The 144,179-nt window shown below is 45.2% G+C and overlaps 1 protein-coding gene across 2 annotated transcripts; it reads left to right on the top strand.

Moving 5' to 3' along the window:
* Positions 1-37,525: 37,525 nt before the first annotated feature.
* Positions 37,526-143,553, top strand: UBE2E3 (ubiquitin conjugating enzyme E2 E3). 2 transcript variants are annotated; one of them, XR_012646366.1, is made up of 7 exons: positions 37,526-37,627; positions 38,738-38,940; positions 42,536-42,586; positions 134,858-134,990; positions 138,606-138,753; positions 140,454-140,532; positions 141,107-143,553. XR_012646366.1 is itself a non-coding variant. In XM_075000825.1 (6 exons), exons 2-6 carry the CDS (start codon positions 38,747-38,749, stop codon positions 141,202-141,204), a joined length of 624 nt encoding a protein of 207 aa, XP_074856926.1. In that variant the 5' UTR covers positions 37,526-37,627; positions 38,738-38,746; the 3' UTR covers positions 141,205-143,553. The 2 variants fall into 2 exon arrangements, 1 of the variants encoding a protein (XP_074856926.1); XM_075000825.1 differs by lacking the exon at positions 140,454-140,532.
* The last annotated feature ends 626 nt before the right edge of the window (positions 143,554-144,179 follow it).

The following is a 144,179-nucleotide window of genomic DNA, read 5'->3' as shown; positions in this document are numbered from 1 at the left end:
CATTCCCCCTGCCCTCTGCCCCCACCCCATCCCCCTACCCCCGTCCCCTGCCCTCCCAACCCCTGTCCCTCCTGTCCCCTACGCCCAAACCCCTGTACCCCTCTCCCCCTCCCCCCATGCAGTCCACGGCTGCCATACCTGCATCAGGAAAGCTCCAACGGTGGACTTCCTGACTCTGAAATGATGTCCCATGGAGTGGTAGCTGTCAGGTGTCACCAGTTTCCATACCACTATGGGCGCGCTCTTCTTGAGGGTGAGGGCAGGCTGCATGTTCATGTCCTGTCTTCACAGGATGGAGGAAAGCCTCTGGCACAGCTCAAGGAAGGTGGCCTTCTGCATTTGGAAATGCCAAAGCCAGTGGTAGTCATCCCACTGCCCTGTGACTAGATGGTCCTACTAGTCGCAGCTGGTGGGATACCACCAGAATTGTTAGGGCCCCCAAGCAGGGGAGGACTGCCAGTGTACCAGGGTCCTCCTCAGGGTCGTCCTCCCAGATGTGGTGGAAAACCCCCATGAGGACCAGGGGCAGTGGGAGTAGCAGCTGCCCCTCATCCCAAACAGTGGTTAGAGGCTGCCCTGCCATACTGCTGGGTGTCACCAGCGGGCTCTGTGAGCTCCATCTGTGGTCCCGGTAGGCGCTTGGCCATGTCCAGTAGGGTTCTTTCAGTCTCGTCTTGCACAGGGACTGTGGCCGGGTGGGGGGCCCTTTAAGGGCGCATGGAGCCAGCACAGCTGGAAGTGTTTAACCTCCATACACTCCACGCTTCCGGGGTTAACGGGCTCCCTCTGTTGACAGATCTGGGTGCTGTGTAGACACTCTCTGTCGACAGATATTTTCCAGAGGTAATACTGCCGACAGCACCATCTGTTGGCAGAGGGTGCCTGTGTAGACATAGCCTGAGAGAACACAAAAGCAATGCCTTAGGCCATAGGAATCTTACTTGAACTTGTAGTCAACTGATAGCCCAGGTGCATTTAATTTGGAGAAAATGTTAAATACAAATCTGAACAGTGAGGAAAGTTCCCAAAGATGTTTACAGTGTTTCACATCAAAATTCACACTGCCATCCCCCACAATCGTACTAAATCTATGTGTTATAAACCTTCATGTAGCAAGATTAGAATTAAAAGGCAAAGCCCTGCCAATGAAAGTAATGTGTCCTAAATAATGGACCTACTTTTTCCTGTAACATCTGTGACCCACCTGACAGCCAGTAAAGGATAGTGAATGAAAGATTCCTTATCAGAAGGGGGAAAGAATACTAACCTAACTTTGACTGAAGTGTTAAACAAAGACTGAAGACGGTTCTTAAAATTAAAGGAACATTTTATTAATCAGCTAACAGGACATCTTCCTGAAAAAGTGATCTGTGCTACAGAATGCATCTTAAAATCTTCTCCTTAGTGAGAATAATCTTGCAAAACAGAATTAAACACGCCTGGCTTACTCAGCAGTTCTCTTTTTATTAAGTAGGCACAATGAATCTGTTATGAACCTACACTCTTACTCTGCCAGCTTTCAGCACAGAAAGAGAAAGTAGTATTTGACAGCAACTGGAAGGTTTTTTGTGCATTTGAAAAATGAATGAGTAATGCTTGGATCAACTGTTCTCCCTTTTGTGTGAAATTTTTGCTTTAATAAACCTTTATCTTCAACAAATCATTGTCACGCATGTGTCTGAATGGTGACAGTAAGAATCTAGGGGAAAATATTTGGTCATGAAGCGATAGATACCCAGTAACTACTAATTTATGTAATTGCAAAAACAAAGTCTCCAAGATACTGAATACCACAAATACCATGGCGGTATTCTTCTGAGAGAGCTAAAGGCTAGATGGAGTTCTGGTGACAATACAATGGATACTCACAAATTTTTAGTATTGAGTAGGTCAATGTACCAACAGTTCCTATCACATCAGATATACCATGTATCAGTATCATACTCTCTGACGTGAACAGGAAGGATAAGGTAGAAAGAAATAGACAATGTCAGTAGAACACCAGCCTATGCAATCAATGGGTTGAAGGCTGCAGTAGGGTAGAAGCCAATGCACTAGGATAGTGGCTTTCAACCCAAGATCTGCAGCCTGCACCTAAGATTTCCAAAGGGCTCTTCACTTCCATCTGAAATTTTTTTAGAGTTCCACAAATGAAACGAGGTTGCAAACCTTGGAGAAGAATTTGGCCCTCCTCATTTTAAGAGAAGAGGCAGAACAAGGGGTAAAAATAACAGAGATTGCCTTTTAACTGACATTGTAAGAGGCAGATATATGCAAGCCACAGTCGAAGTAATGAAACTATTTGGGCATGTATGATAAGATGTGTGCAAAAAAGGAATATATTTTGCACAAAATATATGCAACAGTCCTGACAGGCTGTAGAGAAAACTGTACTTGTCGAGTACCTAGAAAACTGTCACTATTATATTACTTCATTTCACAGTGTACTAAAGCACACCAAAACAAAGTAACTAGTTAACAGATTGCTCTTAAAACGGAAGAATTTTTCTCAGGTTTTAAACTTGGCACCAGAGACTACATCACATTAAATGATTGCATAACTTTTGTAATGCATGTTTAGGTACCTTTATATAATAATGCATTATTACCGTATTACTAGACTGGGAGATCATGACCATTGTGGTCCAGAAGACAATTTCTTTTCCAGGTCCTTAAAACTTTTGAAAATATATCACTTTAATCATTTGTGTTTTTTTCTTTTTTAAAAGACCATGGCTTGATTTATAGTGTTTTAGGCTTGTTGTCAACCTAGTGGCAAATATTTTTTGGGGAAAATAATCTCACATTTGAATTCTCTGCATAGAAAAATATTATGATTTTGAGTTAAAATAATTTAATAAATTCAGCCGACTCAAATAAACATGCTCAGTAAGAAGGAAGATAGGGTAACGCATTATGTAGTGCACATGGAGTCGTTAAAGCTACAGCATACACAGTGATAAAAAACATTATGAAAGCAGAAGAGAATCAAGTTAAGATTACTTTGAGAAACAGAATTCCTCAGTTTTTGTCTACAAAATGTTATGTTAACAAAAACCCGAGTCTGCCTCAGGCAGAAGCCGAGAAGCTCTACGAGACTGCCCTGATGGAGTTTCCTTTAAATTCTTCGGTCAAGGGGCAAGGGTTTGCTCCCATGCCAAAGTAACCGTTATTTGGGCCCTTAACATGTTCAACATGCTCTTTGCCTTTGTGTGGGCTCTGGCCGACTTGCATGTCTGCCCTCACTCCCAGGTAATCCAAGCTAAATTGCTGGGGGCTGCTTAGCTAGCATTTGCCCTTCTTCTTCGCATAAAATGGTCTCTGTTGTTATGGAGTCTTTTAACAAAGCTTCTAGCTTTTCTCCTCTATAAGGAGTTATTTCAAAAGTGAGTTAAACCAATGACAAGATTCTCTGACTCCAGAGGGCTTTGGATCAGGTTCAATCTCCTCGGAGGAAATGAAAACAAGTTACATCCCTGCCCATCTCTGTCACTCCACAGAACTACTGGGGGTTCTCAGAGATTCAGGAGCAGAGAGAAATGTTGCTGTGGAAGCAATCTGATGCTACTACCACACAAATGAGGAGAGACATGCAAGGAAAGGGGATGTCCCTCAAGACTACAGGTGGTAGGAAAAATGGAATTTCTATTCGGCAGGAAATTCTGACATTGTGAAATTTGTTTTTCTAATTTGGAATGAAAAGTGAAAAATCTCACTGTTTCTCGGGAACACAAAATTCCACCAAATCAGAACTACCAAATGGTTTTTGTAATGAAACCAATGTAAACTATTAAGCATTATATTCAATTATATTAATATTACATTCTAAATATAACAGTGAACATGAAATTAATCTAAATGTGATAAACATCAAAATATGACATTGTCATTATTGAAATGAAACAAGAAAAATGTTTATTGACCCTCCCCCTTACTCTAGACATTTGTTTAAAACCAACACCCTCAATTTACATACACCTACCTCATAGAGCTGAAAGGGACCTTGAGAACCCATTGAGTCTGCACACCTGCCCTCACAGCAAGGCCTACTGCCAGCCCTAGCAAGTGTGGGTTTGTTTTTTTTTTTGGTTAATCTACTTACCCCAGAGCCTTAAACAGCCCCCAGAGGATTGAGCTCACAACTGTGGGCTTAGCAGGATAACACTCAAACCATGGAACTATCCCTCTGCTGGTACTATACAATGTTTCAATTTTGATGGAACTGCATTTTCAGACAAAAAACCTCCATCAAAATTTTTTTTAATCAGCTTGGCTTTGAGTACAATGGGTCTCAAAGGAGTTTTCTTCATGGAATATGTCTACTTGCACAAACCAGTCATCTACAATAAACTGCATCTCTAAAGGGAAGGGAGTATCACAAAAGGTAATTCTGTTTTGTCAGCAATAAGTCACCTCTCTGACATGAGCTGAATAAGCTACAGGAAAAGTGAATAGATCCATCCAATGGAAATTGCTGTCACAAATGTGCTAACAGGAGCAAAACAAAAGAAAGATCCCTAAAAATGTTCTGAAAGAGTGTTTGATTGAAAAAAAAAATCATGCAAAAATTACCCAGATCCACACAGAATGCACTTCAAGGCGATGACATCGTGTTAGCCTGAATTGGCAGAAAATGACAGCTTCCTTTGAGAAAAGAAATGTGACCTTCCCTAGGGCAAAAGACCCACAGTTTTTGGTGAAATCAAAGAAGAAAATACATATGGAAAATGTATTCTTCTTTGACTGAAAGATAAGTTTTCATGAGGTCAGTGGTTGTTTTACTGTCGGAACAGCTGACAGTTTAAAAGGACAAGAGCTTTCTTTTTTCATAGCTGCATTTTGTACCACCATGTACTGATTACGCATGGTGAACAATGACAAAAAGAATGCATAGAAGTGTACACACATGCCATTGTGGTAGTCATGGAAGACCTAACTGTTCAGGAACAGATAATAGAAAATGTTAAGTGAAGGGGTGGGAAACGGAATAAGGCTGTATTTAGTTATAAGATCCATTATAGTGGCCTTTTAACTCAATATGCACATCCATCATTTAGTTGCAAGTAATTTGGTTGGGAGCAACAGAAGATATAATCAACGTCACATATACAGAAGAAATATAGGAAGCAGTGATCACAGTCTTGTCTGATAGGGGCATTGAAGTTTCTATGGCTGAAGGTGAAGGTTTAGCGTCATGCTTTGCCCCAGCAGTCAAAAGAGACACTAACAGCATGCAATGTTATTAATAGAGTTAAGAAAAATAATACAAGTAGAACATCCCAAAGACTAAGACATATTTCTGTTTTGAGGCAATTTGGCAGTTTAGAAGCATTAAAGGCTGGCAAAACTCCAGGACATACAGCGCTTCAGAAAATTCTGAATGAAATACTAAAGCTCCTGGCCAAATATATACATAACATTGGTTGTGCCAGAACTCTCAGCATCTAACTCAGAACCAGAAATTCATGGGAAAGGGAGGTTAGTGGAAACAATAAAATGTTTACACTCATGGCCATTACTAGACTCCTTCTTCTACTACTGCTCTTGCCTGTCTTGTTCCACTTCTGCTTCTGCGCAAGTGGCATTATTTTGTCTCCTCTCCTGGTATTGCTTGCAGTAAAGTTACAGGCACGTGTAGATGTGTGTAGATGCTCCATGGGCCCCTCTTTCAAAAGAGGAGTCCTCCCTGGCACTGGCCAGCTGGAGCACGGAGATGCCCTGGCCAGTGCCAGCGGAGCTCTATGCTTCCTGCGTCCAGCTGCCTTAAAGGCAGAGGGAGCCCTGCAGACCCTGTGGCAAGAGGCGGACAGCACAGAGCATAAAGGAGATGGCCCTCCAGTACCCTGCCCTCACAGCCCCCTGCAGCACTGATGTGCAGAATGTTGGAGAGCCAGCTGCCCTGGGACCTCCAGGAACCCCCCACAGAGCCAGCAGAAGGACTCGGAAGCCTGCCCTGGCCACCCATGGACTGAGCCAGAGCTCAAAGACCTGCTTGGCCTCTGGCATGAGGAGAATGTCCTCTGCACCACCACTGACAAGAGGCACAGTGCCCCTCAACACCGCCGGCTGGCCACTAGCCTCACCACCCAGAGCCAGCCTGCCCAGGCCTTGGAGTAAGTGCGCTCCAAGGTCAAATAACTTTAAAAGGGTTATGCCCAGGCCAGGGACACTGCCAGGTGCTTGTGGGCAGGGCTGGCCACGTGCCCCTTTTATGAGGAGCTGCACAGGCTCCTCAGGGGTGAGGATAGTCCCCCCTCAATCGTCAACATGGCAGCTGAGGAGCCGCCTGCAGCAGTGTCAGAAGATGAGCCAGGGCCACCCATAGACCAGGTGGGACCCTCAACCAACACCAGCCAGCTGGAGCCGGAGACCAAGGCCCTGTCAGAAGCTGATGATTCAACCAATGGGACCCAGGTAATCGCCATCGCATCAGGGTCATCCGGCCAGGTGCCCTGCAGCCTGCCATCTCTAGACATCTTCCCAGGATGCTCTGGTAAGTGCCCAGTGCTTCGCACACCCGTCCGGTGGGTTCACCCACCCCGGCCATGGCCCCAGGCAGGCCAGCCACACAGGCGACAGCCTGACCCTATACGCCTCACCGAGGAGTGTGCCCCCAGCACACAGGCATGTCCATGGGTGACAGTCAGCATCCCACCCCCATGGACAGCGGTGTGGGCCACACATGTGGGGGTGGTGGGAAGGGACAGGCAGAACCCAAATCACCTGCCACCTATGCGAGGACCCCTCTGTGCACAGACACCCCACACCCGACTTGCTTTGTAGCCTTCTCCCTGGCGGGGGAGTGGGGAATGAGGCACAGAAGTCAGCCCCATTCCAAATGCATTGCAAAGTCCTTCTGTGGCAGGGCCTGCCATGCAGGGCACACACACTACTGTTCTAGGACATCCCCATCCCTCTGCCTGGGGGTGGGGGCTGCTGCCCACAGGGGATGGGGGGCATGGCCCTTGGGGCTGGGCTGTGGGACTGATGTACCATCTCTCTCTCCCCTTCCATCCTTACAGCTGTGACATCCAAGGCCAGGTGAGCTTCACCACACCTGTGGAGCAGGCCAGTCCTATCCCGGGACCAGAGCTGAGAAGCCCAGGACTGGTGGTGGAGAGGCCTGGTGCACCCCCATCCCCAGGCCTGTGGCCAGAGGGACCATCGCTGTGGATGGGACATGGAGGCAGTCACATACACGGCCACCCTCTGAGAACAGAGCCAACTGCTGCTTGAATCACAATGACCTGGTCTGGCAGCTGGAGACTGGGGCGAGGTAGTGGACATGCTATGGACCATATGCAGGATCCTGATGGAGCTGCTGGCTCTGCCTCTCTTCACCACACCTGCTGCCCTGCTCTCACCCAACCTCCCACCTGCTGCCATACAGGGCCTTGCTGAATGGCTCATTGCCAGGATGGGCCCTGCCACAGCAGCCCCCCTGCTGCCTTTCCCCCGCACCAAGACTGAGCCTGCTGCCCCTCATGCACCTACTTTCCTTGATTTCGAACCCATCCCAGCCCCAATGGGGAGCCTGCACCCAGGGCAGAAGGGGCTCCCATAGCCACCATGGCTCATGGCCCTCCACCCCTCAGAGGACTGAGGCCCCCACCCCCATCCCAGGCCCCACAATGTATATAGTTCCCCCCATATATAGGTGTGATTATTTTTCTGGTTGCTAAAGTTTGAGTTTGTTTGAAAACATTGTTTATTTTTTCAACATCACCGTGTCACTCATTAGTGGGGGGCTGAGGGGTGGATGGGCACAAGGGGTCATGGGGGGACAGGGTGCGGTTGCAAGCAGGAGGAGCCTGCAGGGGGTGCCCCAGGAAGGGTCACTGGGGCCCACGGGCAAAGGCCTCCTGATGGGTCTCACAGACACAGAGCCCATCACAGTGAGCCTGACAGTCGGAGGTCACGTCAAGCTGCTCCTAACCGGGGCCTGCCTTGAACAACCCTCCTCAAGGAAGGCATCCTCCTTGGCCTCAACCAGCTTGTGGAGGACACAGCACGCCTCCACAACCTGGGGGATGTTCTGCACCCTAACACACAGGCACGTGAGGAGGCAACTGAACCTCATCTTCAAGTGCCCAAAGGCACACTCTACTGGGTAGCATGCCTGGGTGAGATGGCTGTTGAAAAGCTCTTGGGAGAGGGTAGGGTGGCCTGTGTACAGCTGCATGAGCCAGCAATACCAGGGGTAGGCCTGGTTGCCCACTATACACAGGGACAGGGTGACATCCCCGAGCTCCCATTCACTGGAATTGCAAAAGACCCATGTGTCCAGGTATATGTCCATGAACTGGCCCCTATATTCCACCAGGACCTGCAGCACGAAAGAATGGCAGTCCTTGCGGTTCATGTATCAGCCAGTGCTGTGGTCCACAGCTTGGATGGCATTGTGGGTACCACCAATCACATCAAAACATTGGGGGAAGCAGAGGTCTGTGAACTCTGTGACATCCATGTCCAGGTCCCCAGTATGCATGAGCCTCCAGAGCAGCACCTAGTTGATTGCCTTTATAACCTGCAGGGGAAGGAGATTGAGCACACTCATGTGTAAAGGGGTACCCTCACCCCCTCCTGGGCACCTGGAACAGGTGGGGGCGGCTGCTAGGAGGGTGGCCAGCAGTCCAGCCAGGGCATGCTGGTAGCTCTGGGGCTGCTGTTTGTCCATGGCTCTCAAGTCCGAGGGTCAGGACTGGGCACTAGCTCAGCTTTGCTTGTATCAGCTCAGCAGACCTCAGCTGCATGTGCAGGGAGGGGTTGTTTGGGAGGGGCACTTTAAGGCCTTTTAAGGGAGCATGTGGCTGCTGCTCCTGGGAGGGCTTGCTGGCCATGCGACCCTGTTTGTGGCATTTTGTGGCTCGTTCTTTTGAAAGAGTGCCCCCGGGGCTGTATGGCTGCACTCTTTTGAAAGAGCAGATTGAAATATCGATCTGCTTTTGGTGTGTGGAATTCATCTTTTGAAGGAAGACTTGCTGGAAGTTCTTGTCTGGAAAAATCACCTTTCCAAAGATGGCTGTAGTGTAGCTGCAGCCTTTTTGGGGCAGATGGGCTGCGTCTACACGTGCACGCTACTTCGAAGTAGCGGCAGTAACTTCGAAATAGCGCCCGTCACGTCTACACGTGTTGGGCGCTATTTCGAAGTTGAAATCGACGTTAGGCGACGAGACGTCGAAGTCGCTAACCCCATGAGCGGATGGGAATAGCGCCCTACTTCGACGTTCAACATCGAAGTAGGGACGTGTAGACGATCCGCGTCCCGCAACATCGAAATAGCGGGGTCCTCCATGGCGGCCATCAGCTGGGGGGTTGAGAGATACTCTCTCTCCAGCCCTTGCGGGGCTCTGTGGTCACCGTGGGCAGCAGCCCTTAGCCCAGGGCTTCTGGCTGCTGCTGCTGCAGCTGGGGGTCCGTGCTGCATATACAGGGTCTGCAACTAGTTGTTGGCTCTGTGTATCTTGCACTGTTTAATGAAAGTGTGTCTGGGAGGGGCCCTTTAAGGGAGCGACTTGCTGTTGAGTCTGCCCCGTGACCCTGTCTGCAGCTGTGCCTGGCTCCCTTATTTCGATGTGTGCTACTTTGGCGTGTAGACGTTCCCTCGCTGTGCCTATTTCGATGTTGGGCTGAGCAACGTCGAAGTTGAACATCGACGTTGCCAGCCCTGGAGGACGTGTAGACGTTATTCATCGAAATAGCCTATTTCGATGTTGCTACATCGAAATAAGTTATTTCGAAGTTGGGTGCACGTGTAGACGTAGCCATGGAGACCTGGGGTAACATACCTTCCACTTCCTGGAAATTAGTTAAGTTGCATCCCTCTGCTTACATTACATTAGGACTCTTAGCAAGTCTTGTTTGTTATGACCTATGCATTTTGGTTTTGTTTACAGAAGTGCTGAATGTATAGGTTGACTATATTTCCCTATTATGTGAAATACAAGATTCCTGGTAAAATTGCTTGGGGCGGGGTGTCTACACCAGGAACTAACTTCAAGAGAGAGGTGCAGGAGCCAGAGTAGGGGAGTGGGAATTCATCAGAATTCATGAATTCATCAGAATTTACAACAGATAACTTATACCCTTAACTTATACCCTTACTCTCAACATCGAAGTTATTTTTGTAGTGTAGACACAGCCTTGGAGTTAAGCAAGTTCAATGGCAATTCATCAGAACTGTTCAGTACAGACATGCAAAATAACATTAAGTTCACTGAGCATCCATTTAAACGATTCACACTGTAACAGAATGAGGTAAAAAATTAATATATATATCTCCAATTAAGTGGTTATTGCTCTATACAAATGGCTGCCTTGTCCTCTTCTTGCTGTCCTCCAGAGTGTGGGCTGGTGGTGTGAGGGCTGGCAATGTCACGAGAGAGGTTCAGGAGCCAGAGCGGGGGGGTGGGGATATGTTGGTGAGCTGCTGGAAATCAGGGCTGTGTGTGAGTGCAGGAGTCAGGACAGGAGGCTGGAAGTGGGGAGAAGACCAGGGGCTGGGTTCTGGAACAATGTAAACTATTTGATAATTTTGCAGCAATACAAAAAGGATGAAATCTACTAGGTCAGTTCTTCCCCGCACTTCCCCCTGCCATTTAATTTCACTGGAGTCAGCGGATTTACAACAGATAACTTATACCCTTAGCTTTCAAAGCAAATATATTATTCCATAGCTGATACTTGTCAATACCTCGCTGTTTTCAGTACAGCACAGCACACCTTCTAGTAGCCGTACACACAATGCCAAGCCCATTGCCAAACCTTCCAACCTGCCACCAGTCTGTAAATGACACACCTACATTCTAAAAACCTACTCTGCAAACAGGATTTTCAGAGCTTGTAGTTTGTAAGCCCCCATGAGCGATACAGCACTGAAAGGTTTGGAAATCCTCACCCCTTGTCCTGATGCTGCCTCTCACCATCTCCCACTGAAACTCCCCGCCATGGGTTTATCTCTCCCAAAATGTGACTTAATCTCCCATCTAATTACTGGGCCCAGCTGCCCCTTCTTCACCTCAGAGATGCTCAGGTCGCACGGTGCCAGTTTGTTTCCTAGTTGCTGCCTGTGAACCACCCCTTCTTCCCCTGTGTTGCAGTCCTGGCCTAGCTAGTTCTCCCATTCCCCAGGGCAGGGCCTGACTAAGATAAGAGCTGCAGCCTAAGGGTTCAAATGCCCCTTCCCAAACAAATGCTAAAACTTGGTGGACATCACTTATCTGGAAATCCATTTGTGACTGAAAAGTCAAACAAACAGGATTTATGGTAAAGTTCTGCCAGTTTTTAATTTAAAATGCATCAATCAGTACAGTAGGACAGGATATATTTTAAAAAATATTGATCAGTTTCCAATAGCTACAAAACTCCTAAGAAGTATGTTGTAAAATAATGCTTTCCCTTCTAAACCATTAACACCTATGCAAAGTGGGGCAACCAGACTCCCCACCCTCACTCTATTTCTCCCAGCACATCACCTTTTCCACCTCCTCTCAAAACGTGGGGGCTGTGGCTCTGGCCTGTGAGGAAAGGCACAGGCAGAAAGAATACAGCAGGGGGTTAGCCTCACCCAAAGCAGGGGTTTCACCTGCCATACCTGCCTGAGCAATTTAAAAGGTTCTGGGGCTCCCAGGCCATTTAATATTGTCTGGGGTCCTGGGAACTTGCCCTCTTTCCCCCCCATCTGTCAGTGGGTCAGGCTGAGTCCTCTCCCACACTCCAAACCCCTGGGTCCCAGCCTGGAGCTCCCTCCTGCTGCATCTCAAACCCTTCATCCCAGGCTGTAGCTCAGAACATGCACTCCTGGCTGGAGCACCCTCTCCCCAGCTCACACCCCACCCTTCTGGCCCAGCCTGGAGCAACCCCCCTCCCATATTCTGGACCCACGATTTCTGTGCTCTCCCCAGTCCTAGGGGCCCCCACAAAATCTAATAGCCCTGGCCTCTAGACGAGTTAATCCGGCCCTACCAGCCCTTCTCCATGATTCACCTGCCTTGTCCCTTTCTTCCTGTCTCTGCTCCCTCCTCAGCCCTGACCACCACCCTTCATGGGACTCCTCCAAACCTATGATCCCCTATCTAACCCTGATCCTGGGTCTAGCTGCTCTTTACTCCAGAGACTTGCCTGCTTGAGCTTTGCAGTCCACAGCTAAGTGCAACTCCCCAGTGGCTGTCCCCACTTTTCCCCAAGTGGCTGCCCCCCATTCCCCACCATAAGCCCTGCCCTCCCTATTACCTACCACCAGTATTTGTGGGGGGAACTATCTGAGACTCAGCCTCCTCTGTCTTTGTCAGGCAGTGTGAAGAAAGAGTGCACAGCAGCCTGATTCTGGCTTCTGACAACCTTCCCCTTCCTCCATCCTCCTACTCCCACATTGCCCCAGGGCTGCTGGCAACCACATATTTAACCAGTCTTTTTAAAGAGCCCACACACCTCCACCAGCTGTCTCTTTAAACAGACAGTCCCTTCAGCTTGAAATGCTGTCTCTTTAAGACTCAGGTCTCTGCTTTACAACTTATGGGACAATTAGACATTTTTTAAATTGGGGAGGCTCTCCAGGGAGCTCAAAAAAGAGACAGTCCTGGCTAAAACAGAACGCATGGTCACCCTAAGAAAGGACAGGCGTATGATTACTTTTTGCTTTCTGGTTAAATGGACAAAGAGTAAAATCCGACTTCTCTTGAAGTCCATGAGAGGAAATGTGTTCAGATTTATTTACCCATATGGACCATTTCACAAGTGCTATGCCACAGAAATGAAATTCTGAATTCAAGAACATTGAAATCTGTGGTGACAATGTATTCCATGCAGGCTCATTTGCCCATCAACTATATTAATTCACTTACCTACAGCTGCCTAACAACTTAAGTGCTGCAATGCCTTGTGATTTTGTGGTTGTACGTACAAAATTTGACCCAGATAAGTTCTGGCAAAGCTTGGTTAGCAGTTACATTTGCTATAGGCTACGTCTACATGTGAAGCCAACATCGAAATAGCTTATTTCAATGTAGCAACATCGAAATAGGCTATTTCGATGAATAACGTCTACACGTCCTCCAGGGCTGGCAACGTCGATGTTCAACTTCGACGTTGCGCGGCACCACATCGAAATAGGCGCTGCAAGGGAACATCTACACGCCAAAGTAGCACACACTGAAATAAGGGTGCCAGGCACAGCTGCAGACAGGGTCACAGGGCGGACTCAACAGGAAACCGCTCCCTTAAAGGGCCCCTCCCAGGCACAGTTGCACTAAACAACACAAGATCCACAGAGCCGACAACTGGTTGCAGACCCTGTGCCTGCGGCATGGATCCCCAGCTGCCGCAGCAGCAGCCAGAAGCCCTGGGCTAAGGGCTGCTGCCCACGGTGACGATAGAGCCCCGCAGGGGCTGGAGAGAGAGCATCTCTCAACCCCTCAGCTGATGGCCGCCATGGCGGACCCCGCTATTTTGAAGTTGCGGGATGCGCAACGACTACACAGTCCCTACTTCGACGTTGAACGTCGAAGTAGGGCGCTATTCCTATCCCCTCATGGGGTTAGCGACTTCGACGTCTCGCCGCCTAACGTCTAAGTTAACTTCAAAATAGCGCCCGGCACGTGTAGCCGTGACGGGCACTATTTCGAAGTTAGTGCCGCTACTTCGAAGTAGCATGCAGGTGTAGACACGGCTATAGGGTGATTTAGTATTACAAATTATTATTTAAATATAATTGTACGTTTAATCCTACTGACAGTCACTGGTTGATAAATCAGCTGGAGAGAACTGCATAGAAGTTGTGTGCTGTGATTAAAACATTTACAGATACCCTTTATTTGCCTCTTGAGCTAAAATGTCTGCTATCTAGCACATTTGCACTTGCTGTAAACTCAAGTTTATGAATTGTGTGTCCAGTATATTTGAGCAGGTACCAGATATCTTTGATTAGATTAGATTAAATTAGATAAGATTAGATTACTATTGCCATGCACCTTAAGTAATTATTTTCAACAGTGAAAAATCCTGTCAAATCAGAATTGTAGCATTTTGCATTTGTGTAAGCAGCACAAAGTGCACAACAAGTTAATCAGGTGCAAGAGTTTTCCATTATTTCAGAAAGTTGGTTTTTAACATTCTTTAATCCAACTGTTTGATACCGTGTAAGCACATTTAAATATATCCATTTCTTCCATGTGACTGCCCCCATTTCATGAAAGATTTGTGCCTGGATTGCATGAAAGTTTGCCTATAAAAAATCAGGATAAACATAATAGCATGAGGGGCTGTCATTGTTTAGAAGTATGCTGTCATTTTGTTATGCATAGGTAATTTCTGAAGAAAAGAACCAGCCAGAAAGGACTCTGTTGTTTTCTGCTCACATGCACCTGGCTGTGAATATCATTCTGTGCAGCATCTGTGGGCACAGGGAACTAGGTGGCTACCACTACCTTTGTATATCGTGTCAGTCCTTGTCAATACATGCTATACTTTAAAGTAATTTATCTCTTCTTAGTTGATTTAGTTGCTTTCTGCATCAAGTTTACTAGGATGCTATTATTTCTATATGCTCCATTATTTTATTCTATGTTAGTGAGCATTTCCTGTCAGTGAGCATTTCAATGGATTGGGCCATACTTTTAAAGGGCTGAGAGTATGCACTTTACAACAAAGAGACTGTAACAGCAGATTATAAAGGGGAGCATGAACTGCAGTTTATGCTCAAATTCGATACATTGAGGGTAGGTCTTAACAGAGATAGCAATTACCTCACACATTACAAAGACCTCTTCCCTATCTTTGATATTCATTGTGATCTCAGGCAGGACACTTAGTTAGCAATTTGCTTCCCTCCTCCACACCCTTCACCACCCTCTTTCTGTCCTATGTATCTGATTTGTCACTTTTTATTTCAATTTTTTTTAATCTTTCTGTTATAAAACTGATGGTACAGTACTATCTCCAGATCTGAAGAAGTGGGTCTGCCCCATGAAAGCTCATCACCTAATAAATTATTTTGTTAGTCTTTAACATGCTACATGACTGCTGGTTTGTTTTGTTGGAATACAGACTAACATGGCTGCCACTCTGTTTCTGTGGAGAGTAGCTACTGAAATTAGAAAATCTTGAATATTTTTTTCATATAAAAATGTGAATAATTTTCCATGGATGTATTTGTGAAAAAAGTACTCATTTTGAACCAGCTGTAGCTGAAATACAGATCTTTTTTTCAGAGGTCAGTCAGAAAAAGGAAGCTTAGGCAATGTACAGCTGGATGCATCTTTTGAACAATGCAGAAATAGATAGATAGATAGATAGATAGATAGATACAAACTGTTACAATTTCACCTGTACTATGACAGCAGCAACTGCCAATATATAAAATTGTACACTTACATATATCCTGCCTATGGTGATCCTACTCACACTCATGCCACATATATAGTGTCAGGGTCCATGTGATTCCCGGGCCCCACATCTCTGCTCAGTCCCCAGTCCTGCAGCGTGGGGCCCACTCAACCTCATCAGGAGTTGGGTTTTGGTCCCTGGGCTTGAAGGGCAGCAGGTGAGAGCCCTCTAGTTTAATCGGGCTGAATATGTGGTTCCCCATAGTCTTCTGCTGAGCCCTGAGGTTACCAGGGGCAGGGTGGACAATTAATTGGTTATGGGTACACACACCTGTGATATCTGCAACAGAGATAACAGTGCAACAACTGCAACACTGAGGAGCCAGCAGTGCACCATAGATTTTAGACACATGGGCATTTGTCAGTGCCTAAACAAACAGTTTAGTATCAATACTTGTCCTTAGTAAGAGAATAGGATGACCTAACGTCCACATAGTCCAGTGACACATCACAATGTTATATACTTCAGAACAAATTCAAGGAACCCCATAGTGGGCAGTAACAGAATAAACTCTTTATAGAGGAACTTTATTCCTGCTTCTTAACAGCTTGTGTCTGATTTACACCATAAAGTCCAAGGCTTATATCCCATCATAAAAAAATTGATCTTCCCTAAAGCAACTGTGGGTGTTCCCCTTTTCCATATAAACGTGAAACTTTTTTTTGAATCCCACTAAGCTCGTAAACTGTGTGGCAGTGAGTTCCACAGCATATTTATTCACTGCTAAATACTATACCTATCTCATAGAACTGGAAGGAACTACAACAGGTTATCAAGTCCAGTCTCCTGCCCACCCACCAGGACCAACTGCCCTCCCTAATGGATTTTTTTTTAAATCTATTTAGCCAGACCCCTAACTGACCTCCTCAGAGACGGAGCTCATAACACTGGGTTTACAAGGCCAACTGTCAAACCACGGAGCTATCCCTCTTTTAGTTAGGTTTAAAGGTGTTGCACTTTGATAGCTCATTTTTGTGTAAGAACACCAATTGTAGATGCCTCACACCATTCATTAGTTATTCTCTCCATCTTGTCTCTACTCAAAAGTTTCAGTCCTGGATTGTATCTACCATCACACTCTACCCTCTCTCCTGTGGATGCATCAGTTTGTCAAAAAAATTGCTTGATATCCTGTCTCTCATTCCACTTACCATTGCTAGGTCTCTGTGAAGTTTATAACTTTCATTTACATGCTTACCAGTAAATAAGTTACTGTCACGACCTAATATCATCTCAGAGAATCCCCTTGCAGCCATATGCAATGTCACTACCTCATTTTCCAGTCTCAAGCTCCTTTGAGACTACACCACAAGGTCTCTTGGACCTAATATTATCCCTACTAGGGGCCAGTTTATTACCCCACAGAGTGCAAGTAAACTTGCAAGTCCCCAAACACACTCTGTTTATCCCACGTACAGTGTACAGTCCCATAAACCCAGTCCAACAACATACCTCTTAATCCCCATTCCAGAATTTTCTGTTGCACCTGGGTTTCACATTGAATCAGACCTATTTTTTTTTTCTTCTGAACAGCTACCTTGCAAGCCTCTGCCTGGGAAAGATGAGCAAGGTAGGCACTCTGCTGGTCTCCTAGTCCTCCGGCCTCTTCAGCCTCTCAGGCCTGGCTGTCTGACTGTCAGCGGGCTTGCTCCTCTGGAGATCTCCTGCCCTCAGCTTTCCACAGAGAATTCTGGCAACTCCCTCCAAGGACCTACTTCTTCTCAGCATATGTGCAACTTGCCTCAGATGGCATGTGGCTAGGATTCATCACTGAATTTGGTCCACTGGTTGGATCGTTTGCTTTCTCAGCCCGGGTGAGGTATAGACAGGAAGTGTGACATGAACACTGTCCAGCCATAGCTGTTTTCCTCTCACTTATTAGCCCCAGATGCTGCCCCTCCTTCTTAATCAAGTCAACTTAGGCCACATCCAGACAGGCATTGGGTAGCTGGAGCCGCTTTGCTTATAGGGGCCTGCCACCCTATGGCACTTATGTCACCAGCTAAGTTTCCAACCTCTCCTTTCACACTTTTTCTCACATCATTGAAAAATATATTAAACGACACTAGTCCTATTATTTTGGGCAGCTTGCTGCTAACCTTTTGTCGTGTAAAACTAAGGCTTTGTCTAGATTGCTGAGGACTGTCAGCAAACAATAAGCAAATTGTGCAATGCGAAATTTGTCTTCCGAGACACTCCCGCCTTCCTTGCTCCATGAGGAAGAAGGGATGTTGGCAGAATGCTCCTGATGTGGCAGACTTCTGTTAGGAGATCTCCAGGCTCCCAACAGCAATCTGCAGTTCAGACATAGCCTAAATGATCAATGTTCAACCTTTTGCTTTCTGTACGTTACCAGTACCTGTAATGACACACCCCCTTGTGTGAATGGCATGCAGTGGAAGTATTTAGAGCAGTGGCTCCCAACCTTTTCAGTACCACAACACACTTCAAGGAGACAAACAATTCCAGTGCCCACCCACTTTCTTCAGTTGAATCAGTTTCTCATAAACATCACATTTACTTCCATTTACTACGATTATAGTCTTACTAGAGAGGTCTCGTCAAACAAGGATGCGTCCTTGCTCCGACATTGTTTGGGATCTTCTTCGCACTCCTCCTGAAGCACACCTTTGGACCCTCAACAGAGGGCATCTTTTTGCACGCAAGATCTTATGGGAAACTGTTTAATCTTGCAAGGCTGAAAGCTAAGTCTAAGGTGCGGGAAGTCCTCATCAGAGATATGCTGTTTGCAGATGACACTGCTGTAGTGTCACACACAGACGACCAGCTTCAGAAACTACTGGGTCAGTTCTCCAAAGCATGCAAGGACTTCGGGCTTTCCATCAGCCTAAAGAAGACACACGTACTTGATCAGGAAGTTGCTGAACCTCCATCAATCAGCATTGACAACTATACGTTAGAGGTTGTCCACGAGTTCGTTTACCTCGGGTCCACCATCACTGACACCCTGTCGTTGGACACTGAGCTAAATAGGAGGATTGGAAAAGCAGCCACAACTCTGTCCAGACTCAACAAGAGAGTGTGGAATGACATCAAGTTGTACACCCACACCAAAATGCTAGTCTACAGAGCCTGCATCCTCAGCACCCTCCTTTACGGCAGCAAGTCTTGGACCCTGTACTCCCGCCAGGAAAAGAGGCTGAACGTCTTCCACTTGCTCTGCCTCAGGTGCATCCTTGGAATATCATGGAAGGACAGAGTACCCAACACCGCCATCCTTGAGCAAGCTGGAATCCCAATCATGCACACCCTCTTCAGGCAGCGGCGGCTCCGCTGGCTTGGCCACGTCCACAGGATGAATGATGGAAGGATCTCAAAAGACATCCTGTATGGCGAGCTAGCCTCTGGCAAAAGACCTCTCGGACGCCCCCAATTGGACTACAAAGATGTTTGCAAGAGGGACCTCAGGGAGGTAGACATTGAGCTGGACAGCGGGCAGGAGCTGGCAGACAATTGCAGCAGATGGAGGCAGGAACTACACAAGGGCCTTCAGAAGGGTGAGATGAGGATCAGACAGCTGGCAGAGGAGAAGCGAGCCCAAAGAAAGCACAGTAAGGACCTGCCAGACACTCACTACACATGCAACAGATGCAGCAAGGACTGTCACTCTCATGTGGGCCTTCACAGTCACAGTCGATGCTGCAAATGATGATCCCAAATGGAACTACGAAGGGCGCGATCCATAGCCTATGTAAACTGAAGGATGCCTGCTTACTTAGAGAGGTCTGCAACATGGTAGAGCACACAACAAGCTAAACAAGGATCAAATACATTAATGTTTCAAGTCCAGCACAGAATATGCTGTCTTAAACAGCGAGCACAGACACATTTTCAAAATCTGCTCAATGCCCTGCTAAGGACATGGAGTCAACAAGTGACCACTGACAGCAGCTCCCCTCCCTGCCAACCTGCTGGAGCCAGGACGTGGCATTGAAACTATCTCCCAGCTCCAATAGGCTCCCAGCTTCCCTCCCTCCCACTTGCCACAGCAGGGAGTGGGGGTGCAGGGGGCTGCCCACCAGTTCATTCAGGCTGGGAAGCAGCCTGTCAGCTGCCTCTTGGTGTGAAGGGGGGTCTGCGGGGTCAGCATGTCTCCTCATGGTGGCTCTTCAAGCCTGGCTGCTTGAGCCCCCACAGGCAAAGGGTTGTCAATTCCCCTCCCTACTTTCACTCTCCCCGGGGCTCTGCAAAGAGCCACAGCAAAGGAAAATTGATGAAATTTCATGGCACACTTGGAGGGTTTCAAGGCATGCTGTGTGCCGCAGCACACTGGTTGAAAACCACTGATTTAGAGCACACATAGTCTTAAAGAAGACAGGTCTTTTTACAGCCTTTTATCCCACAAAACATTCCATTCCTTCATTGTTTTCACAATGAATTCCTTAGCTCTTTCAGTTATGGGTTAGTCTATGTTAAAATAATATTTAGCAACGTGTGTAGCACTTACCTGGTTTAAATGCTTTTTGGATATTAACTAAGGGCCAGATTGTGCCATTGCCTTAAGTCAGGGGGAGGGGATGTGGAGCTGCAGCATCATAGCAACGCTTCAGAAGGCCTGGTTCCTCATTGCAGCTCTGGCTGAACACAGCTGCTCCACCACTCCTTAGGAGGCTGCAGCATGCGTTTCCCTTTCATAACTGCCTAGCTCCACTAGATGAAGGTGGAGCTACCATGACAACTGCCAGCCTGTGCCGTTCTAGAGAGGTGAACACCTGCAGGGATAACAGGCTGGCCACAATTACGGCCCACCCATCTCGGAACTGCAAGTGAGAAAAACTCTTTGTGCCCTACCTGCACTCTTTTATGTACCTGCTCCAGAAACTACTGCAATCTCACCTTCACTTTAACTGCAGCAGCTGCTAAGTAGGTCTCTTGTCCCACAGCAGGCAAAGTGTCTGCTGCTAGAGCCTAGGAATGGCCAGGAGTTAGTTTTCATTCTAGTGATAAGCACCCAATCTTATCTTTAAAATAAAGTTTCAGTCCTGTCTCTGGAGATTGTTCTGACAAAGAACCTTAGTAGCCTCTGATGCCCCCTTGTGCTTTATATGATTTAACGGGTGAGCAGCCATCGCTGCAAACAAACTGCTAGGAAAGTGGCAGCTCAATTTTTTTCCTATTTTAAGATTATACAAATTATTTCATAAAAACCTTCCCCTTTTTATTTTTTTTAATGTTTTACTGTTCTTATTTGATGAGCCCACAACCATTTCATTTGCACATGTTTATCTTTTACACAATGAGTTTGGTTTGAGTTTGATCAACCCCACCTTTAAGAACAAAAGAGCTCAGGTGTCAGAGTACATGTTAAACCTTGCAGCTGGAAAACACAAAGCACTTTAACAACAGCAAAAAGCAATGATTTTAGTCTCACAGCATCTTTATGATGCAGGGAAAGATTATCCTCCTAATTTTACAAGTGCAGAAGCTCAGTCACAGACCAGGCCATTGAGTGTCTTCATCTAGGTCACAGTGTGGCAGTGCTTGCTACTGGCTACCTCTCTAGATTTTTGTATCTAGGCTTGGAAGGACTTTTTTCCTAAATTGATAGGTATCAGTTTCACCATACATACACAAACCAATCATAAAATATTTCCATCTACAGTAACAGAAATTACAGATAGGCAAAGTAAGAAAACTGCTGCTTGAGAACTTTAATTAGAGTGTGCTTGAAGTATATTTTTAATATATTTTAACACGTGATGTTGATAGTTCGTATTTTAACACTTATACAGCTTTACTTTTTGAATCTCAGTGTCTACTGTCCTTAAATAATTATTGTCTGACCCCCTTTGTACCCCTGGCCAGTGTCTGATCCCTCCGCAATTTTTCACAAGTGAAAATTTAAAGGAAAAACTGCTTGTAAAAATATTACCTGCTAAAGTTAGTAAAAAGGTCAAATTTTGCCAAACCTACTTAGAGTGCTGCCCTTTACCATAGTATATAGTATCTCGCAGCAATTCCTAACCAAAATCACATAGGCTGGTAGTCTAATTTGTCCCTCTACTTTCCCCGAGGCTGGCAGGGTTGGCTAATTTTTTGGTAACATTTTCTTTTTTCACCCTTCTTTCTTGCCTTTCTCCTCTTTCTTCTTCTGTTCAGTGAGGCTTCAGGCCATGTGGGAGTATAATAAACCAAAGAAGGGGGCTGTTACTCTTTGCTCTGCAGGCAATGAGTTTTGTAGTCATTCTTATCTACTCCAATATAGCGTATGAAAGTCTTGGCTCTGTTGCAGAGAAATCTGACTTCTACATAAGCTAACAGCTTCATTATTCCTGAAGAATGTGGATGGCAGATGAGAACACACATCAGAAAACGAGATGCACTCTCATGAATGACTTGGGCAACCTTCCATGGGGAACTCTGCAAATTAATAATGATATTCAAAAAACTGACCCAGAATCCTGTGGGGGAGCCAGTATAGTAAGGTAACCCTGGCTAGAAGTGCTCGTAGGCCTTGACTCAGCAAGCTAACTAAAACAGGGTTGAGGCTAAATGTGCTTGGAGATAGTTCTTTATTAGGTTCTGTGTTATCTCATCCAAAAATGTGAGGTTTGATGTAGGCTGTATTTTGTATAGTCTGGTGGATTGCGAAATGGTGGGAGGACAATTACCAAAACTACAACATGGTTTAGTGTGGATGGTAGGCTCCTCTCTTCACAGCTGGTGTTGACAGTTGTTCAGCAGAAGTGACAACTGCTGTGGCCCAAGGAAGGTGCATGGAAAGCCATCCCATCTGTAGGACAATTTGAAGTCACCACCCCAGGCCTTGCACTTTGGGGGGCCCCACTGTGGCTGCCCCAATTGTCCTGTGGATAGGACAGTCCCCTGTATTCATGCTAGCCCACAGGGCCATGGGTAGGCTGGGGCTGTCGAAGGGCTTGCCCCCATACCACCACTGCAATCATTGCAGTGGGGGGCCCTGTGGGAAGTGAAGCGACAAAACAGTCTTTTCCTCTCTGCCACAGACTGGGGCACTCCACTTCCCACTTCTACAAAGAAGTGGAACAACTGGGCTGCCCTGGGAGATGGCAGTGCAGTGGAGCAGAGGCTGGTACATTGCTCTCCTTCCCCACCACAGTGAATGCAGTGTGGCCTAACCTTTGCTACTGGATGGTGCCGGATCCACTGTAATCCCAAGGCTATGTCCCTCAGGGGACGGGCTTTGGGGGAAGAGGTACAATGGGGTGGAGAGGGCAGAGGAGGGGCAGGAAGAATCTCCAGGACCATAGAGACTCACGTGTTGCAGGCTGGACTGTGGAACTGCTTGGGCTATAGATAGTCTGTGAGTTTGAGACCCTAATCCATAGTCTGCCTTGGGTTTGGTGTTCAATTTGTGTCATCCAGAGAGGACTTGTCATATGCAGTAGGTCTTCTCTGTAAAGTATATTGTCAATTCCTTACACTGTACTGAGCTAGCTTCCGGAGTGCAATAGGGTAAGCCTAGGGGGACAGAATAAAGAAAAGCTTTACAGATCACAGTTTGGGGGCTGGACTAGATGACTTCCAGAGGTCCCTTCCAGCCCTAGGATTCTATGGTTCAGGTGCTTTGATAGAGTAGGGAAAATTATCCCAACTTTTATCCTGACTGCAATGTAGCAGTTAGGAAACTTTTGCTGTGGTGCTTATCTATGTAATGATTGTGTTTTCTGCAAAGCTTGGTCCATTTTCTTTTCTTCTTATATTAGTTCAGAGAGACCACTAAAGATAAAGGCAATCTGCAGATCCAGTACAGGGAAAAGGATGCAAGTGGGTCAATGCTAATACTACACATCCATAGCTCTCCTGACTCCTCAGCTTCTCAGTTCATGGGTTGCTAAAGGTACTTCTGTGTGTAATCCAGAGGCATGGAGCAGGAAGAATGAAATCTGCTCTACCGCCTTAGGCAAAAGATGACTGTTAGCCCATATGTTGGAATCACATGACTCAAGCCCCTAAAGACTTAGGTTCAGTCCCTCCTGCTGATGACCTGCATATTTTGGCCTCACATGTGCATAAATCTCAAAGAACGGACCATGATATCTGAACCTTCTTGTTTATAAAAACTAGCAGGGCCTGCCCCTTCCTGGCGGCTACAGCCAAAGTACTTATTTGCACAGGTAGAACTGGTTGTTTCTAGTATGTACAGCAATGAATATCCTGTTGGTTTTTCAACCAAATTTGGTCATATAGTTAATCCAAATTGCTGGATTTCATCAATATCTAGTTTTTGGCACCAATATTTAGTTTTTTGGGAAGGTGCTTCAGGCACAAGGGCAACAGAGGAGGGACTGTGGGATCTGCAGTGCGGGGGAGAGGGAGAGCCTTTGGGTCCACAGTCAGAGGGTGGGCACCTGTGGAGATGGGGTTGGCAGTACGCCAGGGGAGCTGCAATCGGGGGGAGTGGGAGGTTCTCGGGTTGGGGGGAAGGAGCACAGAGGTGCAGCAGGAAGAGGGGAAAGGGGGAGGGCCTGCAGAGACCACAGTTGAGGGGGCGGGGTATGTTCATGATTACAGTGGGACGGGACAGACTGTAATCTGTCAGGGACACCTCTCCTTTTATAATAGCATGGAAGAGTTTTGGTGTCTCCTTGAAGGAAGTAGTCTGACCAGGGCAGAGGTATGTGTATTATGTTCCTCAAAACCACCTATAAATCAATGAGCTAATTTAAGAGTATGGCAAGATTATGTGCTGACTGGAGGTCACCTTTATGAGATCCATAAATGGACAGCAGATTTGGACATCTATATAAATGTTGAAGTCTCCGAGGAAGGCGAGCTCTAAAGAGCTCCAAAACCATGTTAATCAACATGACTTTTGAGAACCCTTTCACTGCTAGAGCTACAAATTACCAGGATTCATAGGCAGGGATTTTTTTAACAGCTTGCAGTTAACAGGGACATACTCAAATGATTCTTTTTTTCTTGCCTCTTTTTGTATTTCATGACTGGATGGCAGTAGCATCTTAATTTTGAGCATCCTGATGGAATTTGCTAATTTTTCATTATAAAAATAAGGTACATTCATATGAGCATTTTTGCTAAAGATATATCCTACCTAGAAATCCATTTCAGCGTATGCTTGAGAGAAAGACTAGGCAAATATAGAAAAATTATACATTGACTAATCTAGTAAAATTTTCATCAAAGTGAACATGATGTGACTATTTCAAATGACATCTTATGGGTTCCAAAATTATTTTATCTTTGGGCTGATGCTGAGATGGAAATACTGCATATAAAACACTGACTTCACTGGGAACAACAAGCTCCTTGGCACTTTGGTAAATCAGCCTACCTGCTTAAGCACACAAATGGATTTAGGACCCTAACTTTAGGCACCTACTTTTAAAACTCTTGGTCTCCACAAATTATCTGAGTTCAGTCCCCCATCACACAAGAACAACTCCACTGTCCAAGCAATGGTTCAGTTAATGATTTTCTTTTTGCACTAGGATCAATACACACTAGACAGGGAAATGAATGCTCAATGTCCTGTTCATGATGTCATCAAAGGTTAGGAAACCTATCACTCCCAGAGATGAAACAGGAACAAAAAAAAGCAGCAATCAGGAATGATGATATCCATTTAACAATTAATTAAAATAACATAAAGTAACTAAGGGATAGGTATAACATGAGAGAAGATTTGTTACGGCTTTCAAAATCAGGATATAGTGCAAACAAAATAGTCTTTTTATGGCAGATGTGTGGACACAGCTTCCCTCAGCATACTTTTCCATTATTTTGAAAGTGCAGATTAAACCTTTCTAATCTGGCACTTTCTCACCAAGCAGTATCCATAATCGAGTATGATTTCAGTTAGCTGGATGACCACTTCTCATGGAAAGCAGCAGAAATGTAGCACTTTAAAGACTAACAAAATGATTTATTCAGTGATGAGTTTTCGTGGCGCAGACCCACTTCTTCAGATCAATCTCATTTCCAATACAGACTGACATTTATAAATTTATAGGGGTACTTATAAATGTCAGTCTGCATTGGAAATGAGATTCATCTGATGAAGTGGATCTGTCCCATGAAAGCTCATCACTGAATAAATCATTTTGTTGGTCTTTAGAGTGCTACATTTCTGCTGCTTTGTTTTGTTGGAGTACAGACTCACATGGCTACCTCTTTGTTACACTTCTCACGGGTGTGGCCAAGTTTCCCATGGTCCCATAAAGTTGGTGTACAGCCACCAGTCCTGGTTCTCAGTTTTCTGTGATATTATTTGGCTCTAATTTACCCCTGAACATCTTCTAAGAGCCCAGTAAGCAGTGGACATATTGGTCATGCTGCTAAACAATGTTGACCGCCTGTGGTTTGGCAAACTGTCTCTCATAAATGGCACCAGTCTGGTTCTGTGGGGGCTGGGCTAGGGAGGTTCAACCTGTAGTATCATGTTCTTAGTATTCTAACCTAAAATAGTTGCCCTTATTTTTACATAGACAGCTAATACTTAAAAAAAAAAAAAGACTGCATGATATTAACTATAGGCAGTAGCAGAAATACTGCAAGAAACATGAGGCAACCATCAGAAATTTGAATTTGTTTTGGCAAAATTATACAAAATTATACAAAGAAACATGCAAATACGGATGGCTTCAGTTAAAATTGTTTTCTTCTAGTATTTTGCATCGCTGTTGTTTAAAAGATATGAGAATATCTTTTCCAGCTAACTCAAGATGTCCACACTTATCTGTTGCACTTCAGCTTTTGACAGACACACAATGCACTAATTTTTCTGTCATAGTTGCAACTTGAACCTCAAGAGGATTTTAACACCCTTATGAATAGCATGTTTGGTGATATGGAAGCAAAGCCACACAACTCTCTCACCTGAAAAGACACAGCAGGTTGATTTACATATTTATTAAATATTATAAGCAGATGTGCACATTGCGGTGCCACATCTCATTTACTGAGTGCCCCAGCAGCAGTCAGGATCATTGCATTGAAAAGCTCATCACATTTTCACTGTAGTCATAAAAGCAAATAAAATCATTGAAGAGACATACTCAAATTCTTTGGAACTGAGATGGGGCAGACGTACCCTTGAAGGGCCCCTTAGATCCATGAATTATGTCGCCAGTGCCGTGTGCAACCTGCCTGCCTTTCATGAGGTCTTCCATGGCTTGACACCAAAATCAAGTCACCATAAGTCACTCCCCTTCTGAGATAATAAAGTGCCACCTAAAAGGATGAAACCTCTACTCTTTCCACAATCAATCCTCTACACACTCTTTGCACTGCTCTTGGGCTCTGCGGAGTGCGTCCTCACTCTCCTCAGAGGCCTGGCTCCTCTCAAGCCTCAGGACTCCTTCACTGGAGCTTCTCTTCTCTCCAGCTACCTCTCCCTTCATCCAGTCTCCAAGTACAAGCTCCTTTCTGCATGCCCCTTGGTTCCTTTCCCCTCGAGTCTGAGGCTTCTTCCATCACCCAGCTTTCCTAACCTTGCCAGGTATGCCCCTTTTCCTCCAGAGCAGCTTTTCAACCCCACTTTCTCCTGGTCTGGTTAGGGTACAGAGCTTCCTCTCCTGCAAGGGCTTCCTCTCCACTTCCTCTCTATGCCCAGCAATTGGGTGGAGATTTTCCCTATGGGTCCATTGTACTATGAACTGCCTCACAACTTGCTTGTGGCCAAGTGAGCTTCATGATCATTTAGGCCTATCTCCCCATTCAGGTGCATCTTCACACATGAACTGGCCTCTCACGGTCCACATTAGTGTATTTGGGGCCTATGTGGGGGTGCACACATCTTTACAGAGCAGAGACAAGTTTAGCTGCACATGAGAGTACTTTGACCTGTACACCACATTCCTCAGGCTGCTGTGTCTCAACAGACAAACTGTTAAAGAGTGTCACAAAAGACTACAAGAGGGGAGGGATAGCTCAGTGGTTTGAGCATTTAGTCCCCTAAACCAAGGGTGTGAGTTCAATCCGCAAGGGGGCTGTTTACCAGTCAGGGGCAATTAGAAGAAAAGTGGGGAATGATGCTTGCTCCTGCTAAGAGGGTAGAGGACTGAATGCTAATGACATCCTAAGGTCCCTTCCAGCTCTGTGAGATGTGTATCTCCATATATACACACTCATAGTTTGCTTGGGAAACATACAGTGGCCAAAATAAACATGAAGGAGAGAACTTCATTATATCATAATCTGAAAGACAAAAGAAATGATAAATTTCCTCCTGAAAATACAGGATATGTACAAAGAACTACCCTCACATTCTCAGCCCATAGCCACTTTTTGAATGAGGTCTTTCTCAGAATGCTGACAAACAGTACTAAGCCAGATAAAAATAGTTTCAGTCTGACATCACACAGGTGGTGTGACAAACAATGGACTTAATTACAATGATGGCCCATCATTTCACTGCTCTCAAATTTTTGACTAATTTTCCAGCACACTGTATGCTTCCTCAAATTTTTGTAGGCCTCCTATTCTTCTCAGGTAAGTAAGCAGTTCATGACTCTTTGAGGCAGTTACTTCTTCTCCACAATAGGCTGAATGAGTAGGCCATGACAACCTTTTACCCATGCATATGACCTGACAATAAACATAAATATTTCATGGATCTTACTCTATAGTTCCTGAGTTACTCAATTGCTTCTTGGCTGGTCCTCAGCTGTTATCATAATACAAATAGCAAAAATAATACACATGCAATCCATTGTTTATCTCATAGCAAACACTGTCCTAAAACAATCCTTCATTTCTTTAATTTTGCAACTCTTACATCTGTAATTCTGGTACTGTAGTAGAATTCCAACAGGTATTCAGATTCCATAGTGGAAATCTAGATAGAATAGAAATATGAATTGCTATTTGAAGTATCATTTACCACCAGGAAAGAGAGCATTTGGTGAAGACGTAGCAGATAACTGATCTTATCAGTCAAGTTGTTCCTAAAGATGAACTGACACAACCCAGGCATTCTGTTATCATGGGTAGGACCTTATGCTGTTAGGGATAGGGGAGGTCAAGCAATGGGTTGTCCTCTTCCTGGTTCTGCATCAAGACAGGGAACCTGCTTTCCTTGTTTGTTCTGCTGTCAGATTGAGACAAAAGAGTCAGGAAATTAGTTACCTTCCATTACTGCATCATCTGGGGTTGAAGGGGATGAGGTCCTAAGTCTTGAGTTCCTAATCCTACAAGGAATGCCTACATGTGTGTAGCTCCAAGAAAGCGCCAACAACTACACATCTGTGCTTTCACAATAGCCAAGGAGCCATGTACACAAAGTAGAACTTCTGACAAGTTGATGAGTGCATACCTGATGCCCCTTCATTTTGCTCAGGAGTCATGTTTTTGATGGTAGGAGGATTCAAAGAAACAACACCTAATGCACACCTTCAATGCTTGTGGAAAGGAGAAGCAGGCCTCTCTCAAAGGCAAGTGTCCTGAATTTTTCAGATCAGTTTGACCCAGGCATTGCTGAGCTTTATACTCATTGCTCCTTTCAATAATAGCTCACTTCTCATAGTGGTAATTAGTTGATGGGAGAGAACGGCTACTTCTACACGGGAATGCTACATTGAAATAGCTTTATTTCGATGTAGCAAAATTGAAATAAGCTATTTCAATGAATAGCGTCTACACGTCCTCCAGGGCTGATGCCGTCGACGTTCAACGTCGACGTTGGGCAGCACTACATCGAAGTAGGCGCTGCAGGGGAGCGTCTACACACCACAGCGGCCCAAATTGAAATAAGGGTGCCAGGAACAGCTGCAGACAGGGTCACAGGGCGGACTAGCACTTCTGGGGCAACAGCAAGCCGTTCCCTTAAAGGGCCCCTCCCAGACACACGCAGCCTGCACAGCACGCGGTCTGCAGAGCCACAAGCACGCACACCCTGTGGAAGCAGCATGGACCCCCAGCAGCAGCAGCAGCAGCAGCAGCAGCAGCAGCAGCCAGAGGTCCACACACCCGCCCCTGGAGGAGCAGTGCTTGCCCTGCTCAGTGCCATGCAGGAGGCAGCTGACCATCTTTTATTTGAGGAAGATGAGCTGCCCCCAGGGGAGGAGGAAGCAGCCCCAGACCTTGCTGCCCTCCCAGCCCCCACCCCCCCCCCCGCCGCACACACTGCCGGCTGTGGAGCTACCCCACGAGCACGGACTGGTGGGAGCGGCTGGTGCTTGGCGAGTGGGACAATGACTGCTGGCTTCGGAATTTCCAGATGAGCCGACAGACATTCCTGGAGCTCTGCCAGTGGCTCACCCCTGCCTTATGGCACCAGGACACCCCCACGCGATGTGCCCTCACCGTAGAGAAACGGGTCGGCATCTCTGTCTGGAAGCTGGCCACTCCAGACAGCTACCGATCCGTAGGGCAGCAGTTTGGCGTGGGCAAGGCCACCATCGGGGCTGTCCTCATGGAGGTAAGAGGACCCAGGGTGGGGGGAGCCCGGGGGGGAGCCCAGGGGGGAGTCCTGAGGGGGGGAGCCCTCGGGGGGAGGGGAGGAGCCCAGGGGTGGAGGGCCAGACACACCCTGCACACCCCTCACCGGTGCTCTCTCATGTTCTTCCCCTTCAGGTCGTCCATGCAGTCAATGCCCTGCTCCTCCACAGGCTCGTGTGGCTTGGGGACCCAGATGCTGCCATCGCAGGGTTTGCCAGCCTGGGCTTCCCAAATTGCTTTGGGGCTCTGGATGGGACCCATATCCCCATCCGTGCCCTGGAGCACAGCGGAGGACACTTCCTCAATAGGAAGGGATACCACTCCGTGGTCCTCCAGGCCTTGGTGGACAGCCAGGGCCGCTTCCTGGACATTTACGTTGGCTGGCCTGGCAGCACCCACGACACCCGGGTCTTCAGAAATTCGGGCCTGTGCCACCAGCTGGAGGTGGGCACCTACATCCCCCAGTGGGAGATCCCTGTGGGGGACACCACCATGCCCCTCTGTGTCGTCGCAGACGCGGTGTACCCCCTCCGTCCCTGGCTCATGCACCCTTACACGGGCCATCTCACAGCCAGCCAGGAGCGGTTCAACACGCGCTTGAACCATGTGCGCCAGGTGGTCGAGCGCACCTTCGGCCGCCTCAAAGGGCGCTGGAGGTGTCTCCTCACCCGTCTGGATGCAGGCCTCACCAACATCCCCCAGGTTGTGGACGCATGCAGCGCACTCCACAACCTGGTGGAGAGCAAGGGAGAGGCCTTCTTCCAGGGCTGGGCTGTGGAGGCTGGCAGGGCTGATGTCCAGCCACCTGCTGCCCCCAGTTGCCAGGTTGACCCTGAGGGGATCCGGGTCTGGGAGGCCCTGCGGGCCCATTTTGACCAGGCTGCAGGGTGAACACAGGCAGGGCCAGCTGCAGGTGAGCCACCCACTGCACCCCCCATCCTCCACGACACTCCCTAGCCCCACGCCCACACCACAGAGAACCCGAGAGCACACCCCCCACACACTTTTCTTTGAAATAAATGGAAATGTTGTTTCAAACAAAACAGTGCAACCATATTATTATAACAGAAGAAAAGGGGGGAACTATTTACATGGGGGGGCAGCTACTAAAACAGGGGTCCAACAAAAACTATTTACAACATGGGGGAATATGTGCAAAGGGAGGGGGGGCACGTCCTCAGCCCCGCACCCTAACGTCCAGTGCCCGGTGTTGGGGGGCGCAACCCACGCCTCAGCCGGAGCCCTGGTCGAGGCTGTGTGGGGGCTGGGAGAACTGGCAAATATGGCCGGCTGGTGTCCGCAGGCCCATGGTCCCCCTTGGCGGCAGGCCCCAGGGTGGCAGATGGTGGAGGGACGGCAGGTGGAGCGGCGGGTGGAGCGGCGGGTGGCGCGGCAAGGGGGGCCAAGTGCTGCGCAATGAGCTCAAAAGTGCACATGAAGGCCCCCCAAGCCTCCTGGCGCCAGGCCAGCGCTCACTCCTGGAGCTCTAGCCGCTGCTCCTCCACCCGCAGGCACCGCTCCGACACCTCCAGCTGACGCCGGAGGGTCGTGAGCAGCTGGGGGTCCGTGGCCGTCTGCGGGTGGCTCCTCCGTTGGCCTCGTCCTGGGGCTGGTCGGTGCTCCGCCGAGGGGCTGGCCTGCTGGGATGGCCCTGGTGGGCTCTCCGGGACCACGGACACCTCACCGGTGCTCTCCGGGCCCTCCGATGGTGCAGCTGCGGAACACAGGGGGGAACAAGAGTGGAGACAGCCGTTAGTGTGGGCCCTGACCCATGGCCCTTGTCCCCCCACCCCTCTGCTGCTGGTTCCCCATCCCCGTCCCCCGGAGATGATGCTGCTGCTGATGGGTGTTCCACCCCCCACCCCGGGAGACCCTAGGTTCCACTCCCCCCATCCCCAGGGATGGGGCATAGTGCTGTCCTGCTGGGGGGCAGGGGCTGATGCACTCTTCTGAGGGACATGCCACTGCTGTCCTTGGGGCCATGGTCATCTGGGCATGTGGAGGGCCCTGGTCATGTCTTTTGTCCCCGCCCCTTAACCCCGGGGGTGTGCACCGGGGGGGTACATACCTGATGCTCCGCTCCCACGTTCGGGGAACACCCATTGGGCAGACGCCCTGCTGGAGCTGCGGGACAGGAGGGCGATGTGGAGCCCCCCATCGCTGGAGGAACCCCCATCTTCCTCCTCCGGCATCCCAGGGGTGGGCTCCTGGGGGGACCCTGGGGTGCAGGGCTTGCCTCCGGGGCGGACTCCATCTCCAGGGCCTGCTGGGGCTCGTCGGCCAAGGTATCAAGAGTGTCTGGGGGGGAGGAGGTGTACCAGAGGCCCAGGATTTCCCTGAGCTCCCTGTAAAAGGGGCAAGCGGCGGGGGTGGCCCCAGATTGGCTGGCCGCGTCCCGGGCCCGGGCATAACCCTGCTGCAGTTCTTTGACCTTACTCCTGACGTGGTCAGGAGTGCGGGCAGGGTGACCCCGGGCAGCCAGGCCCTCGGCCAGGCGAGCGAATGCATCCGCGTTCCGCCTCTTGCTCCCCATTACCTGGAGCACCTCCTCCTCATCCCAGATCCCCAGCAGCTCCCTGATCTCGGCCTCCGTCCAGGAGGGGCCCTGCTGCCTCTTCCCTGGCTGGCTGCCGGCCTGGGAGCCCTGGCTCCCCTTGGGAGTGGGTGCCCTGGGGGTGCTTGGGGGGCTGGTTGGCTGCCTGCCATGGGGTGCAGGGTTTGGCCTTCGGGCTGCGGAGGTCCGTGCAGGCTCTGCACGTGGCAGTGCTGCTGCATGCATGGGGTCTCAGCTTCCTACACAGGAAATAAGGGGGGGAGGAGCTTTAAGGGGCTGCTGCACGTGGCCACCATAGAGCTCAGGGGCTGGAGAGGGCGTCTCTCAACCCCTCAGCTGATGGCCGCCATGGAGGAGCCCGCTATTTTGATGTTGCGGGACGCGGATCACCTACACGTGCCCTACTTTGACGTTCAACGTCGAAGTAGGGCGCTATTCCCATCTCCCATCTCCCATCTCGCCACCTTACGTCGATTTCAACTTCGAAATAGCGCTCGCCACGTACAGACACGGCGGGCTCTATTTCGAAGTTGGCACGGCTACTTCGAAGTAGCCGGCTCGTGTAGACGCGGCTAACATATGTTATAGGTACATCAGTAGTGAACTAGCTGATTATGAAGGATAAAGTTAGTCACTATGTTCTGAGCATGTTGTTTTTGTATTTCTGTTAATAAAATTAGCATTTCCCCTCTCTGGTTCTGACTATACAATACTACTTCAATAACCTGTTTTTTATATCTTTCAATGTAATCTTTCCTAAAAACAGCTGTTGACACAGAAATAATAAACTACATACAAGAGGAAAGCAGCTTCTTAAGAGGAAAGTGCCATCCCTTGGGATTTGATGTCAAAGGAATGAATATTCATTCAAATAAACATTTGTTACATCAGCAAGTTGCTGTAGTAAATCTGTTTGAAGATGAAGGTACAAACAGCTGAAAATCACACCTAGTCTGTCTTTTCAATTAATCTCTGTTAAATGTGTTGTCTTTTTGTTTTCATTTAGCATCTTAAAAGCCACAAAGGAATCACTATGTGGTAGCTGATAGGGTGAGCAACCTTTGACAAGTCTACTTACATTCATCCTGTATTATTGTTTCATAATTATCCTTGTTTGGACACTGGGACGTACTGTCAAATTTCACCCATAATAAAATATTATTTAAAATGCATAATCTGACTTTCAAAGTTCTCTGTGTCAAGAAAGCACTTGTAGCATCATGCACATGTTAACAAATGCCTTGTTGTGCTGACTGTTGGATTTTGATATTGCCCTCTCTCTCTTTTAGTAATTATGCCCAGATTGCTCATCATACTACATACTGTTTATTATAGGAATTTTCTACAGCACACCTCAGGGGCAAATTGCCTGTACTGGTGATCTGGGAATTCTTCAGAGTGTACTTTAATAAACAAACCTGCAGTATTTCTCCACATCATACCACTATACTCTTCCACCATACTGTTTGCACACATTTCATTTGTACTTAGTTCAGTTACCAGAGGACTGTCAACTCAGCTTCATCCAATTGTTTATTCCTTTTAGTCCACATAATATGTATTCTGGCTTCTTGACCCCTTGAAGCCTAAAAAAATATATAGTTGTTCAATGTAACTTGGCTGAAAGGTGTCAACTGTTTTGAGGGCAACACTTTAAGAGGAGATTTATTGTTAATCACCATATTTGGTCTTTGCACAAAGATTTCAAGTAATACATTAATTTAAACAGTCCTTTCCCATCTCATTCTCACCCATCTACATCAACTACTATCTACTCTTCACAAATATTGTTGGGCTATGATCAATTTTCCAATACACAGTGATTTAATTTTCAATATGATCGTCTCTTGGATCAGGCTGAAATATTCAGCTTTTCATCTGTCTTGTACTATATTCGTACTGTCCCCACTTTTGCCACATACAGCATCCAGTTCTTGATCGCACTCATTTGTTTATATCACACAGTGGAGTAGTAATCACCAGAAATTATGCTATGCATAGCTAGACAGGGGAATGAAATGACTCTCTATCCTAAGCCATCTTCTCTGTAAAATGATCCTCCGGTTGGCATATATTATGATCAGTGTTCTTGACACCTCTCCCCATTCAAAAAAAAAAAAAAAAAAGAGATTTTACAGCTTGTATGGCAGGTCATTTATGGAGTATCTCAGATCAGTGTGCTGTTGCCAGCACTTTAGAATAAATATGATTTTGATTACATATTGCTGCTGTTTAACTTTGCTGCTGTTTCAGTAGTACATATATTTGTGAGGTTTTGTATAAAAGGCCCTTCCAAATTCACAGCCACGAAAAACGCATCGTGGGCCATGAAATCTGGTCTTTTGTGTGCTTTTACCCTAAACTGCATTCATTTCATGAGGGGCCAAACGTTTCTCAAATTGTGCATCCTGATCCAAAAGGGAGTTGCGGGGGATCATAAGATTACTTTAGTGGGATCACAATATTGCCACCCTTACGTCTGCACTATCTTCAGAACTGGCAGCCAGGGAGCAACAAGAATGGACCACATCCTCCATGACTGAACTTACCTTGTCGGCTCTGGCCCTCTTCTTGACTGGGTCTCCCTCCTTTTCATGAGCTTATAAACTTAGACCCTTCTCTGGAGCCCACACTCATGCATCTGATGAAGCAGGTCTTTACCCATGAAAGCTTATGCTCCAAAATATCTGTTAGTCTATAAGGTGCCCCAGTACTTCTTCTTGTTTTTGCAGATACAGACTAACTTGGCCACCCCTCTGATAAGAATTGGCTGAGTATTCAGCTCTGAATACCACACAATGCCCCCCTTACTTCTGTGCTGCTGTCTTCAGAGCTGGGTGGCAGGAGAGTGGTGGCTGCAGACAGAAGGCGCAGCTCTCCAGGCAGCAGCACAGAAGTAAGGATAGCAGTACCATACCATGCCATCCTTCCTTACATGCTGTTGCTGGTGGGAGCACTGCCGTCAGAGCTGGATTCTTAGGTAGGGCTGTCCTTACCCATGCTGCTGCCCTGTGCTGCTTAGCCCAGACATTCCCCACTCCTTGGGGTGGGGAGTGGACACTTTGTGGGTGGAGGGGAGCGCAGGACAGGCATGGAGAAAGAGTTTGCAGGGCACAAGGCAGCTGCCTTGCCTGAGTTGCCCTAAGGCCAAGCATGCTGCAGGAGCAGAAGCTGTGGAGGGCAGGGACTTGCCAACTCTCCCAGACCAGGGCCATTAGCTGCAATGGTGAGTGGCCAGGCTGCCAGCTGGAGAGACGTGGTGCTTTAAAGGGGTGCCATTTCTCTCTGGCACTGGCAGTGGGGCCACCTGAGTCCTCTGGCCCATGCTTGCTGCCTCTAGGTGAGTGGGGGCTGGGCTCAGCCTGCAGAGGATGGAGGGGTGCTGGCCAGGGCCTGCCAGCGCTGTGCCTTCAGGGGGAGGGCAGGGCAGCTGTCCCTAGGCATACTCAGCTTACGGCATCCCTAAATTTGGGGCAGCTATGAAGTTGCATATGGTGCATATGTCTTAGGACAGGCCTGCTCCCAGCCAGCAGCTGCTGCTCCCCAGCTGCCCAAGTCTGAAGATAGTATTGCTGCCAGCAGGAGCACAGAAGTAAGGGTAGTAGTACTGCAACCCCTCCACAATAACCTTAAGACACCCCGCCCCGCAACTCCTTTTGGCATCAGGACTTCCATGATTACAACACTGTGAAATTTCATATTTAAATTGCTGAAATTATGAAAGGCATGCTTTTAAAAATCCTATCACCATGAAATTGACCAAAATGGACTGTGAATTTGGTAGGGTCCTCTTTATACAGCTGTTCAATGCATACCTCCTCCTCTTTCTGCATCACTTTGCACCATAGTGTCTTAAAGGCTGGATTAAGCTGGTGCACTAAGAGAAGCTGTGTAATTTATATGTACAGAAAGCGGGCCTGCAATCAAAATTTGGCTGGCTGCAGCAAGACACAAGTGCCAGATAAGAATTTTTACAACTTTCTTCGACTAGGGTGTTAGATGTTTTTATTTGTGTGTGTGTGTGTATGTAAACAAAGTAGCAGTACTTTTTGCCTATTTTGATGGCACAGTTTCTGAGTTTGTGGCCAATATCTGTCAAATTTCTGATTGATCCACATGCCAGGTTAGCATTTTTGTGGTATAGTGATGCTAGGGGACATCAAGATTTGGAATTTTAAGAGCAGTTAAGCATTGTTTCTATTTATGCATTTTTAATTTCAAGCCTGGGATCCCAAAATTGTCTGAGTCCAGAAGGATCTGGATTTTTGAGGCACATCAATCAAACACCGGATTTTGTTGGTGCAGCAAAACATGTTGATGGTGTTACCCACTGAGAAGTGGGATTTGGTGTTGGGGACACTATATGCTAAGGCACTATGTTATTCACACCCTGACACAACCAATTCCAGTGCCCAGATACATACATTTATTTCTTAGTGTCCATCCTTATAAATAGCAGTGAATATGGGGAGATGGGGCAGGGAGGCTGACACGGGAAAAAGCAGAACTGCTTTCCCGTCAGTTTTCCAGTTTTAGCTATGCCCCAGAAGGATTTTGCACATTTGTGCCTGCAAGTGAAGTAATTTAGGAACTCAGGCTCCCCCTCCCGTAGTAGCTGCTCGGGAGTTGCAATCTTGCAGGAAAGGTGTTTGTATAGGGTGACGGGGGTGGAGGAGAGGGAAAAGAGAGACCAGCCACTAGGACGACACAAGCAAAGGCCCGGCTGCCAACCTGGGGGCTGCACGGAGACCAACTCTTTGTCCTTGACCAGCATGGGAGAACGCACGTACCCTGCTAAGGTAGAGGAGCTACAGAGCGTGCGCGCGCCCCAGCCCAGAGGGGGGCGCGCTCTACCAAACAGGGAGCGAGCGCCCCCTCCCCCATGTCGTTTGGAACTTTGCTGACTGCAACATTCTGAATCCGAACGTAGCGACACAAGGGGGCGGAGGCGATAGAACGTTCAGCTCTTCCCCGTTCCATCGGGCGTCCTTCCGCCAAGGGGAAGATCGCGTTCTCTCCCCTCTTACCCCCTGCCCCGCCGCGGGAGCCCGCTTTGCGAAAAGGGTGCACGCCAGCGCCACCCTCCGGCCACCGAGCCGCACTGCACCCCCCGTCTTTCTCCCCCCCCCCAGCTCCGACTCTCAATGTTCCACACTGCCCGGCCACAGAGCCTCCTCTGCTGCTTTATATCCCCCCGGCTTCCTCCAGCCCCTCCACCGTTACTGTATCCCTTTCCCTCCCCCCCTCCATCCCTCCCCTCCGACCTAACACCGGGACAGGACGCCTGCGAAGGTAAAGGAGAAGCGGGTTAGGTGGCTGCAGCAGGAGCCTGGGCGAGCTTGGTGGGGGGAGGAGGAGAAGGAGGAGGCGCGGGGGGGGAGGTTGGTAGAGGGAGCTTTGTTCTTGTTTTCAGTGCTTGCTGCCTGTCGGTGGCCGGGAGAGAGAGGAGCCGGGACTGAGTTCACGCCTCACTTGGTGCACACACACCATGCTGATCCCGGAGAGCCTCCTGCCATAACAACCCCTCCATACCCTCCTCGTTGGGAGCTCGATCTCTCCCCACAAAGCCAACCCGGGGAGTGGGGGGGGGGGGGGGGGAGCGTGTGTGCAAAGCTGCATTTCAACCCTGCTGCAGTTTCCTACTAGGAGCTTCATTTTCTTTTTTCAGCACCCCCCTCCAATTTACGTGCCTCCCGCGTGTATCTGTCTATCTATCTATATATATTTCCCCCTAAAATGTCGGTCTGCTTCCTAGAAACTGATCAAGAATCGGTAGTGTTGAAAGCTTTGCAGAAGGTGCAGTTTTAATTATGCTTCTTCCCCCTCCAGCAGCTTTGTGGTGGCCAAATGCAATTCTTGCTGCTGGCCATGTAAATAATCGAGGCTTCTGCTTTCTGAGTTTTTAAAAATGTACAGTGGGTATTTTTAATCACTCCCCCTCACAGCCCTTTAAATACAAAGAGACAGTGAGTGTAAATTTCAATCTGAAATCAGCTGGAGTGTTATTTGCAATATATCATCTCAAAGAGAGGGGGGTAATCTGGCTGCTTGGACCCAGTAAAATGCTCTGTTCCAGTGTAAATATTTACAGGGTATTAGTGACTTTTCAAAAACATTTTCAGCAAGGTCTGTTATTTACAGTGTCATAAGTTATTAATATTCATTGCCTGAAGGACCCTTGTAAAACCCCCATCTCATGGCTTCCAACAAAGTAGACAGTTGCTAGGTTGTCTGAAGTATGAAAAATGTGGATGAGCTTTAAAAAACTGGAGATGTCTGTATTAAAAAGGAAAAGTGTAAATATTACTTTGTCACTGTCAAACTGCAACCTAAAGTGAACTCTGCTTTTTTCCCCTCCCCTTTCTTTCTTCCCCCTCTTTCCCCACTTCCCCCCAAAAAAAGTTTATCAGGATGTCCAGTGATAGGCAAAGGTCAGATGATGAAAGTCCAAGTACCAGCAGTGGTAGTTCAGATGCAGATCAGCGGGACCCACCAGCACCAGAACCCGAAGAACAAGAAGAAAGAAAACCTTCTGCAACGCAGCAGAAGAAAAATACCAAACTATCCAGTAAAACTACTGCTAAGTTATCTACTAGTGCTAAAAGGTAATAAGAACTCACTGTAAAATTACTCTGCCACTGTGTCGTTGAGCTCTAATATTTGCATTAAGACAGAAGTATTCCTGGAACGCTGTACTGGGAAGTCATTTATTGCATTGCAAACTTTTTTGAGTTAGGCGGCTGTCATTCAGTAGCTTCAGTAACAAGACTGCTAACCATTAAATAAACTTTTCATGTTCTTTTGGAAGAGAAGCTTAAGAACATTATAACTTGTAAAATTAAAATACTAGCTTCTGAAAGCTTTTTTTTGCCAGGATGAATTTTATCCTTGCAAGTAGTATGAGAATTAGAAACATCCTTTTCACCTGAGTTCAGAGGTTTAGCCTTTCTTCCTTTATATCTGTGAAGTACCATCCTTCTGGTGTATTTCATTAGATTGTGTGTGCTGTTGTCAGTTCTACTCGCATATGAAAATATTTACAAAAATAGATGGTTTGGGGTTTATACTTATAAATTCCTTTGCATGCCAACATACAGTACATCCTTTATACACAGTAACCTAATGTAATGTGGTATTCTGCAAAGCTACCAACCTGAATGGGACATTTGCCTTAGTAGGGCCTGCAGGATCAGACCGTGGAAATTAATATATATCCTCTATCTAGTAAGTGCCAAAAGATTCTCAAATCTCTTGTGCTCTGTTTGGTAATGTTTGTATTTACATGTATAATTTCTGTCAGTCTGGCTTTCAGTAAGTACACACTGATCAGTTTCTTTAACTTCAGCCATGTGAAGCAGGCAGACTTTAAATCCCTTGATCTGTTCTGGTGTTTTCAGATGAGACAATTTACTAATTGTTAACTTCAGTTGTCTTTATAAATGCGTATTACTTTATAACCAGTACCAAGTATATCTGAAGAGTAAGAGTAGAAATATATATTTTTAAATTTTAGAGTCACTTCTCTATTGTACAACTTTGTGCTTTGCTTACTCAGCATGGACATTATAGCTCCAACTTTATTTAAGACATCAGGAGTTTGTATTCCAGTTCAGTGAATGCTCAGTGAAATGTTAAAGTGTTAGCCAGACAGTAGAATACTACCTGTATTTTCTTCCCTTGACATGAGCATGAAGAAAACTGTTGTATTTACTCAAGGTACACCTCAGCGACCCAATGTCATTCTGGATAACAGCCCATTAGAAGTGGTTCAACAGTTCTGTTACCTTGGATCCACTGTCACCTCAAACGTATCCATGGACGAAGAACTGAACAGAATCGGGAAGGCAGCTATGAGTTTTGGCAGACTTATGAAATGAGCTTGCAACAATCCTAAACTGACAGCGAAAACAAAGATACTAATCTATCAGGCATGTGTTGAGTATCCTGCTCTATATAGTTCTGAGGCATGGACCACCTTCTTGAACCAGGAGAAAAAATTGAACAGCTTCTATCTTTGCTGCCTCTGCAGAATTATGAATATCAACTGGCAAGATAAATTTTCAAATGCAGATGTCCTGTCAAGATCTGGCATACCCAGCCTCATAGCGATCCTCAGCAGCAGAAGACTACGATGGCTTGGTCGTATGAGACGAATGGGTGATGAACGTCTTCCCAAAGAAATCTTCTTCAGTGAACTGTCATGTGGGTTGAGAACAAGAGGAAGACCAAAGTTAAGATTCAAGGATACGTGCAAAAACACCATGAAAAAATTCAACATCGATCCAAAATCCTGGGAATCTACATCATCATATTGAAATAGCTGGCTACAATTGCTACGACAGGGTACATCATCCTTTGGTAATATATGTGCAAGCCACACAAAAGAACTTCGTCTTAGAAGGAAAAACTCTAAGACTCAAGAATTCGGAAATAGATTGACATGCGGTTATTACAATCAACCGTGCAAATCCAATATTGGATGGATAAACCATGATAGAAGCTGCAGACTCAAACACTGCCCATAGATCCTCACTGCCACTGCTAACCACTGTCCCTCAAGACGAAAAGGGGCCATGCAAAGAAATAGAGATCTAAAATAGTAATATCCAGGTTATATACTTCAAATCAGGCCTGCTGTATGCTTAAAAGGGGTCAACCTAGCTACGTTGCTCAGGTGCCAGGCTGTGAAGAAATTTGTACCATGTGACATAGTGAGGTCATCTAACCCCCAACTTTCGACACAACTAAGTCAGTGGGAGAACTTCTCCATCACTCTAGCTACCTCTGCTTGAGGAGGTCAATTTACCATAGTGACAGAAACACCCTGTTGTCACTGTAATATGTGTATACATTACAGCAGTGTTGCTTGCCAAGCTGTACCATTTGTAGTGTGGACATAACCTGAGTAAAGAACCTAACGTGTTATATTGTTTTTATAATTTGTAGTGTAATCTACTCAGAGGGGTAGCTGTGCTGGACTGTAGCTTCACAAATAAGAAGCAGTCCTGTAGTAGCTTAAAAACTCACAAATATATTTGTTAGGTAATGAGCTTTCATGGGTAAGGCCCACTTCCTCCATGTAATATGTTTAAGATAATGGTTTTGTCAGCCCTTTTGAAAAGGTTGAGATGCATTGTGCAGAAAATCTCACCACTGAATAGTTCTGTGTGACTTTATTTTCCTTAATCGTGATGAGGTCTGATTCCACATCTCCTGCATAGTTTTGAGTTATCTAATTGAACTTAATAGGACGATTCCTGAAAGGCCTTTCAGGATTAGGGTCTGCTTCATCTCATTTCAATTGGAAACATTAGCATATTGATAGCTGCTCAGTCTTATTTTCATGGTCCCTCATTTCTAAAAAGTTTGTATATTTGGGTTTGCAGGTACTATCAGGGAACAAAAAAAGAAAGCATGCAATTCTTTAATCTTTGAAGTATTGTAATTCACACCTTTGAAACCAGATGTATTCTTCTGGATAACTTGTTAAACTGGCAGAGTTTAGAAAATATTCTGGATATTAGCATTTTTAGAACTGCTATCAAAAGAGACAATGAATGTATCATGGATTATTATTTATTTTACTAATATTACATAAATAAAAGCAATAATACAATCTTGTCTGGGTGGAAGAGGTAAAGCAAAAGTTGTGTACAGAAGCAAAGTTGATTCTCCAGGAATTATTGCAGTAATAAAAGCAATTTGGGAAATTTCTAGAATTCATTATATATGAAGTATCAAGTAAAGTATTGTCAAAAACATGTATTTGTTCATGATAAAGCTTGTTAACTCAGCCTCAGTTACAGCTCTATTACACTGATTTAAAGTCATTGTCAAATATGCCTGTATAGTCCCCCCCTTCCCTTATTTGCATATAAGCTTGAAAAGAAAATCTCTCTGGTAAAAAGCATTTAGACCAGATAATAGGTACTTTTATGGGTACTTGTGGGATATTCCTACCTATCTGAGGTATAAATGTTCTGTTTATTTACTGTATTAAGTAAGGGAAAAGCTGCAAAGTTTCTCTGGTATGGGATTTGGGTTATGCCTCTGAGAACAAAGAGGAAGCAGCCATGTTAGCATTACTGAAGGCACAGCCAATCTTGCATTTAACTGCATGGTGGTAGAGGGCAGTGTAATTCCTGATTTATTCTATAGACTATCTCAAATGTTTTGTGTCTGTTCTCATTTCACCCACAGAATTCAGAAGGAGCTAGCTGAAATAACCCTTGATCCTCCGCCTAACTGCAGGTATGTAATAACTTTTTAAATTATGGACAGTGATAGAAAATTAACGTGGGCAGAGAGATTTGCTAAGCAAAACAGACGAGTTATTTAATATTGGCAAGTGGACAGTTATAATACAAACACTGTGTAAGGTAAACTGGACAATTGTCAGGGAACATTTGATAAAATATAAAATAACATTTGGATTTTCAAATATATGTAGCAGTTGTCTCATTGAGATTGATATGAATGGTCAAGTTTGTTTGGTAGATTTTTGTTTAGAGGTTATATAAATTTCCACATGTACTCAAGGTTTGAAGTCACCTCCTGCTTGTACACAATTTTAACTTACCTTTTGAGTGTCGAGATATAAAATGTGATATTATGATGCTCTAAAATTTAGATAAAGACCTGTGTGTGACAGGTTTTTTTTTAACATTGTTCATCTGATTATTATGAAGTTTTTTGGACGAAAGTTGAAGTATTGGACTTAAAGTTTCTGTATGTTGATGCATGGTATTTTAAGGAAATTCCCCAGTAGACTGCAAAATTGTTGGTGGTTTTAGAAAAATGAAATTAGACTGTACAAGAGATTAGTGAATTATGCAGTCAAAGAAAATTAAGACTACTGTAATGTACAATCGATAAGAAATTTAAACAGTAGCATAATTGACTAAACTAACTTTTTATCTTTAAAACCTGCAGAAAATGTGTCTGCTTTGGTGCATATTTAAGCATTCATGTTGATTCTAAGCATCTAATGTTGAAATCTGTAATAAATCTGAGGTTTAAATAAGGTACCACATTTAATGTTACCTTTCTGTTAAACATATTTCAGCAGGCTGTCTGTGAGTAGAGTACTCAATTTAACGGATACTGTGTAATGCCAGCATTGCTCATATGTGAGAATAATGCAAATGTTCTGGAGTTTTAATTTTTTTCTTTTTTGGGGGTGTGTGTGTATGTATGTGTGCGTGTGTGTATTGAGTCATTGGAAGACTTGGATAAAAGGTGTTTTTACAACTCAGTAAAGATAGGGTTCTGTTCCCATTTTTATCTGGATGACTGGGATTATCACAGCTTGATTGTTATATTTAACCCGTGTGGAAAAAGTATTTTACCACGGTATATAAATGTATACGGTCACAGTCTTCCTTGTTCAAGACTGGCTTTCCAGTTCTACATCTCCTTCATGTTAGTGCTGTCAGAAACCAAAAGGCAGCATGGTATGGGAGAAAATATTACTAGGAAATAAGCCAGAGGCACTTCGTCTTTTACTTTTCAAGTGTGTGTTGCTTCTTTAACCCAGTTTGGGCATAATACATTGTAGATTGTATGTGTTAAAAAAGTTAGAGAGCTTTGCTGTTCATTCAAAAACCTCTTCCAAACCTTTAAAAAGTGAGTCTTTTTTTTTTCTTTTTAATTTGAGTGTAAATGTGCCTCTCATGTGCAGCCATAATGTTGCTGGGCCATGGCAGCAGCACATATTATAACCAGAAATGGAATGATAACAAGCCAAAATTCATAAATGGTAAAAATAAATTAGATTTTTTAAATTCCTTAGTGCTAATTAGATGATGGTATCACTTCAGAGAAGACCATATTAGTGTTTAATAGGATGCAGTACGAGGGCTGACTGGTGCTGACTATGTAACAATTTTGTTAAAAAGTGTTGGATAATAGATCGTGGAACAATCTTTGGTTGTAGTTCAATAACTATGGGCATGATACTGTACCAACTGCTTTTCGTGTCATTTAAAGCGTGTAACTCCTGTTAAGTGTAATTGTAGTAGTTGATGAATATTCAGTGCTCAGCAGACACTTGAGGGTCTCAGTAAGTAAATCTGGTTTGATTCACCTGGCCTACATTTATCTATTTGTTACAGCTCTGTCAGCAGTTCAGGGTCACAAAGAGCGTGATAGCTGTAGATATCAGCCATTGAGGTGCATAGTATGTCTGTCTGACTCAGCAAAAAACAGAAAACACTTTTGCTCCACTTGTAGCATTGTGTAAAAAAGTTACGTAGGTATACTGTAAGAAGTATGAGATGCATTAAAATTACAAATAAAAAAAAAGTTTAAGAAAAGCGCTTTGTAGCTAGACCCACATCTGAAAGGTGGGTAGACCTCAATACACAAATTTCAAATTTCTTTTTTTTTTTTTTTTACTGCTTTCCATTCCAAAATTAATCAGGGTTTGTCTGCTGAAGAAAGCTGCACCCATTTAATGCATGACTTTAAGCAGATTTAGTTATACATCAAGTGTAACCAATGCTTGTGTGGGGTCGTGCTTTGGGGTCCTTTAAAGACCTCTAGTCCAGTTAGAGGCTGAGTCTGCTATAGCCTTAATTAAAAGCCATGTGGCTTTTCACTCATGAAGTAGAGGCTCATTCACTATGCTTCAAAGGTCTTGTGTTCAATCCTGCCTGCCCAGAACTTGGGTCTGCCAGTGTTACACAAAGGGACCCATGCACCATACTTATTTCAGCTTAACAGTTTGTTTGAGTTCAGTTTGAGTGGGCTGGCAAGAGGTTTAAACTGAAGCAAAATACAAAAACCAGAGTGTCCATCAGAAAGGCTTGCCCTAGTTTAACAAAACGGGTTTAAACCATATTGAATTGAAACAGGTATAGCTTTCCCACATAGCCCAGGCCATAATCTCAAAACTCTGCACTATTCTCCTAGCACACTCCTCACACCCAGGGCTTGGCACATTTGATCGGGCAGCTGATGGCTAGAGGCTTAAACATATTAGGCAAAGACTGCAGATGGAAGAGTCCAAGGACAGTGCCCAAATCAGACAGTCAGCTCCTCCCTTTCCAGCTATTGGAAAATTCCCCCTAATATGCTGGCCTTGTAATCCACTGAAGGCTCCATCTTTTGTATCAGCTTCAGATTGTTAAACAGCAGAATGAATCTGAAACCTCACCTGTCAAGCTGGTGGAAAGGAATAAGAACATTCCTTTTTCTGTGTCTCCTTCCCATATGCGAGTGCCTCCCTGCTTCTGTAAAAGTGGGCATGGAGGAGTGGGAAGTGCTCTGCTCCTGTGCCTTTCCCTAAATGTGTTGGCTGAGGAAGCTGGCCAGTGGGTCTGCTACTCGGTGCAATCTTGATTCCACCTCAGTGAATAGATCTGGTGCCTGTATTGTTGCTTCCCAAGCAGTAGCAGAATGACATTACTCTTTTTCACTGATCCACTTTTTTCTGAGTGCCATCAGTTTTCACTCCTGGGAAAGCTCTAAGTCCCAGAACACCCCCCTGAAAACAGTGGAGCTGCACAAGAGTGCCACTTTCTGCAGCCTTGGGAAGGCAGCACTGCAGTGGTTAACACCCTTTGCAGTTGGAGGGGTTTCTTGGCAGCAGCAGGTCCAGAAACTTTTACTGAAGGGTCTCGGTTAATAAAAGCTGTTGCACATTCAGAGAGCAAATTCCTACCCATCACAGATACACAGCACTTGAAAAATCTATGTGTATAAAGATGTGTTTGTTCCGATAACAGTTTCTTGATACAAGAACTGTGATAGGTTCCAACAAAAGCTGCCATTTACCCTGCTTAAATTTGCAACCAGATTCATCATTTGTGTGTTGTTAATTTCAGATGATCACTGTACAGAATTGCTTTGAGGTTTTCCCAAGCTTTTTTTTAAATAAAGGTTTTCTTTAGTTATCATTGTTTTATGATTACTTTATTACTCATATCTCTCTTGAAATAAGCACTTCCACATTGATTTGCAGTTGTTTCTTGTATGGTTAGCTTTACAATATCTAATAAAGTTCATATTTTAAAACACAAAGGATTTTTAATAAAGAAACTCACATATGGGCTCTGTCTTCATCTGGTTGATTTGAGTAATATGTAATTTGTACCTGTGAACATGTGTGTGCTTACGTTAAGCTAACTGCAGCATACTCAGTTTACCTTATGTCTATAAATAGGGGAATTGCATGCCAAAGACTGCCTTTGCCCCACACTATATAGTTAGTAACAAGAGACGTGGATTTTGTTATATTGCCTTGTATGATGATTGTACTGTAGCGTGCATTGCAGTAGAATGCAACAGGACACTGGTGTTTCCAAGTATTTCAGGTTCTGGCTAGCAAATGATTTTTTTGTATTTCAGTACTGTACTACTGCCTCTCAGGCAACCTTTGCCCCTCTGTTAGGGCTTAAAAACTTTCCAGCTCAGTACCAGTGAATCCATTTAGTGAACAAATAAGTGAATCCCATCCGGAAGTGAGAAATCAGAAGGGAGAGGATTACTCTTCTGCCCTGCTCACCGTGAGGGAAAGTGAGAGCTACCAGGATCTTTACATGATAATTTTTCTTGTGTGCTATTGTGGATCTATGCCACTTGGTTCATTGGGACTTCACTGATATGCCAGGTTATGCAAACCCTATCAAAGTACAAAGTACAAAGTTTTCACAGACCTCTGTGAAAGGTAAGGTCTGCCAACAGTAGGGCAACACTGTTTGGGATCATTCCCCTCAGTGTATTGCTTAGCAATGTCAATTCTTGATCTGTTAGAACAATGCCACCATCACCAGCCTTTTGTCTAAGGGGACTGTGCCAGGGTTCCCTTACCCCAGCTAGTAGATGGCAACTATAGTGACCCTTTAGAGCTGTTGCTAGTCTCCTAGGATGGGAATATGTGGGCAAACCACCTTTCTGCTCAGCATCAGGTCAGGAGCTAGCCCTATATCATTTCCATTAATATCTTCTATACCAGTCTTAAACAGTAGTTGTCATGTGCCTTGACTAAAACAAGTAGGGCTCTTAATGCTAAACATGTTCCTGATATTTCACTTAAACTTCACCTGCTCATCCTTTCTTCTTCAGAGGCTATGAATAAATCTTTTCCTTCACATATTTTATCTTGAAACTGTTTGACTGTGATCACATTCCCCCCCCACCCCACAAGTTGTCTGGTTTCTCAGTGAATCAGATGTCCTCCATCTATCCTCCTGTGTATTATACTCAAAATCCCAGGATCATTTTGGTTTTTTGATTTTATTGTTTCTTTAGTTTCCCTACAAATCTCAGAGGGAACACAGCAAGCGTTCAAGGTACAGGCATGGAGAAGCACCAGTACTTCCCTTAGTTTACTTGTATGTGAATATACAAGGGAGTTGTATCAGAAAATAGCACTGCTGCCTTGTTTTTTCACACTACAAGCTAATTTATTTATTACCCAATGTCTTCATCATCCTTCTTAGACATGCTGCTGCCTGTATACAGTAATTGCCCTTTAATTTTGCATTTGTGTTGTTTATTTCCTCTGATTGGCAAAAGCCTTCATGTTTGTGTGCATCACATTGTTCCACACAATTTGGCACTGAAAATCTGAACTGTAATGTTAAACAGCGCCCAGCAGAGAGAGGAGTTGATTTGGCCATGTAGGCATGTTTTATGGCAAGAGCCACAAAAATGCTTATGCTGGGGTTAGGGATCCTTTGTGGTAGGGGGAACAAAAGCAAAGAAATAGCATAAAAAACTAATACAATATGAGTTCTACAGTGCCTTTCAGCCAACAGGAAGACTTCTTCACTACTGTAAAAAAGACGCAGTTTGTGTAATTGCTATCCCAATTGGGCACCAGAAAAACAAAGATATGAAGCAGAACTTTCAAGATGGCTCTGTGAATATATATCTGTACATTTATTTCCTACACTCTATTTCTGGATACATTCTTACCAAAAACATTTTGCTCCCATAAATGCAACAGTTTAAGGAGAGGGGTCACAACTTCCACCAAAACACACTGCGTTTTTATTCAAACGTGTAAATACTCAGAGCATTATTCCAGCTCTAATGATAGATTATTGATTCCAGTTGAAATCCTTTCTTCATCATTAATCTCTTCAGAAGGTAAATCAATAGGCTGCACCCATTTTAAGATACATTTGTCTAATGATAACCTTAATTTAGCTCTAATAACTACTTCTGTCAAGGAATTTCTTGTTCCTTCCCCCCACTCCAGCCCCCCCCCACCCATAAGCCCTCAATTCTGGAGGATTAGGTTAAACTAGTGAAAAGTGATATAATTTAGTGCAGCAATTACAAATCAAATATGTTTGTCCATTTGTATTAACTACCTGAATCTGTTACCTTTGCTCATGCAGAACAGCTGTTACCTTATTTTGTGAGTAGTCAATGGGAATAGTTAAGTAGTAATGTGTAAAACACAGCCAGAATCTGAGGAAAGTTTCAATAAATATGCAATCTATAGATAAACTGTGTTATTACTTAGTGGACTTCTCATACACTGAAGAGTGGAAGATGGCTCTAAAATAGAGCAGTAAGAATCACTGGCATCATGTTTTCAGGAATACTTTTCTTAAGGAATCATTCATTATTCTCTTAAATATAAAAACTTGATAGTTTTTCATTTTAATTTTTTTCTGTGCAGAGGATTGGTAGATGTAACGATGTTCCATATTCCTTTTTGAGCACTTACTCTTTTTCTTGTCCTTTCGGCTACGTCTACACTAGCACACTATGTCGAAGTAGCCTATTTCGAAGTAAGAACATCGAAATAGGCTACTTTGACGAATATCGTCTACATGTCCTCCAGGGCTGGGGCCATCAATGTTCAAAGTCGAAGTAGCGACGGGGAACATCGAAAGGAGCTGCCCTGGAAGGAAATGTGGGGTGTCCACACACACAAGCACTCCCCGTCAAAAATAAGGGGCCAGCAAAGCCTGTGAACAGGGTCACAGGCTGGACTAGCCCTTCTGGGGCAACAGCAAGCCACTCCCAGACACAATCGGCCTGCACAGCATGAGGTCCGCAGAGCTGACAACCGGTTGCCCCCAGCTGCAGCAGCAGCAGCAGCCAGAAGCCCTGGTCTAAGGGCTGCTGCACGCAGCGACCATAGAGCCCCGTAGGGGCTGGATAGAGCGTCTCTCAACGCCTCAGCTGCTGGCTGCCATGGAGGACCCCGCTATTTCGATGTAGCGGGATGCAGATTGTCTGCACACACCCTACTTCGACGTTTAGGGCGCTATTCCCACCTTCGGATAGGAATAGTGAGTTCAACGTCTCACCGCCTGATATCAATTTCAACGTTGAAATAGCGCTTGGCATGTGTAGACGCGACGTGTGCTATTTCGACGTTGTGCCAGCTACTTTGAAGTAGCTGGCTAGTGTAGACGCACCCTTTGTGTTTAGCTTAGAACCTTGCGAGGTATAGAACAAGATCCTGGAAAGAGTTTTGCATGTGATTAACTTCACTCATATGAGTAGTCCCAGTGAAACAGTAAAATTAAGATAGACTGTAGAAATACAAAAGACAGCAAACCCAGTTATGGGAGTAAAAATTCATGAGTTATAGGTTCCAACACTGTGATCATCTAGTCTGACCACCTGTATAACAGAGGCCATTGAACTTTCCAAAACAAATCCTACAGAATATCTTTCAGAACATTCAGTCTTGATTTAAAAGTTGTTAGAAATGGTGAATCCACCATAACCTTTGTTAAATTATTCCTTTGGTTAATTACTCTGTTAAAAATGTGCACCTGATTTCCAGTCTGATTTTGCCTATCTTCAACTTTCAGCCATCACTTTGTATGCTTTTCTCTTCAGCTGAAGAGCTCCTTATTAAATACTTGCTCTTCACATAGGTACTTACTAACTGTAATCAAATCACTCTCTCTCTGTTAAGCTAAATCGATAACTAAGTGTCCAGGATTTGGCCCTTATTATGTAATTGACAGAAAGTGTGTTTCTTTTATGTGTGCTCTGGTATACAGCTGTAATTTAGTCAAGGGCTTCATAAAGCTGGTATCAGTCTCCATGGCTGCGGCTATACTAGCAAGTTCTTTTGAAAGATTTTGCGAAAGAAGGGGGCTCTTTCGAAAGACCCCATGGAGCGTCCACACACAAAAAGCGTTCTTGTGAAAGTAAATTGTAAGAATGTGGTGCTCCTTTGGAAATCACTCTTCCTTTCCTGTTTCAGGAAGAGCGCCCCCTTTCAACAGCTTTTTTCAAAAGAAAATGTGTGTAGACTCTCCCCAGGGCACTTCTTTTGAAAGAACAGTCTTCATTTTCGATCCTTGGCCTGTTCTTTCGAAGGAACAGGGGCTGTATGGAAAAGCACATCACTCTTTTGATCCACTTTTTTGTGTGTGGACTCTCTCTTTCGGAGGAGATCATCCAGAAGAGCTTCTTCTGAAAGATCTCTGTAGTGTGGACGTAGCCCATGGGTATTAGCGTCTGAACTGAAGACAGTAGAAAAATCCTCGTATGACAAACTATTCTAGAACTGTGTAAATCATTTTACATATTCCTTCCCCAAGGACTAGTTTAAGAAAATTGACATCCTTCTGTCTGTTTTGAAACCCTAAGAAAAGCCCCCCCCCACCTACTCCCCCAAAAAAATCTAAAAAATCTAATCTTATTTTGTTAAGATTTTAAAATGTAAAGAAATGTTCTCAGCATTAAGAGAATCTGCATTTCAAGTACTCATTTAATAGTTTACATAAAGATCTTTCAGTTACTGAGATAATGCTAAGTGTACTCCTTATGTATATTTCACACTCGAGATGTGTATAATCAGCATCAGCAGTATTTCACACTCCATGTTTAACAAACGGTATTCAGTATATAGTAAGGTCTGAGCACATTGATTTCATCTCCCTCACTTAGGGCTTTGACTACATGGGGACATTTATGAAAAGTAATGTGAATTCACTGAAGGTGTTAAAGTCTCTCAGTTAAACTTCATTTAACTGCTGCATGGGCAATCCTATTCAGAAGTAAAGAGGCCTTAATTCATTTTATTTTAAGGCCACTTTTATTCTAAGTGAAAGCCTCCACACAGGTGTTTAATGCAGTTTAACTAATCCATTTTAAATTGACACTTTTAGTCACTCAAGAGAATTAATACAAATTACCTATCCTCATGTACACAAGCCCCCGTTTATATTCTGATTCAGGCTTGAACCATTCTTTGATTGTCTTGTAGTACATACGAGATAGACCAAACTTTCTTTAAGGATCTTCTAAATAGAGATAGTGAAGAATATTTTCATTGTGTTTAGGATTTAAATTGGCACATCAAAGGAACAAAGTAGTATTCTATGACAGTATTTATTAACACATCTGTAGCATAATCAATCAGCCCTTATTTCAAGTCCTTATATCACACAGTGCAACAGCAAACATCAAATCTCTTTTCATGGATTCCAAGGTCAGAAGAGATGATTGTGACCTTCTGTGTAACACAGGCCAAAGACCTTCACCAGAATAGTTCCTGCATTTTGCCATTAAGAGCTTAAGACATCGAATGGGTTGTTTCTGGGTAATTTTAACCTTTGTTCATTTTTGCTTTGTGTGTGTGATTTTGATGGGTGGGGGAAGGTCTGGTCTTACATTCCTTGCACACACAAAATTGACTGGATTAATATCCCAGAGTAGGTATGTCCCCACTGCATCACTAGCTTGAGCACCAGCAGCACTTGAACATCAAACCCAAATCCTCTCCTCAGAGGCCAACCACCTCACATGTACAATGCCACTGAACTTTGAGCTAAAGATTTGTATGCGTGTTATGACTGTGTTATTTGTATGTATATGTGAGCTGAGTTAGGGGCAACATTCGAGGTGGATCTCGAGCTCATCCTGCAGTGAGGGCAAGCCATGAGACACCTATGAGCCTTCATGGACACTAGAGCAACCCATCTACATCAGACTGCAGGATGGGGGCCTTAATCTGGCTTGTGATTTATCTCTTGGCAGGAGAGAGGAAGGAGCTCCAGTTTCAGTCCGTGTCTCCACTAGCCAGATCTTTCATAAAATCCAGGCCTTTCTGAAAAGAATCCGCAGAGCTCCTAGACACAGAACGCATTCTTTCAATCCTAAAGTGAAAGAATGTGGCTCTTCTTGTGGAAGCCCTCTTCTGCTCCCGGATCAGAAAGAGTGCCTCCTTTCGAAAGCTGCTTCTGGGAAAAGCGCGTGTCGATGCTCTGCTGGCCCTTTTTTTCCAAAGAGCAGTCCTCACAGCACCGGATTTTTTGAACCCTGGCCTGTTCTTTCAAAAGAGTGGGGGCTGTGTGGACGTTCTCTGTTGAAAGAGGGGATCGATCTTTTGCTCTGCTTTTTTGTGTGTGGCTGCAAACTTTTGAAAGAAGGTTTTCGGACGAGATCTTCTGAAAGAGCACACCTTTTGAAAGATTGCTGTAGTGTATACATAGCCTCAGTGAGGAGAATCCCACAGGAAGGAAGCAGCAGTGTTCAGAAAAGGTTCCCCATCAGCTGAGAATGTTGAGATGGATTAATTTGTGGCTGTACTTGCTGACAGGGTCTTTAATTGACCACTGTGTGGCTACTAGAGTTTTGCTATTTATTCTTTGCTTTTCAGTATAGTGACCTATAGCACAGGTCCTCTCTATAGTACACAATAATGAACAGAAAAATGTTTACATTTGTTTGTATTTTAAGCAGAATTTGGATTTTAAATGCTGTGAGGAAAAATGAATTTGAACAAGTATAATTAGCAATATAAAAGGAGCTATAGATACATTTCTGCCTGCTGACATTTCATTAATATAGCTCCTTTTTAAGCAAAGGGTGATCAGTTAGTGGATTTTTTTTTCTCCCTCTCTTCTTTGCAGACTTTAGTTGGTGTTGCAGTACATAGGAGGAGGCTAAAGTATGTATACTAAATTACCCACTCTAACAAACCCACAACACACAAGACCCACTTTGATTTCTGTGGTTGGAACTCTGAGCGCAGAGGGCTTGCTTGAATGATTTTCAGCTTTATTTTCGGCCTAAAGAAAAAGTAAAGATGAAGTCTTTGTTACTAGAACAGAATCCATCTACAAGGAAGAATGCAACCCATGCTGTTTTCCCATGAAACTGAATGTAGGTGAATGCAACCTCTCACATGAGAGGAAAAATACTGTAGCATATAAGACTAGGCAGGTGACACCTAATAGGTGGTAAAAATGACAGGGAAAGCTTTACATTAAAGTGTAAACGTAGTACATAACTGTAAACAATTGTCTTTGCTAGAAAAGTAGTTTTCTTCCAGCTGTGTGCATAAAAATATATAGTAGTTGCTGTAGTGGCCTCTGTCACCCTCCTCATCTCTCAATTTTTTAGTATGGATTGTTTAGTATTTTGCGAGTCTAAAATAGTAACATGATTGATTTTTTTAAAAAGTGAGTTTTAGCTGCAGAAGGCACTAACTAGTAGTCTGATTTGGGTAATATGTAACACCATAGTCCAAATTCACTGCTGCCATGAGAGTTTCTCAGTGCAACTACTTTAAAGTAGGCATCAGCTGTTAGTTTGGCCCTAGTCATGATAATTGAATTTTTCATGTAAAAGGTGGATTGCTAGACAGGAGGAAACCTGTCACCAAAGCAAAGCAGAAAAATAGCGCTTATTCATTTATGGAAATGAGATACAAAAGTAGAAATGTCACATAAAGCATCATTGCTAACACCAAATACATCAAAATTCAAATAAAGCAAGTAGTTTCTTGAAAAAGTAACTTTTAGAATAAAATTCTGGAAGGAAGTTGTCCTCTTAACGTTTTAAATGTTTGTTTACTATGCAGTGTTTGTAATTGTTCCAAGCTAACATAATTATCAGTTCTAATCATGGTTGTCATTTGACAAATGCAGTGTGCCTCTTTACCGATGAAAAAAGAAACTGTAATAAAGGTCTTACCTCGCAGAGGAAGGTGCAGTTTGTAGTTGCTTATTTTAAATGTCTGCTTTATGCCTGCACCTGGCTGGTTCTGCCACATATAAAGGGCCAGCCTCCCACTAAACATATTGGGAAAAAACAGTTCCTGTAAGAGGCCAAACCAGTTTTCTGGTTGTGATAGACTTTTTGTTGCATTGTAAAATAATTTTCCTTGAAGTCAATGGAGTGTGCTACTGGGGTATTTATGTTAAATGACGTATTGTGATATCTTATACTTGAGCGGGGTTCTCACTGAATTATGGCTTCTAAATTTACAAAAGAATAAAATATGAGGTGTGGGGTTTTTTTTTCTTTTTGGTAGGTTGTTCATTCCCCGCTTAAGTCTATCCATTATAAAGCAGATTAAATATGGGACATAATTTTTGTGGGACTGGCCCTTTTCATGTTGCCTCTTCTGTGTCTGTGAAGATGTAAAAATAGGTCTTCATCCTGCAAACCCATATACATGGGTAGATGCCTGCATAAGGTTTGAACCTCCTGGATGGTATGAGGATTAAACTGTGTGTGAGCTTGAAGAATTGGGGCTGCACTTATTTTTTTTGTCTAGCGTGTATAGACTGTTTCCAATTTTAAGAGTTCTTCAATGTGTTGAAACATATAAACTACTAGTATTTATTTTTCTGACTCTAATGTACAAAATACATCTAACTTTCTTTTTAGATAGCAGTTTCAATTAAAATATTTTACATACATTGTAGTCTTCTCCTGCTGTATTTACTTTATGTTGCAATGAAGAAGTTCCATGCAGGGGCATTATATGGGGATGAACACATCTGTCAGTTCTTTAATCTTTGGGGAATGTTCTGTAGATCCCATATAAACTAGCTTTTATTTTAGAAGCCTAGTAGTTTAAAACCCCCCTAAGAGCATTTTCCTTTATCCAGCTGTGTGTCTTTTCCTGTGGTTAAAAGCGTCAGTGGGAGAGAAAGGAATACTGAGACAGACACGCGAAGGTCTGCAGCTAAGTGTCTGCTACAGGCCCTCATGAGAAGTACACTTGTATATTTAATTTCAGTCTCTGGGTTTGAAGAGGCCCCCTGTGATATCTGCAGGTTCCAGGTGCTGTGCAATAAATGGGGCCTAAATTCTGCAGCCATGTGCCTGCTTGTAGCACAGCAGAGAGTCTGAGGGGAAGATCAGCTGCAGTTTAATTTAAATTATTTAAAAAAATAGTACTGCAGTATGTAAATGAGTGCTGTTTGTGCATTTGATAGGTCTTGGTATTAAATTCAGTTTATGCTATGCCATACCCACTCTCTGCAGGACATTTTGTACTGACATAACCATATCAAGAAGTTGTCTGGGCAAGGAGAAACTCTTGGGCAGTTTAGGTTTCGGGACGTGGGGCAGCATAGCGAGCAGATTTGGGACAAGGTGCAGGGATGAGAAAACAGGGATGTTACCTAGATGGTTCAGTTAAATATAAGAAAGCAAGCAAGTGAAATAGACATTTAAACGGCCACTTTGTGATTTCCAGTTTAACCCACTCAAGTGAAGGTGACAGCAGTTCACACCTGAGATGTTTTCAGACTTTCTGCAGACTCAGTAAATGCCATTGCATTACTTGGCTTATGGTTTCTAGGCTGTCTTCACAAATACATGAGAGAGACGCCTACAAACTCAGATGGTTCAATCTGGAACACAGTTCTGAGGCAGAGTGTGGCCCTGTTCCTGGGTCATTGAATTCCTGGGAAGGTGGTGGTGTCCTGTCATTGAACGCCTGTGTGCTGAACTTCCCATTGAAATACACTGAGGCGGAAGAATAAAAATGACAACAGGATGGACACGTCTGTACTAGCAAATCAGTTATTGTACAAGAGATTATCCACGCTTCAGAAATTGTCTTAAATTAAGGGTGTTATAGTCAATAGAGGAGTTGGAATTCCTTCCACACCACCAGATATTAGTTAGAATAGGAACAAAGCCCCTCTGTCCATGTTTATCCCTGGCTAGTTGTAATATATCTTCTCTATTGTTAAGTGAGGACCGGACAATGTTTAGTATCTAAGTTTTAAAGGACTACTACTTACTGGGCAGAATTGTAATGCAGGATTAGGGTAACTCCCTGCTTTGTGATTTTTAGATGTTAACACTATTTTTAGTCAAACCAGATCCCAGCTGCATTAGCAGCATCACGTCAATATTTGCTATAGTTAGTTTCTTTAATTTTACTGCTACAACAAGTGTTTTCAGATTTTGCCCCTGGAAGACTAAGCATTTACTAATTCAGGTTTGAATGCATGATCTGAATCTTGAGAACTGGGCTTGTTTCGGTACAGCTGAAGGAAGGAAGAGTGACAGTTCCTGCTCTATACCTGAAATAAGCGGGCTACCTCTAATTTCAAATTCTGAAAACCCAGCTAATCTGGGAAACCTTTCAGCTACAGTGATCATCCTCCCACCTCTGCAGTTATTTTTCATAGCATTTGTGGTGGGAAAATTATTTTTAAACTGATCCACAAATATAAGTGCAGAGATTAGTTTTCTGGAATTTTCAAGGCCCATGAATGTTACTGTTTGGAGTCTACCAGAGATTTATGGAAATATTTGTGAGTAACACGAGTTTCTCCAAGTATTAGCATAAACTAATAGTAATCCAAAATATGTTCTTGAAATTTCTTAATTTAAAAACCTTCATTTGTCCAACTGAAAAGCAAAAACAATCACATAGCACATTTTAATAAATGTGATGGTGAACAGTCCACAGACCATTGTGTAGACTGTGTTTGATTTTTCGTAAATGTGTATCATTCAGAGAAACAAGTTAGACAGGACTAGATTTGCACTAAACTTTCTTTGCAGTGACTAATTTGACAAAGCTGTGTTTCCCTTCAGTACATAAAATCTGTACAATGTCAATGGCTTGTTGTGCAGTATGCTAGAGAAGTGTAAAACCCTATCAGTCATTATGGCACTACGGGAATACTGTTTGAACTATTTGAAAGACCAGACCCTGAGGGCTAGTCAAACTGCAACCAAGAGCAAGTCAGAAGAGGGAAGAGAAGTTCAATTTTGCCCGCTGATTCTGGTGCCACTGTATACAGAAATGACCCATTAGTGTAGTGTTTCCCAATTTTATTTGGTCACGGAATCCTTTTAAACTCGAAAGAATTTTGCAGAACCCCATCCCTGGGGTCTACCTCCCTTAGCCCCCAAGCCCACCGACCCATCTCTGGGCTTTACCCATCTCAGCCTTCGGACCCAAATCTGCCCCCCATCCTGCAAAACCACCCCCAATCCTCTGGCTTAACCCCTCTCAGCCCCAACTCCCTTCCCCCCATTGTCAGGCTTAACTCCTCTCAGCCTCAAACTTGCCCCTTCATCCCCAGACTTCACCCCTCTCAGCCTCAACCCCCCCCCCCCCCGATACTCAGGATTAACCCTGTTTAGTCCCAAACCTGCCCCTGGGACTAACCAATCTGTGGCACTGACCAGGGAGTCTACACTGGGTGGCCATGTGCACCCAACAGAAGGAAAGCTGGCGTGGAGATGTTCCACTGGCTGGAATAAGCCGAGCCATGCCCACCTAAGGACTGTGGCCACTCCGGTAGCGGGGTGAGTGAGGGGCTCTCTGTGGCTCCCTGCGCTGCTGCCTCTGAAATAATGGATCAAAGTTCAGTTGGTTTAATGGCTGGATCCTTCCCGCTGCCGTGCTGGCCATTAAACCAGTTAAATTTAGTTCTACTGTTTCAGCAGCAGCAGGGCAGGGAGCCACAGAGGAATTTTCTTGTGGAACCCTTATTTTCACCTTGTAGAACCCCGGGGTTCCACAGAACACTGTTTAGGAAACGTAGCTTTAGTGACTAGTGTAAAGCTGTAGCAGCTAGAGGGGCAAGTTTAAATTATACCGGTTTTCAGGATCTGTGGGCTCTGAAACCTCAGTCAAGAAATAGTGCATTCCATAACCATATTCTAACACTGGCAGTGCAGAACTTGTATCTCACTAAGAAGTGACCCTTGTGACTCAGGTATGCTCTGTGGCCAGATTCTTCCAGGGAGGTAAATAGAATAATCCAGGCTGGGTCTCAGATGGTGTGTCTGAGTGAATAAGGTCCTGAGTAACAGCAGGGAGTTCCTTAAGGAGTTGTTGTTATTTCTTTTGGAAATTCCAAAGTGGGATCAGCAGAGAGAGGTCTGTAAAATGTGGTGCTGGAGAGTTGTCTGGCTGCCTCCTGTTCATAGTCTGACTTATTCAGGATGACAACAGCGCACCTTTGTCAGCTGGTTTGATTACAATGTCTAGGTTGTTTTTGAGGCTCTGGACAGTATAGCGTTCAGCATAGTTGAGATTATGTCTCATTTGGTATTGTTGTGTATAATGTCAGTCTGAGCACGGTTGCAGAAGCATTGTATGTGGAAATCTAGACTTTTGCTATGACTGTCAGGGGGAGTCCACATAGAGTTTTTCTTTTGGTGTTGGTAGGGGTGGTCGAGAGAGTCAGACTGTTGTTCATAGATATGGTGCTCTCAGATTTAGATGAATGCCTTAAAACAGGGTTGTGGATGCAGGATGTTCCTTGGCCTGATTGTTCCTGGGTGTGATTGGTAGAGAGAAGCTTTGCTAGAGGTTTTCTATTTCCATTTTTATTATCTAATATAAATTGTCACCTGTTTGTTTAATGTTTCTGGCTTGCAGAGTTCATTCTAATTGCACAACTAAATTCAAACAGCTGGGTGGATTGTACATTTAATTATTTGCCAGGGTGCACCAAACTTTTTTACATGGGTATTCTTTTTTAACTGTTAAAATAATAAAAGAAGTCTAAAGTCTTCTGTTGATAATTATTATTGAATTGGTGCTCTGTTAGATAAATTTAAAACACTAAGAAAGCCAGCCAGAATATGAATCCTGAAGAGAGGATTGTTGAATGTGTTATAATCCCCTCTGGTGTATTCCAGTTTATGGGGAGGGAAGAGTATCAGTACATATGTGTTATAAACACTGTTGAATACAACCCTGAGCAGGTAAAAGTGCTTGGCTTTATTTCACACAATTATTCCTTGTATTCTTAGGACCAAGTCTGTATAGCAATTATAGACAAGAACAAAAGCCCAAATATAAGATTGAATTAATATGGCCATGACAAGAAATACCTCAGTGATCCCCGAGATAGATGTTAACAAACTAAATTTTAAAAAGTCGTATTCTTTTTCAGTTACTTCAGTTATCAACTGTTTTTTCGACTGTTCCCAGCACAGCTTTATTTATATTCCTCATGTACTGTCTTGCTCCGTCAGGCTGGCGGATTCCTTTCCTCCTTCATGTCCCAAAACTGTTTTTCTTTGTGCTTTCGCTAAAGACTTCTTAGCTAAAAAGAGAATCCACTCATCCCTTGCTATGTGAGCACAATTGGTTCCCAAATTTCTGCTCATAGGCAAAAACTCATAAGAGCAACACTAAATTCCCATGAAAATACATGCAAAAGTCTCCAATTTGTTCCAAGTGCTTATAACTTGACATAAACTAGTTGAGTTTAGGTACTTTTCTGATGTATTTGAATAGTTTGGCACCAGAAATAGGATGTAGTGTATGTATGTAGAGCAGGGATTCCCAGCCAATGGGTCGGGACCCAAACATGGGTCACCATTTGATTTGTTAAGGGTCACCAGCTGGGCAGTTCCGAGCTGCGTGTGGCTGTTAAAGAAGCCATTTGCAGTTTCTCAACACTGCTGCCTCAGGCAAATATCTATCACTACAGATGCCAATTACCTTATGCCTAGGTGCTGAAAGCTTAATGCTTGAGTCAATTGGTTTTAATGACTGTTACCTGCTGGGAGCAAAAGGGCTGGGGGAGCCACCCAGCCTAGCATTCCCATTGAAGAGACTGCGGGAGGAGGAGGAGTGTCTAAGGCTGGGGCCGTTTAGGGCTGCAATGGGGGATGGGAGGGGGATCTAAGGCTGGGGGCAATTTAGGGATGTGGGTGGGGGTCTAAGACTGGGGGAAGGTTGGGGCTGTTGGGGGTTCTAAGGCTGGGGGCAGTTTGGGGCTGCTGGGGTGGGGTGCGGGTCTCCCCGCTTCCCGGCCAGGGACCCAGTGGGTTGCTCATATTAGCGGGTGAAGTTCACTCATTAAGGGAACATAGGTGAGTATACACGTCCCTCATTCTAGCAAGTACTCATAAGTAAAGTACTAGTTAAACGAAGGATGGGTGTACTTATATTTAATTCCAAGAAGGAACTCTTCATAGCTTGCTACTCTCGCTTAGAGAAAAGAGAGTACAGATCCAGAAAGAACAAACTTTTTTCTCTGCAACTGCTTGCTTTGCCTGTCAGCTATTAAACTTCTTTTTTAATTTCAGGTTTTACATCCTCTTTATTAGTCAAAGGCCCTTCCCATTAATTCTGTGGTCACTGACTCAGCTTCCGTATCTAGGTTTACATTCTTTCCCAGCCATTGCTTAAAGTAGCAAATGAGAGAGCTCTTCTTCCTTTGAGACACCAAGAATACACAGATTCAATTTATTTCAGTACAATAGTTTAACCATTTGCTCTCTTACAATACAGAACAGTGGTTCTCTGATTGTGGGTCACAAGCAACTCCGTTTTAATTGGCTGCCAGGCCTGGCATTAGACTTGTTGTGTCCCATGGCCAAAGTTTGTCTCAATGCCCTGGGTCCAAAGCTCAGGTTCCAGGCCTGCTGTCAATGCCTGAAGTCCTTAGTTTGGATTTGCTCCTCTTTCCCCCTCCCTCCGCCCCCATCTGGGACTGGGATTCATTTTCAGTGCTGGATGGTGGGGCTCATGTTTTGGCTTCTCCCTGGGTGGTGGGAAGCCCTGGGCTTTGTTTTGTGCCCCTCTCATTCACAGCTGAAGCACTTGGGCAACGGGGCTTCAGCGTCACCTTTGGCCCCCGTGCCTGGGGCTTGGGCAGTTCAGGCTAACCACTTTCCTGGGGTCATACATTATAGAATCAGAGAACATTAGAACTGGAAGGGACCTCGAGAGGTCATTGAGTCTGGTCCCCTTCCTTCACAGCAGGACCAGGCACCATCTGCCTAGACCATGGCTTCGCAAACTGGGGTGTGTGTCCCCCTTGGGGGGCATGAAGAAATTCTAGGGGGGCTGCGAGGTGACCCAGCCCACCCCTATCATTCCCCCCTCTTGAAGAAAGATCCGGCCTTTGCTTCTGGCTCTCAGCCTCTGCCATTTCACATGGGTGACCTGGCGCAGCCACTATAAAAAGGAGGCAGTCGATGAAGACCCATGTGGAGCTGGCTGCTTCCTGCAAAGATTAGTGAGTATGGGTTGTGGAGGGGAGGAGGAGGATGGGATTAGATGGGGGCTGGGGGTGCCTGGCTTAGGTGAGGGGCTGGGGATGGGGACGGAGTAAGAGCAGGAGGCTGATGGCACGTGGCTTTGTGGGATGGGAGGGGCTCAGGCGAGTGGCTCATGGGGCTTGCGGGGCTCAGGTGGCCAGCTTGTGGGCATCGCAGTGCTTAGGCAGCTGGCCCTGGCATTGCAGGGGTCAGGCGGCTTGGGCTGGCAGCTGGCCATGGCAGTGTGGGGCTCAGGCAGCTCAGGCCGGTGGGTGGGTGGCTGGCCTCAGCAGCACAGGGCTCAGGTGGCTCGGGATGGAAGGTGGATGGCTGTCCCTGGCAGCATGGGGCTTGGGTGGGCAGCTTAGGCTACTGGCCTGTAGCTGGGGTGGGTGGCTGGTGTGCGGGTAGCTGGTCCCGGCAGTGTGGGGCTCAGGCAGCCAGTGGGCTGGCGGGCAGGCAGCTGGCAGGCGAGTGGGTGGCTGGCCCCAGTGGCTTGGGAGGGTGGCTCCGGCAGTTCAGGTCTCAGACGGGTAGGCCGTTGTTGTGAGCAGCTCTGGCAGGTGGCATGGGGCTCAGGTAGCTGACCAGCCAGGGCTGCACCAGGCACCTGCAAGGGGCCAAGAAAAAGTATATGTGCTCATTTTTAATTTTAAATAACATTTTGTATCAAGTTTTGTGTTTATTTTAAATTACAAATTGAATTATTTGTTAAAAGTGGGGTTGGATGATGGTAAAGAAGAGGTGTTCTTCTTCGAGTGGTCCCCGTGGGTGTTCCACAGTAGGTGTTGGGCTCACCCGGCGCCGCAGATCGGAATTCTTCTAGCAGTTTCCACTGGATCGTGCATGCGCCGAGGCGTGCCGCTCCCTTGCGCGCCCTCGGTCATGTGCGCGATCTGGTCCCCGCCAGTTCCTTCTCAACTGCCAATGGCTGCAGATGGAAGCTGCTCTGGCTCTAAAGCCTGAGACAGATAAGATAGTTGTTTTTACTTGTTAGCTCGTTGTTCTTACTATTATATAAAAAAAAAAAAAGTGAAAAAAAAATCCATACAAAATAGTAGGAGAGAAGAGGGAAGAGGAGCGGACAAGGAAGGCTGGTTAAGCCGTCCGCTACCCTGAAGGCCGTGAATGTTATTTGGGATGTAGAACGCACTAATTAGTGGCTAAGTACCCTATTAATAGTAAAGACTCACCGCAATGTCTTCCTCGGGGTTTAAGAAGTGTGAGTCATGCCGCGAGGCTATGCCGGCCTCTGATGGGTATAGTAAGTGCATTCGCTGCCTGGGGGAGTCCCGTGTTACCCAGAAGTGTTCGCACTGCGCTAAGCTTATAGCCAGGGCCAGGAAGGACAGAGAGATGAGGCTCAAAATGATCTTGTTTGATAAGGCCCTTCAGCCTGAGCCGCCGGAGGAGCCTCACACAGAAGGGCCCTCTGGGTTGCATAAAAGGAAGGCAGCTTCTTTGACCCCCTCTGTGCAAAAGAAGAGGAAACTCTCCCCGGCTCGATCCTTGCTGGCGGTTTCAGTGAGCAGGACGAGCGGAACGCAGAACCCTGAGCCACAGACTGATGAAAGAGGCAGCGCGGTCGCACATGTGGCCGGGGCGGGGCCTCCAGCTATTCAGCAGTCGGCACTGAGGGTGCCGCGGGCGCCAGCGCGGCAAGTGCCGGAATTGGCGGCGCCACCTCACGCGGCACCGGCTCTCACGGCGCCGATGGCACAGGGGCACCCAGCATGGAGCCCGGCGGCACCGGAGGAAGCAACCCGCGCGGCACTGCTTATGACGGTACCGAGAGCGGCACCGACAGCGGGGCCGAGATCCCCGGCACGGGAGGGGGCAGCGCCCACCCTGCAGGGGTGGGGGAAAGCTAGATCCAAAACCCGGCACCTCAGTCCATCTCCAGGCAGGGCTACGATGCCATTATCTCCCAGCCCCCGCCCCCCCGCCCCGAGATACACACGCCACGTCGCAGGGCGGCAACTCCACCGGCCTATTTCGGACCTCCCTCTCCGTTCCTGCAACCACCTTCACCTTGGCTCAGGCCACCTTCACCCTTTTTGGGCATGGATCCCTATGAGTACTATCACATACCAGCTTCACCATTATCAACGTCATCACAGAGATTCCGCTCTCCCAGACATCATGGGTACACACTCCGATCGTGGTCCAGGTCTCCATCACCGGGCCCTTGTCCATGTTGTTATGGCCGTCCTCATCATACTGAACACTGACATCGGAGGTCTAGATCCAGGGGCAGATCCCCTCCCACTCCTCGCCAATACCCCCGTGCACACTCTCGCTCTGGGAGAGGAACGCAGTTGTCCCAGGGGGAATTCAGTCCAGAGTCCCGAGACTTTCCTTCACAGCCCACGAGGGAGCAAGCATACCAGCGAACTTGGGAGCCAGAGGACTTGGGGGAGGTTTATCCTAGCGGCTCCTCCTCATCCTCCCCAGATGAGGCAATTGTCCCTGGGGATGTCTCCCCTCCGGATGACCTTAAACAATTCCAAGAGCTGTTCAAAAGAGTAGCATACACGCAGGACATTCAAATAGCAGAGGTGCAGGAGAAGCATCATAAACTCCTGAAAAATTTGAGACCCCTGGCTTCATCTAAAATCGCTATTCCACTGGACGAAGCCATTATGGAGTCAGCCACTAACATATGGCAGACTCCAGCCTCTAGTCCACCTACGAATAAAAGGGCAGGTAAGAAATACTTCGTCCCAGCCAAGGGCATGGAATTCCTGTTTAGCCACCCACAGCCCAATTCTTTGGTGCTCGAATTGTCCCAGCAGAGGTCGAAGGCGCCTTAATACAAATCAGGGGGGTCAGATAAAGATGCTAAGAAATTAGAGCTGTTCGGCGGGAAGGTCTACTCCTCCTCTACCTTATTACTGAGAATGGCAAACTACGCGGCACATTTACCAAACCATAACTTTGACAACTACTCTAGACTCACCTCTCTCATGGATTCCCTCCCAGAGGACAAGAAGCCGGTGTTAAAGGCGATCGTCCAGGAGGGCTACGCGGCCTCGCGAATGGGAGTTCAGATTGCCCTGGACGTGGCGGACACAGTGGCACGCTCAACAGCTGCAGCAGTGGTAATGTGCAGGGAGTCCTGGCTCCAGACATCTGGTATCCCCAGAGATCTACAGGCGAAAATCGTGGATCTTCCCTTCGACAAGCAAAAGCTGTTTGCAGAATCAACTGACTCGGTCCTACACTCTAGCAAGATTCGAGGGCCACACTTAAGACCTTGGGTATCTACACTCCTCCATACAAGAAAAAGAAATTCTATCCTCAGCAAAGGCGCTACGCTTACCAACCACAACGCGCACAATATCAGCGAGGCTATGACCAAGGGCGCCATCAACAGCAGCAACAGTACAGGGCCCCCAGGTGACGTTCTCAACAAAGTCGCACAACCTCGGGGCAAGCCCAGAGGCAGCAAGTTTGACGGGTATGTCGAGGATTGCACTATCAACACCATCGCTCAATGCCACTCTCACCTCATGTTTCATCATCGCCTCAAACCGTTCCACTCCCAATGGCAAAATATCACAACAGACAAATGGGTGCTGGAAATTATAGCCATGGGTTACACGATCCCCTTCCAGTCATTACCATCGACGAAACCTCCCACCCAGCCTCTTCTCAGGGACCCTTCTCACGAGGCGAGGCTGAAGCAGGAGGTAGATCACCTCATGTTCATAGGGGCGGTGGAAAGAGTACCGGAACAATTTCAAGGGAAAGGTTTTTACTCACGATACTTCCTAACAGAGAAGAAAACAGGAAGCTGGAGGCTGATTTTGGACCTTCGGGGCCTCAACAAATACTTGCGCAAGCAGTGTTTCCGGATGATTACAGTTGCCTCCATACTTACGGCACTGGACGATGGAGACTGGTTTGCAGCCCTCGACTTACAAGACGTTTACTTTCATATAACAATCCACCCGGCACACAGACGCTTCCTCCGCTTCACGGTCGGCGGGGAGCATTTCCAATACAGGGTTCTTCCGTTCGGCCTATCCTCGGCACCCAGAGTCTTTACCAAAACCCTGGCAGTGGTATCAGCTTACCTGCACAGGCAGGGCGTGTTTATTTTTCCATACCTGCACGACTGCCTACTGAAAGGGGCCTCAAAGGCAGAGGTCCTACGCATGATACGCGTTACCGCAAACACGTTTACTTCGCTGGGCCTAGTTATCAACCTTGCAAAGTCAAAGACCGAACCCACGCAAGATACAGAGTTCATAGAGCGCACATAAACTCTATCGCATCGAGAGTATACCTGCCTGACGCCTGCTTCTGCACCATCAAATCCTTGGTGCAAGTCATGATGTACAGCCCTGCGGTGCCGATCCTAATGTGCCTGCAACTGTTGGGGCACATGGCGGCCGCCACGTTTGTGGTACAGAATGCCAGGTTACACATGTGAAGCCTGCAGCATTGGCTGGCGAGCGTTTACAGACCGGTAGCCCATACCATTCACAGGGTAGTATCGCCCACGACGGAGGTACAGAAGTCGCTCGCGTGGTGGGCAGATCCCAAGAACCTGCTAGTGGGAGTGCCCTTCCACCAACCACAAATTTCCATTTTTCTTACAACCGATGCTCCCACATAGGATGGGGAGCGCACGTTGGCAGCAAGGTGACGCAAGGGCTCTGGTCCCCTGCGGAACAGACACTGCACATAAACATACTGGAGCTCAGAGCAGCGTTCAGTGCGTGCAGACATTTTCGGAAATACCTGCATGGCAAAGTAGTCGGGATCAATACGGACAATACCTCCACCATGTTCTACATCAATCGACAAGGAGGGGCACGGTCCCGTGCGCTATTTGCAGAAGCAGTCCGATTGTGGAATTGGTGCATTGCCAACAACATAATGTTGAAAGCCTCGTACTTGCCGGGTACCCACAACGTGAAGGCAGATCAACTGAGCAGGCGCTTTGCACTCATGCACGAATGGCAAATCCGCTCCGACCTGCTGTGACGCATATTTCGCACCTGGGGGTTTCCCCAAGTTGATTTGTTTGCCACCCTGCGCAACAAGAAATGCCCTCAGTACTGCTCCAGAGCAGGAATAGGGTGGGGGTCCCTGGGGGACGCCTTCATGATCTCATGGAAGAGCCCTCTACTCTACGCGTTTCCCCCCACAATACTTATCCACAAGGTTCTGCAGAAAGCCAGAAGGGAGAGAGCTCGCATGATACTCATAGTTCCAACTTGGGACCGACAACAATGGTTTCCCCTGCTTCTGCGCATGACGGATCGTCCACCACTCCCCCTACCGGTAGCGCCGGACTTACTCACACGGGCTCAGGGGTCCATAGTGCACCCGCACCCTCAGGGACTCCGCCTACAAGCATGGTTAATCCCTGGCTCAGCGCCTTAGAGAGCAAGTGTACGGAGGGAGTAAGACAAGTCTTAGAGTGTAGCCGAAGGACCTCCACCAGGAGGACTTATGAACAGAAATGGACACGCTTTACCGCCTGGTGCTCTGCCAAACAGTTAGCTCCTCTGGACGTCCCTATAACTGTAATTCTAGAATACCTGCTGGACCTCAAAGGAGACGGACTCTCTCTATCCTTGCTAAAAGTCCACCTCGCAGCTATATCAGCTTTTAGGCACAGAGAGGAAGGGCCCACCGTATTCGCCCATCCTATCGTCACAAGGTTCTTGAAGGGGCTGGTAAACCTGTACCCTCCTCGAAAACCGCTACCACCCTTCGAACCATTAGCCACGGTACCCCTCCGACTGCTTACCATGAAAACGACCTTCCTTCTTGTGATTACGTCAGCCCGCAGGGTGAGCGAGCTCGCAGCAGTGATGGCAACGCTGCCCTGCACAGCATTCTCAAAGGAGGCGGTGATCTTATGGTTACACCCAGCCTTCGTTCTGAAAGTTTCCTCGGAGTTCCACATTAACGAACCAATAGTATTACCCTCGTTTTACCCAAAGCCTCACAGCTCCAGCAAGGAGGCGTGCCTGCACCTCCTAGATGTGAGGAGGGCGTTGGCCTTTTACGTAGACAGAACTAAGCCCTTCCGGAAAACGGACAGGCTTCTGGTGTCTCTCGCTCCCAGGTCGAAAGGGGAAGGCGTCTCTTCCCAGAGAATTTCAAATCTCATTGTGTTCTGTATAAAACTGTGCTACAAGCTTCGAAAGACCCCTTTGCTAGCCCCGCCCAGGGCTCACTCCACCAGAGCGGTGGCAGCATCAACGGCCTTCTTCAAGGGAATCGCGTTGAAAGACGTTTGCAGAGTGGCGACTTGGTCATCCTACGACACCTTCGCCAAGCATCATGCCCTGCATTGGGTGTTCAATGAGGATACCCATCTGTTGACAGCAGTCCTCTCAAGGGCAAGCTGCACATGAATTGAGTACCCACCTCCTTACTTGGGGTTACTGCTGGGTAGTCACCTACTGTGGAGCACCCACGGGGACCACTCGAAGAAGAAAGAGAAGTTACTCACTTGTAGTAACGATGGTTCTTCGAGATGTGTCCCCGTGGGTGTTCCACTACCTGCCCATCCTCCCCGCTTCGGATCTCTGTCCGGTGTTTTTCAGGAGCATCCGGGGCGGTTGGTCAAGGAACTGGCGGAGACTGGATCACGCAGATGACCAAGGGCGTGCAAGGGAGTGGCGCGCATCGGTGCATGCGCGATCCAGTGGAAACTGCTAGAAGAATTCCGATCTGCGGCGCTGGGCGAGCCCGACACCTACTGTGGAGCACCCACGGGGACACATCTCGAAGAACCATCGTTACTACAAGTGAGTAACTTCTCTTTGGGGGGCGTTAGGGTTTCTCAGAAATCAAAAGGGCGGCCTGATGCCAAAAAGTTTGGGAACACTGATCTAGACCATCGCAGACAGATGTTTATCTAACCTGCTCTTAAATATCTCCAGGTTACATAAATGTCTATCTGGGATGATCTAGATGGTGCTTGTAGTTTTTTTGGTGGTGTAGTAATTTTTGTTATCAGAAAAGGGCTCGACATGCAATGAAGTTTGAGAACCCCAGCTATAGAGCTTACTGTGTTGAAAGTTTTTTGAATTTAGTAAATTCAGTGTGAAAAGTCATCTTTTGTAGTATCACAAACATCTGTCCATTTTGGTTACTGTCTGCTGCTTCCCCTGTGATGTAATTGTGCTTGTGGGTTCCTGCTGCTAAAAGACTGCTGTCAACTTGATTTTTTTTTAAATTAGTAATGTGTGTGTGTGTGTGTGTGTGTGTGTGTATTCATTTTTAAATAGTGCAGCCAATTTTTTTTCTTGACAAAGAGGGGGAAAAAAGCTTTTCTCCCCTCTTCCAGCCTTGCTGATATTTAGAAGGATGGCTTGGCACGGCTATGAGTAACATATCTAACCCTGGCTCACTCTTCTGCCTTCCTCTGTGTCTTTGTTCGTATTCCTACCCGTTACTTCTCCAGTTTGTGTCACTGCTTCAAGAATGTCCTAACACCTGCCTGGACTTTGAAAGGCAGTTAAACATGTAAATATTAAGTATGTGCTTCAGTGCTTTTTTGAATCAGGTCTTGTTTCAGCTGATGGTAGACAGCAAAACATGGGGCAAGATGTGAAGGTGGTCTCCTCCTTAGGGTAGTGGAATGGATAATGTGCAAAGTGTCCTCCACTCTGATGTAAAAACAAATTACTTTCTCTGTTTTGTGATAGTGATATTAGTTATTGGAAACAATAGTGGATACCAGGGCTGAACTGATATAAATCAAAGCAGTTTAAATAACCGTGTGGAAAGCTGTGGTTTTAATTAGCCTGTCCATTTGTATTGTAGTTATTAAGAAAGAAGCAGTGTTGTTGGGTGACGACCATTAAAACATGATGATTTAGAGCAAAATAAAGCCTTTTCACTAGATTCGGTCCATTTTTTTCTAACTAAGAAGGTACAGTGTATCTATGTACATTTAAGGAATTATATAGCTTAATACTTTCAGATTTTTATTAATTGTGCATCTTATGTTAGAAAATGAATGAGATATTGCATATTTATTAGGAGGCTTTTGTACATGATTTGTGTCAAATGTAATAGTATGATAACTGGAATTTAACTAAACACAACAGCAGTTAACTTTATTTTCTGTAAAAACCTTAAATGTTTCAGATACATATACTGCTGTTATGAAAACATGTTTCACATTTACAACAAAATGACGTATTAAAGGAACAAATAGCTAGCTGTAGTTATCTGATCATTTCAGATCAGTTTGGGAAAATTTTCAAATATACCTAAGTGAAAGCGATTGGAGTTTGTTTCCACTCAACTAAGCCACTTGAAAATGAGAGAGTCTCCTAAGGAACTTGGGCTGACTATTGTCCCATATTAAAAAGCATGACCTCAAAAATGTGGGTATTTCCCCTGATTCTTTTTTTTCTTACTTTCCTTTAATTCAGTTTGAAAAAAATCTTATTGATTCTGCATTTTTTCATTTAAGTGATTTAATAGCATCATTCTGGGTTGTAGTAGCAGGAATATTGTAAGCAAGACACAAGAAGTAATTCTGCTCTGTGCTGATTAGACCTCAGCTGGAGTACAGTGTCTAGTTCTGGGCACCACATTTCAGGAAAGAGGTGGACAATTTGGAGACAGTCCAGAGAAGAGCAACAAAAATGATTAAAGGCCTGTTAAAACATGACCTGTGCTGGAAGATTGAAAACATCTGAGTATGTTTAGTCTTGAAAAGAAAAGATTGAGAGGGGACGTGGTAACCATTTCCAAGTACATAAAAGTTTGTTAGGAGGAGGAAAACAATACTGTTCTTAATCTCAGAGGATGGATCAAGAAGCAATGGGCTTAAATTGCTACAAAGGAGGCCTTGGTTGCTCATTAGGAAAAACTTCCTAACTGACAGGGTGCTCAAGCATTGGAATAAATTGCGTAGGAGGGTTGGGGAATCTCTGTCGTTGGAGATTTTTTAAGAGCAGGCTAGAGTCACCTGGCAGGGATGGTCTGTTGCTTGGTCCTACTATGGATGCAGGGAACTGAACTGGATGACCTCTGCTTCCTTCCAGTTATAAGTAAGATTCTGTGATTTGTAAGAAATTTATACTTACATATTTTGTGTTAAACTCAGATTTTACTTTAAGCAGAGTTTTAAAATGAAAAATTTATAACTAACAAAATCCATACAATCTGATTTAAATTTTTAAAACTGGTTTTTATCTATTGTGATGGAGCCAAGATTTTGTAAAGAAAATGTGACATTTCAGGCTGATGTTCCTAAAAGTAAGCTCTCTGAGAAAAAATCTCTAAGGAGAAGCATTTATTTATTTTACTTTTTGTTGCTATGCACTGTGTGGCAAAGTCCCAAGTAATTCCTTGTGGGTCCTGTGCTCTGGGGCAGTTAAGGTAATGCTTCAGAGGCTTGCTGTTCCCCTTTTTGCTCTGCCTCCAAGGGTTCCCCGGGGCAGGGCACAGCCTACTGAGTTGTAGTCATCATAGGCACAGTCATAATGGGGGTGGGGAAGGGAGTCCCCACAGGGATGTTGGGCTCCTCCTGCTCCTTCTGAGATGTCCTGGGGAATGTAGGGTGGTCTGGGAAGGAACCTGGTCCCCTCCCACTCCATCCAGGTTCCCACCCAGGGACCCTGGCCAGCTGCTGCTGGAGGGACTGTCTCCGTTAGCCAAAAGGACAACAGCTTCCTTCCTGGGCCACTTCCCCAGTACTTCTCCTGTAGCTCCAGCAATCCTTCTCTCTTGCAGGGCTGTCCTTTATAGACCTTTCCACCTTCCTGGGCCACCTCCTTTCTCCTTCCTCCTCCTTACCTGAGGGGAAGCCTTTTCAAGGACTCCACGAGCCCTGATTGGCTGCAGGTGTTTGATTAGCTCCAGGTGTTGGATTGACCTGGTGCTGCAGGCTGATCCTTGCTGGGCAACATAAAAGGACAGACCCAACTGCCCACGTACGTGCCCTCCACTTGCCTATTGTAACCTGCTGTGGGCTGTCACGCCTGGAAACTTTCAAAAGTCTGTTATACCTCAGGGAACAATTTGTTTGATGCATCTGCTAGACCAACAGCCAAAATTTTTTATTCTGAATCCATGCCTGCTCCTTTCCACTTCCATTCGTTGTTGGCTGTGGCCACACTTGGCCAAAATTTTGAAATGGGCATGCTAATGGCCAGATCAGAGAATACTACTGAGGGGCTGAAATTAATATTCAGTACCTCATTAGCATGCTGATAGGAATAAGGGGATTTTGATGTTTACGGGGCCCTTTCAAAAAGGACCCCCATGTAGCCAAGCCACGTGCGAGTGAAATGCGGTGTGTTGATGCCACGGCTGGCAGCGTGGTAATGAGGTGCTGAATATTCATTTCAGTGCCTCGTTAGTATTCTCCGATTTGGCCATTAGCATGGCCATTTCAAAATTTTGACCAAGTGTGGCCACAGCCGTTGTCATTGAAGTTGCCATCACTGTCATTAAAGATATTTCTTGTCACACTGTAAACAGGAGATTATAGCATTTTTATAATTTAGTGCTGTGGTTAGACTTTAAGTTGCATAATCCAGCTATTAGTCTAAAGTCTTTATTTTGGCCTTACTATAAATGAGAACATTTTTAGCCTCCTCTGGGTGTTAGGTAAGAGGTATGTCACGTTTGGTTGAATGTTTGGACGTGGGAGGGAGTTTGTTCTGGAGCACGTCTGGATGGTTTTTGGTCTAACAACAACTGAAAGATGGGACGTGAGAAGTGAAATTGTTCTGAATTTCAGCGTCTAAGCTGTTTGTTTGGTTGGTTGGTTGGTTTGGATATGCTTGTTCTAGTCTGTGTGTGCAATTGTTGTTTAAAGCTTCTCACTATTATCTGCAGCAGTTCAGCTACCCTGGTGTTAGCATAGTGGGGAGACTTCCGAGTCCAGCTGTACCTTTAGTCCCACTGTTGCTAATACTGCAGGGACTAAAACTGAAAAAATAGTTCTGGTATGTGTCCTGGGGGCGTGGAGAGGAAGGGTGTAAATTTCTCTCTTGCAGACAGTGCCCTTTTATTAGAGAATGCATGTGATGAACTTAGTTCGTTTGGATGCATTTTTAGTGCAGTTTAGAGTAAAATTAGGAGGTAGCTTAATCAGGCTGTTGTGCCATATGTTTGTAGTTGTAGGTCATGGACTACCTTTAACTGTAGAGTGTTTTTGGGGTGGGGTTGCAGATGGATAAGCTTTTGGGAATTAATATTTAATAAAACCGTGTGTGCAGTGAGACGGTATAATTTCTGAATGTTGCATACAGCATATAAGGCTTGTGGGCTTTGTTTTCCAAGCAGCAATTGCTATCAAATGTACTTCGTGTTTTACGCAGAGCAGTCATTTCCCCTTGCAGCAGAAAGGTGTTGTAGGAGATGTATGTATTGTGTTGAAAAGTTATTTTTATTTTTGCACTCAAAGTGTATAGGAAGATTGTGGATTTTTTTTGTCTTTTGTTTAAAGGCCCAGCAGGCTGGGAGATGGGTGGCAGGGTGGAGGATAGCAGGCTGCTGAGTGTCTCAGTGGTGAGTGCTGGGGCAGGGAGGGGTCTGAACCCTGATCCTGCCTTTGCCAGGCCCCCTGCTAATACCTTGGCTTGCACTGCTTAGGGGAAGGATGGGAGGTGGAGCAGAGGCGGGGTGGGGATGATGCCCGTGGTGGTGGTGGGGTTGCCTCTGGCCCTGTGACCTGCCCCACTCCAGGGACTGGCCCTGAGTAGCGGGGTGGTGTTCTGCAGAGTTTATTTCTGTCCCCTACGCTGGTTAACATTTTTATAAATGACTTTGAAGAACACAGTCATCACAGAGTAAAGTTCAAAGATGAAACAAAAAATGGGGAATGATAAATAAATGACAATAAACAGTCCCTCCTTCAGTGTGAGTGGGGTCATTTGGTAAACTGGATGCAAGGAAACGCTTGTGATGGGGTTCAGGGGTCCCCAAGTTCTGCACCCCATCCGCAGGCAGGAGTGACTCTCACTCAGCAGGAGAACAGTGGGTTTATTAGCTGACAGGACACAATGCCTTACAGAAGAGTCAGTACACCCGGCAGGGACAGTCAGTCCAATCCATGCTGGGGAGAGGAGGCCCCAAGGGGCTCCCAGAGCCGGGGCCTTGACCCCTCCTTTGTCTCTCTCTCTCCCAGCCCAGACCAACTGCTTTCCAACTTCCAGTTCCAATTCAACCCCCTCAGGCTCCACCGCCCTTTTGTCTGCAGTACAGAGGTGTCACCTGCTCACCTCGGTTACCCTCAGCAGGAGCCCCACACCCTCTGTGAGCCACACACATACACACATGTATCCCCCACTACATCACAACACTACACACTGTTGTACAGCTAAATGCAAATCTGTATGTCTAGGGACAAAGAATATAGGCTACACTTACAAGATCTCAAAACAAAACAGCAGTCCAGTAGCACTTTAAAGACTAACAAAATAATTTGTTAGGTGATGAGCTTTCGTGGGACAAACCCACTTCTTCAGACCATAGCCATACCAGAACAGACTCAATATTTAAGGCACAGAGGACCAAAAATAGTAATCAAGGTTGACAAATAAGAAAAATTATCAAGGTGAGCAAATCAGAGAGCAGAGGGGCAGAAGGAGCCGGGGGAAGTCAAGAATTCTGATTTGTCAACCTTGATTACTATTTTTGGTTCTCTGTGCCTTAAATATTGAGTCTGTTCTGGTCTGGCTATGATCTGAAGAAGTGGGTCTGTCCCACAAAAGCTCATCACCTCATAAATGTTTTTGTTAGTCTTTAAAGTGCTACATGCCTGCTTTTTTGTTTTGATAATGTATAGACTAGCACAGTTATCGCTCTGCTACTTACAAGATGTGGGATTCTATCCTGGGCCACAGTGACTCCGAAAAAGATTTGGAGTCGTAGTGGACAGTCAGCTGAAGATGAGATCTCAGTAGGAGGCTGTAGACAGAAGAGATAATGTAATCCTGGGATGCATGGACAGCAGAGTCAAGTAGGAGTTAAAGAGGTAATTTTACCTGTGTATTGGGCAGTGGTGCATATGCTCCTGGAATTCTGTGTTTATTTCTGGTGCCCACAATTCAAGAAGGATGTTGATAAGTTGGAGTAGTTTCAGAGCAGAGCCATGAGAATAACTAAAGGATTAGAATCAGAGAGGTAGTCAAGTTAGTCTGTATCTTTAAAAACACCACGAATTCCTGGGACATCTTATAGACTGACAGATAGTTTGGAGCATAAGCTTTCGTGGGCAAAGACCCGCTTCCTCAGATTAGAAAGCCGTGATAGCCTTAAGGAGTTCAGTCTATTTAACTAACCAAGAGAAGTCTAAGGTGTGATTTGGTTATGATCTGTTGGTATCTATGTGGGGAACAAATATCTGTTAATGGGCCTGCAGAGGGGCCTAACGCTGCTGACTTACCACCCCAGGCCCTGCCATTAGTTCCTGAGGCCACATCGTTGGGGCATGGGGTGCCATAGAGGGCAGGATAGTGGTAGGAAGGGGTGGGATTTGGGGCCCAGGAACAGACAAGACCCACCCCCCACAGCTCACAGGTACTGCTGGGCTGGATGGTGCAATTGCTCTGGCAGGGGATGGCCTATGAGTTGGGAGTTTGAGACCCTGACATAACATGGTCAATGGCTGAAAGTTGAAGCTAGACAAATTCAAACTGGAAATAAGGCATAAGTATTAATGACTAGAACAATATACCAAGGAGCTTGGTGGATTCTCCATCACTGATCATTTTAAAATCAAGACTGGATATTTTTCCACCATCTGCTCTTGGAATTATTTTGGAGTATTTTTATGACGTGTGTTATACAAGAAGGCAAACTAAATGATCACACTGATATGTATGTAATCAGTTGGGTCCTGTCATTACATCTGTATCTTGGCTTGAGATAAGCACGCTAAAAATACTTTGTGTGTTTTAATGCTCAGGAGCCTTTTCCTTTTAAAATTATATACTTTTAAAATGTGTCATGGCTCAATTATTTTATTCGATTTTAGCTGTCGAAAAGAACATATATATTGTCTAGTAAGTGACAACCTGGACCGTTTATTTGAAGCTCTTTGTTTGGGTTGTGTCAAATGTTATGGTGGTCTATTATACCCAGCTAAAACAATAGTTTGACAATGTAAACTAATGCCAGAGGAATTTGTGTTCCACTTTGATATGATCTGTTGAGTTTGAAGTGTTGGTAATTATTTTCCTTTTCACTGGTAGAAGTGCACATGCAGACTGCAGTCATCAAGACATATATTTTCAAAATAAAATACAAACCTATGATTGACACCTTTTTCCTCTTCGGAAGGATGAATTAAAATTTCCATGTAATGTCTCTTTCAAAGAATGCACTTCAAACTATGGGCCAAATATTTCCTCTTTTGTCTGCAGGCAACAAACAATTATGAACTGAAAAGTCTGAAAGCAGAAGAGCAGAGCCTACAAGGGATATTCATCCCTGGCAGATTGTGTGGGAAGCTGTACTTTGGCGGGTCAATGGTATTTTGAATCCAGTGAATGCAAAACCATGGCACAGTCTTCCTAGGCAGTATACTAACAACTCCTGTATTTCTCTTTGGGAAAGTCCCTGGCTCATGCTACATACAGCAGCATTTGATTTTTGATTTGTGACTCCTAGCCTTACAAATATCAGAGAGGTAGCCGGGTTAGTTTGTATCTTCGAGAACAGCAAGAAGTCCTGTGGCACCTTATAGACTAACAGATATTTTGGAGCATAAGCTTTTGTGGGCAAAGACCTGCTCTCTAGCCCTATAAAGCCAGCCATGATACTGAAGGCAAACAGGGTAAGGCTATCAAAACAAAAAAGCAGTCAAGTAGCACTTTAAAGACTAACAAAATAATTTATTATTAGGTTAGCTTTCGTGGGACAGGCCCACTTCTTCAGACCATAGCCATACCAGAACAGACTCAATATTTAAGGCACAGAGAACCAAAAATAGTAATCAAGGTGGACAAATCAGAAAAAAAAAAATAAGATGTGCAAATCAGAGAGCAGAGGGGCGGGGGGGAGTGGGGCAGTTAAGAATTAGATTAAGGGCAGGGCTAAGCTATGTCTTGAGGACCATGGGTCTTTGAGCTAAGTATGAATCTGAGGTCATTTTACCTGCTCTCCTTTGAGTGGCTGCTAATCTCTCCAAAAGGAGCATTTGGAAGGATTTCAGCATCTGGGCAAGATCAATAGGTGATGTAAATGAGCTTAGTTTATGGGACCTGTGGTAGTATACCTTAACTAAGGATCTGGTCCATATAGTTTGTCAGAAGAGTCCACTTAGCTTTCCACTTAGTTTTAGACAGTAGTATACAGACAGGATTTTCTTAACATAATGGAATGTGAATAAATTCTCCTTCTAAAAATCCAACATCTCTCACTGGTGTAGGTAATAAGATGGGGCCTTTTAAAGAAAATAATCATGATAAAGTGGGAGCAAATATCTTAATATTTGGGGAGAGAATATCTTAATATTTGTTTCAGGTTGTCTATATTTTTTTCTTGGGAAAGGAAGGAATTCTGAAGCAAATCAACTTGCCCCCATACCCCATATCTTTTAAAAAATTGACAACATTAGCAAGGAAAAGAAAAGTGGATGCTAAAAGAGCATCTGGCTGAGGGAAGTTGTGGGTAATGGCACATCTGGAGTTTGAGTGATTATGGCAGTTCTTCTGTAATGTCATTGTGCTTCTGGATGGGAAGTACAGCAAAATAGTTGCTAGCAACACTTCATTGTAAATAAAATTCCATGAGTTTTACAACGTGACCAGTCCATCTAATGTCATAAAAGGTTACTTTCCCATGCCAGTGCTTCCACTTAACTAAATGCTGTCCCCTTCCAGTAAGCTTCCATGTAACCATTGTCCTTAGTGTTGTGGGTTACATGCCCAAAATCAGTTAGCTCTTAGTTAAGTCTGAAGTTTATTATTGGCTGAGTTTCATAGTAGACACATGATGCTGATGCTGAAGACTGACTGCATGGAAGCTTGTTTCTATTTACATCCATGTAAGTTCGTGTAATAGGCTGGTGTACAGTTGTTGAACTGAAAAGACCGTATGCAGGTCCCTGCTTTATGAGAAGTTACCATTACAAAAGGTAAAGAGCCCACCAAGTTATGTATTTGGTCATATAAAAGGAGATTGACAGCATGTAAGATATTTTAATTGCACATTAAGGTCAATCTTGGGAAATTAAATTGCAGTGGGAACACATGGACCATACCAGGTCTGCAGGAATCTATCTGTAGGAGCTAGAGACAAGGAAGTTCACTTAGATCAGGACAAATGAGTTCAGAGTTTTGTCTCACAAAAATTAGCACTGGCCAAGAAGTGAAGTCAGTTATTTTTCACAGCTCAGCAACTAGTATCTGCTTGATACAGACACTAGTCTTCTATGAGAGCACAGGGCAGTGTAGCCCGGAATATCAGAATAAACAAACATTGACCAAAAACAATATCAAAGTGAATATATTTCCATGTTGACCATAAAGCAGAGCAAGGGACGACTAAGTTTTGTTCAGCACTTCCTGCAATTTTACTTCAGAGAAGCAGGGTTGTAGCCAAAATGCAAAGGCTCCCAGAACCTAGGGAATTGGGGGTGAAGCCTGAGACAAGTGAGTTACACATAGTGTGGGGTTTTGTTTCGCTCCCCTTTCTTACAACTCCTTTTCCTGATGCAAGTAGATGTAGATGCAAGTTCTGTGATTCTCATCATCTTTATTTACATCTTCTCGCCTTGCAACCTATCTTATCCATCCTTCCATCTCTATGCCTGTGAAAAGAAAATAACTAGGGCTTAGTTCATGGGTTTTGCCTTGTGATTTAATAGGAAAGAGAACCTGAACAGTATATCAAAATACCTTAAGTACATTCGTGGTTAAAACGGACCATAGAAAAGAATTGTTTCCTTACTTGTCAAATTGGCTCTTAGATTCACCAGAGTGGAATGCAGATCTGCAACTCCAGTTTTCCCGTAAGAAGGAAGCAGAGCCAGTTGATTTAAACTCCTAGATGTGCCGTTGGCAGTTTCTTCTTGCAGCTAATTACAGTTAGCTGGTGGCACTCATTTTGTCCCGCCTATCAGAGTAGTCAAAAAAACGGAACTTTTTTTGTTGTTAGCATTAGGTTTATATAAAGCTACCTAAATTTTCCTAATAATACATGTTTTCACACACACACAAAAAAAGCCATGCAAATTATTTTCTATGAAAAATAGTCCTTTTTGCAGCTGATCTTTCTTTGAAAAGGGTTTGGTGAATTTTGCCTTGTGTTCCCTTACTATGTATATTCCAATGCTAATATGAATAATCACATCTATCCCTCTATACAGTAAGTTTCCAAAATTCATTTGCCTTAAAGATGAAATGGCTCAGTTCCTTTGACCAAATGAAGATCTGATTTTTTTGTTTGTATTTGTTTTTAACTTTTAAAATGTTTACAAGGCCTCGTTCTTTTTTAAGTGCTTGTTCATGTTCAGTCAACAGCAAGTGTTTATGTTCACCCATTGTGGAATGGACATGAGCAACACATCTCAAAGAACATGCGTTACAAACTGGCAACTGTCTTATTTTATACTATATTTTCTAAGACCGCCACTAACACTAGAATTCATACAAAAACAAGAAGTCCTGTGGGTCTTCTAGACTAACAGATATTTTGGAGCATAAGCTTTCGCGGACAAAGACCTGCTTTGTCAGATGCATGAGTTACACGAAGGGGGTCTTTGCCCACAAAAGCTTATGCTCCAAAATATCGGTTAGTCTATAAGCTGACACAGGACTTCTTGTTGTTTTTGAAAATACAGACTATCTCGGCTACCTCTTTGATAGAGCACACACAGGAACTGATCTATTAACAAAGCCTAAGATATTAATTTTTGTACTCAGTTCACTATGGCTGCATCTACACTAGCAAGTGCTTTCAAAAGATTAAAGAAGGGGGCTCTTTCGAAAGAGCCCATGGGAAGTGTTTTTTCGGAGGTAAATCAAAACCGGAAGAGCTTTCAAAAGCTCTCTGTCGTGTAGATGTAGCCTGAGTGGTAATGTATGTTAGTGTAACAATTGTGTTATTAAATATTTTCATAAGAAATTTAAAACAACAAAACATTTTCAAAGTTTGAAACGTTAATGTGTGGGGTATGGTTATGTGATACTAAACAACTTATTACCTTCCCTGTCTCTTGAAACAGAGAGACCATCTACTTTTAATAGAGCATCTCAGCTAGTACATATTCCTGGGAAAGCATATCAGTTTGATTTCCAGATTGTTTGACTGATTTTTGTGTATCATTTTTTTCCTTCTTTGCTTTCTTTAACACCTTCATCGAATCATCACTGCACTCAAGACTGAACTTCTTAATTTGAATTAGGAAGCAGTGTTCCAAAGCCAAAATACGTAAACTCAGCATACCTAGTCTAGAAGCAATTTGTACGAAGTATTACTATACTGTCTTTGAGCAAACTAAGCCTATATTATTATTTCATTCTTTGATCTTCTTATGCAGATAGTTGCAGTTTCTTTTAATCCTATAGATAAATACTAGATAAATGGTTATAGAAAGCATATTAGATTTTTAAAATTACCTTTATGTGGAAATTGCATTTGTGTAAAATTTCTGTGCTTATATTTATTGGCAATCTGAGTTTAGTGACAATATTTTTTTAAACTGATTGCCTTGGGTGGTCAGGCCTCACTCTGTCTATGGTCAGTTTCATTGTTTTATTAATGGATAATTAATCATACTTCCTGATTCATGCACTGGCTTGTCAACCTCAGGCTCATGCCAACATCATGCTCACTAGTGTTTCCTACTCCTGATGCTCATTTCTAACCCTGATCTTAGGCATGTGACTATCTCTGCTTGGACCTATATCAGGAGATAAACTTTAGCTTGTTCCTAGTACCAGAAACATAAGGTTCTGAAATTGCCATTGAGCCAGTATCACTTAATTGTATTTTATAGAGTAGAACAGCCCAAAGGCAGGTGTATTTGATCAATTCTGCAAGTGGAAGGAGAAAAATCGTGTGTGTGTGTGTGTGTGTGTGCACGCGCACGCACGTGCACGCACCTGATGGCTACTACTGGAATCTGTACACCATATGGCTGCCACTGGAGTCTGCTTCCTTCCTCTTTGAGTTACTTGCTGGTAGAAATTAGAATGTGGCTACCGTCAGTGAAGATAAAACACCAGTGTAAGGCAGATCTAAGAGTGGGTGCCTTGTGTCTGAGCTGCTTTACTGCTCACCTTAGTGTGCCCAGAAGAGGAGCTATTCTAGGCAGAGCAGGCACTTTGCAGACAGCCAGCTGCTAACGCTGATTAAACATGGTGCAGAACTGTCAGAGGGTAGAAGACTTTACAGCAGAGTGAATAAGATAAAAATTAACCAGCTGACCTAACTTTACCCAGAAGGCTGCTGGCTCAGTTACAGAAATATCACTGGAGAGTAAAAGAGAGTTACACTTGGAGACCACATGAAAGTGAGACAAGACATCCAGCAAGCCTGGAAGTGGTATTTTGACAACTATCTCACCCAGCTTCTCTTCCTTTCTGGAAGAGAGCACAAAATGAACTTGACAGGGCTGGCATAGGAAGAAATGCCATCCACCTGCTTCAGTGGGAGGGGGAGTTTCATAGGGCCAGCAGTGAAAGCCCCAGTAGCAAGAGAGAGAGACACTTGCTAAGGAACAATAGTAACTCCTCCCCTGCCAGGGTCTGGCTCTGATTGGCCAACATTCCCCAGCACCTGGGATTTAGCACCTCACAGGGGCCATGTGAATCCTCTTTTGAGTCTGTTCCAGCAGCCCACAAGATCTGCCCAAACTAGGTGTAGGAACACAGCCGGATATATACAGTGTATCTAGCCCAGTGAATCTTAAACCTTTTTGAGACCACAGAACACTAAACAATAGTATTTTTATGTGGCATGCGTGTGAAAATTTTCTTAAAAAACCCAGTTGTTAGACCAAAAAAACCCCCAAACAGCACCGTATACAGCAAAACCCAAATGAGGTAATTTAATCAGGTATCATACCACGGAAGAAGTACTCCTGTATCTGGTTTTCATAACAGAAAATCTATACTTTCAGTGTACTTTTCCACATGTTCCTGGCACGCCGGTGAGTTTTTCACGGAACACTAGTATTCCACAGAAAAAAGTTGAAGAAACACTGGTCTGTTTCAGCAATCAGGGTGGAGGTTTTTCTCCTGTTGGCCAGTTGGTAGAGGAACAGGAGGTTTTTTGTGTTCTGTACAACACCATCAAGCCACAGTGGGTTGAGTGGGAATGTGCTTAGTACAAAACTGAGGTAGTGGGACAGAGGTTTTATTTGTTGTAACTTGCAGCCAGTGGCCAATGTGGTTAAGAAAATTTAAAGTTCCCAGAGGCAGAGGACCTGGGGTTTGTTGATTGGCCTTGGGCTTATGTTATAGGGTCAGACCTTGTGGCCTTTGCAGGCCAAGGTCCCCACTTGCTACACCCTCACAGGAGGAGGATGTGAGGACTTTGAGAGAACTCAGTCATGGGGGATGGGGACGAATGAAGAGAGTCTACGTGGCATTATGGGTTACCTATTAAGGAACAGTGTTCCCTGCCCCTTGAGCACTTGGGCAGCCGCGTAGGAGGGATTCAGATGCCACGCAGCTGATTAGCAGAGCGGCCACAGCCTTCCACAGCTGGCAGCTGTGTGGTGATGCTCATCTGCACATGCCTTGCTGCACATAACAAAATTTACTCTGCACATGGATGGAAAATAATTAGAGGGAACATTGCTAAGAAGACCTGTAAGCCCCGCGTTGGAGACAGTTAAAAGCCGAGTATGGATAAGGTGTGGGCAGTTGCCCTATCCCTGTTCACATTCAGTAAAAGTCGGGCTTGCCACTTAAATCCATGCAACTGTCTCTGCTTGCTTTGCTTCTGTGTCCACAACAGCTGTCAAAGGCGTACTTCTCAGAAAAGAAATATCTCTTTCCCAGCTGTTTCATTGCTTTTGTACTATTACAGATGGGCATGTGCTGAGCGGTCCCACCATCTGCATGCCCCGTACACCCACTACAGCAGCACTGCAAAACTGAAATCGTATATTAATTTAAAATATCTTTCCCATGAATAATAAAGCAAATATTTGTACAAACATAATAATAATTGTTGTGGGTGGAGGAGGGGAGAAAAGTGAAAGATAAAATGGTGCTGTCTTATGTAAAGTTTGCGTGGGATAGTTTTGCTGCTTATGTCCTGCTACAGGACATCATGGAGTGTTTCTTTTTATGGATCAACCATTAGCAGAGTTTTGAAGTAGCAAGACAGCTGGTATCTTCCCTTGCAGACTGGAAAGTATGATGCCACCAGGATTGCTTATGTTACATGTACTAAATACATTTGGTTCCTTTCTACTTTCTCCTTGGCATCAACTGTTTAGAGTAGGGACTGAAATTAACAACATTTGTCAGGGAAAGCGTGCTAAGTAAACTATTATCCAGTCACAGAGAGGTAGTCCTGTTCGTCTGTATCTTAACAAAACAAAAAAGCAGCCCTGTAGCACTTTAAAGACTAGCAAAATAATTTGTTAGGCGATGACCTTTCATGGGGCAGGCCCGTTTCTTCAGCTCTGAAGTGCTGTACAGCACTATCTCCAGATCTGAAGAAGTGGGTCTGCCCTACAAAAGCTCATCACCTAATACGTTATTTTGCTAGTCTTTAAAGTGCTACGGGACTGCTTTTTTGTTTTGTTAACCAGTAGTAGCCTACAAACCACAAATGATCCAGGCCTGTTGCTAAGATTTTCAGTTTCTATTGTGCATACCCAGAGGGGGAAGCTGACACTTGATTTTACACTTAATCTTAATTTTATCCAGATGGGAGGGTATTCACAACTACTTACACGTTACCCTTAAAGAATACGTTCTCCTTTATGGGGATCTGCTGCTATGTCAAGTTTGGTATTATTGGATTTTATCCCTAAATCTGAGAAGCAGAAAAACTTTTCTTTATAAATGCAAATTGGATGCAAGATGAGCTATTGTGGGACTACTACAAACTATTGTGGGACTATTAGGTCTAATCTACACTTAAAAGTTTAGATTGTGTGTCCAACAGGCTACCTGCAGTCAGAATCCGGCCTGCAGAGCCTTTTTATCTGGTCTGTGGGGCCAGCTGCTGTGGCAGGACTGGCTTCCATGGGAAGCCCTGGTGACTGGGGTGTGCAGCTGCTGCCAGCCCCGGGGCAGAGCCCTGGCTTGGGCACAGGGCCAGCGTCAGAGCCCGGTCAGCCAGAGCACCGAATCACTGCCGTCCTGAGGGGATAGAGACCCAGCTGGGGCATGGGGCTGGTGGCAGAGCAGTATGGGTCTGCAACGGGGATCAAGCCTGGGGTTGGGCAAGGGACAGTTTGGGGCTGCAGGGGGTTTAAGGCTGGGGGAGGTTTGGGGCTGTGGGAGGTCTAAGGCTGGGGATTAGGGGCAGGGGCTGTTTGGCACTGTGTGGGGTTTACGCCTGGGGGTGTGTGGTTTGGGACTATTTTGTGTTCGGGCCCCTAGAACACACAGACAATTGCAGTGTGGCCCTTGATTAGAAAAGGTTGGACACCCCTGGTTTAGCTGAACTTTGCTGGGAGTCTGTGAAAAAGATGCAGCTAAGTCACCCTCAACCCCTGCATACACATGACTAGATCAATGGAGAAATTTTGAGAGAAATTAGCTACAGTGACAGCAAAGCTCTTTCCTTCACTGTAGGAAACATCTATACTCTGATGCTATAGGAAAGATCATACAATCATAGGAATGGAAGGACATTGAGAGATCAGATACTCCAGTCTCCTACACTCAGGGCAGGACCAGGAACCACCTAGACCATCCCTGACAGGTGTTTCTCTAACTCGTGCTTAAAAATCTCTAGTGATGGAGATTCCTCAGCCTCCCTAGGCAATTTATTCCAGTGCTTAATCAAGGAAGTTTTTCCCAAATTTCCACCTAAATCTCCCTTCTTGCAATTTTAGCTTATTGCCTCTTGTCTGTCCTTAGAGGATAAGGGAAGCTATTTTTCTTCCTCCTTCTCGTAACAACCTTTCACATTCAGTAAACCCTCCATTCAACGGATCCTGGTATCCCGGACTTTGGAAATAACGGAGGCTGTCTGCCAGAGACTCACCAGAGCTGCACCAAATAAATGCCAGAGACTCACCAGAGCTGCACCAGGGCTAGAGCAACTGCTGGAGCAGCTGGAGCTGCCAGGGCTGGAAGGGCCACTAGAGGCCACCCTGGGGCCGGAGGAGCCTGGGCGGCCAGTGGTGGGGCACAGCAGCTCTCCTCCCCCTGCCCCATGTGCATGGAGCATGTTGGTACTTGGCAGTGGCGCTGAGCAGCAGCCATGGTGTCAGAGGCTGCAGCCCATTGGTGGGCTGGGGGCAGCCACGCTCTACCTTTGCGTGGGCGGCTCACAGCCAAGACCTGGAGGAGCCTCAGTACTGAGGGCTGCAGGAGGTGGAAGGAGCCAGGCCAGAGTTCAGCTCCTCTCCTGGTAATTGGGAGATGGAGATGAAAAGGGGAAGGGAAGGTGGGGGGCAAAGGACGGGAGTGGGTGATGGGCTGGGAATGTCAGTGCATCATCACACAGTATAAGCATTCAGATATAATGGACTTTCAGCATTAATGGATACCCCTTTCCCCATTAGTCCGTTAAACTGAGGGTTTACTGGACTTGAAAATGGTCATCATATCCTCTATGTATTCTGTTTTCCAGACTAAACAAACACAACTTCTTCAACCCGCCCTCAGAGGGTCAGGCTTTTTAGACCTTTAACAATTTTTGTTGCTGTTCTCTGGACTTTCTCTAATTTGTCCGTATCTTTTCTGAAATGTCATGCCCAGAACTGGACACAGTACTCCAGCTGAGGCCTAGTCAGCGTGGAGAAGAGTGGAAGAATTAATTCTCATGTCTTGCTGACAACACTCCTGCTAACACGTACCAGAATTGTGTTCACTTTCTTTGCAAGAGTTTGTCCAGATCATTTTGAATGTTAATCACATCCTTCAACGCTCTTGCAACCCCTCCCAGCTTGGTATCATTCCCAGACTTTATGAGTGTACTTTCCATGCCGTTACTTAAATTGTTGATCAAGATATTGAAGTAACTGGCCCTGCAAATATAGCCTTGGAACAGCAATACAGAAAAGTGACAGGTTTGCAAGCAAGTCAGGGTAGTAGCCTGGTTTAAGATAAAACTGAAACCATGTGAAGAAAGGTTTTGTTTTGTTTAGATTTTTAAGGTTTCACAGACATGGTTTTAAAGTTAACTATCTGAATGTGAAAAGGAAGATCTCATTCAGTGATGCTTTATATTGGTAGTTGAGAGAAGTGGCTTAAAATTTTATTAGGCGCTCTCATTAAGGAAATGGGGGAGCAGGACTTACACGCTTCCCATTTGATAAGGCTTACATGGAATGTTTCAGTATTTGCATGCTGAAGTATCTCAGGCTAATGAAAAGCTTATTGCAGGGCTCTTGAACTGGTTTATAGCTTGCAATACTTGAAAAGATGTATTTATTTTTGAAAAGATTATTTAATTGTGACAGGAAAGTGTGTGTGATCTCTGCTAGAGCAATATGCCAGCAATTGTGTGCCATGTATATACCATTGTTGCTACATCTGTGGATGTAAGATGTTTACTGAAAACTTTAAATGATAAGATTGCAGTTTTGCTTTCGTCAGGTGAGCAGTAAATTAACTTGATCTTTTGTATCATTCTAAAAGAGTTGACTACATCTTGCTTTTAGACTAATACAGTCATACCCCGAGGTAAGCCCATTCGAGTTATGAGAATTCAACTTTACAAGGAGTTTCATTTAATACCCCTGCTTCAGCTTACTAGGCATTTCTTATTTACGAGGACCAATTTGGAGGCTGGCGGCTCTGGTAGGCAAGCGCTGAGGGGATGGAGTCAGCTGCATTGGTCTTGACGAACAGGCTCTGCAGGGGGGTGGCAGCGCCCTGCGAGAGGGGAGCAGTCTGGTGCAGGGAGGTAGACTCGTCCACGTCCTGGCAGTAGATTGTGCCGCTGTGTGAGACATGGATGCTGGGTGCGCAGCCCATCCCGGCCCCGCTGGTGCTGCTCACCCCTAGGCAGCTAGGGGGCCCCCGCTGCCTGCCCTGCGCAGCTGCGCCTTGGGCGCTGCTCGCTGTCTGTGGCGCTCCCTCCCATTTAGCGCCTGGCTCACCCGCCGCTGCCGCCTTGGCTGCCGCCGGCAGGGCCTCTCCACCACGCAGCCCCACACGAGTGAGGCATTGCCCCTCGCCAGCCGGGGGCCCCCTGTGCCTGCCTAGCTCCCCGCGTGGCTAGCCCCTGGCAGCGCCCCCTCCCTGCTTAACCTAAGCTGCACTCAGGCCAGGCTGCCTCCCTGTGCCCTGCTCTGCCCTGCCCACCCCGTTGCACCGGATTTAATGCGGTTTTTGTTTTAGCAGAAATGGGTATAAATTTTGGGGCTCAGGAACGCATAAAATTTTTTCCCATTGAAATTAGTGGTAATTACATTTTCAGCTTACGAGAATTTGCCCCAACAGGGGTTTTTCAGGAGCGAATTACCCTCGTAAGGTGGGGGAGACTGTATTAAACCTAAAGGGCTAGTAGACTGTATAATCTGTTTTCACATCTTTCCTGTAAATCTGCTTCTTTTAATTTTCATTTTTTGTCATCTGCTTTTTACACTGCCTGTTACGTGACTGGCTGTGAGATAAAGCACATGTTTGTTGGGGAGAATGTTGTAGTGGATTATTTTGAACTAACTCAAGTGTTGGCAAGAGAGTTAATGGGGGAAGTATGTTATTACACATGTGTAAATCTAGAGAAACTTCATTAACTTAGAGCTGCTGCTCAGGATTCAGACCAGTGTAGATGAGAACAGAATTTAATTAAATGGGAATACAGGTTGCACCTCCCTCATCTGACCCCTCAGGACCTGACTGGACTCAGACAGGGAATTTGCCAGAGTGGGAGCTCCCTTGTCTCCAGCCACCCACTCTGCTGCTCCACCCTGCTTTTGGCTCCACTTTTCCCTTCCCCCGCCCATCTCTGCCCCCATGACCCCTTACCTCCAGCCTGGCCGGCCACGCTCGGACTGTCGGCTGTGGAGGCTGGCTCCAGCCCCAGCCAAGCTTCTGGACGTGGCCCTGCAGGTGTCTCCGCTGGCTTCAGCTCTGGCCCCGTGAGTGCTGGGCACAGCCCCGGCCTCATGGGCATATCTCTGGCCCTGGGCCTGTGGTTGCTGGATATGACCTGGCTTCAGCCTCGGCCAGGCTGCCAGTGCAGCCCCAGCCCTGCCCTGGGCTCTGGCTCCTGCCCCAGCCTGGCCACCAAGGCTGGCTGCAACCCTGACTTGGCTGTCAGGGTGACCTCAGCCCTACAGGCACCAGCTCAAGCACCACTGGTGCAGTCTTAGCATGGTGGAGGCAAGCTCCAGCCCTGGCCAGGGTGTCAGTTCCAGCCCAGCCCCCAGGGCTGGCTGCGGCTGCAGCTGGCCTACTGGCACAGCCCCAGCCCAGCGGGTACCAGGTTCAGCCCTGGCCACACTGCTCCGTAGAGCCTGGCTCCAGCCAGACACACAAGCCCTGCCAGGCTCCTCTGTCCAGGGTGGCCGGGCTCTCCTATCATTAGGCTCCAGCTGGGCCTCTCCTTAATAGCCTCTCAGCCCGTGGTCTTTGTTCCAGTAACATCCATGGTCATGCTGGACCACAGATGTTGCCAGACCAGAGAATGCCAGTTTCAGGAGGTCCAACTTGTAGCATGATTAAGTCATAATAAGTCTCTGCATATCCTGGACTAGAAATATGTTTCTAGTACTTGTTAGCATTGGCAATTATATAAACCAGGGCAAAAAATTACTACTCTGCCAGACTGCATGCAATTTAATGGAATGAAACTTCACACTGCCATTTTTAAATACATATAATCCTTCCCTGCATTACATTATCTTTTCTTTCACCAGAACATTTATATATAAAATCACCCTGAGCTTTATTGGGTTCTTTCCACTTCAACGCCTCAGTTACTCTATTTGCCTTTGCCTCGTCTTCCTAGGGCTTGGAAATATTCTCAGTGAACCAGTAAGGAGAGAAATAAGCCCACTAACCAAAGACTGATTTAAGAGTTGAAGGGGTACCACTGCCCAGGCAAGAGTGATCACTTGAGAAGCCATGTCTCCTGGTCAGGATTCCTACCAGATGCTTTCCCTGAGCTCTACTTGCGGGCTCCATCTTTCATGCTAGCATTCAGCTACTAGACATTCAGTAAATGCAAAGCTCACCACTCAGCTGAGGTGCAAAGCCTCCTGCCTGCTGCAGTACTGAGAGTGGCATTTCTATTACTCTAGCTTTCTGGCTGCTGCCAAGTTCACATTTCTGTTTCTTTACCCCTCCTGCAGCATCTATTGAGTCACTCTCTCCAGTGAATAATCCTTTTGCTTGCCTCCTCCATTATGTTGCCAGAGCGTTCCCAAAGAGCTCTGGGGCAAAATGGATCATATTTGTCAATTTTGCTGCTGTTTAAGATGCTCTGAATAACAGCCGTGAAAGCATAGGAGACAGGATGCAGGAAGACCACACTGCTTTGGGTTATGTTATCTTTACAGCCAGAATAGTTATATGCTTTGAAAAATGCACCTACCAATGAAAAGCAGGCAGCTTAGCGAGGCACATGCCTTTCACATCTGCAGGATCAAACCCTTTGTGTTTTTTAATTACTGTGCATATGGTCTAATTTATCATGTTAGAAAGAATTTGTCACACTTGAAATAACTAAGCAGCCATCTAATTTGGTTGTAGTTTCATATCATGGTATGATATATTGAAATGTTTTTATGTAACTTCTGACTGCTCAGAAGGGGTGTTGTCACTGTACACAAGGCTGTGGCTACAGTATTGAATTTTATGGGAAAGTTTCCACTAGTTTTAACTTGATCAGGACTAACAACCCATGAGAACTGCAGCACAGACAGAGCTCTAGTGACTTCCAGTGTTTCATTACCACCGTGTTAATGACACTTACTGAAAAGCTTATCCATTCATGCGAAGCTGCATATGTGTGATCCTCATGACAGCAACAGAAATGGTAATTCTTTATGAAATTTCCAACTTAAGTATAGCTAAAGTTGAGAACTTTGGTTCTGTTTACTTGGCACCATAAATACAGACAGTACTTATTCAGGGAGGAGAGGGGTAAAAAATTTTTAAAATAGCTGTATGGACCTTTTCTGAATGGTATTTTCATTTTTGTGCTGGCTAAAATGTGTATCTGTTTAAATTCTTCTTCCTGGATAGCTGTCTCTAAGGCTATCGTGGATTATGTTTAGTCCACTGAGTTGTTACTAATAACTTCTAGGCCACCATCCACACTGGAATCAAGCCTCAATCTCACTTTCTGTAACTGTGCTGAAAGTGGCTGTCTGCTGTCTGCAATAGGAGTTAAAACAATTTGCTACTCACTTGGAACCCTTATCAACAATGGATGAATTTCTAATTGTAAGTAGAGGCCTAATATGTGATTTTTGGGGGGAGGGGGAGGGCTAGCTTTTTTAATATTTGCTCTTCTAAGTCAAAACCAAGATTGGAGTCAGCTGTTCCAGATTATTTAAATGTTTCTGAATGTGTGTTTGTTCTGGAACCATGCAAATGAACAGAACATCAGACAATGCCAAGTGCACATACTTGGCTGTATTGAACAGACTCATTTTCTTGATGTGTTTTGATACATTGTTTAGAAGTGAAGCAGTTTTATTGACATTTAAGTGGTCGTAATTAGACTTCAAGGTTCATACCCCACTGAGGTAAACAGAACTTTACTACAACAGCTGCTGGTTCAGACTCTGAATTCAGACTTTATGCTCATCTCAGGATGCCTTGAGTTTCTCATCAAAAGTGGTAGAAAAGTCTATAATAAAACAAAAAAAAGATGTTTAATAGATTCAGGAAAACGCAACATCCCACCTGTATCATAAATGTGGTGATTTTGTCATTGGGAGGTGTAGATGAAAATACATAAAAATCATAGGCTAAGTTTGACTTCTGTGTTTGGGATTGGCAGCGCCTGTCAGGATTACAGGGCCCTGGGTAGTGGTGGTGGTAAATTAAATTCTGTTCTGGCCTGAGGCTTGCATTTTGGGCAGGCAATGTCACCTGCCCCACCCTTGTGATAAAAATACTTGCTTCCTGATTTATTTTAAATCCCCCAATAGGTTAGCTGTACAGATGTAGTGACTCTGTGGAGTCCTTTGTTGCAGAAACTAAAAAATTCCTGATGACAAATACTTGAAAATGCCCTACATCAATATTTACACAATCTGGGTATGGTGTGCAGAGGCTCTTGGAATGGGACAAGAAGGAGGCTGTCAACATCAACGAGTCGTGTCAAAACTGGACCCAAGTAACAGATGGAAAAAATTATATTCAGCTGACACTGCTGTATTTGCCTGTATTACTGTGCTAATTTTTTTTGACGTTCATTCATTGCAAACAGAGCAAAAAATGCACATGTAAATCTTTAGTTCAAATGACAGTTCCTCTGTCCCAGAAACAGAATTTCTATCTGGATGCCCATCTGGGTTTTTGTCCAAAGGTGTGCATCTAGATTGAAGAGGAGGATCTTTTCTGATATGTATTCCATGGAGTAAACATCTGCAGTCATTACTGCTTTCCTTAGTTAGAAGACCCTGTTACCAAAAACTTCTCAGGCCACCCATTAAGCTATAGCTTTAAGTGATAAAATGAAAACTCAAAAAGACATGGACAGATTTCACTGCATAGGTCACATCCCTGTTTTGCAGCCTAATTTTTGAAACTGCCCTGTGGCATTCTATTTCATTAGATGCCCTTCAGAATTAAAGATCTACCAACACACTCTGATATATCTTCTGTCCATAGACAAATTAAAAAGAAAAGGGCCAGAGCAGAATCTGACTCTCTGTGTGGGCTAAAAGGAAGAAACAGCTTCCTACTCTTATCAGTTAGGTAGTATGTAATGACCAAGAGGATAAGAGCGAGCAAGTATTTTGCGTATTATTTGGCTGTGAATTCAGTGTGAACTGTGACAGAAGCCAGATTTAAAATGGCCTGGCCTGGTTCAGTATTTCCTGAAAAGTAGCAGCCAGATCTATATTTAGAAAAAAGTTGAACCTTGTTGGATCATTTAACAAATAACACAATTAATACTCCATGGGTATGTCTACATGAGCCCCCTCCTTTCGGAAGGGGCATGTTAATGAGGGAGTGCAGAAGATGCTAATGAGGCGCTGCCATGAATATGCAGTGCCTCATTAGCATACTGGTGACCACAGTGATTCGAAAGTTCCACTTTCAAATCTCCTGCTGCCCGTGTAGCCGGGGGCCTTTCAAAAGGACCCCCTGGACTTTGAAAGCCCCTTCTTCGAATCTGGTGTTAGCAAGAAGGAGCTTTTGAAGACTGGGGGGGTCCTTTCATAAAGCCCCCAGCTACATGGGCAGTGTGCGATTCGAAAGCTGCATTTTCGAATTGCCATGAAGCCACTATGCTAATGAGGCACTGCATATTCATGGAAGCACATCCAAACTCCCTCATTACCATGCCCTTTCTGAAAGGAGGGGGCTCATGTAGACGCACCCCATGTGATTGCATAAATTCAGGTTCAGCACTGTTGTGCAATGATATACTTTGCCAGCAGTGTTTTAAAATGGTTGCAGCATTTCCATTTCAAAACTTGCTCTGTGTTGCTGATACTGATATCAAAGTGCTATAGGGGAGCATTTAAACAGGTTAGCCATTTTTAGCTGTGGTACAAGTCTGCATGATGCTTGTCTGCACAACTATAACTCAAAAGTGTTTCAATTACAAATAAATACCCTAGTACAGTGGTGTCCAAAGGACATTTAATGATTGCCACAGGCTCCTCCCCTCCCCCCGAGCCAGGTGCCGCCCTCCCCCAGCCAGGCAGTCCCCCAAACCCCTTGCCAGGTACCCTCCCTGCCAGCCTAGCACCTGCCTCTTCCCTCCACACACACTGCTGATGACTCATGATAGCCACTGTGCGAGGTGCCCTGCCACCACTGGAGGTGCCCCGCTGCCACTGATGGCACCCTATGCAAGGTGCCCTACTGCTGCTGGAGGTGCCCCACTGCTGCTGGAAATGCTGCTGGAGACATGGGCTACGTCTACACGTGCCCCAAACTTCGAAATGGCCATGCAAATGGCCATTTCGAAGTTTACTAATGAAGCGCTGAAATGCATATTCAGCGCTTCATTAGCATGCGGGCGGCAGCCGTGCTTCGAAATTGACGCTCCTTGCCGCCGTGCGGCGCGTCCAAACGGGTCTCCTTTTCGAAAGGACGCCGCCTACTTCGAAGTCCCCTGAATTCCCTTGAATAAGGGGACTTCGAAGTAGGCGGCGTCCTTTCGAAAAGGAGCCCCGTTTGGACGCGCCGCACGGCGGCAAGGAGCGTCAATTTCGAAGCGCGGGTGCCGCCCGCATGCTAATGAAGCGCTGAATATGCATTTCAGCGCTTCATTAGTAAACTTCGAAATGGCCATTTGCATGGCCATTTCGAAGTTTGGGGCACGTGTAGACACAGCCATGAGGTGCAGGATGCCCTGCTGCTGCTGGAGGCACCTTGCACAAGGTGCCCCACCAGCGCTTGAGGCACATGGTGCAAGGTGCCCCATCACTGGAGGTGCCCCGCGCAATGTGCCCCAGTACCTCTGGAGGTGCCCTGCCGCTGCTGGAGACACACAGCGCGAGGTGCGCAGCACGTGGAGCCATGCTGTGAGCCACAGGAGGAGCTGCCTCCACCACTACCGCCACGCGCTTGTCCCACCACGTGTGTGGAGCAGGCAGAAGGTGCTCCATGGCAGCCCTAGCATTTCCAAACCATCCTTGTAGAGGTATATACAGTAAACACTTTCATATCTGGCACTCTATCATCCAGAACTCTCCGACAACTGGCATTTTAACCATAAGTAAATTTTAGTTACTGTTACAGAGCCTCTCCCTGAGCGAAGCTCCGATGCGTCGGGTTTTCCCCCACTGGTGACTGCGGCGTCTCCAGGGCTCCCGTCGCGGGTGTCACGCGCTTTCAATAAACCAAATAAAGCACTCGCCTGGTTGGCTACAGTTACGTTTTCCATAAGTACAGTAAAGTGAAAGTAAATACAAATAAATACAGCACACACAATATAGGTGTACAGTGTATAATATGACTCTTGACGGTAAAGTACTCTGCATACATCTTTGTTTGTTTCTTAATATCTAATCTTGTTTTTCTTTAGTGTTATGTATTGCTAGATATACCACTCTATTATCCAGAGTGCTTGAATATCTGGCCAACTCCTGGTCCCAGGGCTGCTGGATATGAAGGAATTTACTGCATAATACTCATGCACTCACACACACTACACACTCTTTCTTGTTGTTACGAACTATTTGCCCCTCCCTGCAACTTCACTGATCAGGTGAGTTAGATGGGGAAGGGGTGGAGCCAGTCTTCTGTCAACCCGGATCAGTGATCTGATGTTGACTGAATGAAAAACCTGGAGTCCTCCTGTAAGAAACCTTAAATTTATAGTGGCTTCCTTCTCAAGCAAAGCTGTATCAGTTAGTCGGCATATTCCTATGCAAATCAGTGTCATCATATGCAGATACAGTTAGTCATCTGTGGTGCCTTCTTCTAGGTGTCATTTTAATGTTGCCACACTCATCTTCAAAGAAAATAGCAGTCATGTAGCACTTTAAGGACTAACAGAATAATTTATTAGGTGATGAGCTTTCATGGGACAGACCCACATCTTCAGATCACAGCCATACCAGAACAGACTCAATATATCAAAGCAAAAAAGCAGTCAAGTAGCACTTTAAAGACTAACAAAATAATTTATTAGGTGAGCTTTCGTGGGACCGACCCACTTCTTCTGACCATAGCCATATCAGAACAGACTCAATATTTAAGGCATGGAGAACCTAAACAGTAATCTAAGTTGACAAATCAGGAAAAAAAAAATTATCAAGGTGAGCAAATCAGAGAACAGTGGGGCGGGGGTGGGGAGTCAAGAATTAGATTAAGCCAAGTATGCCAAAGAGCCCCACAGAAGTCAAAAATTTTTTATCAAGGTTGACAAATCAGAGTTTGTGTTCTACTGAAAAGGGACTTTGACAACAGTCTACAGCGTCCCCATTAGACCCTGACAGTGGCTCACATCCCCCTGTCTGATCTGACTTGTTTTTTCCTCTTTTGATAAGTACTGTTGATACTGGTCCATTTCCACCTTGCTGAATAGACCTTGTCAGCTCTGGCCCTCCCTATTACTGGGACCCCACTCTTTAAATACCCCTTTGAAACCACTCCCCCCACTCATGCATCTGATGAAGTGGGTCTTTTCCCATGAAAGCTTAAGCTCCAAAATATCTGTTAGTCTATAAGGTACCACAAGACTTTTTGTTGTTCTCAAGCCTACAGAGGGAATGCTCAGAACTAAGATTCATATTCAAATTCGACACGTTAACACATGGTTTGAACAGGGACAGCAATTACCTGACCTGTTATAAAAACTCTTTTACATACATTGATGTTTGACCTCGCTCTTAACTGCCCCCCTCCAACCATGTCTGCTCTTCTGATTTGCCAATCTTGATAACAGGTTTTTCTGTCAGTCTGTAAAGTGCTACATGACTGCTGGTTTGTTTTGATAGAATACAGACTAACATAGCTCCCTCTCTGTCACTATTCATCATCAAAGAGGGTTTTTTGAATTCACCTTCAAAGAAAGTGTTTGCTTCTCACTCCCAAGGCCATCATTATGTCTGGTCTTAATGATTCCACTTCAGAGGTCTTAGTGCCCTTGGGTTTGGCTTCTGTCCCCTTCAACTGTTGCAGCTGTTTGGAGGTGCTTGCCAACCACTCACCCATTCACCTCATTCATTCCACACGGCAATCAAGTCAAAGGGAAGAGATCTATTCTAGTACAAAGATATTTTTATTTACCTTAACTATTCTTAGGGGCTATGGCATTACAGTAAACCCTCAATTTAGCGGACTCCAATTTAATGGACGTCAGAAATAACGGACACTGTCTGCCAGCCCCTTCCCCCTCCCACTAAATAAATTCCAGCGACTCACTGGAGCAGCTTCCTCTGGGGACAGAGGGGCCACCCCCACTGGAGCCTCCACTCAGCCTTCTCCCAGCAGGGTGGGTGCCCAGACCGGACATCTGGCGGGTGTCCTGCCAGCCGGAGCCCAGGGCAGAGGCATGCCTGCTCCAGGGAAACTTAGTTTTCATGGGAGTGCCCAGCCTTGGGTGTGTGCTTAGCAGCTCGTGGCAGGCAAGCCCAGAGGCTCTGCTCTCTAAACAGCGCAAAGGACCTGCTGCTGAGCTCTCTCCCTCAAGCCTGCTGTGTTCCTCCCAGGTCTTGGACAGAGCACTCCCTAGTGCACCTTCAAGGTGCCACCAGTCCTGCAGATTTGGATTTAGTGGACTTTTGGCATTAACGGACACCCTTTTCCCCATTAGTCTGTTAAATCGGGGGTTTGCTGTATACAAACTTTCTGTATAAAAACACTTCATATGAAGTTATACGAAAACGATACAAAGTTATGTGAAGATGCCTAATGATACAAACAAGAGATACTTTGTTCTTTGATGCTTTAATGTTAGCAATAGATCAAATACTCCAGCCTAATTACTGTTTTTAAAGGATGTTAGCTGAGACCTAGGTCATCTCCAAGTTAGATTGTTTTTACAAGTATCAGAGGGGTAGCCGTGTTAGTCTGGATCTGTAGCAGCATCTGAAGAAGTGAGTTAACTCACGAAAGCTCATGCTCTAAACTTTTCTGTTAGTCTATAAGGTGCCACAGGACCCTTCGTTATTGTTTTTACAGGCAACTTAGGACACTTGTTGGAAGAACAGTTGCGACTCAGAATCATTTCAGGGTATATGTTCAAGTGAAAAGGAGGAGTACACTGGAAGCTAAGAAGAGGTTGCATAAAAGACAACAGAACTAGGACAGAATGCAGGAGAGTAGAGCAGTGGCTGAGGTGTTGTAGGATGATTATGACATCTGGAAGGCAGAGCAAGCCTGAGGCTTTAAAGAAGAGATCCATTTGCATTTTGCTTTTAAGCAAAGAAATGTAGGATGGCAACACATGGAGGTGATGTGTGAGAGAGCATGAGAGGAGAATTTCAGAAGCTGAGCCACGCTGCTTGGAAACAGAAGGACCAGTGTGATCCTGGGGTAATGCAGGGGTGCTGTGGAGTTTTCCTGGAAGAGTTTTTATCAAAACTAGATATGCTGCAACTACTAATTGATGTTGAGGAGCCATTATTTGTAAATCAGGTTATCTCTTTAGGGGTCTTCTTATGGAGGTGTGCAAATGGTTGTGGTGTGGGAGACGTAACTTCATTTGCTCTTTGTGTACAGAGTGCCAACTTCCTGTTTTGGATGGGGACCTCACTATAATTATGTATGCCTTTGTCACTTTGAGACTGGGCTGTTACATATTTTTCTCAGCGCTATGCCTCCAAGCCATTCAGAACCTGAAATCTAGCTGTAAAACTGAACTTTTCATAACTCTGCTGCTTTACAAACTGCTTCTGGGCGTTTAGATGGGTTTCAGTGTAGTATTATTGACCTTCATGTCTTTAGGATGTGGTTACCAGAGAGCGTACCTCTCTGTTTGATAATACTGCCGCAGCAGTCAGTGCAAGTTACTCTATTTCCTTAATATATAGTGTTCTCCGTTCTCCCCCAGTCTCCCTTGGTTTGCCAGATTCTGATTTTGTGAGCCTCCCAGACTTGTTGCAATAGACTTGTTGCAATAGTTCTTCCTTTTCCTCCTGGGTGAACAAGTGGGATTATTTGTAAATACAGTATCATTGGTCTGAAATGAGATTACATTATGACTATATGGCCGTGTCTACACTTACAAAAAATTTCGAAATGGCCATGCTAATGGCCAAATTGAAGAATACTAATGAGGCGCTGTTAGGAATAAGGGGATTTTGATGTTTGCGGGGTCCTTCTGAAAAGGACGCCGGTGTAGACGAGCCACGGGCAGCATGCTAATGAGGCACTGAATATTCATTTCAGCATGGCATTAGTATTCTTCGATTTAGCCATTAACATGGCCATTTCGAAGCTTTTTGTAAGTGTAGATGTAGCCTGTATGGGAGGAACAGCAGTTGATTTTAAGTGCCCAGTGCAGATGTTGATTATTGTAAGTTAAGTAATGTAAGGATGCCTCAAACATGGGATGGATGCTTTGAGTAGGATTAATTGTTTTTAAATATTTAGTATAAATAGGTTGTGATGAACTAGGTATTTTTCATAATATTTTGCATGATGATTGTGTGTGCCTGTTTTCCCTATGAGCTTCATGGTTATCTAGGTGGAAGGAAAAGGTTGTTTATTCTTCACAGAGAACCAGAGATCCAGGTGTAGCTGTCTGTTGCCTGGGCCCAGTTAATTGCTTAAACATCTGGTACTAACAACTGGAGGAAAGAAGCACTCTCTGCAGAAAGCCATCCAGTTAGGACCAGCTAGAGAACAAGGGACAAAGGCTAGGTGACCCATTGTTGCCTGGGAAACCAGAACAGAGGACTGAGGTGGAATCCTGGGGTAAGAATTCCAAGAGCTGGCGCAGGGCCTTCTGGATGGGAGGTTCTCTGCTCTGCAGCTCTTTACTCTCGGGCAGAGAAGTCCAAGCTTGATCTTTTTTGTAGAGTATGGTGCAACACTCATCTTATCCAAAGCCTCCTACCAGGAGGAGTGGCTGAACGATGCATTATCTGACACTGTCATGGTAAAACTTACCAATCCCCAGAGGAGCAGTTCCCTGGTTCTAGGAACAACTGAAAATACAGACCACTGTAGACAAATAAAGAAGTTCTTAATTTTATCATTAGTCTGCCTACACATGGTGAGCATGGACTGTGACGGGCTGTCAGGCCTCCTCAGCACCCTCTGAGAGGCACTGATGCCCTGACACACCACGTTCAAGGAAAATCCATTCCCCGTGGTAACCCACAAGACAGTCATTCCAGAGGCCTAGAAGATCCAGGAGGATATACTGATGAATCAAAGGCCAGTAGTCTAGTAAAGAAGGGTGCTTGCTGCTCCTTGTCAGAATCGTGCGGGGTGAGGCCAGGTTGAGACCTTACCCTCAAGCATGTCAGATGGGCATTTGACTTGGAGTTCTGGTTTGTTTGTTTGTTTGTTTGTTTGTATAAAGGTGTGGGCTGCCCAGCTTAAAGATTTTTTTTGGTTTTACTGTTATTGATCTGCATGTATGTTCACACCACATGGCTTATGGCCACAACTGATGGATGTAGAAAGGGAATGCCTTCTGCACCTCAATTAGCCCTATAGGGGGACACTACACCATGGCATATCTGCCCCAGGGCTCTTTAGAAATGACGGGTCACATTCTCAATGCCTGTGGGAAAAAAATACAGTAGAATGGAAACAGTATAAATGCCTCAGCTTTGATTCTTACTTTAGAAGAGACCCCAGATTTAACAGTGTCCTCCTTCTGAGACTGTATTTTAAACAGCATAATGTTTTCTTCAGCTTTGGAGAAAACACTGTTGCTGTCTGAGAATTACTTTTTAGACTCTCATAATGTTCCCACGTAAGTGACAAGTTCACATTTTTATCGTGCTGGAACAGGACTTTCTTTCCCAGGACGTAATTTTGCTTCTGTGAAAAAGAGTAAATGTTCTACACTCTTCTTTATGCTGCAGTAACAGCTGTGACCTTTCACTCTATTTCTGAAGACATGAAGAATATAAAGTACAAGGCAGAGGTGTCCAATATTCTCTTATTGAACTTTGCCCTTTAGAAGATCAGACTACTAACTTATACCTTTGTTATTTACAATGGTGACACAAATTACCTGTAAGCATATTGGCTAACTTTTTTAAGAGCATCTCAAAGACTTACATGCCTATGTCCTATTTTGAAAAATACCTGAGTTATTTAGAAGCCTAAGTCCCATTGGAAGTCCAAGTGATTCAGGTGATTTTGAACATTTTACCAATAGGACCTGATCTAAAGTCTACTGAAGTTAGTGGTGAAACACCCATTTCACTTCCATGGATTTTGGAAAAGACCTACACTACACAGCCAGTGACAGAAATTTCCATAGGTAATAATGTTAAAAAGCTCCTTTGTAACAGTCCAGAGTTAAATCTACATAGCTATGGTAGTCGGGGTGGGAAAAAACTAGACTCCTGGCAACATCACTATGCTGAGATAATCCCCAGTGTAGGTGCACCTGTGTTAATAAAAGATCCAGCTTCTGTTCTGGTGTTGTGTAGATGCTTCCACATCAATGGAATGGCTGTTTCCATCATTGTAGTCAATACATCTCTCCAGATGCAGTAGCTAGTTTGAGAGAAGAATTCTTCTGTTGGTCTGGTTGGATCTATGTAGCATTCACGGGATAAAATTTTTCACAGCCCTGAATAATTTAGCTTGCTCACTCTAATTTCTAAATGTTGCCCAGGCCTCAGTTACTGTAAGGTCACTTCTGTTAGATTTTTTTAGCAACTGCCATGTGATTGCATTGAATCTAACATACTTGGAGACTGAAATATGGTAAAGGCTTCCCGACTATGTGTCCCTGGATGGCCAGGGAATTACCTGAGGGGCCTGGTGCAGAGTGCCAGTAGGGATTCTCCACATACACACACGCACACCACAGAAGCCGGAGCTGGAGCAACCCAGCAGCCTGCTCTGCTCCACTGCCCATCTCTGAGCCTACTGCACTCTGTCTCCCACTCCCACGGTGAATTGGAGTGTCCCAAATCTGGCCCTGGCTGCAGGGAGCTTTGCTTCCCGCCGCCACAGTGAAGTAGAGCACAGTGGGCTGAGAGATGGGCGGTGAAGCAGAGCAGGCTGCTTGTTTGCTCTGACTCCTGCTGCCATGATGAGTGTGTGGAGGCCAACCCCGACTGCCCTGCACCAGGTCCCCCCAGTAATTCTGCAGCTCACATCACTTGGAGGCTTTGGGTAAGGGGAAGAGCAAGGGGGAAGGGGCAGGCTGGAGCAGAGGCAGGGCAGGGGTCAGCCTTATGGTGGAGGGGGTTGCCCTGGGCCCGCCGAGGCGTGCTTCTCAATATAGGGTCATTGAGGAGTGCTTTATAAAGATTGTGACCGAGAGGTAGCCATGTTAGTCTGTACTCCAACACAACAAAGCAGCAGAAATGTAGCACTTTAAAGACTAACAAAATGATGGTGCTTTCGAAAGCTGTTAGTCTTTAAAGTGCTACATTTCTGTTTATAAAGATAATAGTTTACTGATAATTAATAGTTTACTGATAATTAATGCTGTGTATTGCTACTCCATGTCTCAGCCATAGTAAATAAATTCAGTGACACTTTAAATTGTAAGCCTAAAAGTAGAGTTATTGATGTAGTATAATGGACATCATAAAAAGGCAAGTAGCACCTTAAAGACTAACAATTTTATTTACTAGGAAGCGAGTTTTTATGGGCAAGACCTCATTAGGTAATCAGCTAAGTGGGTCTTACCCACGAAAGCTCATTGCCTAATAAATAAAATTGTTAGTCTTTAAGGGGCCACAGGGCTGCTTGTTTTTTGTGAAGCTACAGACTAACACGGCTTCCCCTCCAAGACTAATGGACATCATAAAAATTCTTATGTGGGCTGTGCTAAATGGTGATTTCAGAGAACTGGCTTACATTGTTGTGATGTTCTTTTGAGACATTTGGAATTGCTATGGAAAATATATTATGAAAGAGCAGTTATATTGCTAAATGGAATTCACCTTTTCCTGGCAAGATTGAATTAAAGCAATTAAGCTAATTGGTCCAAAGGCAAATATGTGCTACAGGTTACACTTAACAATATTGGATCAGTTTCTCCAAAGATGAAATAAATGTCATTAAGAGGCTTTAGAAACAACCTGTTTAATTAGTGAGATTGCAGTATACGGAAGATGAGCCTTCTGTCATACAACCATGAAAAAAAAAACTACTGAATTCCATCACTGGCATGTAGAGGAAATTAGCCTTGAAGAAAACCTGTTTCATAGGTGCTCCTTATACATTTTATCTTAAGGTACAACAACAGACCTCTCATTGGCATGGACTGAGCTGTGTAAGAAAGATACCTGGGTACAAAGTCACAAAAAATTTAGACTTAGACAGTTTGAACTGATGTGATAGTTTTTTTTGGAGTTCCAATAAGTCATGAACTGGTGGAATCTGAAGAAAGTGGTCGATTTATTTTCTGTGTTTAGGGGAAAAAAGTTTTCTATTTATGGAATCACAGAAAACTAGACACACCAATTATATAGCCTTAATTCTGTAGTGTTTCAGACATTGGATAGACAGAAAAGTGAAAAAGTCATCTAAGCTGTACGTAACAAAATTGACTGGAGCAGTATCCAGGCTGCAGATTTGCTGCCCTGTGGCCATTACTGGGCAGAATTTGCTTTTTGACTCAGAGGAAACTTCTTATGAGACTTCAAGTTCATCAGATTTTGTTCCCCAAAATCCATTTTTGAAGCAAGATTTTTTTTGAACGTTTGGGAGGAAATATTCTCTTTTTATTATAAGAAAAAAATCTTCTGCCACCCCCTTTTTACTGTGTTAATATAAAAGGGGAGAAGTAAATAGTATTTAAGTAAAAGCTTATTCATGCATTCCCTTTCGCACACTTAACATCTGTGAAACTCATGGCCCTCATTTTCCAGTGGGGGGAAAAGAGTGAAACAATGAGTTGGAAAAAGATGAAAACAAGCTCTAGCAAAAATTTAAAATATAATATATTAGAATTTATCAAGAAAAAAGAAAATGAAAACCCTTTTCGAAAAATTGTGAAATACATTTTTTCCGCAATACAGATTTTGATATTCTATTTAGAAGATTCAGAACAGCAAAAAACCTCTCAGAGAGAATACTCGACCTTTAAATAGATGACTTATGCATCCCTGTCTTTGCATACTATATTGATTGAGGAATTATGATGTTACACTGTTTTGTTGTTTGTTTTTTTAAATAAAAGCGAGCACTTAGGGAAGAATTTAAATATTTTAAATCCTTTTTTATCAGCAAATGTGTAACTCTCTTCAGGGAGCCAGCTCATGAGTATTCAGTTTTTCTGCAGGATGTTTTTCTTTCTGTAATGGCATTTTCTCAGGAAATGGCACACTTTCAGTAGCAGAAGTCTTGTGTCTAATATCGTTTTATTATTTCATCTTATCTTGGATTCTATTAGCAATGACAGATCAAATAAAGATTGCCATCTAAGTGCTCCTGTTTTTTGGGAATAACCATTCATCCTAGTGTGACAGAGCCTTTACGCCTGATTTGTTCTCAATATTCTCAGGAGTGTAATCTGCTGACAGATTACAGTGTTTTAAACCCTTAGGTTAGTCCTAACTTGCAAAATACACCTTTCATGTCAGATTATTTTGTGCCACAATCGGAAATTCAGGAAAAGTCAATGCTAATGTTCAGTTTTTGATTATTCAAGGCATGTACTTCAATGCAACAAAATCCATAGTATAGAAATAAAAATTAAGGTTTTTCTTCCAAAACTGCTGTGGATGACATACCTACACAATATATGAAATATAGTTCTCTAAATCATTTGACTGGAGTAACATGCTCTTGGAGTGCTTCGACTGCGCAGCTGCCCCAATTATAGGCAGATAAAGATTCTCACATTTGAGTTAGCTCTTTTTCAGTGCCCTATTAAAACAAAAGCTAACTAAACTACAATTTAGGCCTTCTAAAAAGAAACTGACTCCATTTCAAATTTTATCAAAATTGGTTGATAAGAAAAGTAGATATGGGGAAAAGAAGATTCTTTCTAAATATACATATTTTCATTTGAATATGACAAAAATATACACATCCAGCCACAGAAATACCATTACCCTTCCCTAATTGTGGCAGGCAGTAGGCCAGAGCTGAGAAAAAACAGTAATCACACTCATAAAATTAGTATTTCTATGAGTAAGTCTGTTATTAGTCTCCTATGGCAGCCTTTTCTTCAGCAGCTGCTAGTTGTAAAAGTCTGACCATGCGATAAAAACATATTTAAATAAATAAAATAAATTTCACTGTTGATATAATTGGGAAGAATGTGAGGTTGGAAATGGCAATGTTGTGAAGCAGTCCTGCCAGCTCATAATCTCATGGAACTTGACCTGGAAGTAACATCATGTAAAGCGTTCCCCTTGGCTGATGGTAACAGCCATATTTTGTTTATGTCCAGCATCCTCAGTCATATAGTGCCTTCACACCTATTTTTCTCTGTTTTGTTACATGTGAATGTGTTCTTTCTTGTTTTGCTGTGTACAGTAGACCTGGGAGATATGCACGCTTACGTTGTACATATTTCAGGTTAACGTGACTCTGAGTGGCGGGGAGCTAGCACCTGACAGGAGAGGTTTCACTGTCAGTGGCAGCTGCAGAGAGTCAGGCACTCAGCTGCCACCACTGACAGGAACAGGGAAACTGATGAGGGCAGATGCCCTCTTCAGTTTCCTGGCTCTGCAAGCAGAGGGGAGCCAGGAGCCATGTTTCTGCCTGGTCCCTGGCTCCCCTCCTCTCTCTGGAGCCAGGAAACTGGCCGGGCTGGTGGTCTCATCAGTTTCCTGGCTCCTCTGAGTCTTGTGGGAAATTTGACTTACACGGGAGGTTGCGAGAACACAACTTCCCCATAAGTTGGGGGTCTACTCTACATACAGTTGTATATCATAATGTGCACTCAGCTTTCTGCTTCATGTGTTATCCACACGTCACGTGATTGAGTTACAGGTGATCATCTTATGGACTTGGATTGAATGGATCTTGAAGAAGCTCAGTTTGTGTTGACTTCCTGCCATCAGTTTCAAGAACTCTCACGGTATTTTTATAGTATGACAAAAATAAAAAAATTACAATTCATTGCTTTGTAGCAAAAATTAAATCAGAATAAACATTTTCAAATATATATATAATCGGAATAAACTTGGTATATCCCGAACAAAATTAATCATGGTTTTTCATTTATTCATATTAAAAGGATAATATTCCTTATTCACAGTGTAAAGAAAGCCTCTCCTGTTTTTCTGTGAGAACATAAGCTTTTGTATTTATATATTTAATGTACTCTGTGAAAATAATATTTTAATGGTGTGCAGCCGCTTATAATTGATGTAGCTTAGGGCCTCAAAATGTCATGATCAGTCCCTGTTTCTGCTCTGTAGCACATGGGATATCCCAAAGCAAGGAGGGGGCAAGGACAGGGAACAGTGTGATTCATTGTAGGAGGAACCAATCTTAAGGGGCTGTTTAAACTAGAGCCAGCCTGTGGCTACCATAACTTATGCCCAGAGCTTGTTTCTCTCCTATCTGCTCCCCAGAAAAGGAGACTGCTCATGTCCCAAGGGTGCCAGACTAGGGAGGTTGAACCTATAGTTTATTACATTTTAGGACAAGGATCAGCAACCTTTCTGAAGGTGGAGTGTTGAATTTTGATCTTCTGCCCCTTAAAAGAGAGGTGGCTGGGGAACCCCAGCAGGGGGGCAGGGAAACCTGACAGCTCCACAGCTGGGGCATGGAGCCCCACAGCAGCTGCAGCCCCGCAGAGCTGACCAGGACACCAGGCTCTGGGAACTCCAGAAGCCCTGGGGTGGGGGAATTCTGCCAGGATGTGGAGTTCTGCCATCCGGCTGGGTCTGTGGGCTCCGCTGGCAGGCCCAGGGTGCAGGGCTGAGAGCTGGCTGGTGTGGGGGAATGCCAGCAACTGGCAGGCACAGGGGTGGGATCCAGCAGGCCTGGAGTGCAGGGGAATGTGGAAGGATGGTGCAAAGCAATGCCAGCAATCAGGACTGGGAGCCAGCTGGGGCGCAGGGCTGGGAGCCGACTGGGGTAGGGTAAAGCCAGCAGCCCTCGGGTGCAGGAGAACTCTGCTGGGTAGGGAGAGCCAGCAGCTCCAGCTCTGGGGACAGCCCCAGCTGGGAGAACCCGGGCATAGCTGGCAGGAGATGATGCTGGTTAATTGAGAGTTCTGGCAGAACAAATGCCGGGTAAGAGGGAGTTTACTGTAATGGGGTCTCTGGCTCTGGCCCCAGCCTGTATCCTGCAGATGAGGGTCTGGTTCCAGCCATGGGACTCTGTATGGGGGGAAGGGGCAGGGCTGAGTTCCCCACTTGCCAATGAAAATCAGCTCTCATGACAAGAGTGGCACGCATGCTGGGGGTTGTTGATCCCTGATCTGGGAGGTTAGACTTCATGGAAATATTTGGAATGTCCCAGTGAAAAATTGAATGACCATCTGCTGGATCACTTTCAAATTAATCAGATTTTTTTAATAAAGCACAATATTTTATTCAAGTGGAAGTACACATATAATTCTACTCAATTCTCTTTTTAACTCCATCAAGATGTTCCATGTAAGTTGCCAAGCTTCATGTTGAAATGTTCTCAGTTGGGATGACCACAGAAGCCCTGGTTTATTGAAAGTTTATGGCAAAAGTTTGTGGCGGACAAATAAAGATAACTAAGTTCCAAAGCATTGACTTTAAACATTATAAACTGGATTAAGAGGTACAGATTGGATATATTTCCAAGATATTTGGTAATTAACTTCCAGCTTAAATGAGCAGTCTTTATACAAAAGCTGTAGGAGTTCCATGAACACAAAAAGTTTGAGGCCCAGCATTGGAGATCAGAAGTCTTGTGTTCACAAATAGATGGATATCAAAAAGTAATGCCACTTTTTTTTAAAACGACCTCTCCTCAAAAAGATTAAGTAAATAATTCCCCCACCTTTTCCTGCTTTCAAAAATAATGCTGTATTTTGTCTACCAAGTAGAGATCCACTTAATACAGACCGTGTCTACACGTGCACGCTACTTCAAAGTAGTGGCGCCAACTTCGAAATAGCACCTGTCACGGGTACTCGTGTTGGGCGCTATTTTGAAGTTGAAATCGACGTTAGGTGGCAAGAAGTTGAAGTCGCTAACCCCTTGAGGGGATGGGAATAGCGCCCTACTTCGAAGTTGAACATCGAAGTAGGGCATGTGTAGATGATCTGCGTCCTGCACCATCGAAATAGCGGGGTCCGCCATGGCGGCCATCAGCTGAGGGGTTGAGAGACGCTCTCTCTCCAGCCCCTGCGGGGCTCTGTGGTCATCGTGTGCAGCAGCCCTTAGCCCAGGGCTTCTGGCTGCTGCTGCCGCAGCTGGGGATCCATGCTGCATGCACAGGGTCTGCAACCAGTTGTCGGCTCTGTGGATCTTGTGTTGTTTAGTGCAACTGTGTCTGGGAGGGGCCCTTTAAGGGAGTGGCTTGCTGTTGAGTCTGCCCCGTGACCCTGTCTGCAGCTGTTCCTGGCACCCTTATTTCGATGTGTGCTACTTTGGCGTGTAGACGTTCCCTCGCAGCGCCTATTTCGATGTGGTGCTGCCCAACGTCGAAGTTGAACGTCGACGTTGCCAGCCCTGGAGGACGTGTAGACGTTATTCATTGAAATAGACTATTTCGATGTAGCGTGCATGTGTAGACATAGCCACTGTGTAGTAAGATGGACAGATAGGAAACTGCTTCTGACTTTCCCATTCAGTGAGTTGATCAGTTACTCTAATGTATACCAGCCTGTTAGAATACACAAGAGACTGTACATCAAATAGGAGTAACTGGAGACCACTGAGCTGTGGTCATACCTCTATTCCATCTCAAAGTGCCTTCTATGCTTGAGGCTGGTGTTGAAGATATCTACACCAGCTGTAAAGCCAGGGAATATCATCAGCTGAAGTAAGGGGAATTTCTGCTGCCTTTGTGCTACTGCAGTGGCACAAAAGGTAAAAAGGTCAGGCAAGATAATTTGGTGTGTGGTATTCTTCAGGCACTACACTGTTTATTTCTGAACATTAAGATAAGGCAAAAAATAAACTTTTTCATTTCTCTGTTACTAATTAAATCTGTCAATTTAGGACCATCCTTCCCTGGTACATCTATCGGAAATTTGTGTGAGAGTGGAGTTTCTTGAACTCTAAGCAATGAGTGCTGTAGTAGTGCACAATAAAAAGCAGTAAAGTAGCAAAAGACTAACGAAATAATTTATTAGGTTAGCTTTCGTGGGGCAGACCCACTTCTTCAGACCATAGCCATACCAGAACAGACTCAATATTTAAGGCACAGAGAACACTTGAAGATTCTAGAAGGGTATCCTGGAGGTAGCTAGGCAGTCCCAGATTGCATTGGTGTGGCATTATTCTTTGTAATAAACTTTTGTTTTTATACAGTCATGTAAATATTAAGATGGGATCTTAATGGTTTAGCTAGCATTTCAGTATGATCTCAACAGTTTTGATTCCGTGAAGTGCAATGAGAGCTGCACAGAGCTTTTTGTTAAATGTACTTTCTTAGTAATACTGCCCAAGTTTTAACATCTACAATGACAGAAACACACACACACACACATAACTTTTAGTTGGGCAGTTTGTTAAAAATGAACACTAGCTTCAATGGATTATTAACAAAATGTTTGCCTGCATGAGCAAGGGCATTATATTATATGAGAAAATATTATGAAGCCATCAATATACAATATTAAGACATGTTGAGTGAGTAATCATATATAATTTGTCCACAACTTGATAAATTTTACAACAGTGATAATTAATGAAGCTTTACTCTTGTGTAGGAATAAATCATATTAAATGTCTCCTTTCAAAACTCTACCCACTTTAATTAAGCCTTTCAACATTTAAATGTACAATCATCTCTGTAACCTAAATAAGAGGCATAGGAGGTGCTTGCCGAGCTCCTTATTATGGACAGATATAGATGTTTATCTTAAATGAAGCTCTGCTAGGAGGCCTTGACCCTCCTGTGTACAGGTCCCAGGACCCAGTCAATTCCCTGCTACAATCCCAAGCAGGAGAGCACCACCCCAGTTCACTACGGACCCCGCCCAAGCCCCCAGAGGGTTGTGGCTAGCACAGAGGACAAGACCGAGACAGGGATTAAGTTAAATGAAATGAAAGGAATTTTTATTATTTAACACAAACAACAACAAGAAAAAATGCAACAATTATAGAAAAAGCACATGAGGCAGTTCATAACAGTAAAGGTATGCAACTCTAAACTCTTAATGATTACTTACACTTAACATTGTAACGAATATATTCTGATAGTGAAGTCTTTGAAAAAGTATTTTATTGTACCACAAAGCAAAGTTTGTAGTTAACTGAATTGTCAAAAAAATAAAACAGGAATAGAGATTTTAGGAGTTCATTAAAGGTAAGTAGGGGTTTACATATCCCTTTATGGCTTCTTAAAAGAGAAAGGCGGGGGTGCTGGCCCCATCTCTTCCTGGGGGCGGGGTGCTAACTTGCCCCTAAAATATGCCGAAGCCCCGGGGTCCTTAGGCAGAGCCTTTCTTTTTGAGGTTGCCACGACCTTTCAGTGGCTTAGCTATACAAACCATTCCTGGGGGCAATTGCCTTTACCCAGGTCGGGGAAGCCAGGGAGGTGAGACAGGACTATTTGTGTCCTTGACTCACAATGAATTTGGGGGTTTAGGGATTAAAGGGAAAGGGAGGCTTTGCCTTCACCTTAATAGTTAAACTAAATAGCTTTAACAGTATAACCACTAATTGTAACTTATTAATTAAATGTGCTGAAAAAATATTAAAGAAACGATTAAATGTGATATTATATGTATATACCCTGGGCACGCAGGCCCGGCCCTTGAGGGTCAGGCCCTCAGGTTCTGCCCCTCCCCCGTCGGGGAGGGCGCACAACAGGGGCGCTACCCCTGCTCCCCCTTTGGGGGCCCCGATGTCCCAGGTGTGAGTCGATATATGTATGTGTAGGTATTGTTACGTGTCCTGCAGAAGAAGGTGGCAGTTGGTAGGAAGCCCAGTCCAGTGAAAGTGCCCTGTCAGGTGAGTAGTCACAGCCAATGGATAATGCAGCACCGCAGGTGGAGAGGTGACAAGATGGCGGCCTCTGGGTTAAGCAGCCGAGCACACAGTACCCGCCGAAAGGCGGGCCAGTTCGCCACTCGGCTGCCACTCCTCAGAGGCCGCTTGCCGCTGGCACCGCAGGTAGAAGGGGCTGCTCGGGAGCGGTGGGGCCGCAGGAGCCCAGGCCAGCACCACAGATGGAGAGCGGCGCTGAGGTGATTTTAGTCAGCTCTTAGTGATTTGAGCTCAGCTCTCAGTGATCTCAGGTGCTTCACCTCTAAGGGCTGGCCTAAGGGACTCAGTGGACGCCGCTCTCGCAGCCACGCTTCCCTATGTAGGAGCACAGAGTCCTGTCTGCGCCTCCCAGGGCCACCGAGTGCTCCGCAGCACCTGCTTTTATTCTCTGTTCTCATACATAATTCAAAATTCTACATAAATATGCATGATGAAATTTACATGCAGGTGTGGTTTTCAACCGGGTCCTCTGAGGGAAGGAAAGTTCCAGAAACTCTCCCCTTCGCCCAATCAGGAACCTGGAATTTGAACACCTGCTCATGAATTATTCATGAGTTCAGGTTACCGGGGAAGCTAACTGTCAAAAAGTGACCGTTGGTGATGCTGCCAAATGGCAGCCTATGACACTTTGGATTTTTCATGTGCCTGCACTGATTTTATATAGCCAAAGCCTTGTATTCCCTGGCCCACGGGGACGATTATGCCCAGGGGACGTTAAAAATCCCTAACAGTGCTGTATTAAGTGTAACTTATGTGATTCCATTTTCTTTCAGGGTGGGGAGATGAATATGGTGAAATCATGCAGGATTTTATGGTCCTCGTGCTCAGCAGAGGATTACTTTGAGAACAGAGGTCCCTGTGTGGTACTGCACAGCAGTCAGGGAAGAGGCTTCTGTGACAGATTCACTGGCCAGCATAAGCAGAGTCTGAGGCAGTGGTTTTCAACCTGTTTATCGTTGTGGGCTGGATATGCTTGGTGTGTGGCCCACAGGCTGAGAACCACATCACCTCCCAAAGATCCCACAGACCCCTATGCCCTGCGCCCTCTGCCCAGTGACCACTTCACAGGGTGAGGCCAGGCCTCTAGCACATAGAAGGCAGCTGTGACCACACACACTGGCACGTGGGGGTAGACTGAGTGGGCAGGCAGGGCTCAGGGGGGTTTTAGCATGTAATTGGCCTGTAGCTGTGTGCTAGTTGGACTGGAGGTTGAGAATTACTGGTCTGACAGAAGGATGGTTGCCTAATGAGTTTGCAAAATGTGACATGCAGGCCAGGTTGTCACAGATCCTTGGCGGTGCTCCCTGCCGGCCACCCACTCAGAGGGCTGAGAGAGGAATCCAAGCTTCTGTTCTCTGGACCCCTGCAGTGTGAAATTTCTAGAATCTCTGCAGGGTGCAGCACCAGTTCCTCTCTTGGCCTCTTTGCTCCATTTCCTGACCATCTGCTGTCTCTTTTCAGACCACCTGCCCTCAGCCCAGGGCCAGCACTGAGAATTACCTAGCTATACTCTCTCTGAGAACTCCAGTGAAAAGATTTGAAACTCCTGGTTTACTTTAACTCTCTTGGAGGCACACACTTGTTGTAGGGACAGTCAACACACACCTTGCGTGGAAACTAACTTGTTTTTATACTTAATCATGTAAGGCACAGGAGACTACAGATCGCATTGAACACATCCCTGTTCCAGTTTCCTGATAACTCCAGCGCTTTCTTTGTGCTGTCCAGAGTCCTTTGCCTCAAAGAGGCTACTACATACCTGAGGGACTTTTCCCTTTTGAAGTGCCTTCCCCAGCTACTATGATCTCATTTTCTCCTGTCCTGCCCTTGCTTTTCCTGTCTGACCTCAGGTCCTGTGTCCTTCTTTATTTTAACCCCCTTCCTGGTCCCCTGATCTAGTGTTTTCTATTGGTTAATTCCCACTTTGGGCTGGAGGGTGAATCTAAAATTGGAATGCACTTTTAAAGTTTTGCCTTTGTGAGGGCTAAATGCTATAATTAACCTTAAATATTTCCCCGTGTGTCTCTCTGGTATATACTGGCTGGAAGTTGAGTTAACAATAATGGGCCTGCATGCACACTTCTGACAAAGCCGTTTTTCGTATTATACCTCAATAAGTATTCGTAAGTGGTACCAGGTAGCCCCAATACATGACACAGAGAAGGCGGAATGAACACATAGAACATTTGGTTCCTTGCCATCAAAGTCAGCTCTACTAGCACGTTCTCTGTGGGCCACTAACTTCTTAGCTGTTGAAAGTGTCTCTTGATGCTCTGCTGTGGCTGACAAGCTGCTCAGTGAAATCCTGCTCTATTTGAAGTCTTACTTTCATGCCTAACTGGAATACGTGCTATTCAGTGCAGTGCACGTGAACAGCTGTCCCAACAAAGAAAGAGGTATTTCATTAAATTAACACTCGTAAAAATCTCAAAGATTTGAGAGGAAGGTGCGTTTTCTTCTGACCATTTTCTGAAGCAGACAGTGTTTCATCTGCAGTGGAACAATTCAGCCATTTCACAGGTGTCTTTAATATAGAACACTTTTGTACTGTAAAATTAATTTGCATTTTATGGATACAATTGTGTATTTTTCTGTATTACACTTTCTCAAATCACCTGAATTGTAATATTTTAGTATTAAACACTAATAGTATTAGTGTTATGCTTGAAAGGAGCACATGGGATCTTTTTGGGGGGATAAGACACCATGCCACATTTATTAAACAATATAGGCAAAGCAGCATATGCTTACACACACACACACACACACACACATCCTGCTGATGTTATAGTTACCAGTCTGTTGCCCACCCTGATCTCCTGGCCAGATAGGTCAGGAATGTGGGGCCTGAGCCAATTCTTTCTATCAGGACTGGTGCTCCATGTTGTAGCACGATGGAACCCAAAGATTAAGGCAAGACACCCTGTTCTTTATAGGGTTTTTCCCTCAGACAAGTTAATATGTTTCACTTTGTCAGGCCCTACTTAACCACTCAGAATTTCAGAGAACACCCAATATTTTAAACAGTCAAACGGTTCCCAGCATTTCCAGCAGTCCTTCCAGGTGTGACCTCATCTGGGTTTCACCTTGCATGCGGATGGCCGGAAGGTGTTGATGTCTTGTGAAAGTCCTTATCTATTCTTCATCAAAAAGGAGTGCCTGCCTCTAACTTTGAGGTAGTCAATCTGCATTGGTTTGGTTTGTCCCAAGTTCTGGTCTCCACATCTGATACTCTAGGTATTCAAGGTCCTCTCATGTCCATTCTTTCTCTCATTCATACACGGGGCACGCATTTACATAATTGCAGCATGGCAAGAACAAAGAATGTGTGTTACAATTTAACATATTACAGGGTGAGCAGAGTAATAAAGAATGCATATGTTACCTAGCAGAAAGTCTTTACAGAGTCTATAACAGTCTTAACAAAAATCTACAAAACTGTAAGTCTGTATTACTTATTGTAATTCCACATTAGGGGGTTCATATTTTTTATAAATGTGAGAGGTACATCTATTGCGCAACAGCACTAAAAAAGCTCAGGGAATGTGAGGCGCTATTACACAAGGGATGGATAATAAGACAGTAAATATCGTAATACTGCCATGTAAGTCTGTCAGACACCCAGGCCTTCAATGGTGCATGCAGTTCTAGTTGCCCCATCTCAAAAACGTTGTCTTCGAACTGGAAAACAAAAATGATTAAGGATTTGAAACAGCTTCCCTGTGAAGAGAAATTAAACATGCAAGACTATTCAGCTTGGAAAAGAGGTGACTCTGGGGGAAGAGATATGATAGAAGTCTATAAAATCATGAATGGTGTGGAGAGAGTGAAGGCAAAAGTATTAGATATCACTTCACATAATGCAAGAACTAGTGGTCTCCAGTGAAATTAATAGGCAGTGGGTTTTTGACAAACCAAAGAAGTTCTTCACACAATGCTTGACCTGTGGGAATCATTGCCTGGGGCTGTTCTGAAGGACAAAACCTAAGAGGATTCTAGAAATGTAAGAAAGTTCACGGGGGAGTTCATCAGTGGCTATTGGTCAGGGATGCAACCCCATGCTCCTGGTGACTCTTAGCCTCTGACTGCCTGATGCTACAGGTAGATGACAGGGGATGGATTATTTGATAATTGCCCTGTTGTGTACATTCCATCTGAAGCATCTGGCATTGGCCACCATGAGGAGAAGGCAGGATACTGGGCTAGATGGACCTAATATGGCCAGTTTTATTTTTTTTTCATTGTCTGCTGTGCATAAAGTACCCACAGTTACTTATTGTATACAAAATGGGTTCTGTCCTCAAATACTTTACATTGACTAAAATCAAGTATCACGTAAATTTAAGTTTAGATAATTGGAGAAATTTTCAGTTTTATTTAATATGAATAATTTTGTGAAAGGCCACAAGCAAAACTGGGACCCTGTTGTGCTAGGTACTGTACAAATCCACAGTGAGAGACAGTCACTGCTTGAAGGATCTTACCATCTGCATAGACAAGAAACACAGGGTGAGAGAGGAAACAGCAGCAGAAAGAGGTGAAATTATTTGCCCGATATCACATGACTGATCAAGGGCAAAGCTAGCAAAAGAATCAGTTTCCTGACTCTCTGGCCTGTTTTCTGTCTGTGAGAGCACATAGCCATTGATGTTTGTTCAATGGACAAGGCCTAGTTCTTACATAACATTTTACATTAAGGATTGTGAAGCACTTTGAGATCCACTAATGTATTTATCATAAAAATTTCTGTGAGGTAAACAAGGTTATACCATATTATTATTTTAAGTGTTAGGGCTTTTTTCTTGCTGTTCTCTTATGTTTTTAATATAAGATTATGGGAAATGGATTGGATTCTGAGTGGAATCCCAAATATGAACAGAAGCTGTAGTATATCTTCTAAATTTGTTGGAGGAGCATAATAGAGTACAGCCATGTGTCTGCTGAACATTTCAAACTATTGGGTCTAGTCATGGGGCAGCTTAAACCCTGATTAGGGGTATGGAATTGCTTCCGTATGAGGAGAGATTAATGAGTCAGGGATTTTTTCAGCTTGGAAAAGGGACAACTAAGGCGGACTATGACAGAAGTCTATCCAATCATGATTGTTGTGAAGGAAGTAAATAAGGAATTGTTATTTACTCATAATAACATGAGAATTAGGGTCATCATATGAAATTAATAGGTAGAAGGTTTAAAACAAACAGAAGGAAGTATTTTTCCACACAACACACAGACAATCTGTGGAACTCCTTGCCAAAGTAAGTTATGAAGGCTAAAACTATAATACGGTTCAAAAAAGAACTAGATAGGTTTATAGAGGATAGGTCCATTAATGCCTTTTAGCCAGGATAGGTAGGAATGATGTCCCTAGCCTGTGTTTTCCAGAAGCTAAGAATGAGTGACAAGGATCACTTGGGTTATGTCTGCACTAGACAGATCTATCTGGATGTCCCGGGGGGGCCTTCTGATGTCAAAAAAGGGCTCCACTCTTGTGCCCCAGGGGACTCCCTGACCACAGGAATCAGTGCCCTATGGTTCCTGCTGCCGGCCCCTCCTAAAGCTGCAGGGAGCCCAGGAAACCCTGTGGCAGGAAGCCGAGAATGTGGAAGCAGGAGGGCTACCGGCTGCAGTCCCCCACACGCTCAGAGCCACTCCTTTCACTAAAGCCATTGCAGGTGACAGGCAGACAGCCACCATTTCATTTCCACGTATTTTCCTTTAAGTAAACCAGTTATTTGAGCGCCACACTCATGACCGTCTTTTTTGGGCGGGGTTGGGAAAGGGTGAGGGGGCAAAGGGAGTGCTCATGGTGGGGATTTAATGGGGCCCTGCCCCCAGGCTCTGTGCTCCCAGGGCTGCCACAGGGCTCTGGCAGGCTGAGGGCTCTGGTCGCAGCCCAAAGCTTCAGCAGGGGCTCCGTTGTGGGCTCTGACCCCAGTCCTGTGCTCCGGTGGGGGCTCCACTCCCCTTTCCAGCCCTCCCCATGCTGCAGTGGGATTGACAGGGCCTCTGGCCATGGCCAGTCTGCGAGCCACTGCTCTGGCCCTAGCCCCTGCTCCATGGATGCGGGTTCGGCCCCAGCTCTGGGATTCTCTTGTCTTGCAACATCTGTGGTCCGATGAGAGAGTGCTGAATTTAAGCCGTTCATCCTGTATTAGAGAACTCCATAGCATAGCTTTAACAGCAGTATCAAATGATTAAGAAATTGCTCATCTGTGTTTATTACAATGCTGTGTTCTTTAGATGAAGAAGAATTTAGTATCAGCAGGTCTAACGGTCTAAAAATCCTGAAGTTTTCCTGTATGCAGTTCTAAAATAAAGTCCTGTGGTACTTTATACCCAAGCGTGAACTAGCAGTTGCATCTCTATAAAGGATGCAGTAACGTGGAACTTTTGAAGAAGTTTGGAGAACATAAACAAGGAATTGATGCTAATACTTGAAATCTCATTTCTTAAATATACATGATGAAAAGGCACTTTGGTTGAATCCGTCATTATACGGTAGAACCTCAGAGTCATGAATGCCTTGGGAATGGAGGGTGTTTGTAACTGAGCAAAACATTAGGGCTGTTGTTTCAAAAGTTTACAACTGCATATTGACTTAATGCAACCTTGAAAATTTACTTTGCAAATCAGAATTTCTGATTTTAACCATTTTAATTTAAATGAAACAAGCAGTTTCCTTTTGTCATTTTTTTTAAACTTTTCCCCTTTTTTTAGCAGTTTACATTTAACGCTGAACTGGACTCGATTTGTTTTTCTCTCTTTGCTGTGGCCTGCTTGCGTATTTCCAGTTCTAAATAAGGTGTGTGGCTGGCTGGTTAGTTTATAACTCTGCGGTTCTGCTGTATACATCCTGCTTCCGTAAAAATGTGTCATATGACAGCAAAAAACTGTCAGTCTTTCAAAATTAGTCTGCTGTTGAGTTAAAATTGCCTCTGAGGTCTTTGTCAATGAAAGCCATAGAGCATTCAGTGTATGGAGGATATAAGTGGAGCTCTGCAAATCTGCAAATATCCGTGAACTAGATGGGTAGTGGACAGTGTTTCCTGTAGGCCGAGTGCTTGGGCAGCCACTCATGAGAGATTCAGGGGCTACTCAGCTGATTAGCAGAGCACCCACAGCCAGCAGCATATGTTTCTACTGGTGGTACACATCCCATATGCTTTGGCACATATAACAATTTTTTCCCATGCATCTGAACATGGGAATTTCAACTATGGGGAGAATAGATGCCCTTCAGCATCCACTGTAGGGTGAATTCACCACATTCAGGCTATATCTACACTATGCGATAAATTCAGCTTTATTCAAATCGATTTTTTGACGCTGGGTTTTATAAATTTGAATTTGAGCATCCTCACTTCCACAGGCTCCCCACAAATTTGACTTATTGCTGCCACACACAAGTTGCCAAACATCTACTGTTGCAGCAGTGTATTGTAGGAGCCTGTCACACAGTTCCCTGAGCCGTGTAGCATTCTGGGGTATTGGTCTGTCACTTTTTTATTTCTTGATGCTCCATAATCTAGAAATGTTTGTCTAAGTACAGATGGGTGTTACACCACGAATGCAAATGGCTCATTAAATCAGTTATGGTTTCTTTGCTCACTCCAATCCATAACTGGCTAACTGTAGTAATTGTAGAGCTAATACACTGACTTCAATAGCCTTTGGATCAAGCCCATACCAAGCTATTGCTCTGTCACATTTCTTTGTTGATGCTCTATAATCTAGAAATGTATTACACTAAATGTCTGCCCTCGCAACTTTTGATGCGCCTTCCTGTGCCTACAACAGTGCAAGCCCCCTGAATATCTTAGCTGCTGGGGGAGACTTCACCCTGGTGGCAGCAAGCCCCTGAAAATCTTTCCCTCCCTTGGAGCCCTAACCATGTACAATCCAGGAAAAGGTGCTTCCTGGCACCGTGGTCAGCACCAAACAGCAGGCACTTCCTTTTATTGGGCCAGGGGCTACCCACATGATGTGGCTGAACACTGGAATGACCCTGACTGTGTGACGCCTGTTGGGGAGAGAGGGTGGTTTGCGCACAAATGTAAATCACTGAGATGAAGTTTCTTGGCATCTTATGCAAGCACAAGCCCCACAACATCCTTATTGCCAGGTGATGCGGGCGGGGCAGCAACTGGTGCCCGACAGCCCAGAAAAAATTACAAGTATAGAGACAGAGCTGCGAACTCCGTGCAGGAGCTATTTGTAATGGGTAGATGCATCCACAGTGCTAATAGCAAAGAAAGACAGACATTTCTCAGGCTCTCATACAAACATGAGCCCACAGCCACAGCCTGCCTGGTCCCGGTCTTCCTGTTACCTAATTCCTGTGCATCCAAGAGCAGCAGCCAGAATGCAGTGCTGAGGCGCATTGTGGGTTACATATGGGGCACAATGGCTACGTCTACACGTGAAGCCAACATCGAAATAGGCTATTTCGATGAATAACGTCTACACGTCCTCCAGGGCCGGCAACGTCGATGTTCAACTTCGACGTTGCTCAGCCCAACATCGAAATAGGCGCAGCGAGGGAATGTCTACACGTCAAAGTAGCACACATCGAAATAGGGATGCCAGGCACAGCTGCAGACAGGGTCAACGGGCGGACTAGCGCTTCCGGGGCAACAGCTAGCCGCTCCCTGAAAGGGCCCCTCCCACATACACTCAGCCTGCACAGCATGCGGTCTGAGGAGCCATAGGCACACAGACCCCGGGCGCCGCAGTCATGGACCCCCAGCAGCAGCAGCAGCAGCAGCAGCAGCAGCAGCTAGAGGTCCACCCAGCCCTCCCGGCAGGAGCAGGGCTTGCCCTGGCCCATGCCATGTGGGAGGCAGCTGAGTACCTTCTTGCCCCAGGGGAGGAGATGCCCCCAGGGCAGCAGGGCTCAACCCCTACCCCTGCAGCACCCCGCTCCACCCCCCGCCTCACACGCCGGCGGCTGTGGAGCTACCCCACCAGCACCGACTGGTGGGAGCGGCTGGTGCTTGGGGAGTGGGACGATGACCACTGGCTCAGGAACTTCAGGATGACCCAGCAGACATTCCTGGAGCTGTGCCACTGCCTCACCCCCGCACTCAGGCACCGGGACACTGCCATGCGGCGTGCCCTCCCTGTGGAGAAATGGGTCGGCATTGCTGTCTGGAAGCTGGCCACTCCGGACAGCTACCGATCCATGGGGCAGCAGTTTGGTGTTGGAAAGGCCACCGTCGGGGCTGTCTTCATGGAGGTAAGAGAACCCACAGGGGGAGGCCAGGGCAGGGCAGGGGGGCCATGGCAGGGCAGGGCAGGGCAGGCCAGGGGGGCCAGGGCAGGCCAGGGGGGCCAGGGCAGGGCAGGGCAGGGCCACGCACACCCTGCTCACCCCTCATTGGGGCTGTCCCATGTGCTTTCTCTGCAGGTCATGCGTGCCATTAACGCCATGCTCCTGCACAGGCTCGTGAGGCTGGGGGACCCACATGCCACTGTCGCCGCCTTTGCCACCCTGGGCTTCCCCAACTGCTTCGGGGCTCTGGATGGGACTCACATCCCCATCCGCGCCCCGCATCACAGTGGAGGACGATACCTCAATCGGAAGGGCTACCATTCTGTCGTCCTGCAGGCCTTGGTGGACAGCCGGGGATGTTTCCAGGACATTTACGTGGGCTGGCCTGGCAGCACCCACGACGCCCGGGTTTTTCGGAACTTGGGCCTGTGCCGCCGGCTGGAGGCGGGGACCTACATCCCCCAGCAGGAGATCCCTCTGGGGGACACCACCATGCCCTTCTGCGTCATCGCAGATGCGGCCTACCCCCTCCGGCCGTGGCTCATGCACCCCTACACGGGCCATCTCTCCGCTAGCCAGGAGCGCTTCAACGAGCGCCTGAACCGTGCACGCCAGGTGGTGGAGCGCTCATTTGGCCGCCTCAAGGGACGCTGGCGATGTCTCCTGACCCGCCTGGATGCAGGCCCCAACAACATCCCCCAGATTGTGGGTGCCTGCTGCGCCCTGCACAACCTCGTGGAGAGCAAGGGGGAGACCTTTCTGCAGGGCTGGGCCGCGGAGGCCGGCAGGGCACACGTGCAGCTACCTGCTGCCCCCAGTCGGCAGGTGGACCCAGAGGGGACCCGGGTCCGGGAGGCCCTGCGGGCCCACTTCGACCAACAGGCCACGAGGTGAACTCTGCCCAGGCCCCCTACTGCCCGCCCCTTCCTCCCCCACACTCCTGCCCCAACGCCCACACCATGGAGAACCCCACCGCCCCCCCCTCCCACTTGTCCTGGACAAATGACAGCACGAACTTGTGGGTGAACGTAAACTTTTTTTTCGTCTTTACGAAACTTTTTTTTTTTTTGTAAATAAATAAATATGTGAAACACAAACCAAAAAGGAGGGACAAACGTTCAACCAAAGCAAGATGTGCACAAATAAAACAATACAACAACAAAGCAAAGAAGTGTGCGCCATCAACAAAAAAGAAAAGCAGGGAGGAGAACGGGGAGAACTATTTACATGGGGGGGACGGGGCAAACGGGGGCACCAAAAACAAACAGTCAAACTATATACAACAAGGGGGGGGCCACGTCCCGGGCCCCTCGCCCCTAGAGCCCAGCACTGGGCATGCCCGGCCGGGAGCCCCGCCGTGCCTGCAGTCTGGTCCGCGGCTGGGTGGGAGCGGGCTGCACAGGAAGGTATCGGCGCCAGCGAGTCTCAGGTGGCTCCAGGGGTCCCTCGGCGCTGTGGCCCTCGCGGGTGGGTGGTGGGGCGACGGCGGACGGCCCAGCGACGGCTGGAGCAGCTGGTGGTGGGGCTGCAGGAGCGGGCAGGGCAGGCGATGGCTCGGCCGGCGCGGCATGGGGGGCCAGGTAATCAACCAGCCGGTTAAATGTCTGCATATAGGCCCCCCATGCCTCCTGGCGCCAGGCCAGCGCCCGCTCCTGCAGCTGGAGGTGCTGCTCCGAGACCTCCAGCTGCTGGCGGAGGATGGCCAGCAGCTGGGGGTCCGTCGCCGCCGCCGGTAGTAGGCGCGGGGTCCGCCGTCTTGCCCTCCGCGGGGCCGGTCGTTCCTCGGCCGAGGGGCTGCCCTGGAGCGAGGGTCCCGGAGGGCTCTCCGGGACAACTGAGGCCTCGCCGGTGCTCTCTTCCAGTCCTTCGGATGGTGCAGGTGCAGGTGCAGGACACAGGAGAGGAGGGGGGAAAGAAGAATGGAGACAGGCGTTAGTGTGGGCCCCGAGCCGTGGCCTTTGTCCCCCCCGCCCTGTGCTGCAGGTTCCCCATCCCCGTCCCGGGGAGATGCTGCTGTGATGGATGGGGTTCAGGGGTCCCCCTGCCCTGCAGCCCGTCCCCTGGTGGGAGCGACTCTCACTTCACCCCGCAGGGTCTGAGAGCAGGAGAGCTTTCTCAGGCCACAGATGGCCAGTTTCTGGCAGGAGTGACAGCACCAGCTGTCGGAAGAGACAGTCCTTCCAACCCGTCGTGGGGAGAAGACCCCAAGGGGAGCCCCTCTGGGATGCAGCTTTCCCCCTCCTCTGGCTGGCTGCTTACCAGCTCTCCCTTCCCCTAGCCTCTACCTGTGGCCCCCGCCCTCGCCCCCCAATTCCAAGCCAGCTCGGCTCCTCCCTCCTGTTTGTTCAGGGCAGAGGTGTCACCTGCCAGCTGTAGCGCCAGGATCCTCCTTTGGCCCTGGGAGCTCCTCGGCTCTTGTGGCTCATATGTAGCCTGAGTCTCCCTTTGGCACTCCCCCCACTCCATCACATGCTGCTGCTGCCGGGTGTCCCACCCCCTCCGCCTGGGGGCCCCTCGAGGTTCCGCTCCCCCCTGGCCCAGGGATGGGGCATGGCACTGTCATGCAGGGTGGGGGGGGGCAGGGGCTGACGGCTGCAGTGCTGTGAGGGCCATGGCCCTGGTGTCCTTGGGGCCATGGCCATGTGAGCGTGTGGGGGGCCCTGGACACATCTCTGTTACCCCCGCCCCTCAAGCCCAGGGGTGTCCACTAGAGAGGGGTACCTACCTGTGGGTCCGTTCCCACGGTCCGGAGATCCCCGGGGGTCGGAGGCCCTGCTGCTGCTCCGGGATGGCAGGAGGAGGATCTGAAGGCTGGATTCTGCGGAGGAGGAGCCCCCCTCCTCCTCCTCCTCCTCCTCCTGCCGCGATGTCCTGGGGATGGCCTCCAGGGGGGGCCCCCGGCGTGCGGGGCTTGCCTCCGGGTCGGACTCCGGCTGCAGGGCCTGCTGGGGCTCGTCAGCCGAGGTGTCAAGGGTGGCCAGAGGGGAGGAGGTGTGCCGGGAGCCCAGGATGTCCCTGAGCTCCCTGTAAAAGGGGCAAGTGACGGGGACGGCCCCAGATCGGCTGGCCGCATCCCGGGCCCGGGCATAACCCTGCCGCAGCTCCTTCACCTTACTCTGGACATGGTCCGGAGTGCGGGCAGGGTGACCCCGGGCAGCCAGGCCGTCGGCCAGCCGAGCGAACGCATCCGCATTCCGCCTCTTGCTCCCCATTACCTGGAGCACCTCCTCCTCGCTCCAGAGCCCCAGCAGGTCCCGCAGCTCGGCCTCCGTCCAGGAGGGGCCCCGCTGCCGCTTCCCAGACTGGCAGGTCTTCTGGCTGGGCTGGCTGCCCTGGCTCCCCTTGGGGGGGGTCCCCTGAGGGCACTAGGGGGGCTGCTGGGCAGCCATCGCCACTGTGTGGTGGGCTGAGGGCTGTGCAGGCTGCCCGCGTGTGCAGGCTGCAGCCTGCACGTTGCCTCAGCTTCCTGCAGAGTCAGGGCGGGGGAGGGGACCTTTAAGGGGCCGCTCCACGCGGCCACCAGTGAGCTGAGGGGCTGGAGAGAGCGTCTCTCAACCCCCCAGCTGATGGCCGCCATGGAGGACCCGGCAATTTCGACGTTGCGGGACGTGGATCGTCTACACTGTCCCTACTTCGACGTTGAACGTCGAAGTAGGGCGCTATTCCTATCTCCTCATGGGGTTAGCGACTTCGACGTCTCGCCGCCTAACGTCGAAGTTAACTTCGAAATCGCGCCCGACGCGTGTAGCCGCGACGGGCGCTATTTCAAAGTTAGTGCCGCTACTTCGAAGTAGTGTGCACGTGTAGACACAGCTTATATGTGGGTTACACATGGAGGCTAATAAATTTGATTTTAAGATGTGGCACTTCCACAGTGGCTTTCAATCGAACTTCTGAATTCGATTTTGAGGCTGCACCCATCAAGTACCGACAATATTGTAATGTTGATATTAGTGTGCCCTAAATTAGTCTAATGGTATTTACAGTGAAGGCAGTTACATGGTAATATCAAGTTAACTTCCTTAAATTCGAATTTTTCAGGTAATGTAGATGTAGCCTCAGATGTTTAGGCAGTTGAGCAGTAAGTCCATAGCTAGAGATAGGCAAAATACCCTTTGGAGCATCAGCATTTTCCTGTGTTTTCAAAATATTCTAGTGAGGGTTTTGTAAGAGTCCCAGTGGCAGAGGCTGCAGTGGGATTTTGCTGAATGAATATGCAGCCCAGCAGCTGTAGCCTCCAGGATCCTTCAATACTGCCACCTTTGTGTGCATTGCAGGCCGCTTGTGAGCCTGTTAATACAAAGGAAGTGCGAGGAGCCTCGTCCTGGGTGGGGCTGTGCCTGTGTGTTTGTATTGATAAGGATATGTTTTTCTAAAGTGTAATGCTGGTTAAACACAGACTGAGTGGCTGTATCTTATGCCCATCTGAATGTTACAGCTGCAAATGAAGGTTTTTCAAACTGAGTGCTGTGAGACTTTCACCAGTGTATGTTAGCCATGCTGGATATATAGTTACAGCTCATGCTTCAGTACAGACATGCAGTGGTTCCTTATATTTCTGCTTCAGTAGGAATAAGTTAGAGAACATCTCTCTCACATGCTGAAAAGCAGAACAACAAGTCCTGTGGCACTTTATAGACAAACAGATAATTTGGAGCATAAGCTTTCGTGGGCAAAGACCAGCTTCATCAGGTGCCTGATTTGTGAGGGTAGGGTTCCAGAGGGGTATTTAAAGAGTGGCATCCCAGTAAAAGGGAGGGCCAGAGCTGACAAGGTCTATTCAGCAAGGTGGAAATGGCCCATTATCAGTAGTACGTATCAAAAGAGGAAAGTCAGATCAGACAGGCCCATTGTCAGAGTCTTATGGGGAAATATTAACACCCAGAGCTGAGAAGCTGCTTTTGTAAGGGGCAAGCCGCTCCCAGTCCCAGTTTAATCCTTGGTTAATGGAGTCAAATTTGCAAATAACTTGCAGTTCAGAGATTTCTCTCTCCATTTGATTTTTGAAATTTCTTTTTTTTAGGACTGCTACTTTTAAATCTGTTACTGAGTGTCCAGGGAGATTGAAGTGTTCTCCCACAGGCTACTGTACATTACCGTTCCTGATGTCTGATTTATGTCCATTTATTCTTTTACATAGAGACTGTCCAGTTTGGCCAATGTAAATTGTACTGGCACATGATGGCATATATTATATTAGTAGATGTGCAGGTAAAGGAGCCCCTGATGATATGGTTGATGTTAGGTCCTGTGATGATATTGCTGGTGTAGATACGTGAGCAGACTTGGCAGTGAGGTTTGTTGCAGGGATTGGTTCCATGTATAGAGTTCCTGTGTTGTGGTCTATAGTTGCTGGTGAGAATTTGTTTCAGGTTGGCAGGCTGTCTGTAGGCGAGGATAGGCCTGCCTCCCAAGGTCTGTGAGAGTGAAGGATCATTGTCCAGAATGGGTTGCAGATACCTGATGATGTGTTGGAGAGGCCTCAGGTAGGGGCTGTATATGATGGCCAGTGTGTGTTCTATGGTTTTCCTTGCGAGGCCTGTCTTGTAGCAGTTGGCCTCTGGGTACCCATCTATATCAAAAGAGGAAAAACCCAGAGGCTACCTGCTGCAAGACAGGCCTCGCAAGGAAAACCATAGAACACACACTGGCCATCATATACAGCCCCTACCTGAGGCCTTTCCCATGCATCATCAGTGATCTGCAACCCATCCTGGACAATGATCCTTCGCTCTCACAGACCTTGGGAGGCAGGCCGGTCCTCACCTACAGACAGCCTGCAGTACAGCACTTCAACCTACAGCACAGCACTTAAATCTCCCTGGACACTCAGTAACAGATTTAAAAGTAGCAGTCCTAAAACAAAGAAATTTCAAAAATCAAATGGAGGGCGAAACCTCTGAACTGCAATTTATTTGCAAATTTGATTCCATCAACCAAGGATTAAACAGAGACTGGGGGTGGCTCACACCTTACAAAAGCAGCTTCTCAGCCCTGGTTGTTAATATCTCCCCATTAGACTCTGACAATGGGCTTGTCTCATCTGACTTGTTTTTTCCTCTTTTGATACATACGACTGATAATGGGCCATTTCCACCTTGCTGAATAGACCTTGTCAGCTCTGGCCCTCGCTTTTACTGGGACCCCACTCTTTAAATACCCCTCTGGAAACTGCCCCTCCACGCCCCCCCCCCCCCCCCCCCGAATCATGCATCTGACGAAGTGAGTCTTTGCCCACAAAAGCTTATGCTCCAAGTTATCTGTTAGTCTATAAAGTGCAACAGGGCTTCTTGTTCTTCCCAAAGATACAGACTAACACAGCTCTCTCTCTGATGCTGTAAAGTACTGACAGTACTGTATACATTACAATTAACCATGGTGACAGAGCATGGCTGAGCTGTCTACAAAGAGATTTAGCAACAAAGAGGAAGCCGTGCTAGTCTATACACTATCAAAACAAAAAGCAGTCAAATAGCACTTTAAAGACTAGCAAAATAGTTTATTAGGTGGGTCTGTCCCATGAAAGCTCACCTAATAAACTATTTTGCTAGTCTTTAAAGTGCTACTTGACTGCTTTTTGTTTTGAAAGAGATTTAGGAGTTTCTCCTAGACACAATCTTGCCTTAAGGTGGGTTTTCCCTGAAGGAAGAATGTGGCTATGATTGACTTCATAGAGTCGCGCTGTCTGTCTGCTCCCTTTATGAGATGTACCTGTCAAAGCTCAGGTGCCAATCCTAACCAATGGGACTTTAAAAGGAAAGTCCAGGAAAAAATTAGTTATTTCAACTTTGTCTCTTAAATTTTTGACCTGGTACCAAGGAAAACAATTTGTACTAAAAGGGAGCACTCTCATTGCAGTTCTCTTCACTTCACTTTCCTCAAAACCACAATCCTAAGAATCTTGTGGTGTGTTTCAACTAATGTGACATTAATTCCATTCTTGATAGCATGCAGCATGCATGCAGCAAACACTGTTAGCCTCGAACCATGGGCCCTGATTCTGGACAGGTTCAGAGTTGTGCTTTGTGCAGCTTGGGAGCTTGTGCCTTTTCTGTTTGTTATTCACCCACCTGCCTTCCTCAAGCCTGAAGGTGACTGGGGCTTAGGCTGCTCGCTGCCTACCTCAGAATGTCTTAAATTCACTCACCTCTCATCCTAACAGGAATTTCTGACATTTGAGGAGCCCCAAGTCAGAGCTATTACAATCATACCACTTTATACTGTGTAAAGAAGTCAAGCCTGACAAGAATGGGTGGCATAGAAATTGTTACGGTGGCACTCCATGATTCCAGTATGCTGAGAGATTCTCCATTTCATCACTGGGGCAGCCATGGTGGAGCAATGGAGTAGTATCTTTTGCTTTATTGTGCTTTTTGAAGTTTTCATTGCCCTGGTTGGGAAGGAATCCCAGTCAGAGATGGGACAGGTCTCTTCAGCCATCCTGTGTCTATTCTAACTGCAAGAGATTGGCGTGGAAGCTGTTTCACAGTCTTACAGATCCCATTATTTGGGAGTTTTCCTGGTATTCAGCTAATCTTTATTCCCTTTATTATGTCTCATTATTAGCTTTGCATATGATCAGGCCTGCCAATGGAGGAGGGAGGGGAGGAGAGCAGCGGCGTGGTCAGGGCAGCACTGAAGTTCGAATGCCCTTTCCTCCCTCCCTCCTCGCCTTCTGGGGCACGGAACCAAGCCCTGCTCCCACGTTGACCCAGGGCCTATGAGGGCTGTTGGTGCTGCTGCATATGATAATACTTACTTACCTCTCATAACAGAGGTCAGAACAGAGTTGATTTTGTGCAAATGGCTGTAAATTACCACCCCTCCTTTTTATTTACCCTACCCCACCCTTATGAAATGAAGGATTGTACCTCAGTTTCAGATCTAATGGCTCATGATAAGTAGTACTGACAGCAAAAGAATCCAGGACCATACAGTATTTTACTGCCGCTTACACCAGATAATTTAGAAATTCTTGTCCTAGTCGGGGCTCCTACATCTGGCCCCAGGTGGGCAGTTTGAATGCATTTTGTGAACAAGGCAGGGAGATTTCAAGCTTGTTCTTCAGACAAGCACACATTGCAGTGCTGCTGCCAGTGCCACCGAGAGCCACTGAAGGCCTTGGGCAAGGTGGGAGGGTGGCTCAGCTCTGTGGCCTGGTAGGGGCAAGGCCAGTGGTGGAAGGGGAGGTGCCTAGGGCATTTGGCCCTTGGTGCTGAAGGGACTGCAGTGCTGTGTCCCCTTTTTCTCCCTCCCCGCTCCCTCCCAGCAGCGTGCAGCTGGAGCTGCACTGTTACAGCAATTCAAAGGAGCCTGGAGGCAACTGCCCTCTTTTTTACTGGCCCCCAGTCCATGGGCCCGGCTGCTGCAGCTGTGCTGCTGTCGCACATCTGGAGCAGATGGGCTCTGCTGACGGCAGAGAGCACTCCCATCAGCATAATTACTCTGCCCCTGTGAGAATCATAAGGTGTGTCCGTGGGAGAGCATCTCCTCTCACCAAAGCACCAGTGTGGACATTGTGCAACTTGTGGCACTTGTTGGCTTTTCCACTCCCATGAGCAAGGTGAGTTAGATCAAATTAAGCAGTAGCATGGACCTACCTTTAGGCAACTTGATCAGAGCTAGCGTGTGTGTGTGTGCCCAGGCTGGGAATTACGCCTTGGAAGTAAACATATCTTGTATCATGGGTCTTTCCCAGCAGTGAAGCAGCAGATACTTAAGAAGCAGCTGTTTGGGGTTAACTTTATTTGAGTGCTAAATCTCTGTAATTACATTAATCAGGTGTTTAACTTACAATGTAAAATTTTCTGTAAACCATAAGTTTCTCTTGTCACTTTAAAAATATTATTTCCGTGTTGCTTTGTCTGATTTTTTTTAACCTAGTTGTGCAAAATAATTATTCAGAAATGAACCCAAAAATACTTCTCCTGTTAAGTGTGTTAATTTACTTTTGGATGTGCCAGAAACTAATTTGGTCAGGCAGCAGGACAATAGCAATTAACAGCACAGATATGCTACGTTGTCAGAATATTAGATATATATGTGCACCACAGCACTTCTCCACTATTCCCAATCTTCCACTTGCCTGGGTGAAAGCTGACCCTCTCCCACTCCTGCCTGCACCCCAACCCTCAACTTCTGGCCTCAATCCAGGGTCCAGATCCCCTCTCACAGCCCAACTCTCTGCTGCCTTAGCGTGGGGAAAATGAACATGTCAGTGAGGGCAGAGGTGAGCAAATAGTGATGTTGGTGGGGATGAAATGGTATGGGTAGGGTCTCAGAGAAGGGGCAAAACAAGGGAGTTTGGTTATCTGCAAATACAAAGTTAGCAACCCCATCAGCTATGTCTGAGCTGCATACTGCCCAGGAAGTGAGTGGTGCTTTGTTCCACAGGTACGGAAAAGAATAAAATGTATAGTTTGATACATTTATCCAGCTGCTGTTCTGTATTTAGTGCTGTAGGAAAAAAATGATTGAAAATAGCCTGGTGTATCATCTTGGCTATTACATTCGTTAGCCTAGTCTTCACACATCAAAAATCATTAGTAAGGCTAAATTCTCTCTCACGCCATTGGTGAATCAGGCACTGTTTCATCTGTTGTAAGAAATGTCCTCAATCTCAGTTAAAAATAATAAAATGCTCAACCTTTTGACTGAAGAATGTTCACCTTTATCTGAGTATATTTACTGGTATTTTTTTTAATCTTATTTCAGAAGTTGTGACATTGTTTTCTCAGCCGTAAGAGGAATGTGTGGTAGTGTACCAATAGGGTGCTTTCTACCTGTCTTAGTTGAAAATATTCTTACCTTCCAAATAGCACTCTCCTCCTCACATGTAACTTTATCCATTTATATAAGACTAACAATAATATAGAAGATAACACTAAATAACTAAATGGAGAGTTACTGCACTTAGATGCTGAGCTATTAACTGATAGGATCCTTGCGCTGAGATGGTTCATGATTACCAGACAGTTTGACTCAAAGCTAGATGCTGTAACAGTACTTAATTGTGACTGATTCATTTGACTGTAATATGTGGCTATTGTAATTTGTCTATTTCATTAATCTGACTGAATGCCATCCAGCAATTAGAGTTGTATTAAAGGAGGGTAGCTTGACAGAAGGCAAAGATTCTAACCTCTGTATTAGACTATAAAATAACCATTAAAGCTAATGCCAAAATTGAATCACTTAATAGTTTCCAAACGTAATATTAATTAGCTATAAGTCTGATAAGTATCAAGAATTAATTAAAACTTTTCAGTGGCCTATATGGGTTTTAAATATTATCATTGTTGCTCCAGTATTTTTAGTTCTCTATGCTAATTGCTTTTTGGAAAGCATGAATGGAATAATCTCCAGTAGTGATGTGAAGTACAAACAATTTACTGCAACATTAAGAACTATTGCTTGGCATCCTCCTACATAGTTTTCACTTATAATGGTTATCTGTGGGTTTTGTTGACTCGTTTGTACATGGCTTACAAATCAAAAAAAAACATGGTGAAGGTTCACAGGCCCAAACTTTCAATGTAGTATTTATTTTCTTTTTAACAAAGAAAAGTTAATTATAACCTAGAAGCTGTCTACTTGTATTTTTGGCAAAGGGAGAATACTTTGCCAAAAATATGATGATGATTTTTAAAATATATTTTAAAATGCTAGCTAGAGTTTCTGATTATTTTTGTCGTATAAAGAAAAGGCCTGAAACAAAATAAGTATTTGGTATATAAAACAATGGGACTACAGTTACACTCACCCAAACTGCCGGCAGTAGTATGCAAAAAGGCGGTCTTGAAAATGCAAATAGCCACTAATTTACATATTCACTCACTGGCAGACACTGCCTCCGGCACAAAAATAGCTGTGTAAATGTGGGTCAGCCAGAGGAACCCCCCCCCCACACTCCCTTTGCTGGCAGCCTCTTATGCCTGGAAAAAATCAGGCATAAGACGCTGCTAACAAAGAGGAGGTTTTGCCGGCAGACCCACTTTTACACAGCTTTTTTTGTACTGGCAGCGGCATCTGCTTGTGAGTGAATATGCAAGTGAGCAGCCATTTGCATTTTTGAGGCCATCCATTTGCATACTGCTGCTGGCGGTTTGGATCAGGGTAACGATAGCCTGACTGATTAACAATCATCAAGAATAAGCTATGAATTTTAACTGGAAAATAATTCATAATTCAGATTAGTATTTGGTTGTCTCTGGAATGTCCTGTCTAAAAAAACACTCCCACATTTATCACCCAGGATGTGTGGGTGCATGATGATGATGATGATGATGAAATAGTTCCTCTTTTGAGTATGAAAGCAGGGAAGAAACTGTTTTATAGTAAAACACGAGTGCTCATGCTGCAATCTTTTGAGCTATCTTACTTTGCCCAGCCAGCAGTATGGATCTTGTCAGGAGAAGAATCTGCATGTTACCTTACATTACTTTCTTGGAGAGGGTACTTATGTTTTTCAAATCAATGCCTGCTCTGTGGAGAAATAGTTTTGTTTTGGATATTTGAGAAGGGATGTAAACAGATACTCAGATTGTATCGTGCTAATTCTAACATCCCAGCGGTTGGGAAAATGCTAGTTCAGGGGTCTCAAACTCCCAGCCCTCAGTCCATCTACAGACTGAGCATTTCCCTAATCAGGCCTGCATGGCTGATGCCTGGGGAGGATGCCAAGTAGCATTTGGGGACCATGCATGGCTCCCACCAGCACTTAGGCCCCCAGCACCCACATAGTCCCAGCTGCAGGGGGCACCGTACAGTCCGGATAGCCATGCTGGCTGCCTCCACTACAATGAACAGCACTAGCCAGAGAGGTAGATAAGCTGACACACTTCCACAGCCAGTGGGGCGGGGCCACGGGGTTTCACTTTTGGTTTCCCTAGTCAGGGACGGGGGAGCCCAGCATGATGAGAAAAAAAAGCACCCCAATTTCCAGAACGCTTGTGATCCAATCAGAAGAGTTGGCATCACTGGTAGGTAGTCAGTGTGACAGACTGGGTTAATGATTTCACACCTTGCACCGATGGAGAGAACAGCTCTGCACACATGTGTCCCGGGCCCTGGGACACGCCAGCATTGTGCAGCTGGAGGCCAGAAGCCACTCTGACCTCACTGCACTGTCATGGTGGCAGCAGGAGCCTCCAGCAGGTTTTTAATCACCCAGAGGTGGAGCCAGGGGATGTCGGGGGAGGAGTGCGCAGCCATCAGGCGGGCTTGGAGACTTGTTGGGGGAGAATGCCCCCCCGCCCTCCCCCCGAGCCTGCAGGCTTGCTAGGAGGATTTGGGACTGGCACTGGCCCTAAGTTTGAGGCCCCTGTGCTAGTTCATTATTTCCTAAACAGTTTTGTAATATTGACAGCTGCCAAAAAATCTCTGTAACATGTTCTTCCCTTCTTCCCTCTGTAACATGCTCTTCCCAAGCAAATGGCTCTGAGTTACCATTTTGAAAACATGCAGCATGTAGTAAGACAGCTATGTAACTATATGGGTTCCTATTAATGAGGGGAGTGCTCTGTTAAAATAGATTGGATTCTCCATCTCTGCCCACCCCCGAAGAAAACCTTAAACTTTCCAATGTAACACATGAAAATTATTCTGTATCATTCTAAACAAGTGATATCAAACACATAACATCTCAACACTACAAAACTGAATCACACCCTTAGGTACTTTTATAAATAACTTTGTAAATTGTTCAGGGATATTACAGACTTGAGAGGTATGTGTTACAGTTGGATGTTAAGTACATCCATAGATGGTGTTTATAGGTGGCTACAAACAAACAATATGTTCACCTGTTGGAGCTTAACAATCTCTAAATCAAACCGTCTACAGTAGAAGCATGTTTATCCAGCACCCAGATAACCAGCACATTCGGTTCTCCAGCTTGCTACAGGGCTGGTTACCCAGCCGGGGACAGCTGTCTCAGTTGCTACAGGGCTGGCTGACCAGCTGGTGCTGACTGCTCTGAACCAGTTACCCAGGCACAGCCAGCAGAGCTGACCAGCTGCCCACCGGTGGCCAGCAGAGAAGGCTAGCTGCCCATTGCCTGGCTGGGGGGGCGGAGCAGGTCCAGCTGCCTGCTGCTTGGCCGAGGTTGCAGAGCGGGGCTGGCTGCCCACTGCCCAGGTGGGGGGGCAGAGAGAGGCCAGCTGCCACACCTTTTTATTATCCAGCCTCCCCAGTTCCTGGGGGAGGCTGGATAATAAAGCTTGTACTATATTAATTATTTATTATATTAATCTTAAAATTTATAAAGGGAATATAGAGTGTGGGGTTTTTTCTAATGCTCTAGATCCAGTGGATGTGTGAGTTATAATTTCTTTGCTATGTGTATTCCACGTAACTCAGACAAACACAGATGCTACTGCAGCTACGTTCTCCAGAACTCAAAGATAGGATTTGTGTTTAATACAGAGATAGTACAGTGAATCCACTGCATTACCTATACATGGAATGGTTAATCCTTTCTGTTGCCAATGCACTCACAAGCATTAAGGTCCTGCTTCAGCTTGGTACCTAAGCACAATGAATAGCTTTAAGCAATAATCCCGATTGAAGTCTGCGAGAAGTTTGGCACCTGCTGAAGTCAAATAAATGATCAGTATTAGATATTTAAGTTATCAGAAATAGTCAACGTGCATTCATCAAAGGCAAGTCCTGCCTGACCAACCTGATTGCCTTCTATGAAGAAGTGACTGGTCCTGTGGATATGGGGAAGGCAGTGGATTTGAAATACCTGGACTTTGATACAGTCTCTCGCAGTATCTTGCCAGCAAGTTAAAGAAGTATAGATTGGATAAATGGACAGTAAGGTGGATAGAAAGCTGGTTTGGTCATCGGGCTCAAGGGGTTGTGATCAATGGCTCAATGTCTGGTTGCTGATCAGTTTCAAGCATAGTCTCCTAAGGTTCATTCCTGGGGCAGATTTTGTTCAACATCTTCATTAATGACCTGGACAAGGGGATGGATTGCACCCTCAGCAAGTTCGTGGATGATGCTAAGCTAGGGGAGAGGCAGATATTTTGGAGGGTAGGAATAGGGTTCAGAGTGTCCTAGACCAGGGAGGTGCAAAGTGGGGGACGTGCCCCCTTGTGGTGGTTGCCAGATTTTATCGGGGGAAGCACAGCAAAGTCCTCAAGCTGCAACCCCCGCGGCTGCATTTTTATTAGCAAAGGACAAAGTCAGTACAAGTGAGGCACACGCCTCAGCTGCTTTCACTAGCTGTGAACGGTGAGCCAGGGCATATGTGTGCTGCTGCTGGCCCCCTTCCCCTTCCTCTCAGCCCAGCATCCAACCCTGCTCCTGCCCCATGTGCAGACAGAGCCTGATGTGCAGCCTGCCCCCATGAGTCCTCCAGCTGCCCTTGCGCTGCCATTGCTGGGCAGTGGGGCTGCCTCTGCCCCCTCCCCCCTGCTGCCTGGCTGCATTCAGGTAACCTGTGGTGCACTGGACTGCGCCTGCCCCTGCCCATACTGCTGCTGTTGCTCTAGGGAGCTTCCCCACATCCCCTGCATGGCAGCGAGCCAGGAGACTGTGTGCACAGTGGGGCGGGAAGAATCCCCTTTATCCTGGCTCCCCAGCATAGGGCTTGTGTGTTTCACTGAGATTTTTTTAAATCTCACCCCAGACCAATGTTCCATCTAATCTTTTCCACACACATCCTACCCAGGGGCTTTCTCTGCCTCCACCAAGGGAGAGCAGTACATCGCTTCTGGGAGAACACCAATCCCTTCCAGGGTCGAGGAGCAGGGGAATGGAGAGACAGCTGCTAATTGCAGGCCCCAGCATAAAAAGTTGCTCACCCCTAACCTAGGCAAATTGAAGGATTGGGACAAGAGAAATTTAATGAGGTGTAACAAGGGCACATCTGGAGTCCTGCACTTAGGATGTGAGAGTCCCAAACACTGCTGCAGGCTGGGGACTGACTGGCTAAGCAGGTTCTGCAGAAAAGGACCTGGGCATTACAGCGGATGAGAATCTGGACATGAGTCAACTATGTGCCCTTGTAGCCAAGAAGGCTAATGGCATATTGGGCTGCATTAGTAGGAGCACTGCCAGCAGATCTAGGGAAGTGATTATTCTCCTTTATTTGACACTGGTGAGGCCACATCTGGAATATTGTGTCCAATTCTGTCCCCCTTCCCTCACATTATTTAAAGGATGTGGACGCATTGGAGTGACTCCAGTGAAGGGAAACAATAATTATTTGGAGGCTGGAGCACGTGACTCATGAGGAGAGGTAGAGGGATTTAGACTTACTTAGTCTACAGAAGAGAAGACTGAAGGGGGATTTGATAGCAGCCTTCACTTATCTGAAGGGGAATTATAAAGAGGATGGAGAGAGGCTGTTTTCAGTGGAGACAGATGACAGAATGAGGAGCAGTGGTCTCAAGTTGCACTGGGAGAAGTCTAGGTTGGATATTAGGAAAAAAACTTATTTCGTTAGGGCTGCGTCTACACTAGCAAGTTCTTTTGAAAGATTTTTCGAAAGAAGGGAGCTCTTTCGAAAGAACCCATGGAGTGTCTACACACAAAAAGCATTCTTTCAAAAGTAAATTGAAAAAATGTGGTGCTCCTTTTGAAATAGCTCTTCCTTCCCTATTTCAGGAAAAGTGCACCCTTTCAAAAGCTTCTTTCGAAAAAAAATATGTGTAGACACTCCACAGGGAGTGTCTTCTTTCTAAAGAACTGTTTTCATTTTCAATCCCTGGCCCATTATTTCAAAAAAGTGGGGGCTGCGTGGACGTTCTCTTTCGAAAGAGCAGATCACTCTTTTGATCTGCTTTTTTGTGTGTGGATGCGCTCTTTCGAAGGAAGTTCTTTCAGAAGAGATCTTCTGGAAGAGCTTCTTTCGAAAGATCTCTGTAGTGTAGACGTAGCCTAGGGGGATGGTGAAGGACTGGAATAGGTCCTGGCTTGACAAAGCCCTGACTGGGATGATGTAGTTGGGATTGATTCTGCTTTGAGCAGGGAATTGGACTGGTCTCTTCTCACCTTACAATTCTATGATAATAACTGGATTTAAAAAAGGTAATCCCTGCAAATGTTATTTACAAAGGTACAGATGATTCTCTCCCTTTCTCTCAATGATTTTAAATAGTGCTGGCCCTAAAGGAGATAACATTTATGAATGGAGATCAACTATACTTGGACCCCCAGGTTCTGTGTATGAAGGAGGTGTTTTTTTCCTGGATATCACATTTTCATCTGATTATCCATTCAAGCCACCAAAGGTAAGGGTAAGGTTTTATTTATAGTAACCACATTTTTTTAAAATTACTAGTAATTTTTTGAGAAAGGCCTTGATTTTCAGATGGTGCATGTACAGGCCTTTCTGAAAACCAAGCCCCATTCAGATGTCCTGGAAAATGTGCCAGTCTCACCTTTGAAAATCTTGGCAAGCGATTTTAAGAAGTATGCTTCAGAATCCATACTGTTTCTCACATCCCGCCAAGTTTCCTAATGATGAATTGAGTGACAATTGGTCAGGAGTACTAGATGAAAAATGATTTCCAATAAAAGAGAGCTTCTTTTCACAGCTACATTTCTTGGCAATAAGCAAAAATAAATAAACAAATAAACAAATAAATAAATGGCTATTAGAACTGAATAAATTTAGATAAAAATATAACATTATTCCCACCAGTTGGCTAAGAATCCTATTACATATGTATTATAATAAAATGCCAGTGTATCTGAAATTTGTTAGATATGCACTCTTGGTTGGTAACATTATTAAGAATATATACACACATTTCAAAATGAACTGAAGCTTAAGGTGAAGTTTTCATTTGCGTGCTCTCAGAATGCTATGAAAATTTATGCCAATACAGGTTCAACCTCTCTAATCTGGAACATGCTCGTCTGGAAGCATCTATAATCCAGCATGATTTTAGTTAGCTAGATGACCACTTATGATGGGTGTGGGCAAGTTTTCCACGGTCCCATAAAGCTTGTTTCCAGCCACCAGTCTGGCTGTCTATGTTCTGCAGTGTTATATAGCTGTAATTTACCCCAATTGTCTTCTAAGAGTCCAATAAGAAGTGAAAGTTTTGTTAGTGCTTCTAGACAATATGACCTCCCGTGGTCCAGCAAATTCTCTCATCTGGTACCGGTCAGGTCATAAGGATGCTGGATTATAGAGGTTCAAACTGTAAAATGTATTTGTTCAGAAATCAGAATTAACCAACAGATATTGAGGATTAGGAATTTAAAAGCTTTTTTAAAACCAGGTTTAGAATTTCATAATCTTGTCAGTGTCACCAGAAAGAGCACTGTTAACATTTCAGAGGGATAATTGCTCTATCACCCTACATTTTCTGCAGCCTGTAGCTGTCATGGCCACTACTGTTGTTACAGTCATTAGAACATAAGCATATCCATGCTGGATCAGATCAGTGGTCCATCTAGCCCAACATCCTATCTCCTGATGAGGGCCAATGCCAGATGTTTCAAAGGGAATGAACAGAACATGGGAATCCCCAAGTGATCCATCCTATATCATCCAGTCCCAGCATTTAACAGTTAGAGGCTTAGGGACACCCAGAGCATGGGGTTGCATCCCTGACTATCTTAGATAATAATCACTGATGGACCTCTCCTCCATGAATTTACCTATTTTTTAAGTTCAGTTATACTTTTGGCCTTTGCAACATCTCCTGACAATGAGGTCTACGCATTGACCATGAATCTTACAAAGTAGTTACTTATATTTGTTTTATTAATGTCATAGTGTGGTGGGTCTTGTAAATGCAGGGTTGTGAGTTCAATCCTTGAGGAGGCCATTTAGGGGTCTGCAGCAAATAGATTTAAAAAAAAAATCCATCAGGGATGGTTCTTGGTCCTGCCAGGAGGGCAGGGGTCTGGACTCAATGACTTCTCAAGGTCCCTTCTAGTTCTATGGGATATGGATGTATTGGGTAACCCCAGGTTCTTGTGTTATGTGAATGTGTAAATAAAAATTCTTTGCTCACTTTCTCCAGATCATTCATGATTTTACAGGCCTTGTTCATATTCCCCTAGGCTGTGGCCACGCTAGCCTGTTCTTTCGGAGGGGCTATGGTAATGTGGCACTTTGGAATATGCTAATGAGGTGCTGCCATGAGTATGCAGCACCTCATTAGCATAATGGCAGCCACACACTTTGAAACTGCTGGTTTCGAAACACATGCCGCCCATGTAGCCGGGGGCCTTTCGAAAAGGCCCCCTGATTTTGAAAGCCCCTTCTTCCCATTTAGTTTTGGGAAGAAGGGGCTTTCGAACTCAGGGGATCCTTTCAGAAGGCCCCTGGCTACACAGACGACGTGCATTTCGAAACCCGCAGCTTCGAAGCACGAGTGGCTGTCGTTATGCTAATGAGGCACTGCATATTCATGACAGTGCCTCATTAGTATATTCCAAAGTGCCACTTTACCACAGCCACTCCAAAAGGAGGGGTTAGTGTGGCCACAACCCTAGTGTCACCTCTTTTTTGAGATGAATAGACCCAGTCTTTTTAATCTCTCCTCTTAAGGAAGCTGGTCCATACCCTTAATTGTTTTTCTTGCTCTTCTCCATACCTCTTCCATTTCTAGTATTTCTTTTTTGAGATGGGGTACCCAGAACTGTGCACAATATGCAGTACCATTTATATAGATACGTTAAGATATTTACTTTCTTATTACTTTCCCCTTTCTAAGGGTTTCTAACATTCTATTGCTTTTATGACTAACACTGCACAATGAAGTGTCCTGTTTGTTTATTTATTTTGTTTCCTTGGCACACTACAACATAAAGAATAATACGTTCTCAGACTTCCCCAAAAGCATAAAACAGTGAGGTTTTGCAGAACATTTCAAATTTTACATCAAGATTGTGTTATTATGTGAGTTGGATGAGTTCCCTCAAACGTTCAGATTTGCATTCCAGAGTATGGTAAAATGGAAATAGATGTTTTATTCATCTCTGCCACAAACTGTGCCTCCAGCAATTAATTATCACTTATTTTGTGTATGAACAGAAACCATTTCCATACTATACAAATATTAATCTGAAATCAATTAAAACAGAAAGATGATGGTACTTACTGCAATAGAAATGTTTTATGAATAATGCTTGTCTAATGGGGAGGTGACGAAGATTTAGTTTATAAAGTGCTTTGAAGATGACAAAAGCAATAAGCTCCCCAAAAATTCAGTATTGAAAGGATATTAAGGTTGCACATTTAGGTACTGAAATGGAAGGAACAGAGAAGTAAGATTGCACATGGACGCCAAACCCTTGTTCATTTGTTCATATGCACTGCAATCACTGTTATATGTCTTCCTGGGCTTGTATACACTAGCTCCCTTCTTTGAAGGGAGCGTGTAAGTAGGGTGTTGGGAAATTATTAATGAAGTTCTGTGCTGCATATGCAGCACTTCATTAAGCTAATTCTCCCCAGCATCAACTTTGAAGTGTTAAACTTCAAAGCGTCAGCTTGTGTGTAGCCGCAGCTCACCTGCTGGTTCTTCAAAGTGCCTGGGCAACTGCAAAGTCCCTTTACTCCTGAGAATTTTACAAAAATTTTACAAAATTTTGAGGAGTAAAAGTTGCCCAGGCACTTCGAAGTACCAACAGGTTAGCTGCAGCTACACACGAGCCGGCATTTGGAAGTTGAACACTTCAGAGTTGCCACGGGGGAGAATTAGCTTAATGAAGTGCTGCCTACGCAGCATAGCACTTAATTAATAATCTCCTGACACATTACTTACCATGCTCCCTTTGAAGTAGGGAGGTAGTGTAGACAAGCCCCCTCATAATCGAACTGTTCCTGTTACCGAATACACATTGCATAGCTAGCATGTAATGATTTTTGTCTGTAATTTTAGGTTACTTTCCGTACCAGAATTTATCACTGCAACATCAACAGTCAGGGAGTCATCTGTCTGGATATTTTGAAAGACAACTGGAGCCCTGCTTTGACTATTTCAAAGGTTTTGCTGTCTATTTGTTCTCTCTTGACAGATTGCAACCCTGGTAAGCAAATTCTAATTTACTATGCATGAAGTCTTGCTCATTTTGCTGCAAAATGATTCAGTAGATGATTCTTTGCAGAATAATCCTGTCATTCTTAAAGTAGATGTTTGAAATTTGAGATTAACCCCCTATGTTTATTTAGTGCCATCTACATTTCTCTTGTAGAAAGATTGCTCCCTGCAATATATTTTTTAGCCTTTGCATAGTCAATGCCATGTTCACAAATCAGTTCTGAGCTCTCATATAGTTCTTTTCACTCATCCCTCTCTGTGGAGGGTAAATAGCATTGTCCCATTTTGCAGAGGGAGGAAATGGGCAGAGAGTTGACATGAATTGTCCAAGTGCAGGCAGCAAGAAACAGAACCCAAATCTCCTGACTCCCAGTCCATTGCCTCCTCCTCTGGACCATTATGTGAAAAACAACTTCCTGTTCAGCCTCTTTAGATAAAGTTTGTATGGACAAAAATACAGATTTTCAGTTTCAGAGCTGACTGCTTCAAAAATACTCCAAGACTGAAACTGGAAGGAATAAGGCCAGTCCTGTTTTCTGTTACACCAGTGTAAATCTGGAATAAATCCTTTTAAATCAATGGTTTTATTCTGGATTTGCTCCTAGGGTTTATTGTGAAAGTGCTTTGTGTTTGTCAGTATGTAATGCACGACACTATCAATCCAGCATTTCACATTCATGAAAATGCTGTGAATGAGATGCATGGTTATATGAAACATCTTTTTTGTGTTTGTTCATTTGAAGCTAAACTCTGATGTTTCAAATAAAAGAAGGGGAAAAGCAAAGAAGGTGAAATATTGATGCTGTATCCTAGCCTTTTAAACAAACAACATTTCATCTGCTCTGCTTTTCCTTTCCTTTCAAGTTGTTAAAGGAGTTGAGTGGGGAGTGAGTTGATCAGGGCAGGGAGCCAAAGCAGAAACTGAGAGAGACCAAATGAGGCCCCTGATTCCTGACTACCCACAGCCCAATTCTGTCCCCCCACCCCCACCAACACACACACTTAACCTCACTGTTCCCCCATTACTCTATCCATAGAGGGCAGCAGTGGCTCTGACTCTGGCCCCCACGCTGCCCCAGGGAAGGCAGGTTCTCCTGCCCCAGCGCCAAACAGGCTGCCGCCTGCTGCTCTGGTGCTGGCCTGGCCCATGGACCTGTGGATGCTGGTAGACCCAACCCCAGTACTCTCTCACCCTACCAAACCAAAGACGGAAGTTCAAATTTCCTCTACAAATATGAGAAACCAAATAGAGTATCGGTGTATGAAGAGAGCCTGCGAGAGATGGCAGAAGAGAACAGTTGAAATTGCTAACAATTTTGCTGGTTTCAAAGTTTCTTATGTTTGGGGGAGATCCACTAAAGCCAGTACAAGTTCTCAGCGGCAGAAAGATTTCATTGTACTCCTGCTGTATTAATAAAATTAATCTTAATAATCCTTGGTCAGAGGAGACTTGGGAAGCACTGGTTTACTAAGACTGTGTCTGTACTGCAAAAAAACAGAAGCCTGATGCAGCATGTCTCAGTGCCTTAGGGTCATGCTCTGGAGCTAAAAACAGCAGTGTAGACATTTCAGAACCTAGGGTCCAAGCCAAGCAGGATCATCAACATTACTATTTTTAGCCCCATAGCGTGAGCCTGAATTAGCTGACCCAGGCTCTGTGACTCACAAGTCCTTCTTGTTTTGGTGTAGACACAGTCTAAAAGAGATCTGTCAGGAGGTACTTTACAGGCTTCCTTCTACAGTGCTGGCATACAACTGTGTAGAAAACGTAAGTGACTGTGGTATTTAGTAAACTTGAAAGTACCAACTGTTTAAGGGGGTCATGAGGAAATCTTTCATATGTCATGCTTTTGTCACCTTTGTCTGGGAATCTGCTTAGCAGTAGTCTGGCTTTCTCTGGCATGTCATTTTTTTTTAGCTTAACATTTCTAAAATGTGAAAATATTTGTATTGCATAATATCAAATAGTTCCAGAGGCAAATGGTTCTTGGGCAGCTTCTGGTTTTACACAATTCCTAGCCTGTAGGTGTCTTTCAGACCATCAGCTAAAATGCAAAGCTGTAACATGGTAACACAGATGTTGGCCTATCTTTTAAATAAATAGAATGTTGGATTGTGCAGGTAATCAAAACAGATTAAAATCTTTCCTATTCGTTCTGGCTTTGGGTGTTTGTTCTTGAAAAATGTCTTGCGTCTACTACACATTCTATCAATGTCTGACCTAATAAAGAGGATATATTGGGAAGCAAATTACTTTTTAAAATGTCACCTTTTTAATAGAGTGATGTCTAATATCATTTTTCTTCCCCTTCTTCCTCTCCTTTTACCCCAAATCATTATAGCTGATCCTCTGGTTGGAAGCATAGCCACTCAGTACCTGACCAACAGAGCAGAACATGACAGGATAGCCAGACAGTGGACCAAGAGATATGCAACATAAATGACATAAACTATCTGTGAAGGTGTGGGAAGCAACTTTACAGTGTGCAACAAATCTTTATAGCCTTTACAATACGGACTTCTGTGTATATGTTATACTGATTCTACTCTCTGCTTTTATCCTTTTGAAGACTGGGATACTGCCCCCTAAAAAGGTAAATGCTATTTGGAGTAGAACTTTGTAGCTGTAGATTAGTTATGTTTAAAAAGCCTACTTGCAAGTCTTGCTTCTTTGGGATATCAAAATGTATTTTGTGATGTACTAAGGATACTGTTCCTGAAGTCAACCAAATATTATAGTGCATTTTAGCCTAATTCATTATCTGTATGAAGTTATTAAAGGTAGCTGTAGATTACTAGGAATTATGTCATTTGTATTAAACCCAGATCTATTTCCAATATGTGGTACATGCTGTTGTGAAAACTGTTTTAACTTTTACCTTTGTCAGTTTGTAATGAAAGGATTTCCTTTTTCCCCTTTGTAGCTCAGAGAGCACCCAGTGTATCATCTCAAACACAATAAACATGTTCCCCAAGGAGCAGTTTCTTTGTTTTCCTAATTTAAATTAGTATTTGAGTGGATTTAAATATAGTAATGATGCAAAGCTATTGTATTGCAGGTCCCAAGGGATCGTCTGATAAATTAATATACACAAGTGAAGGTTTGCTGTTAAATGTTTAATGTATACCTGTGGATTGTTTAAAAGTATTTCCTCCCCACACACACTGGATTTTTTTTTTTAATCTCCTTCCTCCCTTTCACCCGCCTTTGAACTACCAAGTTTTGTTATTTGTTTTGTGGAGGAGGGGATTAATTTAAAATGAGAGCAGTTAGTGTGAGGTTGCAATGGCACTGCAATTGTGGTTAAACAAAAAAACAAAGTCAACATGAGTTTTCCAATAATTTGTTCAGCTGGAGGAGGGCCAGAATCTCAACAGCTTGAGGCTTCATTTGAGTCAAGAATGTGACTCACCCATCCAGAGAACTGCAATTGTCCATTGAAAAGAGTCTTCCGAAGCATTATTGGATGTTTTGTTAGCTCTCTGAACAAGAAAGTAATAAAAGAGATTTAACCAGGGATTATGGTATGATAAAAGAGATTGGAAACACTTGGGGAGAACTGCGCTGTTGTAAGTGACACTGAAACTGACAGTTAGAAATTAGACCTCCCACCATTTTTGTGTGTAACAAAACGCAAGTGTATATTCTATATGGTTTGAAAAGTACAGTTATTAATTTTCTCTTTAGGTTATCAATCACAGTAGTGATCACACTTGAGTAATAGCAGTGTCATTGAGCCTTTTCAAATAATTGGCCCTTTTTTAAAAATTATTTTCTCCCATGTGCCCGTGTGTTTTTGCAGACATTGTAGCTCTTCCATTATTGAGGTTCAGTACATTAAATGTGCAGGAAGCAAAATTTCAATGTTTCAATATCTAAGCAGCAGAATTTAAAGATATCTAAAGTTAGTTATCACTTAAAGCTCTGTTCTGGGCTCAGGTGGCCTTTAGCATGTGCTCTCTAAGTATTTCTGCAGTTTCCTCAAGGTAGCTGAAAGGACTATATATTCCAGATAGCTGTTCATGTGCTGTGTCGTAGATTTGGAGCGTGGGTTGTAAAGGGCAAAAGGGAATAACAAATAGGGAATTGGCATATTCAGTGGAGACCTTAATGTGGTACTAAACTAGTGCACGTGAATAAAAGTTCTAGGAACCACTGAGAACCTCAGTTTCCCATTATGGAATTATATGTAGTGAAAAATAATACATCCTGGCCAAGAAGCCTGCTTCTGAGAACCAAGAAATTGTGCTACATTCAAAGGACAACTAAAGTCTGGGGAGAGACATCAGAGACATTGCTGATGGCTGTCTGTAGAAAAACGCATGCACGGGTCACATGTACAACACTCCAATAAATGTCCCAGAAGGGGCAAAATATATATTTCACATATTAAATATGTGGTCTACTGAATTTTCAGATATTCATTATTATAAGAGACATGGTTTAAAATAAAGGTGTAATTCTTATTTTTTGTACTCGGTTTCTTATCACTCATCAGACTTCAGATACCGAGGTGTGCAGGTGGGATGCCTTCCTAACCTTGCCCCATTCTCGCCTTTGTAGACATTCAGTCCTGTACTCCCTTCCCTTCCCTTTTGTTGCTTTGTCATGATTCTGTTCTTTTAAATGTAGTTTTTGTGTGTAAATTTTATATTTTCTGAAGTAAAAGTTGTTTGTGAAAACATTTAAACTTTAAAGAATAAGCTAATTTTGTTTCTCAACTTCTCTCTGCTAAACCAAGCAGTAGAAAGAAATTTGTATCATTAAATAAATCAATTAGTTGTTAAATGAGCATGTGTGTCTGTTTCCCTGGGGTTCGGGAGAAATCTCCTCCAATCCTGACTGCATCCAAGGCCTCCAATTTGAAATACTAAATCAAAAGAGAAGATGAAGTGTAAAACGATCCATTTTCTTAGCTCTCCTAGTGCAAAATTGTCTGCTGGCAAATCAGTGGGACTGCATGCATTTATATGATTAAAACTCCAGTTCTGTGATTTTTCGAGCTCCAGCTTACTCATGCTAATTGGAAAATGTCAACATGACATTTTGACAGAAAACAAATTTAACATTTTAAAATTCTCTTCCTCTTTTACAGGACCATTTTATTTTTTCTCCATAATCTACATGATATGTGGGTCAAACACCATGCGCTCAACCAGCACTCTGGTTCCAGCTCCTTATGCACCATGACACAGAAGGCAGTTGATATTTTAAAGTATCTTTATTTGTATATTTACAGAAGCTCATGAATTAGTCATATGACAGCAATTTCCTGGTCTATTGTATCCATCCTTGTAAAATATCAGCTAGCTAAAAGGGATGTGAACAAACACAGTGTAGGACATAGTACCCTGTGAAATACATCACTGGAAGAGGAGGGGGATCACTTGAGCCTAGATTACATTTGCACAATC

Source organism: Carettochelys insculpta, chromosome 8 (genome assembly GCF_033958435.1).
Source record: "Carettochelys insculpta isolate YL-2023 chromosome 8, ASM3395843v1, whole genome shotgun sequence".
In the NCBI taxonomy this organism is placed as follows: Eukaryota; Metazoa; Chordata; order Testudines; family Carettochelyidae; genus Carettochelys; species Carettochelys insculpta.
The sequence above is the reverse complement of the archived record's forward strand: the minus strand, read 5'-3'. Positions and strand labels throughout refer to the sequence as shown.

Coding starts and splice junctions, on each gene's coding strand:
- UBE2E3 (XM_075000825.1), top strand. CDS start 38,747: ATGTCCAGTGATAGGCAAAGGTCAGATGATGAAAGTCCAAGTACCAGC. Junction 42,587..134,857: donor GATCCTCCGCCTAACTGCAG/GTATGTAATAAC, acceptor GATTTTAAATAG/TGCTGGCCCTAAAGGAGATA. Junction 134,991..138,605: donor ATCCATTCAAGCCACCAAAG/GTAAGGGTAAGG, acceptor CTGTAATTTTAG/GTTACTTTCCGTACCAGAAT.